Here is a 113,652-nt window from a genome sequence, read left to right as displayed (position 1 = left end):
AAGAGATCCAAGGGAGTGAGGTTCAGCTCTCTCGCCTTATGTTTGGTTATTAACTCGTTGTTTTCAGAAATCGGGTCTTCTATTCTTAGAATACCCTTTTCTGCCAACGTTTTGAAGAATACAGGTTTTCCATCGATACAGTTGAGTTTATTGTTCCAAATTATGGTTTGGAGGGTTGTATTTATATCATCAGTTAGTCCTACGCTTTGACTAGTTGCCATAGAACAATTTGCAAAGCATTTTAAGCAATCCTCGTAAAAAGGTGGAGGTTTAATCGGCAGCGTTTTAACATCGAAATTGCAACCTAAAATAAGTTTACCTCCAACCGGCTTTAAATAATGCAATAGTATAGTTTTCCAGCTAGTTGGTTCGTCACTGGCTAACTTTTTACAACACAAAATTCTCTGAGTCTCAATCATAGAATTCAAATGTGGAGCCTTAAGTCCTCCGTCATTAATGTCAATCTTATTTTGACCAATAAGAGCAGAGCGCTTAACTTTGTCTTGACCTTTCCAGATGAACTCAAAAATAATTTTATTCAGCTCTTTAACAAACTCTTGGTCCGAGCAAATCATGGTCGCCCTATACAGGAAAATGGGAATTATAAATGCTTTGACAATTTGAATTCTGCCCATTATCGTGAGATCTCGCCATCTCCAAATGTGTAATTTTTGTTTGATTGAGGTGACAATTTCGTCAAAATTTAACCTTTGTTTAGCACGTTGATCGTAAGTAAAATGAACACCCAGGATTTTCACCGAGTGTTTAATTTTTAGGTTTCTTATTTCAATATCATTTCGTAGTGAGCAGTGCCCCTTATTTCCTAGTATCATAACTTCGGATTCATCGAGGTTAATTCTGAGACACGAACATTCTCCAAAAGCTTCTACTAGATTCATAAAATTTATAAGTGAATGATCATTCTTTAAGAAGCCGGTTAGATCATCTGCGAACAACCCCAGCTTTATCTCTTTTGTTCCTACAGTAATTCCTTGAATGTCTTTGCTTCTGCGTTTTTCTAGCACCATGATAAACAAGTAAGCAGAGAGGGGGTCTCCCTGCCTTACGCCTCTTTCAACTGGAAAAGGTGCAGTAGAAAAACCGTTATTCAAAACACAGCTTGATATGTTTTTGTAAAATGTATGAATCCACTGAATAAATGAATTTCCAAATCCAAAGGCATCAAGGGTTTTGAACAAGAAATCCCTGCTTACAGTATCGAAGGCTTTCTTAAAGCCGATGCAAATCATTTTAGCATTGATATTATATCTTTCCGTGTACTCCATTACATCATCCACTGTTCGTATTGAATCGAAGATTGTTCTACCTTTCACGTACGCACATTGATTATAGTGTATAATGTTAGGTAAACTGTTTCTAGTCTTTTGGTAATGGCTTTTGAGCCTATTTTAACGTCAACATTGATAAGCGAGATCGGACTCCAGTTCGATAGATTTCTTTTGTCTTTATCTTTTTTTTTCAATTAAAGTGATGATAGCTTCCTTTTGGGAATTTGATAGTTCGCCATATCATGATCGTAAGAATAGTTTAAGCTGTCTAACATAATCTCACCTACCACTTCCCAGAAAGCTTTATAAAACTCCACAGTTAATCCGTCATTACCTGGAGATTTGTTATTTTGAAAAAGCTGAAGACTTTTAAAACATTCGTTGATTGTTAATTTTCCTTCGCAGACTTGAGCATCAAGCTGTGAGAGTATACATCTATTATGGCTGGGAAAAGAAGTTGCTGGTGGACTCAGACGAGAGAGTTTCCGAAGAGAGAAGAAAACAGGTCCAAAGCGAGCTCGATAAGGTTACGCAGAATTTTACTAGCTCGATGGTGAGGAAATCCCCGCCTGGACGACCTCATTACAAGACATTCCTGTCTTAACGTATGCAGTTGTTGAAGATTTCTTCGGGCAGACCACAACGACAAAAGACATGTCACAGCAGAGTATGCATTGCCAAAGACCAAAAAGTTTGAGATGTTGGGTTTTGACATTTTCTATAAAAAAAGTCAAATTCCCCATCCCCGGGACAAAATAATTGCTCAAAATCCCCACCCGGGAGCAATGAAAGGTGGTCAGATGTCCTTCAAACCTTGTTGCAGTGGATCATATACGACCAAAAACCCTACCCTGGGGCCATCACGTACGATCAAAATCCCTACCCTGGGGACCGACCTCATGATCAAATTGCCGTGGTTAGCCCGACCCCCCCCCCCCCCCCTCGGGCTTAACATTGATAGGTGCATAAACACTGCGGTTTTGGCGATCGATGAGAAACTCAGTCAGATCGATTGAGCAAACATTATTTAGTTCTCTTCTCACCGGAGCTACTCATTTTCGAGAGGATTCGCTTAGAAGTCATCAACAATCATACAAAGGTACCGGACATCTTTCTCATAGTGTTTGTTTTGTTCCGTTTTATTGCTTTAACTAAATAAATTCATTGCAATCGATGAATTAAACTGGTTTACACCGTATGCAAGCGAACACTTGTGTTTGCTATCGTTATCCCGGGGTATCCAATCGAACGTTCGGAAATCGAACTCAATCGAACACCAATCGTTCGATTGGGTTCGGTAATCAAACATAATCGAACTCACAATAAAATTTGGTCAATCGAACTCAATCGAACGTTCGATTACCGAACAGTGAACAATCGAACTCAATCGAACGTTCGATTACCGAACTCCTGTTTGTTTTTACTGCGTATATATTGATTTATACTGCGTACATATCGATTGATTTCAAGAGCCACAGCTGGGGCAGTCGAGCAACGTACTCGTCCGAAACTAAAGTCAATTTTGCATTATTACGATGATTTCGATCTTAAGAAAAAAATTGTTTTACTTGTTCACTTGTTATTTTTGTCACCCATGTAAATAGTAAGCACTTCCTCCAATGTAATTGTTGTCATGCTGGAAATTGCTCCTGTCAACGTCGCTTTTGGCCGACCTCGGGGGCGTGGACAACCTGATGGCGGCGGCGTTTTGGCTACTAATAATGATTCTTCACATATTGAACACACTGATTGCCTGTGTTGCAGTGAATGAAATGGTGCAACTTCTGTTTAAATGTAACGGTGAAAAGCAGGGAAGAAACCATATCCTTCCTTCTAATATAGAAATGTAAACAGTAGTGCATTTCAGTTTTTTACCGTCGTTCTGTTCTCTTCTACCAAATATATTTTACTAAAGATTGACATTCAGTTCGATATTTGGATGTTTTTATAGTTATTCCATTCAATAAAAGTTGATTTTGATTAGTCCTGCGTGATTTACTTATCAAGAGAAAGATTCCGAACAAAATCGAACCCGATTGAGTTCGATTGTGTTCGATTATGTTCGATTGGTTCGAAAATCGAACTCACAGCAAAATAGATGTTCGATTTTGTTCGATTGGATACCCCGGGCGTTATTTTTTTTAGATCTTGATGATCACCTCTAAAAATTATACTAAAACAATTAATCACCTCAGGCTCCCTGATTATTGTTGAATAATCCCCTCGACTTCGTCTCGGGGATTATCGAGTGTTACACATTCCTGAATGAGTTCTTATCCTCATGTAAATGGTCACGGAACGGGAAACCCAGTGAAACTCTAGATCTATGCGCATTACTTGATATCTTAGGTTACATGAAGTTTTTATCCGATTTTTTCCGTTTCTGCATAGATGTCTAAATGCTTCGCACTAGACACAAAAAGAGCTAAAAAAAAAGATCCTAATCCTCGGGAGAAACCAAACACAGGTGAACTCGAGAGATGAAGGGATATCGACTATAGTTAAATGTGTGATCGCGACTACCAGTATCCACCTTGCACAAGACACATGTTCGCATCGTTATCAGCAATGACATGACTCGTTTCGAGAGGATGTCAATCTCGTTCCCAGAGTCCATGTTCCACATTGACCAGCAGTCGTTTCCCGACCTCTGGTCAAGGGGGACGTGGACTCTGGGAATTAGATTGAGAGGAAGTGGGTGACCCCATCCCAGTGGCACCACAAGGTCAACAAAAATAAAGCAAACACAACAAGTAAGCATCCTTAAGCATATTTATTTTCTATTCAAATATGCGAACTCTAGGCTGTATTTCTAGTCGTAATAAATATAAAGTTGCTAAAACATTAAATGCTATCAACTGAGCAATGTTTCCTTTTCCTGTCTAACCCCAAGTACTCTAAACGTTCAACTCGACAATTTAACAACACCGTTCTCCACAATCCGTCTTCGCACGTTTCGCACAGCATCCGTTTTCCTGCTCAGCAGGTTTGGCACAGCAACTTTCTTGTTTAGCCGGTTTTGCGCAACATGATCCAGAAGCGAGATCGTTTGACGCACAATAAGCAAACGGGTCCGCTTCACTTTCAACGTCATCAGCAGGGGCGGAGGTCCCAGGCTCTAACGGATGGAACTCGAAATGCTTCGAGAAACGAGAAGCACCAAGGACGCTTGCCACTTCAGCAGAAACAATCTTTGGTGCGTTCTGCAAGATTAACAGTGTAGAAACACCATTGTTAGATGTTGTTCTAAACATGTGCTTTCAGTTTTGGTAATTGATTGAGAAAATTGTCTAAGGCGCAATAAACACATGGAGGGGGTTGGGGTAGGGGGTATACGTACCGTTAATATATTGTGAACATTGAACTTGAATTCATCTGGATTGTCTTCTATAGAACCTGACCAAAAGGAAAGATAATTATAAACTGAAAATAAAACTACGTTCTTACTACTTCCATGGTTAGTATAAAATAGTTTATTTGTTAACAAAATTCAAAACCAACTTTTCCATTGTCTGAATAGTTCAAATTTTCCAAACCCATCAAAAGTGGCTTCTTTTTCACTCATAGACGTAATAAAAGAATAAACGAAATTACATTTCCAAAACAGAAATTTAGCTAGCTGAACGGATTTTTATTAACTTAGAACTTGTTACAGTTTTTTTTTTAAATGGATGCTATGGAGTTTACTTTAAGCAAGCTGGAAATAATAGCATAAATCACTATAAAACTGCTAATAAGTTGTCTGTGAAGTTCACACTTTTGATTCAATTTTTTTTCTTTTTTGTAATATTCAAATGTCGAAATAGCCCAAACATGACAATTATTACAAAAGGAAACCAGTGTACCTTTACTTGAAAGAAAAGCTTACATGATGACTTACAAATAAGAAAAGTATTTAAAGTTTTCGCATCCGAGGTCTAAGTGCTATGATGTTTAAATATTTCCAAACGTTTCGGGCTTAGCCCTTCATCAGTGGAAAAGTCAAGTTGCGCGGGAATTTTCCTGTTAATCAATAAAGATGACTAACATCATAGTTATGCTAACATGTGTTGAGTAATCACTCCACTCTATCACGTGGTTTGATAGTTTCTAACGGCTGTAGAGTAACGCGGGGAGTTAGTAGCAAGTCAAAAAGTATATCAAGGGAGTGAGGGAGGTTAAAAGGTTGGGAGGGTAAGGGTGTGATCTCTCCTCTACTTATTGTTGTGTTAAGATTGATTTTGATACCTTTGTATGTCACTTTGGAACCCTCTGTCTTGTTGTCTTGGGGGACTTTGAACAGACGATATGTCGCAGATACAAACTGTGCATCACCTAAATTACAACGAATATTATTTCAATTGAATGTTTATAACTATCTGCGTGTTTTTGCTAACCTTAAACTAAACATCAGTCAAGTTGCACGTATGGTGTAATATATTGTCTACCTTCTGCCATATATTCCTCACATTAAACTGTGAGAACGAGTTAATGCCTCTCTTTGTAGAGGAGTATCTAGAAGCGAATATTTATTTTCTAGTTTGTAACAATGAAACATTTGGTGATATTCCTACCTAATGGTTTTCTCAGTTTCTCTTCAACTTCAAATGGTCTTGCAGTCACCAAGTAAGGTCCATGGAATCCCACTTCCTTACAGAGCTCAACCAGCTCCTTCCAGTCTAAAGCTCCAGAAACACACTCACCTACGAGCACAAATGAGAAGAGTCTACATGTATCATTTTGACAAAATCTAAATAGCAAGAAAACAAAGTCCTGTTTAAATTGTACTACTGCTCAAAAATGCAACCCATTGAAATTTTTACCATTCCAGTAAGCCTCACAAAAACGAAAATAATTTCAAATTAACATAAAAACAATATTTTTTCAATAAAAGCACTTCTTTGTCTTTTGTTCTACAAACATCCTATAGAGTTTATTATTATTGTAAAATCATAGAAATGTATCATCCAGTGTTTAATCTTTAGGAGAATTCAGATAAGCATCAGTGTATTTGTCTATAATGGAAAAAATGGAGAAAATGGAGAGAAATTGAATGACATAACTAGTAAAGGTGATATAAAAAGTAGATTTACCCCAAAGCACTTCATCATTTCTGGCTTCCTCAGACAGTTTTGTGTCTGTGTAAACATCACTGAAGTATACCTCACCTCCATCCTAGAACAAACCAGAGCAAGACGCCTCCATTACAAAATTACCTGTAGATACTAGCTACGTCGTTTTGTCAATTTTAGATTTTATGTCATCTGGGGTAGGTTAAACTTGTCTGTATCTGAGCCTATTGTGATCTCTCTCTCCCCCCCCCCCCCCCCACGATGGGATGTTTGTCCATCACGGGGAACTTACCCTAAGCATTTAATTTGCCAATACCCATTTGAACACCGGGGTTGAGAAAAGGCACTGTGGGAAAAGGTTTTTTTTTTTGTTTTTTGTTTTTTGCCAAAGAACATAGCACAGTGACCATGACCATGGCTTGAATCTAGACCACTCAATCCAGGGTCCAGTGCACTGACCACTGGCAACCCCGGCCACTTCCCATATCCTTATCTTAATAAAAGTGGTCTCTCACCTTAAGAACTCTGTAGGCTTCCTTAAGTACAACTTTTTTGTCAGCAGTCAAGTTAACAACACAATTTGAACTTCAGAACACAAACACGGGAAAGAAAAATTTTGATTAGTCACTAGGGTTTTACAGGAGGATAAAAGTGGTGGTGGGGAAGTGCAGCTAAGACTTTTAGGTTTGAAACTTTTGGGAAGTTTTGTGCTATGATCAACATATTTCATGATCTTTAATTTGGAGAATTTCCAGTCATGTCTGATACAGTCTATCAAAAAGTTGGAGTGCCTCTTACACTTCTTTTGTGCTTAGCAACCTTCTGCGCATGCGCGAATCCATAAATCACTAGTTCTCACTATGGCGTTTACCATTTGTCAAATTATTATCTTAAGTTCATACATACTGTTTTGACACATAAAGCAGTTAAATTGAATTGAGCCCTGTGCAACCAAAACCAAAGTAATCACTCTGGTCAATCACAGAGGGCACAGACAATTCAGTGAACCAATCAAAACTTGATTCAAACATGCAGCTTGTGTGAGGCCTGGGGAAAACATGCACAAAACTTTTGGTTTAATTTCTGATTAAATGAGAAAGTGGCACAAGTTTTTTTTGTGAATTACTTGCGGAACTCACAGTTACCCCCCTGCACTTACATTATTATGTCAATAGAACCATCCTGTATGCCAACATCAGACAGTCTTTCCATTTCACCAAGTTTAAAATCAGTATTGGGCTTGGAATATCCAAACTGTTCAGCATGATACTCTACATACTTGTTAGCAATATCCACCTACACAGGTAAATTCAGTCGATGAAATATCACGTTATTTGAACTGTAGGTGAGAGATTAACAAATGTAGTTCATTTAGACCATTGCATTTATGTACGCAACTAATATAAACAGTTGCGAAAAAAGCCAAAAAATGATTCAGGAACCCATGACCTCTGAGCTATCTTGCCATCTTTGTATAATCATAAAGTTCTATACTTGTATAAAATACGAAAGTGAATATATCAAATATCACAAATACATTATCATGGATGGTTAATTAGTGAAAATAAAAGAATTAGAGCAAATATTTACAAGATAACAGACAGGACTATCCTCAGGGCTCAAAAACGTGCTATCTGGACATCTGGGAGGAGAAGATTTTCCTGTTGGACAACTAAGTTTTTATTCTCACTTGCCCTATACGCAAGTTGACACTACCCCGGAAAAGCAAAATTTGAAAGCTGTTTGTTCTGAATTAATTTTTTTAAGCCCCTGTTCCCTGACCACACAAAGCATCTGAAAATATGTAGCCAGGGTGTAAAACGAAGCATCCGACCTAATTAACATACCTGTTCTTTAGTCATATCCACACCAGTCACATGACCATTTTCACCAACAAGTTTACTTAGAACAAAGCAGTCTTGTCCTGATCCACTCCCAAGGTCCAGGATGTGCATGCCCTCAAGGGCTTCTGGGGCCATTAAACCACACCCATAAAACCTGAAATTATTCCATTGAGGTAAACTCAATTAATTAATTTACTCACATGTTATGGTATAACGAATGTACTTAGGCCTTTCTCGATTATGCTAGTAAAACTGGCATTTAATGCTACTAGAAATTCTCGCATAAAGCCAAAAAATGCTAAAAAATCCCACTTGAATTCCAAAGAATGCTTTGTTTTATTTCAAACAAAACGTACGAACTCTTACATTATATGCTCATATCAACAACAGGTGATACTTAATAATTGTTTGTTTATAAAAATAAGAAATAAAAAAATATATATTAAAATTTAAAAAAAACAAAATTAAAAAAACACACACGTAAGTAACACAACACAAGTAACACAACTCACAAACAGTCGAAACAGACAGAAAACAATCAAATTAAGTAATCAAAACTGTAAAACTTTAGGATTATTTATCCTTTTGAGTTCTGAGTGTTGAATTCTGGATCACAGTCATGAATCAAAGTCTCTTCGAGATATCGACGTTTTTGCATGAAGTATGAGTCGAAGGTTTATCCTGTGCATTGTTCTCCGAAGTTATCATTACAGTTTCTTTGTAGTTTAGTTTAACAATTTCCTATCTTCCCGGAGGAAATGCAGCCATATAATTTTGTCAAAATGGCTCGTCCGCGCCGGGTATTTATACACATATTCCTTAACATTACACAAATAAACAGTGCAAATTTCACCAAGATCTGACAATTCTATACTTTAAAATTGCAAGGAACTTTCGAGGCAGTCGATAACGGCAGCGAAATTAGCAAATGAAACAGCAAAATATGCGTTCGACGCTTTGTTTTTGCGACGCCATATTTGAATTGTTATAGGTAGACCGCTGTTCAATGTGTTCAAGGCCGTATCGTTACGATTGCTCCACGAAAAAGCACGAAAAAATACGGATATTTCCGACTACTGTCGGAGAAAACATTGCGCATATAATTGCGGCGTAAACAAATCGTTACACTCAAGCTGCGTTTTGTCTAGGCTCTGCGAGGGTCGGATATCAAGACCCAGGATTAAACAAAAGCCATATATACAGTGAATGCTTTCGAATTATATTTAAAGATGAAATACGAAAGAATTTTGCTGTCTTTGACTGAATTTCTACTCGAACTGCGTAGATACGATCGCATGTTGTAAAGCAGATTCATGCGACATTGCTGTCAACGCGAGGTCTGGTCCCTAACGACCTAGGCTGATGACAAAATAGAATGGCAAGCATGTAGCGACCAAATTTGGCCTAATTTTTAACCGCTCCTAAGCTAAAAGAAGCCCCCATCTCTTGCATTTGTTTGGTAACTTAAATAATATCTTTGAAAAGAGTGAGTTTTTTGGTATGGTTTATTTTTGACGTTTGTGATTTTTAAACGATGTAAGTGCTAGTGATTATTTATTCGTGTTTTAGTTACGCAATCCATTGTTTGTGCGACGCTTTTTATAGATCGCCTTTCAGACACACGTGCGTTGAGATAAGAAAGCTGACATGTCACTTTTAAAATTGTTATATAACGTTTATATGTGACAAGTCACGTTTTTTTCACGAGATCGCAAGTGATCACCCACAGCGGAAAGTAATCCCTTGAGAAATTAAAACAGTCCCTTGAGAAATTAAAAAAGTCCCTTGAGAGTTTACAAATATGTGGTTCAAAATTTTGTCCACATAACCCCTATTCTACGTTTTTAGCTTGTAAACAAGCAAAAACGTCGAAAAAATGACAGAAAATGCTAGCAATTCTTTTTTCAAGAAAAAACGAAAAAAAATGCTCGTTTTCCCAAAAAATGCCGAAAAAAATGCTAGCATAATCGAGAAAGGCCTAAATGTACTCCTACAAAATTATATAGTATTGACTAGAGCCTTTTAAGGCATGGTGCTTAAAGAGGCTAGAAGTATTGCTACTATCCCTTGATTGGATGCTAGTCTATCACAGGATTTTACACTTGGCTACTCAACAAATAATATTGTCTGATACCTTAACAACTTATGTGGGAGGCACGGTGGCCTAATGGTTAGCGCGCTCAACTCTGAGTCGAACAGCCCGGGTTCAAGCCATGGCCGGGGTGCTGCGTTGTGTTCTTGGGCAAGACCCTTTACTCTCACAGTGCCTCTCTCCACCAAGTGTATAAATGGGTACCAGCGAATTTACTGCTGGGGGGTAACCCTGCGATGGACTAGCATCCCATCCAGGGGGCAGTAGCAATACTCCTAGTTGCTTAATGCTACGGAAACCGGGATAAGCTCTGGCTGTATGGGCCACTTGGCTCGGACACAGACTTTCTGGTTTGAGAGAGACACTGCAAGTAGGGCTCAAACCTGGACTGCTTGACCAAAAGTGCAGCACAATAATATATTTTACTGGGGTGTGTGTGTGTGTGTGTGGGGGGGGGGGGGGTCTCAGAGACCAAAAATTTTGAAGGAAATGTATGAAGCTTAATTAGAATTGCAGAGGGGTGGGGGTCTTAGGAATAATCCCTTCTGTGGGGGAGGTATGGATAATTTTTGAAACTACTGAAACACTTTTTTCTTTGTCCTGGTGTATGGTAATATATGACAATGAATAAAAAACCAACAGGGAAATACCAAATTGTACCAAGGGCAAAATTGAACCACAAGATAGCCACTTTATATCTGATCTCAGAAATATGCTCAGATAGAATTTTCATGGTAGCTGTCTTAATTACCCCAGAGTTTGAAATGCAAACACTATTACAATATTATTAAATAGGTAAATAAATGTTGATTTATAGGTAAACAAATATGGTGTATTATTTACAGTATGTGATTGTTTCCAGTTTCATAATTTAAAGGTGCAACTACAGAAGCAATCACTCACCTATCAGATATTTGCAATACAGTCAAACCCCTATTAAACAGCCACCTATTAAGCAGCCACCCCCTATAAAATGGCCAGTTCTAAAAGTCCAGAAAGTATTGACAGTGTAATACTGTAAATAAAACCCTTATTCAGCAGCCATCTCTTTTATTTTAAGCGATCAGTCGCCTTTCGACCGTGTCTTGACGAGGATTTGTCTATTGTTTTTCCTCTGTTAAGTGACCACCAAGAATTCAATATACATAGTGTGCCCTTGTTTTCTTAACAGGTTAATGCACTTTTCACACACTTTCTGAATGTGTATTGCACTACCCTGAGTGGACAGGAAAGTTCCTGTTTTCCTGGGTAGACACCACAATAGCTGCTGGATCCATTTCCCTCAGAACATGGCCGTGAAACAAAATTACAACATTTTAAGTGTTATTTTCAAGACTTTGCCAGGGCACAGAAAATCGAGGATTCAACCAAATACAATTTTTTTCCCGCAGAAGTGCTAGGAATTTAAGAGGAAGATTCATTTTAGCAAAAAAACCTTTTGGGGGTTAGGTGCACTTCAAGTGCTGTGATATTGCTTAAGTTTTGCAGCTAAGATGCGAGAATTGTTTCAGAATCTTAAAGTGTCTATTCCAGCCTACAGGTTTTTTGTGGTTTTCGTATCTCTTTATGCATAAACAAGTATTCTAAAAGAAATTTTTGGATTCCGCCACTTTTTCGCTGCAAAATCGAGCTTTAAAGTTCCCGCTTCGGCCACGCCCAAAGAAGTTGACCGCGTGATCGAGGATTGGTGATGAGTGACGTCATATCAGGAACCGCTCGAAGTGTTTGCATTTGTTTATTTGCTTGACAGCCACAACATAAGGTTTGTTTTTCCCAAGAATTCTTCGAGTTTGGATGGAATACTCACAAGACAGCGATTTCTTATCTGAAGAAGACGTGACTAGCAGTTCATCTGATTCGAACGAAGAGATCAAGTCCGGAGAACTCGAATCGTTCGCTTGCACTGCAGTAGAAGATAAGAGTAACAAAGAAGAACGCGCTTACTCTCGAGAACCTCTAGCGGACGATGCATGGATAGAAGAATATAATCGAGAGAAGCAACTTATTGAAGAGAGGGAACGAAAATTACAAAACCAGCTTAACAGAGTCGTGGAATTAGACACATACCGGTATATAGATACTTTTTCCAAACACTCACTCCGCGCGTTAAATTTGCATTTTGTACCCAAATTCACTCCAGAAAGCTTTGAATGGAAACTTGACGCGTCGCGAAACCTACAACGACGGACGGAAATCGATCTGCATTCTCAGGCTGTATACCTTTTAATTTTCATTACAGATGTGAAACGAAAATGAAAACAATATAACGAATAGACTGTAAGCACTATTATTCCCGAAAATTGCCCTTGACACTCACACAACGCATTGACTTGAAAGTGGTATGCTTGTTTGTTTTGAATCGAAACTTGTCGCGTCGGTAGATTTGCGTATGTTGCAAATAAATGTGCCCTTAGTTGATACGCAAAAGATTGATATTAAAACATGTTTATTACTTTTATTAGTCCTTTTTATAACAGCTTATTAAAATACGGGCTACTTTAGTCCTTCTTGTTACAGCCTAATAAAAATACAAGCGACTTTTCACGCGTTTAGAAATGCCGACAACATGCGCTTATGATAAGTGCGACTGATTGTCTCAAAAACGATTAACAAACAGTCATAACCTATCGATTTTTTAACTTTTATAACTTAGAAAACCTTTTCTTTTTATTGTGACAATCCTTACTTTAGGCTGTGAAAGCTTTGATACACTTTTCATTGTACGTACTTTAAACAAACAATACCACATGCAGAGACCGATCGATCAAATTATAACTTTACATGTGTGGGAGTTGAAACCCTGAAAAGCTACGTACGAGCGCAGTGACTTTGATTATAAAGATCACATTTTAATAAGACTTTATGAACTAGACTTACAAGAAACAGAAATAGAAATTCAAGCGATATTCGAGGGAGAAATAATTCGCTTTACCTTGACTGGCCGACAAATCAAACGTCGCTTCAGCTACATGTTATCTTTGCTTGGCGACGCTTGCTCGCTTATTATTTCTACACGATGGTTGACAATATGCAATAAAAATCTCTTGGGAAGTTGGCGACGTTTACTTGTAGTTTTTTAGGCGTCTAGCGAGACGCGTGTCTTGTCGTTCGAGAACAGACACTCAATCAAATGAATAATGAGTAATGAATACCCGATGACGACTTCGACTGGACAAAGTTAAGTATTCCGGTGAAATCTTGGCACAGGAACAATGCCAATATCATCTTAGGTCAGCGACCGTTGGCATTGAAGATTTTCAAAGGAATGTCTTCTTGTAATATCCCTGGGAGCAAAGTAGCAAGCACAGACGGCATACGAAGCACTCGGATTCCACTTTGCACGTTTTAACTTGACGAAGTCCATCTACTTTTTCCTTCTAGCCTTTGCTTCTGTTCTCATATCACCCCAAAATGCAGCGCAATAGCCTTTTCTTCGTTTGGAGTATTCAAGCATACCTCAACGACGCATCTATCTGGTATATTTCTACCGTCAGTATCTCCTCGCTATTACAGAAGAAATGCTGACTTCAAATGGTGGCAAGATTTTGCGGTTCCTGATCTGACGTCACAGCCGGTCTGGAACCCAGACTCTTTCTGGCCTTGACTCCCGGTCAACTTCTTTGGGCGTGGCCGAAACGGGAACTTTAAAGCTCGATTTTGCAGCGAAAAAGTGGCGGAATCCAAAAATTTCTTTTAGAAAACTTGTTTATGCATTATAGAGATACGAAAACCACAAAAAACCTGTAGGCTGGATAGACACTTTAAGCTGGCATGATGTAATCTTTTGACCTACAGGCATGAGAGTAGCACATATTGTATCAGTCATTTGCAAGCCAGCTCATCCCCCAAGGGGCAAAACACCTGGGCATTTAACTTTTTTCAAAATGTCTAATTAAATTCTATGCCCACTGGTCGGGGCAGAAATGTCATCGAAAGTTTACAAATTAGCGTTTTACTATTGACTGCTAAGTGCTTGTGCTTCCTCTTGACCTCTCGCTTGGAATGATACAAAAGCCATGATAGAATTGGTACGTACTGAATTTTAGCCAAGAGGAGAAATGTGACACTTGACACGTCAAAAAAAAAAAAATCTGGAGCATTTTTTGGAACGTTTCGAAAACTGATTTGTGTCGTAATATGTGTCGTACCTTCTTTATGAGGATAGATAGATAGATAGATAGATAGTTTATTAATACAACTTCGCAACCTAAAAGGTTGAATTATGTCATATTTACAAATTTATAAAGCTATAAAAACTAACGATAAAATGTAAAAATATTTAAAGAACTATACAAGAACTGTGACAGAGCATAATGTCAATACATAAACAGTTAACTTACCGTTGTAAATAAAAAAAAGTCATTCAATAATAAGAAAGGCATGATTTATTTTAAAGTGAGTTCGATTTGGAAAAACAAATGAGCACTTCAATTTATCATTCAGTTAGCTTATACAGTAAGTTTTACAAACACGCTTTTTTTTGCTGTACACCCAAGCTTAGCTTATATGTAAACAGCAAGCTGGTTAGACATATCGGTAATCTACTACAAAGCTAAGCAAGACTTACTTGCTCGATACCTCGTCATGTATGAGTTTCAAAGCACTCTTCACAGCGGATGACATTCGAGTGTCGCCGAGCTTGCAGGCGTTCGTCTTTAGATCATCGGAAGTCTTCAGACTTTTTCCATAGTAGTCCTTAACACTTTCTTTTACTTTGTCTGCGTCTTCGGAGCTCATTTTCTCGTAGAATGTTTTCAAGTACGTTTTATAAATCAATTTCAGACCCTTCGATATTCGCGCGTGCAGCTTTTAGCGTCCAAACTTCCCAAGGGTACTCCCCTCAGAAGAAGAACAGTGCTTTGTTTCCAGGCCCTTTGACGGACAGTTCTTACCGCTAAAAGGAAACTGGTCAGACTCAGAGTTAAGACTTTTCCATCCTCGTACCCAGGGTCTTCGTTCCCTTTGACCCGCGGTCAGGAAACGAGCGTTTCTTCAAGCCTGCGCAGAAGGGACGAAGACTCGAGGTACGAGAATGAGACTTTTCAGGAACTAAGGTACTTAGCCTGCGCCCGTGCGCCGCAGACGTAACTTAACCCCGGTCAGGATTTCGTTTCGTCGACGGCGAAGGCTAGAACTTACTCGGCCTTTCTCGAGAATATTTCACAAAACTATAGACTGCTACAAACAGTCCCTCTTTTTCTTATCCCATCGAGTATAAAGCGAAAAAAGAGCGCAAGTGGAAAAATGGCCGTGGAAAATCTGGGACTGAGACGCACACTGGATTTGAAATCTTTTTAGTCTAGATTGTTTAGAAGTACTATTCAAACGGCTTATTGTACTTCAAACTTAGTGAAAAAGGAAGGGCGGTTTTTAACGACCTGAACGATACCATCAATACAATACAATACATACTTTATTGACTTTCCCCCTAGAGGCTTTTCAAAGACAATGAAATAAATACAATAATAATTTAAAACTACTTAAAAACTCTAAGATGATATTCATACTTAAAATTAATTAACTAGGATTAAGAATCTATAAAATCTTTGACAAGTTTACGTTTAAGATAAAACTTAAAAGCAGATACATTCTCGAGAGTTTTTAGAGAGCTATCCATGGAGTTCCAGATACTGACTATTCTGTAGTAAAACGTCCTCTGACCACTGGCAGACTTGAAAAGAGGAGAATCAGAGGTCGAAGGTTCGAATCACACTTTATGGGAGTTATTCTTGCCTGCGTAGCTGGCGGGATTTGAGTGCGAGTGCTTGCTTTGAGACGGGCCGGCGAACGGCAAAGAGAGGGAACCGCCTAGAGTTATTATAGTTCTGGCTGTCTCTCGACGTTGCGTGACAGAGAGAGAGAGAGGACCAGAACTGGACTACCTTTTCCCGGGTGGAGATTTGAGTCTGGAAATTCGTCCCATTCTACCCACCAATAACAGACTTTACAAAATGAAATTGAAAAGTTCTCCAAGTTGTGATCGTTGTTGCTCTTCATACGAAACTTTACCTCATTTGCTGTATGAGTGTCCGACGGTACAATTATTCTGGAAAAAAGTTATTGCATGGTGGAATGAAAAACGTTCAGAAAATATCACCTTAATTGACACAGATATTTTTTACGGTTATAAACCAGATTTAAGTAATTTTTATGCCCTGAATCATTTCCTCATCATCGCCAAGTATCACATTTTTCTGTCCTGGTTGAATTCAGCATATCCGAATCTAGATATCTTCCTTCTCTTACTCAATCAAAAGATTCTCTATGAACGCACAATCGCTGTAAAAAATAATAGTTTGACGAAATTCAAAGCAAAATGGACAACACTTTATGCCTAAGGTCCCCCAAGTTACCCCGCCCCCTGCCCAGAGGTTGTGCCGCAATCTATTTATTTATTTATTTTTTTTATTTATTTTTCGTTTCATAGTAAAATAAAATACATACAGTTAGTATTAGAGTTAGTAGTAAAAAATTGAACTTTGTAAATAGATTGTAACTTTAAAATGTAATAGTAATATAATGTAATATTTTTTTGTAAGAGCGCTATTTGTTATAGTAGGTATTGTAAGGCGTGTTATTGCGATATTATTATTTAAAAAGAAAATGTATATTAAATAATGTAATAAGTAATGTCTTGTAATTAGCATCGTAGGTAGTGTATGTATTTGTTAAGTAAGTAGTGTTCTTTGTGTGTCAATAAATAAATTAAAAAAAAAAAAAAAAAAAAAACGTCCTCTGACCACTGGCAGACTTGAAAAGAGGAGAATCAGAGGTCGAAGGTTCGAATCACACTTTATGGGAGTTATTCTTGCCTGCGTAGCTGGCGGGATTTGAGTGCGAGTGCTTGCTTTGAGACGGGCCGGCGAACGGCAAAGAGAGGGAACCGCCTAGAGTTATTATAGTTCTGGCTGTCTCTCGACGTTGCGTGACAGAGAGAGAGAGAGAGGACCAGAACTGGACTACCTTTTCCCGGGTGGAGATTTGAGTCTGGAAATTCGTCCCAGAAGCGGTTGTTTGCAGAACTTTAACTTCACTAGCTAAATTGCAAAGAATGCTTGATTTTGTGGCACTTGTAGCAGTCTTAGTTCAATTTTTAATAAGCCCCCCCCCCCCCCCCCTCATTTATTGACCTACCCTAGCCTTGGAGCGGGCTCTTCACTCGGTGATTTGGCTCTCCCAGCAAGTACTACCATATCGACTACCACTTAAATTATTTATTTATTTCTTTGTTTGGTTTATTTCTATATTTCTGTACAAAACTTTACAATATCGAGTCTATTCAATAAATTTTTCTGCGAAACATTAACTTATTTTCTTTCTTTTAAAAACAAAGCCATTAACATTTACATACTTATAAATAAAAGGATATTTCCTATTTTTTATCGCACAAAGACGTGATATAACATGCTTCTACTCTTTCAAAAAGCACATCACATATCACTATTTTCGTGATAAAATTTAAAATACACTTGCAATAAGCCTTATTTTTGCATCCTACCAACTTTACATTTTTCTTCTGTTTTCCAGCTATAGTTAAATTTAAATCTAAATCCGAAGGAAATTCTATGCCAAATGTTGCAATGATTTGGCTATACTTTTGGGAGCAAGGGGGTTTGTGGCAAAGCATTTGTCTTATAACAGAAGAGTATGACTCCTTTTAGTCATACATTAGCGTTTAGAAATAATAATTTCAATAAAAAATACTCACTTAAAATTTATCATAAAATTCTTAAATTACTTTCTCTATTTGCAGTTTATGAACGTGAACGACATATACATGCAGTTATCACGCCAGCCAAATCACTGCCGGCTAGGTAGGACGAGTGCCATTTTCGGCAAATCTTCGTTAACATCCTAATGTTTGGTGATCCTTGCTGTCCAATTAGAAATCGCACGAGCACTCCCGAGAGGTGTCACGTGAGTATGTCGCATCACGATTCGTCACGCTACTTAGCAACATCTCTGTTGCAAACCGTGGGCTCAGACAACACTAAGAAACCCAATTCTGGGCCCAGACCGAACGGGATGAATATTCTCATCCGGATGATATGTGGCTGCAGTGCTTAGTTCCTTGCCCCTGGTGGTAGAAAGGGCCGGATGTGGCTGCAGTATTGCTCGTTATATGCTTCCACGTCAGCGGAAACAAACCTACTCTTTTAAGGTTCGAAGTAATAACTTATGTTGCCTATGCAGTTCAAGCTACCTGGCACGTAAGGCAATTTACACGGGCGCTGACTTATTTAGCATTTTTTCGACACACTAACAAGCTTTTGGCCTGCAGCGGTTCGAGGACTCCAAGGCAGAGACATAACCCGCCAACTATACACAGGTCGAAGCACACCGCTTGGTAGTTCTTATACGTGTAGCTTTTCCCAAGGGGGTACTCCCTGCGTGGTCCCCGTGGGTTTCTAACACGCTCGCAAAACAAACACCACTTTGACCAATAGGAGCAAAGCCATCCTCGGTCCCAGGCAGTTGCATTAAAACTGTAAGGACAGCCGCTTTGTTGTTTTCACAGGTTTCCACAGCAATGGGTCCGGGATTAGACTGAAAACCAAGACAAAGAAAACAGTCAGTAGTTTAGAATTAGCTGTACTCTCCACTGGGTGTCAACACATGTTGACCGCCAACATAGCCGTTGCAATGATGTGGAATAATTTGCTTTTATTGTCCTCATCCACTAACGTTCGCAAGAAACAAAAGAGCGAGCAAGAGAGGTGTTTAAGTGGAATTCAAACAATACAAACCCTCGGCTCCAACTTCACACTCAGAAATTCCGTTCTCGGAGAATTGTTTTAATTTAGGGTACTCGTTAAACTGAGACAAAACAGTCCAACTATATTTTTGTGCTGAACTCGTAGGGCCTTTAGGTACGATCATAGAGTCGTCACCTTGAAATGTTTCATCGTTTGCCAAATTATTTAAGATGTCAGCTCAATGTTCTGAAGGCCTGACACATTTCAGGGGTTGCTCACAGTCATTTTTCAGCCATTTTCAAAACTTTAAAATGTATACCAACCTTGTTATGAAAATGGAGGAGAATGGACGTTTTTGCAAATGGACGACTGGCCATCTTCTGTCTCTCCTCACGTCTTTGCTATTAGAACGAGAAAACAAAATAATAAGTTGCAGATTCAAAAACTGAATCAACTCGCTACCAAAAATCGATCATCACAGAAAATTCTCTAATAGAAGAAGGATATATTTCTCACCCGATTCAGGATAAAGGTAATGTAGCGATTTCTCACTTTCCACACGATACCAGCGATGACAAGCAGCGATAGGAAACAGCTAAAACAAGGAAAAGAAAATCGAGTTATTACTAGAAAGAGGAAATCATCTTGTCCCACAAGTTGCTTCAAAGAATGCAAGAAGAAGACAAGGCAGAAAACCAGATGATCAACAATGATTTCTAAGTTTCCAAACAGATTTGATCCTGCCTCGTACCCAGACGCCTCTCACTTGTGTTTGGGGACATGGGCGAAAGGAAGAGAGACGTCGTCTCGCTCCCTTCCCTTCTCCTTCCCGTGGTCCCTCGCGCTTCGCGCTCGCTTTGTTCTCGCTTTGTTGCAGCAAGAAAATCGAGGCGCCTGAGGAGGAGGCTGGATTTGATCCCAGTCGCTCGTGCAAATTTTTTCTAATTGTAGAGAACATAGCGATTTTATGGTATACCGAAGTTCGGATATTTCGTCAATTAGAAAACCATTTCTTAACAAACATCTGATACTCTCAAGAAGTTTTAGTGGATATTCTGTGAAAATTTCGCTGTTGTCTGTAAACGAGCTCATAATTATTGTGATTTGTGAGGAGAAGGCTCGGCTACCAAATCAAGCCTGGTTTCCAAGCCCAAGAAAGTGATCCCCAAAAATAAATTTGCCCGCGCATCCCCATTCTCACGACTTACAAACTGGACAATTAATTTTATTATTTTGGCTGGACATTTTACGGAAACTTGTAGACCTACCCGAAAAACGTGAGGAAAAATTCTAGAAGATCAATGGTTTCTGGCTGTTGAGTTACGGTCACCTACAATAGGAAACACAGTTACATACGGTCAAACATGTGAAAGGCATATAAACTGTTACACGCATTTTATGTCAGAAGCGTATTGATGATGTTTACAAAGAGCAATAACCTTTTGCATATCATTTGGAAGCTGTACTTACTTTCAGAACGGCACTGTTGCCACCAGTATCAATGTCATAAATATAGCCTCGGAAACCAAACTTGTCTTCATGACCAAACTCGTACTCATGGTAAGGAAACACGGCCTCGAATGGAATCAGCTCGCGACTGTTCCTCACTTCCTCTCCTTCATCGGGGTTGTCTTCTGAAAAACAAGGCAGATTGAGAAGCATATACAAACATATTCCCATTGATTCATAACACTTTCTGACACTCCTTATGTACAATGAACATGGTACGGCTGTATCTCCCACAGAACACCATCTTGGAAGGAGATTAGAGATAATGCAACCACGACAGCGCATAGAATGACCTTACTGTTAAAGAGTTGGTAGGCTAATCCAAACTTATCCATTACTTTTACACAGTGCAATCTTTTCAATTTTTGACTTTTATTCAAAAATAGCTCCTTAGTTGTCGCAAAAGACATGTCCGGAGTATGTTTGATTGTCACACCAATCAGGTTAGAGGTACTATCCACTATGTACTATCAGAACCAATCAAATTGCAATTTATAAAGCCAAAGTTATCTGACGCAGAAAACAACCAAAACCAATCATAACTCGTCCGCACACGTTTTCCCGCGCTCCTTGCCGGCTACATGTACCTTATTGTTACTTATTTTCGCGGGCACTTAATTTCGCGAAAATGGAACGGCCATATTTCGCGGGACTTAAATTTCGCGATTTGGCCAAAAAATAAGATTACGGGAACTTAATTTCGCGAAAAGTGTCAAAATACTGGTCTACATTAACAAACAGTAAGTCTCAAAATTGGTCCAACTGATTTTAATTTTCCACTGCAACAGTTTCCAATGACATTGAACAAAACCATATAACAAAACAAAACTTTAAAAACAGTTTAACATGTTCCTTTGCAACAAAGTAGAGCTAGTTTGACGACTGTACCAAGGTAATTAAGTAGTAAACTGACGGCAACGTTGAATATTCATAACGAATTATATAGAAGGGTATTAAATTTCCCGCGTTATTTTTCGCGAGAACCTTTTTTCGCGGGTCTTAAATTTTGCGATTTTTTGAAAATCGCGAAAATTAAGTCCCGCTAAAATAAGTAACAATAAGGTATTTGCTTCGAGTTTTTATTGGTTCACTGGATTGTCTGTGTCCTTTCTGATTGGCCAGAGCGATTACTTTGGTTTTGGTTTTACGACTCTCAATTGAAGACAGCTCTAATTGGGCCAATCTGAACAGACTCAAACAACGCAACGAGCCAATCAGGACTCGATGCTGAAACTACAAACAGCGCCGAGCATGAGAAGGCACGTGTGAACCAAGGCAAGATTTCGTCTGGTTTAGTTCCTGATTGGTTGAAAAATATATAGCCAAATTGTCGTTATTGGTTCAAGTACTTCCGCAGAAGGTTTTCCAGACAATTGAGAAGCCCATTAAACGCTCAATACAAGCAAACATAATCAACTTTAAACCTACTCTTCCCCTGCTGTTCTCACCATAGAAAGTTGTTAGGTTGAGCCACGCCTTAGATCCCAGGCTATCTTCCGTCCATTCGATCGACAACTGCACACTGCGCTTTTCCTGTTAACAGAAGCAGACACATGTCTTGAGCAAACTGAAGCTTAATTTTTGCTAGCAACGCAACCATAAGTGCAAGCGAAAGAGTTCATGTAAACACTGAAAAACGAAAACGCAGGAAAATGGTTGACACTGTGCTCGGGCTTATGCCTATTCTTACATCAATACTGTAAAGCAAGACAAAGAGCGCAATTTTCAAAGCAAAGGTCTAATTAGTAGGCCACTTGAGGCCTAAAACTAAAATTTCTTTTTTGCATGCAGATCAAAGCATACAACTGAAAAAGTGCCCGGGAAGCTAAGGTATCTGTTGCACCATGCCTAAAAAGAAAAGTGTTGTTTCAGGATCTTGCAGCGTCTCCCATGTTTCCTCACCAAGTCACTCACAAAGAACAGAAGACAGTCTACAGTCAACAATCCCATTGGCGACCAGCCACACGGTAGTCGTTTTTGAGAGGTCTCACAAGTTGCAGTAACTCAGCTGTTTGAAGTTAAGACAATTAACATCTTTTGATGTATAGTCGCCAGAGGAAACAAAAGTGGCCGCTTGAGAGGGTCTCTCTAGAAAGTTCGACTGTAGTCGTGGAAACTTTGAAGGGTTTCCACCCTCACCTGCCAATTACTTGCCATCATCACTGCATGGCCTGTTGCTTAGCAACAAAGTGAGCGAGCGAGCGAGGGGGCGGTCGGCCGCCGGTCGGTCCATAGTTAGTAGAGGTGACCCCTTTACTAACTATGGTCTGTCGGTCAGTCAGTGAAAGTGAAGACTGAAAGAAAAGTTTAAAATACGAAAACAATACAGTATTAAAAGTTAAAAAAACATCCTAAAACATATGCATGTAAGAGATTAGCACGTCTGTTTAAAACCAGTTTTTTATCTCAACACTTTCTTTAACATGACAGTCATGACTTGAACCGACTAGGTAGCTATCTTGCTAAAACACTTATTTGTGAAAAACTATTTCAAGAACTTACCATGGTGGGAAAATACTCAAAATTAAAACTCTTGAATCCAGTCAAGTTAACTTCTTGTGGCGTCAACGAAACGAGAAATGAATCTGGGCAAAAAAAGAGAAACCTTTTGTTAGCATATTTTTTCTTGGTAGGCTCTATGCACTGATAGTTCTCTTATGACTACCAAAAACTCAAAACCAAACGCAAATAAAGAAAACAGCCAACCAGAATTCAAAGCAAAAATATGCACCCAGCATCAAGCGCGGGAAAACGTGCGTAAGTCAAGTCACAATCGGCTTTGTTTTTGCTTCTGATTGGTTGAAAAACTCAGCATTTTTGCTCTAATTGGTTAGAACAAGTTACATGTATTTTAAACCTAATAGAGAGCTTTTGAGCCTAATAGAGAGCTTAACAAATGCAAACCAAATAAACATAATCACTAGGCAAACGAAAACTACTCTTGAAGTCAAAATGAGTGATACCATTATTAACTTACAGTAACAACTGCCGCCATAAGCTGCATTTCCAGAGTAACCAGAGTCACACCTGTGGAGTAAACACAAAAAATGTCAGACCAGTTGAAAAGTAGGTAGTAATCGTGTTTTAAGCGGCACTCTGATCAGAAGAACTAGTAAAGGAAGCAGGAGGACTTCACGTCCTTGTAGAGCTTAAAACTTGGTAAACAGCATATCTACTGGTATGTGTAATGTTTGCCTAATCAAAGGCTAATCTTTGTAGGAACTTACTCGTCGCAGTTGCGACCTGTGACTCCCTTAGTAAGACACTGACAATCGCCTGTATCAGCAGCACAGAGTTTAGCATGTTCAGAACACTGACACGCTGAAATGAACAAAAACAGACAACTCATCATCATCATCATCATCATCATCATCATCATCATCATCATCATCATCATCATCATCATCATTAGAATCCTCCACGGTACATTTTCCCCTCGCCTATCACTCATCGTCATGATCATCATCATCATCGTCATCATCCTCATCATCATCATCATCATCATCATCATCACCATCAGCATGTCACCTTCACAGCAATTACTTGGATCGTCATGCAACGCTCTTTAATTTTAAGCATTCCGTGACTCCCCAAATGACAGCTGCAAAGGAGCCTGTCATCAGTGTTTATCAAAAATATATCACAAAACTACTAAGCATGCCATAAGTTCTAATTATAAGCCCTGGGCTTACTTTTGTTCAAAAGGATTTTGGGTGGACTTACTTTCAGAGGGGGGTGGAGGTACTTTTGATTTTCAAATATTCTGGGTGGGCTGTTTTCATGTAGGTGCATGCTAGAATACTGAATGGTAAAAATAAACTTAAAGATTAACACTAAAATGATGCACAGTTTCTAACCATACTCTTACGTCATAGACCACAAAACAAGCTATTTAAGAGAGGGCTTATAATCGGAGAAAGTTAGCTCTTTCTTCAAGAGCTAAGCACATGGGCTAAATTCGAGGAGGGGTCTTATAAATGAAAGAATTTCTACATGAAGGCGTACATTTTCGAGGCAGGGGCTTATTATCATGGAAAGTGTGAGAAAAATAACACATCAGAAACTGTTGGAGAGCAAACAAACAATCTAGTTTGCTACTGCTTTTACTGACTGATAGCCAAAGCAGAAAAATTTATAGTATTCTATGAAATGTCACGCTTGCGATTCTTTGTGACATTGAGAAATAACGTATGTTGCACTATGCGGACATAACTTACAGTCATAACCCCTTTGCTGCACATTTTTGCCCTTAAATTCTAGAGTATCAATGATGAGAAAGAAAAAGGAATTACTCTTCTCCTTTCCTTTTATTTCTTTTTATGTCCATCAGCTCTCCCCCCTCCCCAAGTACCCCGTCTACCTCCCAATCCCACTCCATAAGATTAAAAAAGTGGTTGACCCTGATAAACAAGCAACTTAGAGTGCACTGAATTGAGCAACCTGTTCTATATTTTAACAAGTGTTCAACAAACCTTCACATTTGCCTCCATTCCTGGGGTCTCCATAAAATCCTTTGGCGCACTGTTCACAGTGGGCTCCTGTGACAAAAACAGAGCAACTGTGAGTGTTTGAGGAAACTATCTTCATATTTAGCATTTATACCATGTATTGCGATATTGGGAGTAGAAACAATCGCAATCATTCATGTCTTTCTGTCCCAAAGACAATACATTGTCCATCAACTGCTATTGATCTATCTTACCAGTAGTGTTATCCTCGCATTCTCCACAGCTGTTTTCCTTCACACATTTACTGTGGCCATTACACTGACAAGCTGAAAAATCAACAAGAAATATCTACAGCATTAAAGCAGAATTAAATGTATGTGTTGTGGTTTAATTTTATCTCTGGTTTAAAATTTTTCAAACCAGTTTGATTTTTATTTTCCTTTGTTTCAGATTATGATAATGAATGTGAGACAATTATAGAAAATAAAAATCAAACTGCATGTTTGAAAAATTTTAAACAAATATAAAATTAAACCACAAATATGCATATACGACAGTCTCCAAGGAGGACCACTGTGTGACTACAAAGATCTCTAAAATAAACAACTGGGTCACTACTGTTGCCGCCAAATGGGACAACTGAGGCCTCAAAAGAAGACAATTTATTGCATGAGTACTGAAGCCTTCATATCATAGTCTGCAGAACAAACAGTTTATTGGTGTAAAGAGTGGAATGCTCGATGTATCATGCTTCGGGCTCGGCACCACTAACCACCTGTTCCGCAGGCTAAAGCCTCCAAGACAAATGACAGCATACCTCTTGCAGATCCCAAGCATGTTTGCAAGCATTTGCTTGACTATGGCAGCTAACTCACACTGCAAATTCTGCAATTACCTGGACAGTCTATGAAATTCCAATTTGACTTCGAACAGCTGCCAGTAAAATTTCCACTCCCTGGGAAAGGCCCATCTTTGCCGCCTTGCATGCACCTTCCCAAGCCAGTACCTGACCCATCATCGCACCAGCCACACCCAGGAAGCATGTGACAGTCACGGCACGACTTCATTCCCCAGCACTGTAGACCTGAAATTTTCAAGGAAATTATTTATCATCCTGGTTTGAACACCTACCAGTTAGTGTAATACACGTACCGGAAAGTCATGTTCCAAGCTGTCTGACGGTTCAGAACCAAAACAAAATAGAAACTTTGGCATAAAATCCTTCTCATGCCTAGCTATTCTCCCGAGTTACCAATTAATTGAGTTGTCTTTTCCTAATTTCCCACAATCTGAAAGCTTAACACTCTATGTTGAAAGGCAAGTAAAGAAAGGACAAGAGAAATAACAGTACCTTGAACATCAAAAAGGAGATTCCTACTATAAAATAATTATCAATCTACACAAACCTTTACAAGGTTACTTCTCAGTGTCAGTTTGTATGTTTAGTTTTGTATTATTTGTACTTGTTTCATAAAAAACACTGAGCAAGGGTCATGCGAGGTTGCTATGTTTGGTAGAGTTTACAAGGTAAGGTCTCAACTTTGTCTATTTGTCCATTCTCAGAAACATTCTGCTTCAACCTTCAAGACAGAAAGCTTCGTTTCTATTGCATTTGTATTTACGTGACGGTGAGGACTAGCCTGTGTCAGCTGTCTCCTATGAAAAGTGAAAAAGGACCCTTTTCACCATAAGGAAATAGGAGACGGTTGCATGCAGGCTACGAATGATAGGTGAAGGTGAAATTAATTTTGCGATGTGGACAAGAATGCTTTGCTATTATTCTACAAAATTCACCATTTACTTTCTCACGACTTGCTCCTGAAACAATGAAAGGATACTAATTGAAATATGAAAGAACTATTCAAGCAAGACAACTAACCAGAACATGTTCCAGTGCCTCGTTCCAGCAGCTGCATGCACTGTAGGTATGGAAAAGTGACCTCAAAAGCTGCCTTAGACACGCACTGGTTATGAGACTCGCACCACATGCAACCATCATCAGTATCTTCATCATCATCTTCACGTAAGCAATCTTTACACGTCTGTCTTAAATGGCAGCGATCCACTTGAGGGTTGTGTGATGTACAAATGTCTAAAATGCAAAGGACCACACTAAATTGTAACATGAATTGTGACTTCCAGTGATATTTGAAAGTATATAACAGATTTCTTTGTAAACTAGTGCAACAGCTGTATAATCAGACGGAAAGTGCTGTTGCTCATTATCTTGTTACTGCAAGTTTCCTCATGTTAACATACGGTTACAAGAAATCAATTGTGGCGAATCACAAAAAGGAATAACGCAACGAACCAGTCACAACTCGAAAGAAACTTGCAAGCCGATGCACCAAGTGCAAGAAAACTAAAACTAAAATACCTTTCTATTGTATGTACGTACCATTCGGTGACAACAGTGTTGTAAAAGCAGCAGGTGGAGGGACTGGCTTAAAGCAGTTAAGTGAAGAGCTTGGTGACATGCAGTCTCCTGCACAAAAAGTAAAAACAATTCCGACTCAATTGTAAACTGAAATGTTGAAGCTTAACGTGGAAAAATTTCAGTAATTAAAAAATACCATCTGTATTCTGGCCTGACTAGTCTCATAAAAGGTCAGCTTCGAGCCAAAGTGGCGCATACTTCCGGAGCTTATCCCGGTTTCCTTAGCATTAAGCAGCTAGGAGTATTTCTACTCCCCCCTGGATGGGATGCTAGTCCATCGCAGGGAACCCCCTAGCATTATTTCGCCGGTACCCATTTATACACCTGGGTGGAGAGAGGCACTATGAGAGTAAAGTGTCTTGCCCAAGAACACAACACAGGTGACCCCGGCCAGGGCTCGAACCCGGAACGCTCGCTCCGGAGTCCGGCGCGCTAACCATTAGGCCACCGCGCCTCCCAGACTAGTCTCATAGCTGGGGATGTAAAGCAAAGGATTGATCTGTTTTGTAGATGGGTGCAAATCCCATAGTCAAAAGAGCTCAAAGATTTTCCCTTCGCTTCCTGAATTTGGGACCACCGAACACAAATCCATTCATTGTCAGGAAGGAGGAGTTTAACCCAGGACACCACTGTTTGTCACCTTCTCCAAGCCTCAAAGCTTGGTTAATTAAGAGATTTATTACATGGCACAACTTGTGATTGAATTAAAAGCTCAATCTGCAACAGGAAAATTATGGGAAGAACAGTAGGGCTCCGACATCAAATCAATTTTCTATCAGTTCCACTTCCTTACAAAAGTGAGCCCTGAAATACACCAAATTTAACAAAAAAATAAACGTAAGCTAATTAGAAACAAACAAAATAGACTTACCAAGACTATATTGAAGAAACGAGTTAAACATTTGTCCTTGATACCCACCAAAGGCATACATGATGCTACGAAAATTAAAAATTTTATTTACAGTTTTATTTTACAATACATACATTATCAAACCTCAATGAATCTAATTACATGTCAATCTTAAGACATTCTTTACCTGTTAGCTGCTACAGCTGAGTGTCCATAGCGGGATGCAGTCTTTGGTACAACAGAATCACTTGGAAGCTTCCACTTATTGTTCTCTAATGATAACAATCAACGTTGCCTGCTCAGTTCAGGATTTTTATACATTTACTCTAGTGCAACCCATACTTGTAATTAAACCTATTTACTTGGCTTCATTTTCAAATGTTTATATTGGATGCTTTGCATTTGTTCACTACGTTAGGCAAATTAAGGGTTGTTGAATGGTAAATGCAAGACTTTGCGAGACTGCAAGACTGTTATCTTTTCTGCGAGCCCGAGACCTTTTTCCTTCAAAAGAAATCGAGACTCTGAGAAGGCGTCAAAGAAAAATTTGAGACAACGAGACCCCTGAAATTTGGCTGAAATTCTGCAAGACTTGCCTTTTTTAAAGGACCATTCACCACCCCCAAAAATTAACTCTATTTCTCATAATTTGACAATTGTCTGGTGACTTTTTTTTGGAATGCTCACAGTCTGTGGAAATTGTCAGTGGGACATTCTAACAGAATGCTAGGGGTAACCCTGCAATAGACTAGCAGTAACAATACTTCAAGAAGCTTTATGCTACAGAATTTGGAGTTAACCACCTTAAGTGTTGAGAGCTATAAGCCACTTTGGCTTAAAAGGCTTCACTTTTTTGGGTATCTTCACCAGTATTTGAACTTAATAATATAAACTTAAGCAATTATCCAGAAAGATGACTGGATGTTCTAAATTAAAAAAAAATCAGGAAACAGTATTTTCTAGGGGGATATGCAAACACTCACCAATGTCAAACACCATGAGATGTCGAGACACCATTCCACTGTCCCCTCTACCACCAAACACAATCATCGTGCTACCAACGACAACCGCAGAATGAAGAAACCTTGGGACACTACTAGAATGCTGAAAATGCCATCCTTTACTCTTGGGATGGTAGAAAAATGTGTCGCTGGATGTTCTGAAACAGGTGCTGTTTAGCATTCTGTATCCTCCATGTACGTAGATACGTCCTGTGTCTGGGTGAAGCACGCTGCTGTGTCCAAATGTTGGTCTTATGTTACTTGGTGCATTTTGAACTGTTCTCCACACCTTGTTCTCTAATTAATAAAAAGATACATTATTAAAACAAAGTTGTCATGCCTTTTGTACATGTGAATGTGAACATTCCATCCTCAACTGGGATGCTTACCAGTCTTACCATTTGCAGTGAATAGACCAGTTGGAATAACTGTTGAATAATGATTTAACTATTTTTTTTTCCAAAATCAGCCAACCGGCTAAACAAGATGGTGCTTACCATTTATAAGTCAGTTTCTGGTTATAGTTATTGTTTTCCCTTGATGGGAGACTGGAAACAGAAGTTCTAAATGAACAAATGGTACAGAATTTCACGATGGTTCTTATTAACCAAAAAACCTTAAAAATGTACTGTTGTCCCCAATTTTCAAACAGATTTTCCAGATAATTACTGTTCTATTTGCTGTCCAACTTAAATGTCCGGAATTTGTGGTAAATGGTAAGCACCCCTAGTCCTTTGTCCCTCTGTACATGTACTGCTAACTTCAGAAATTGTATTCTTAAGCAAGTTTTGAAAAAAAAATGGTCACTTTTAGTTTAAAAATTAAAAGTTGACTTGAAATGAATAAACCTTGTACAGTGTACAAGTCATGTGCTTACCAAGCCCAAACACCTGGATTAAGTTTGTAACTCCCTTTTCTGGACTATATCCAAACAAAACAATCATGTCATTTCCAACAACAGTGGCTGTGTGTCCTGTGACTCCCACTGGTTTGTCCACAGGGTTCCTGATCAGAGTCCACTTTCTTGATGTCGTGTTGAATGTCCATGTCTCATTAGAAACATTTCCAGTCTCGCAAGTTCCACCAAACAGGATCAAAGCATTCTAAAACAAGCAATACAGCTTAAAGTTTAGATATATTTGTGACAATATGCATGAAGTATTTACCTCTAAAGTTATTGTACTGCTGATTTGTTAGAGTGTGGGCTCAAGTGACATATTGACAGTTGTATTGTACACATGGCCGTAATTAAAGGATTTTGTTGAGTTCTACCATTGTCCATGGTCCTTTGAAGGCTTAAGGATAATTTTATCACAGATATAGTGTCAGTGACATGGCAAATTGTTACAACAGGAACCCAATATGGCTTGTTATATTTCACCACTCAATTCTCTCCAATTCTGATTGGTTCAAATAGATCACGTGACGTGATAGTGTTCACCCGCGGAGGGCACTATCAGCTCTAAAGCTCTGAAGCTGCTCCGGAGAAATTTTTTTTAACTTTGCAAAGTTGTATCTTTTCATGCTGATCATAATTTATTCAATAATGATAATTAGCATAACCACACTGACCTACTATTGGTAATCGCGCAATCTGATTGGCTAAATGGCTAGAGAGGTGCCTACTATCGATCCGTAGAAGGCTCTCAGAGCGCGCGCTTTGTCTTCGCTGAATTTTATCAATCAAAACTTTCAATAAATCAATTCTAGCGATATTCTAAGTTTAATAGATCGGTCAGTGGGTTATGCTAACACAATAGACGGCTCACTCTTGGTTTCTACCGGCATTTGATAGTTGACTCGGGGCTTCGCCCCTCGCCAACTATCAGCCGACAGAAACCTCCAGCTCGCCGTCTAACTGTTAAATGGGGGTCACTGGCTCTTTTATGGAAAGTGGAAAGTGCTGGAAACCATTGTGAGCCTCCTTAAACAATATGGAATACAAAAAAGAAATTAATATTGCACCTACATCAAATGCCACTAATGAATGTCCATATCTTGCTGATGGTCCTTGATGTTTTTTGCTAGAAGCTTGGATAATCTCCCACATGTTCTCTTTAATGCTATACCTAAAAAAACACCACTGAATTTTAACAACCATAACTTAATATATACTGTATGCTACAGCAATAAAACCCATGCTATGAAGAATGCAGCTAATCAGAAGGATACAAAGTAATTCCCACATGTTATACCTGCCAACTCTCACGCCTTGGGCGTGAGTCTCACGCCTGCGAGTTGAAAACTTCGATCTCACGCCAACTCACGCTTACGAACCAAAACCTCACGCCTGGCCAAAAAATGTGAGTTATTACCACCACAAACGAACACTTTCCACAAAAATGTAAACTCAAACCAATGTGAGAAACGAAAACTCCATGTAAAATGAGTAAATGGCGATACTTTCCCCGAAATCACAGAGTTTTGAGGGAATGAGGTCGGGTTTAGCAAAACACGTCCACGCACTGGGATCAGGATATGTTCGGAACGTCTTCGCAAAACTTCGGATGTCTTCGGAAAACTTCGGACATTGTCATCGTCTTCGGAAATCTTGGCACTCGCAGGATAAAAATCTCACGCCTTTGACCCAGAAAAAGTTGGCAGGAATAACATGTATGGATAACATTCTTAAAACTATACTTTTCCTGGTTTTCATTATGGTATTCTGAAGGTAGGTGAACTATTACATGCATTACGTTAAGTACCAGAAATTTCATCAAGTGGTCAGCAAATGTACATTAATTTTTATAACAAACTGATTTCAAGTACCTTGCTAATGTATCCAGGGGCCCTTTTGATAAAGATAATCCACCAAACATCCATAAATAATTTCCAATCACCGCCATTGCATGAGAAGCAACACCACCTAAAAGGTCTAGGAAACAATAAATTAATGAATTAATTAATCAAAAAATAAATAAATGATGACCAAGTAAATTAATTTAAACCTTCCTCTACAGCAGATGATGTCCTTTATTTTTTGACAAATTGTCAATGCCCATATATGGTCAGGATGTCCTTATTATGTTACCCACACGTAACATAATAAGTTAACAGTTACATAATATAACAGTTACCTTATTACATTAAATTTTCGCGACACGTTAATTTCGCGAATTTCGCGACTCCAAAAAAAACGCGAAATTAAAGTGACGCGAATAATAAGTGTCGCGAACATAACATGAAGCGAAAATTAAGTGGCTTGCGGTCAATAATTAAGAAAAAATAAGTATAGTGCAACTGAAGGAAGGAATTATCAATCTAAATGGATGTTGTCGTCAATTTACTCAAGAACAATAACTCATGCACATACACTAAAGCATAACCTACTTGTAGACATTAACTTCTCTGTTATAGCTATTGCTGAGATTTAGTCCCACCCTTGCTTTTTTGTTAATTTTGACGTTATTTTTTCATTAATGAAGTCGTTTTTATTTAATTCAAGGGCATGTAAAATAATATTGCCAAGGAAATGTCAATTATGTCATACTCAAAAACGCGAAATTAAAGTGATTCAAAATACAAAATTTTCGCATAATCACGAAATTTAAGTGTCGCAAAATATGCGCACCTCAAAATCGCGAAATTAACGTGTCGCGAAAAATTTCATGTAGTAAGGTACATAATCCTGCAATATACACTATTAGTCTGCCAGGATTCATTTGATGTCTCGTACAGTGCTGCATATAGCCACAGTTTTATATCTAACTTAAAAGGGTAGTTTGTTGACATTTTTTTTGAACAAAACAATTATGCTGCTTCATTGGCTACCGGTAAGTATCAGGTGGTATTTGGTGCGATTTTTCCCTTGGAAAAAAGTATGCTAAAAAGTAGTAAGAATAGTTTACACAGCTGTATGATCACTGTTCATGTAATGTGCATTTTCTATACCTTGGTTATTTGCTACAAGTGAGCTCCAATAACTCCTTTTGTCAGAGATGTTACAAGATTCTCCTGCAACATACAAAATGTACAGTACATTACCAGTACAGTACTAGAGTTAATTTTTAGCCCTAAACACTTTGACTCACAGTACCAGAGTTTGAGTTAGTACCAGTAAAGGTCTGGGCAACCTTTCAAAAACTGCCAGGGTAATCTGTACTGGACAAGCATTGTGGGGCTGAATGGTAAAAGGTAAAGCCTGTGTCCAAGCCAAGTGGCCCATAAAGCCAGAGCTTATCCCAGTTTCTGTAGCATGAAGTGACTAAGAGTAAGCTAGTATTACTACTCCCCCCTGGATGGGATGCCAGTCCATCGCAGGGTTACCCCTCAGCAGTAAAATTAATTTGTCGGTACCCATAAATACACCTGGGTGGAGAGAGGCACTGTGAGAGTAAAGTGTCTTGCCCAAGAACACAACGTAGCTCCCCAGCCAGGGCTTGAATCTGGGTCGTTCAACTCAGAGTGGAGCCTGTTACCATTAGGCCACTGCGCCTCCCACAACTGTGGGGCTGAACAGCAACTGAATACTTAAAGTTCCTTTATGTAACCACTGACAGAAAATGCTGGCAGTGGTGAGCCGGTGTCTCACATTTGCAGACTGTAGACTAAGTGTATATAATTATTGTGTTACCATTCCCATAAACAGGCTAACCATAGTATCTATACCTGCCAACTTTTTTGGGTCAAAGGCGTGAGATTTTTATCCTGAGAGTGCTGGGATTTTCAAAGACGATACGACCATGCCCGACGTTTTCCGAAGATGTCCGAAGTATTCAGAAGTATGTTCCGAACATATCCCGATACCAGTGTGTGGGGGTGTTTTGCTAAACACGACCTTGTTCCCAATGCTTTTATTGTCAAAACTCTGAGATTTTAGGCAAAGTATCATTATTTACTCATTTTACATGGAGTTTTCATTTCTCACATTGTTTTGAGTTCACATATTTTTGGAAAGTGTGAGCACTTAATTATGGTTGTAATAACTCAGAGATTTTCAACAGGCGTAAGAAATTGGTGTGTAAGCGTGAGGGATCGCAGTTTTCAACTCGCAGGTGTGAGACTCACAACCTAAGGCGTGAGAGTTGGCAGGTATATGTTACCATTCCCATAAACAGGCTAACCATAGTGCTATTCAAGCTAACTGGAGTGAAAGTCTGCAATCGTCCAATGTCAGAAACCTGTGATGAGCCACCTGGCCTCCTAAAATCCAGCAGATTGGAACAGAAGGATTATAATATTAGATCAATACTTATATTATAACAACCAAAAATGATAAATAAACATTTCCACCACACAAACCTGTAAACCCATTGGTACAGTTACACTTCCTTGTCTCGGTATCGCATGAGTTGTCATCACACACAACATGGCAGGTTGGTTTGCTACAATTACTCGATGTCCACCCACCATCGCACTCACACATTTGACCTGACTGCTTAGTACACAAGCCATGACTGCCACAGTTTATGGAGCACTCCTTTTCAAAACTACAAATTAATTAAGAATGACTAAATGATTGTGAGAAGTTAGCTAAAATTATTGGCAATTGAAAGCAACTTTGGCCACTTTATTATTTTAATATTATATACAGTTTGTGTTTAAAGCTAGAAGCTTAAGGGATGTGTGTATGAAAGAATTTTAAACAAACATGCATCAGCCAAATTAAAGCCAGTATAGCCAAGCCTGCTTCATTATAAATACCTACGCCTTTTCAGGAAAAAATCAGAAGTTGCATGGAAGCGAGGCCTAAGGGCCGTTGGCAGCTAAATATTCTAAAGTTTTTATTTGCGTGTGGGGCATAAGCATCTTGATCCTAAGTTCAAAAGTTTAAAAAGAAGAAATTCAGGTTCTAGCAGGCTAGATAAGAAATTTTAACAGCTTAGTGGTAAGATTTTGTCGTCGACTCAAAATGCCCCACACGCTAATAAAATCTTTCTGTTTACTTTTAGCCGCTGAGGGTCCTCAGGCCTCGCTTCCATGCAACTTCCAGTTTTTTTTCCTGAAAAGGGGTATTGAAAGAAATTGGTGACATTCCAAAGAAGACTGAGAAGCGCAAATCCACGAAAAATTGTCTTTACTTGTAACAGGCAGGAAACATCTTTTAACAACTTTCAATTTGCTAACAAGTCATTGTGAAAAACATATTTCTTCTTTGGTTCAATGCAGTTCTAGATTTTGCATCTTACAACAACTAAACTTGTTCAGTTTCTGAAGAAAATACTATTGATGAATTTGATCTGGGACAAGTTATTTTTGTCACATGCTCAGCAACCCGGTGATAGTTATCTTTATAATAAAATACCTGTAAGTGATATTAAACCAGCAATCTTTGCCTTTTGATTCCTCTTCTTTTCCTGTGAGAACAATAAATGCTGAGCCAGAATTTGCTCTCAGTTGAAGAAGTGGTTCAGCCTTTGTTCTAGTTCCAGCTGTTAGGATGTCACTGAAATTTACAATAGAATAAGTGATTTTTGTTAACCCTTTTAGCACAATGGCAATAAACTTATACTGGATAAGATTCACTTGATATTTATTTAGTAATTAAATTTAGTACGTATTTATTTATAGATGAGCCTGGTCAATGTATTTTGACCAATTATTTCATATTGAATGATAGTGTATTCCTGATATTTGTATTGATATAGTCTTGAAGATGTTCAGCAGCCAATCACACAGTTAACTAAGAGGTATACTAAATTACAGACACCTCAACATGCAATATTACAAACAACATTTGTGGTTTTCACAAAATGATATATCAACCTTATTGCTGGTAAATAAAATGGAAATTTAACTTCAGTTAGTACCTCATGCCTTAATTAGTAAATTATCCTTACTTAAAACATCTTCACTTTTAGTGCTGGCATAAACTTATTAAACAAGATCAGATAGACAGTAAGTATATTTATACGAGTTATTGACCAAGCTTGTTTGGTACATTTTAGATGGCTGCATGTTGACCAAGTTCTCTTTTGTACATTTGTACAAAATCACACACACAAACACAAACACAAACACAAAAGAATGAGGCAAAAATCCAGCCATCGTGTTCGGCAAGTTTGGTTTATAAAGGATTTATAATATGGCATAAAGAACACCATTTTTCTTGCATTATGCTGAATGCAATCCTGAGCAGTCTACATACCACAAAATTTCAAAAATAAGCTCTAGGCTTATATTTGCTCACTTGTCCCTATCATGTGGGCTATTTCCGGAGAGGGCTAAATTATATACAGGGGTGGGGGGCTTAATTTTAGATGGAAATTTGCATTTCAAAAATCCTTTCATTACTTTTCATTATTTTGGTGTCTGAAATTTCTTGGTGCAACACGAATACCACTTACAGGTCTCTGAGCCTCCTCTAACAATGTAAAATACAAAACAAGCTCTATCACAGGGCTTATATCTTACTTAAAACACGCCCAGACCCATGGGCTTATATTTGGGAGGGCTTATTTTCATACGGACTTTAATTTGTGCCCGAGATATAGTGGACTTTTTTTTTTTAGGCGGGAGGTGGGGCTGGGGCTAATAGAATCTACTTTAGAAGAGGCACAGGTTATAGCATTCTTTTTTACAATAGTTGCTAGTATCAAATAAAATTATTCCAGATTTTTCATTACTCAATGCCCATCAAGGATGTCGTAAAAATGTCCAATTTATCAAAAAAGACTGAATGTACAGTACAGTATTCAGTATCAAATTTAAAACTAACATTTATATGTTATGGTTCAATTTTACCCTTGATGCAGTTCCTTTGTTTAATATTTATTAATTATCATATAATTATCACCAATAATAAGAACAAAGGAAAAATACAAATAAACTAAGGTTAAAATTGAACCACAACTTAAATACACTGAAAAATTTATTCTACAGATAGCAAAGGACCCACCTAACAATAGCAAGAAGTGGTGACTGGACTGAGCTGCCATCATAGATAATCAACCTTCTTTTACCACAAGGACCAGAGAATGAATTTATTTTCAGTATCACAGATCTATTATTTCTGGGTCTGAAAAAGTTACAAATAAAGGCAACTGTTAGTAAGAGAATTAAAAACAACTTAGAAAGGTGTCTTCTCTTGCCGTCCTTTGTGCTTTTTTGCCTGTGGTAGCGCGGCCCCCCGGGCCAGTCCCATTGGGGCCGGCCGCCCGTCTCCCCCTCGTCTCCCCATCATCATTCCTTTCACTTGTCTCATTCTCTCTCGACCCGCCCCGCCCCGCCGGACTCGCGGTCATCCTCCCCGTCTCCTACTCCATCACGGGGCTCGGGGGTCGGACCTCCCCCCCCCCGGCGCCCCCTCTCCCCGTGGGCCATCTTCCTCCCCCTTCCCCTCACATAAGCACCATTGATCGGCCATACGGTCCACTATAAGTGATTGTTCCAAGTGTATGTATAATGGTCAGTGTGTTATGCAGAGCAGACCATACATATATATTAGTATAATTTCAGAGGTGACTATAAGAATTGAAGCATTCTGATTGGTCGAGAAGCTCAGCTTATGAGGCTATATTCACCCCGCGCGAGGTGATTATAGCTTTGAAGGCTTGGTTACTTAGCCGTGCCACCTTTGACATCCAGGCAAGTAAGCAATAATGGCCGCTTTTGCTAAATGAAAATTTCTTTGATATTTTGAAAGAAACCAATCCAAGACATGGGTTTTTTAAACGTTGGGAATTTTGAAAAATGACTACCAAGAAGGCTTTTGTTTTGAAAATAGTTTCAAGAGATGGTTCTCAAGGCATTAGAAATGATTGTAAACACGGCGGTTTTGGCCATCGATGAGAAACTCGGTCAGATCAATTGAGCAAACATTATCTAGTTCTCTTCTCACCGGAGCTTCTCATTTTCTAGAGGATTCGCACATTCGCTTAGAAGTCATCAACAATCATACAAAGGTACCGGTCATCTATCTTTCTCATAGTGTTTGTTTTGTTCCGTTTTATTGCTTTAATTAACTAAATAAATTCTGATTGCAATCGATGAATTAAACTGGTTTACACCGTATGCAAGCGAACACTTGTGTTTGCGGTTTTCTTGTTTGCTATCGTTATTTTTTTTAGTTCTTGATGATCACCTCTAAAAATTATACTAAAACAATTATTCGCCTCAGGCTCAGTGATAATTGTTGAATAATCACTTTGCCTTCGGCGAATAATTGTTAAATATTGGTTTAAAGGTAAAGTGTATTCTAAAATTAGGGATCAGAGGGGATCGGAGCAGCCAGATAGGTCATTGGTGACGCAAGGGGGGTGGGTGGAAGAGAAGAGATGGGAGGCATTTTGGTTTATTTTTGTCTGGTGAGTACCTTCAGGGGGTCTTATTTCTACCTCCTCAAATACCAAGTCAGAGCTCTTTTTATTAAATAATATAAAAAAGTTTTTTTTGCTTACTCATCTGTCTCAATAAGCCAAGCACACTTGGTTGGTAAAGAGTATTTGTCTTTCCCCTCTGTTATTTCAAGTTTACTATCTGATTCTCCACGCCTAGAGAAAGATAACATGAAAGCATCAAAGATTACTGGTACATTTTAATTTGTAAAATAGCTTTTGAAACCTATCAATTGAAATATCTTCCATTACACGTGAAAAGCATGTGATCCTTCACATTTTAGATCACCCTTAGTCACCTTTGCCAGAAGGTGAGAAGACTTCAACTCAAAAAGTGGAGAGTCTTCAAATAATCAAATTAAATTTTAACAAGCAACAGTATACGAATCCTTTGTTGTATAGCCCACAAGGGTATACATGTATAACAAACAATTTTTTATTGGACAAAACGTCTTTTCTTTAATGGACTTGTTTTCTAAATTCAGTGATAATTTGTGCAAGCAGCATTTGTCTTGCATAAAAAAAAAAACAGCTGTCTTATAAACTGGAATGGCATATGGAAATTATACATAAGCTTACAATGTAAGCTCATAGTTAGTAACCAGACATTATATATACACCACGGCCTTTGCGTCGCAAGATAAGCGTTTTTTTTTTTCTTTTTTTGCCGATCAAAAGATTAAATTCTAACATTATTTCAAAACACTTCTTTAAATACATTTCGAGCCACGGATCTTTAACACATAAGCTTAATTTTCCTGAATTTTCGCACGACGTTTGATGGAAATTTCATCGAAATATTTATAATATGAAACTCGCCATTTCGCTATTGAAGCTATTCGATCGATAGGGACCCACGAAATACGAAAAGCAAGTTGCACCTTGCGTCTATTAGTCCTACTATTCTTAAAAAATTTTATTGATTTTCAGCACAGCTGAAAAACAGATGATAAACTACAGCCAAAAAGCTAACCTTTCACGGCAGAACTGACATAGGTCGCCCCACCAGTTCGCGTTGCAAACGCAGAAAAATCCACCATTACAAACGCCGTTGATACAGTCAAGATTCCGTGTACATTTGCTTGATTCACAAAGAATACTTTCCGTGAGTATGATTACAAAACAAAGCCACCAAGCATTCATTCTTTTCCACATTCATCAAGTCATTGTGCCGAACTGTTGTGGCTGGCTAGACCATCAACTCTGTCAACCAAGGCCCCAGGGGGAATGGACACAAAGGACCGTTTTACAATTTCCTCTCCAGGTACCTATCAAACGAGGGCTGTTCATTTTGCGGTGGAAAGCGCGCGAAATCATAATGCGACAACACTAGAGTCAACAATATGGAAAATGTGAAATGATTTTTTTGTTCTTTTCTCTTACTCACTTCAATATCGACGACAATAACAACAAAAATACTAAAAATAAATTAATTATCATAGTATTTACACTTTTTCTATGGCGATCGATATCATATTCTCTTGAGAGTTGCATCTTGACGAAAATCCCATATTTTGACATAAAAATAGAGTGAGGATTTTAAAAGCGCTTTTTATTTCGATCCAGAAAATTTTACTCAATTACAGTGGATTTCAGTTTACTTTGGCCGCCCGCTTTGCGTCGTGGGATGGCTTGGGCCCGTGCGGTGCGTCCCTTCGTCTTGCGCTTCGGCCCGATCTCTGTCGATCGCTCCTGGACAATGTCATTGTCGCGCGGGCCGCGCGACTCGGTCGCTCGCTCGGTCGCTTTTGGACATCCAGTTTTCCGGCACACTCGAGACTGGTGATGTGCCTCCGAGTGTGTATATACTACCTTTTCGGCATCACTTCGGTCGCTGTGCGAACGTCCGCTTCTCTTCCTTTCCTTGACCAGTTCCAATCTCAGTTCTGTTCCCTCCTGAAAGTCTCGGGCCGGTGGGACTGTCGAAGTCGCTGCGCCGTTGCACTCGTCCTCCCAACAATTCGGCGGGCGGCCAAAAAATGAAATCACTGTAAAATTTCCCAGAACAAGCTGCCAGTCCCGGTCAGGGACCTGGAATAAAGCGTTTGTCACACGTTATGTAAGCCATACTAAATTGTCTTCCTTGCACTGTCTCTTCGCGCGTGTCCCGCGTTTACATTGAAATGGATTTGAAATGAAGCTGAATGGAGACTGCAATTCGTGACAAAGTGCAATCGGCTTAATCCAAGTAGCATGTTACTCCTTGGCCGAAGAGAGATAACAAGGTTGACAGAAAGGTTACACAGGGAAAAAGGTTGGTATATTGCATTTCACGACTTTATATGTCAGTCAACACAATGTGGAAAACCATTGCAATGGAGAATTTTCAAAAGACGCGCGGAAAACAATTGCAATCCACATCTAACATGTTTTCTCTTGGGTTCCAAGGCTAGAGGTTTGTCACCCATCACCGCGATCTAAAGTAAAATCAAACTGTTTATAATGTTTCAAACCAAAAACAGATATAAGCTTCCCAAAAACGTCTGACAAATGTTGTGCTAGAAATTCCCGCTTTGGACATCCCTATTGAAGAGACCTTGAAAGAGGGGGGTTTTAAGAGCAGGTAGACTTGTTGCTTTTCAGTAGTGACTATTCCTAATGGTAGATATTAACAAGCTTACAGCAACAGCTACTGCAAGGAATCTTTCCATTCAATTTGCAAAAGAAACTGCTGCCAGGCGTGTGTTGGTTGAACCAATGCAACCATGAAAAATAATGCCGCCTTATCTTATCTATAACAGATTTCTCGATTTTGATTGGCTCTGCACATCTCTATTTGTAGTGTGATTGTGGCACAATCACAAGGGTGCCCAATTACAGCTATCAGATTTCAACTTTTTGTTATTGATTACCTGTAATTGGATACTTGTGCCATTCGTGCATCAATCACATCTAACTATGATCACATACAATGGACACTTAGATGGGTTCTTTCTTGCTATTTTTCTGCTGTTCAAACTGATTGAATATACCTTTGACTTTTTCACTCAAGTGGGTTCTGAAAGACTGCTCTCAAAATAGTTCTCCTCTCACTCCAGTTACTATTACTTACTATCACCTCGTTATGCGGCCACTTAATGCCACTTAATGTTGGCCTGGGCCCATTTGTTCAAAGGGTGGATAAATCTTTCTGCCAGCAGAGGTATTCTGCAGAACTCAGAAATTATTTAGAACACAGAATGATGGTCAGTGGTATAGGGTGTGAAACAGGTAGAAGCATCATAAAATATGATAAACTGATATCAAACATGAAGTGCCCACCAAAAAACATGCCATTCCATGGGTATAATGCTCTAACCAACAAATTAAAGCTAACTGCAAGCAAACCGGAGTGAAAGCTAACCGCAAGCAAACAGCTAACCACTAGCAAATTAGAGTGAAGGCTAACTGCAAGCAAACTGGAGTAAAAGCTAGCTGAGGGGTGAAGCTAACCGCAAGCAAACCAGGGTGAAGCTTACTGAAAGCAAACTAGCTGAGTGACATTCCGTGATTCCTCCATTCCACTGAATAAGATGATTCACCCTTGTGAGAAAGTACTTCATGTCATGGAACAGCACATTTTACAGTAGGCACTTCATGTATGTTATCAGTTCATCATACTTTATAATGCACCTACCGGTTTTACACTAATACCGCTGACCATCATAATTGTGCATTCTGCAATCTGAAAAATATACCTGCTGGCTATCCGCTGGATAAATCACTATCCAGTGGATAGCTCGCAGTATGTTTTATCAGCACTAATCTACTGGAAAGTGAGTTATCTTGTGGATAGGGCCTACAAACATGAATAAGACAGTCTGTATGCACAGTTATGAATTTCTAGCAAGACAAAGACAACTGAGACTACATTTTGTAATTCTGCCAAAATCCTACTTTATTTTTATACTTGTTAAAATAAATAGAGCGGTTTTCACTCGAGTGTCAAAAGTAAATTGCGTTTGCTTTGGTTTTGCATTACTATGCTTAGTAATTGGCTTAAAAATCTCGCGCCACTTTCTCAGCCAATCAGAACTAAAACCTAAACCAATCGTGACTCGCTCACGCATGTTTTCCCGCACTTCGTGCCAGCTACATGTATTTGCTTCGAGTTTTGATTAGTTCAATAGGCTGTCTCGGTCCTTTGTGCTTGGCCAGAGTAATTACTTTGGTTTTGGTTTTACGATACTCAATTGAAAACTGCTCTAAACAAAATATGGAATAAAACAAAGGACGATTATTGTACATCCAGAAAATGAATCAGTTAATATATACAGTGGAATCCCAATTTCTTGAAATCTCAATTTACAGAAACTCCTAATAACTCTAGAACTAAAAGTCATTTCCCTTGGATTTGCTTCACTAAGTCAAGCACCGTAATTTTACTCCTGATTTCTTTAAGAAATTTTCATTTCCCTTGGAGATTCATGAAACTGGAATTCCACAATATCTATTGGCACATCATGCAGCTAACCAAGATTACAAAAGAAATTGAAAATCAAAGAAGCTTATTTGGCTACAATCACCTATGAAGCTCTTACAACCCTCCAACTTGTGACTTCTTTAGTCACCATGGCAACTAGAATTTTAACTCATTTGTTTGCTTTTATAAAATTTGTTCCATTTGGTGAAAAACAAATTATGTATAAGTTACTCTCAAATTGAAGCAAAGTATAAGGGATACATGGCAACTGGTAAAAAATATCCTCAAATTTGTTTTTATTGCCTTTTTTGCCAAAAGAAGAGATATCAATGAAAGTGATTTCTGCATCCTTTGAAAGAAATTAAAATGACTTGGAACTTCCAGAACTCTTAATGCATTAGTTGCATTGGTTATCAAGCAATGCTGTTAGGTTACATGTTAAGATTAGCTTGGCTTTTAGAAGCAAATCAAGAAGAAGTTACCAGATGTTCCAAGTTGTTATAGTACCTTTTTGTACATCAGTCACTTGTTGGCAATTGAATTAGTCTCAATCTACAAAACAAGGGGGGAGGTGGAGAAAGGGAAATAGAGTTCTTTCCTTTTTTCTCCTGCCATTCCCCTGCAACCCCCCTGTCCCCGCCCAGAGAGCTTGCCATGCAGGCTAGTCAGAGACATGCATTTTCCAGTACTTTGCTTCAGTTACCTGTATTTTGGTTCTGATTGGCTTATCACATTGTAATTTATATTGTAACAACATTGTAACTACATTAATTTTTGTTGTGATTTTAATAGTTACCCCCTAACTGAAAACTGCTCTAAGTCTTGAAAAGAAATTCCTATAAATAGCAAATAAATGACGCTGTACAATTGATACTTGGACAGGCATCTAAGGCAATCATTGCTGATGTCATTGTCTTTTTAGACATAGTCATGGTAATTTTGAATGGAACAGACTGAAACTTGCTTTGGCAAATGGTGAATTCAAAAGTTGCAAGTTATTTTATGCTGAGATGCTTCTATGGCTGAGTGGCACTGTAGACTGAATAATTGCCATGCCATACAAATTACTGTTAATGTTTTCATTTTTGTAAAGGAAATACCGTAGAAGTTCAATATTTAATTTTTCCTCTCATATTGCTCTAATTTTTGACAGTTGCTAACAAAGCATCTATTATTCATAAGTTTGCCAAATGAAATAACATTTAATTTTTGGGTGAAGGAGAAGACTCCTGACATAAACAAAGATTGCCTTTTATAGATTGAATTGGCCTTTGATTTCCAAACAGCAAGCCATTATGGCACACTTACTGGTCTGTTTATAAAGTTGCAAATTGAGAATCTGCGAACCTCTGTCAATTACGGCCCCTAGACAGCCATTTAAAATATTGTAAACAAGATGTTAAATTGGGTGTAGTAGTCCTTGACCACTGCATTAGGAGCCGCATGGAATATAAAATTGATGATCAATTCATCACCCAATAATTGTAAAATGTTATGCATGCACAATTGGCCAAAATGATGAATTTTACGTATAAAAAGCTCTTGATAGAAAATTGCCTAAAAAGTTTTGTGAATGCATGTACATTCACTGACCTCCATAAAAATGTATTTGCAATAACCACCTCAAGGAAATGTTAGGAGCTATGGGGATGTGTCATTTGTATGGGTTTCAGGAGAAATGTGGTATTAAAAAGCATTTCTTAACTGTCATGACAGGTCAGGCATAGGGATGATGCAATCCCATACTTGAATCAGTTTCTGAAGTCCTGACTCAGTCAAATTTTGGCAGGATGTTAATCACTTTATGGGTTGACCAAATATTTTAGGTCAGCTTGTGAATAAAAGGGCTGCATTTTGCAAAAAAGTTCCTAATCAAGTAAAACTTAACTGTTACATGAAGTAAATAGATCAGGAACCTTTTTGCACCAAGCGCTTTCAATGTTGATCACGTACAGGACAGGAAATGAAAAACTTAATCAAGACTTCAGAACACCAATCTACTAGCAAAATTTCATTGTCCAGAAATTTGGCCCAAACAAGTGAAGTGGTGAAAATAGTTATTACTGGACAGGTGCATTTTTGCCACTCGTGTATAATTTCTACATGGTAGTAGTCTTAATTTGCTTGAAGCTGAGCTACATCCTCCCTTTACCTTGTTTGGTGATTTTATAATGGGAATTTAATGACCTCATGAATAAGAGTTTTAAAATTGTGCAACTGGGATGGCATGCTGATGTTGATAAACTACTAGTTTGTTATGATAAAAATGACATTTCCTTGAGCTGGAGCAGGCAAATACTTTTCTGGATGAATGTAAATGAATATTTCCCAAATCTGTGAATACCCATGACTGAGTTATCTTAGGCCAACTATTCATGCAGAACGTACTGTACCAGATATTTTTAATAAAATAAATTTGTTCAAATGCAGTGGTTTAGGACTCTCAAAGATGAAATTGATTGTGATCGTATCAAGACAGAAACATTTTTGTCCAAGTGGTTTGTAATTCACAGAGGTTCCTGTTTATAAAACTGTACATACATCATTTATTAGCTGTGTCAAATGACTGATTGTTTCAGTCATACAGTGACGATTAAGACTAAAATAATAAAATGTTCACGAGCGAAACAGAGTTTATCCGTTTTACGAAAACAAGTCAGTTCCTGCAGGCATGTTAATTTCAATGTGTTGAACATGGTTTAAGTTCTTGTCTGTAGTTGTCTAGTAAGTAGTTCTTTCTTTGTGATGCTTGACTAGGCCAAGATACCAACTGCAGTCCTTGGATATGCAACCAAAAAAAAATCAAGGATTTTATATTTACAACTTTTCAGCCAAAAATACATCATATCCTTTGCCACTGAAAGTGGAAAATGACAATTAAAATAATTTATAAGCGAACCAATCACAAAATTTCCACAGCTCTTTGAGGTCAAGGCTTGAATATAGAATCTCCTTACTGATTCCCAGGTTCTTTTTGTTTTGTGCTCTGAGAATATAATGGTCCAGGCATAACTTATCGATGATCAATGACATCAATTGGTAATCAATGAGTAATCGATGGGTAATCAGTTGATTAGTCATTGATTATTGGCGATGATCAATGAGTAATCGATGAGTAATCGAAGCCCAAAAATTTTGTGGCCTATCGATTACTCATCGATGACATTGATTACTCATTGATTACCTATTGATGTTATTGATTACTCATCGATGACCAATCGATTACTCATCAACTATCATACTGCACACAAAAGACACATTCCTTGCTTTCTTGTACCTTTTTTGTGATTTTTTATCTATGTTAGTCATATTTTGCTTTATAACTGGCATTCTTGTTGACGAAATTACGTCCTCAGAAAAGGTCAAATAATAACCTTCCGACATATCAAGACGTGAAGGGCTAATCACAAATACAGATGATATTTCAATATTTCACTTTACCCAACTCTTTATTTAATAACAAAACAATTGAACAGGAACACCAACCAGTCTGGAAATGAAACTAACAAGTACGGAGACAAGAATCGACTACGTGGTTATAGACTTTGTTCGGTGGATGTTTGTCAGCAAAGTAAAACTGCTTCGCGGCTTAGGGAGACAGCCGTTATAAGCACTAACATTACGCACCGAACAGCTGCAAGCACTTTTACTTTCTGTACTTTTTTCACGTGTAACCATGATACTGTTAGATTGTTATGGCGTGTACAAGCTTGAGTATGAAATACTTTTACAAGTTCCGGTTTCCAATCACGATGATTCTATATCGATGAGTAATCAATGCAATCAATGACTAATCGATGACCAAAAATTTTGTGGCCTATCGATTAGTCATTGATTACTCATTGATCATCGGCAATAATCAATGACTAATCAACTGATTACCCATCGATTACTCATTGATTACCAATTGATGTCATTGATGTCATTGATGTCATCGATTAGTTATGCCTGGAATGGTACATGTATGTACTAAGACAAGATTAATTTCTGTATTCTTATCACCTTTGTGAATACTTTGAACACATCTGCTTTGGTCATTAATACTGAAATAAATTGGTAGGTGTACTAGGAAGTTAGAGCAGTTTTCAATTGAGTGTCGTAAATCCAAAACCAAAGTAATTACTCTGGCCAATCAAAAAGTGAACCAATCAAAACTCGAAGCAAATACATGAAGCCGGAACAAAGCGCTGGAAAACGTGTGCGAGCGAGTCACGATTGGTTTTGGTTTTACTTCTGATTGGCTGAGAAAGTGGCGCGAGATTTTTGAGCCAATCACTAAGCGTAGCAATGCAAAACCAAAGCAAACACAATTTACTTTCAACACTCAAGTGAAAACCGCTCTAATGCCATCCTAATATAACTAGGTTTCAAGAACTAATTAAATTATTTACCTGTAAAATGTTCTTGGTGCTGACCAAAAGAATCAAGGGCTTGCAGAATGCTGTCCACAGCTCATGGCTAGTCTCCTGTTAAGTTTCAGAAAGGTTTTAATTATCTTGTCAGCCATTTCAAATGACTTTTCTTTCTATGCTTATACAACCCTAGACTATAAAAAAGGTGGACAATAATTATGTGAGCCATGCGAGTCAGAAATCCCAAATCCCCATATAAAGGCTAACTGCATGTACATGAAGCTGTAGGCTAACCAGAGTGCTATTTAGTTAGGTTAACCTGATTGCAATTTACGCTAATCAATGTGTTACTGTATTCAGGCCAACTTAATGGCTCGTGGCTCACACACTGTCAAGATCCACCACCCTTCATGTACAAATCACCCATTGCCCAATCACTACATAAAAATGACTACATTGGACAGCATAGAATCAAAGGTCTCCATACCTTGTAAATGGTAACAGTTATTTCTTATTGATGTTATTTTTTCAATCAGGTGGAGCCCAATGTCCATCAAGTCACTTCAAGCTGCAATTTTACTGTTCAAGCATAAAAGAAGTGAGGCAGTGGCAGCAACAGGGGCAAGGAACGTTGTTATCCTATGACTTCAGACATCATTGAGCACTGAAAAAAGCAACAACAATGTAAGAAATTAAGTCCGGCCTGTTCATTTACTATTCCTAAAAGAAAAAGTGGCCCATCAGGCTGGAACTAGGAGTATTTCAACTCCTAATCCCAAATGGGATGCGAGTCTGTTGCAGGGCTAACCCAAGCATTAAATTTGCCAGTACCCATTTATAAACCTTGGTGGAGAGAGGAATTGTGGGAGTGCATCTCCCAATTGTTCTCTTAATTAATGCCACCTCTTTGGGTTAGTGATAACAATATTTTATTGCGTACCTTTTGGAGTAATCCTCTGTGGTTGAGGTTTGATATAAGCTTCTTCTTCATTCTCTTGCTCTTCTTCCCAAACATCAAGTAACAAGTTCCTCGGGATGCAAAGCCCAGTGGAAATCATGTTAAGAATGTTTACAAAATTCTCATTAAGAATCTTTATTAAGATCTTCAAAGTTTTTATAAAAAAACCTTTTAAGATTCTTGCAATATCACAAGTTTTTATAAGATTCTTGCAAGGTCTTTTAAAAGTGAAAGATTCTTACAAATTGTTGTAAGATTCTTTGTAGACATTTTATGCACTTTATAGGCATTTTAAATTGTTATTTAATATGTCTTAAATTTATGTTCACTTGTTATTTTAAACTTTTTATTTTTATTTTAAACTTTAAAATGTTTAAGTTTTTTATGTAACACTATTTTAAGATTCTTTTACATGTCTGAGTTCCCACATTCTTATAAGATTTGGTAAGATTCTTTCAAGTTCATGTAAGATTCGTACAAGACTTTTTCAAGTTCTTCTAAGATTCTTTTAGGATTTTGAAAGATTCATACAAGATCTTATAACAAGCATAAGATGAACTACTGATCTAAAATTCAAGATTCTTTCAAGATCTTCTGCAAGATCTTGCGATCTTGAATGTCAGAATACTTTAAACATTTTGTAAAAATATTTCAAGTTTTTGAAAGATTCTTACAAGAATGTAGAGATTCTTTGAAGTTCTTGCAAGATGTCTTAAGAGTTGTAAAATCTTAATAAGATTTCCACATGGGAATGACAGTCCAAATTGACACCAGCGGCTGTAGTCCTGAAACAGATCATTTCAAGGAAAATCATTAATAACAAGCTTCTATGCACACACTGAAAATGACAAGCTAATCATCATAAGTAGCTTCACCATTTAGTTTGTTCAATCCTCCAAGTTTATTTTTTTCCTAAGTGCCCAAGATTGGTCACCAGTGAAAAATTTTAGTCACTTAATTAAGCTCACGCTTTTAATCCTGAAGTCGCCAAGCTGGCGACTTCAATTCCAATTTTTTCACCAGCTCCAAAATTTTAGTCGCCATGGCAACTAAACTGGTCTTAACTTGGAGGGTTGTTGCTACATTTTGTATGTCTTTTTTTAAAATGCATATTGAGTTAAAAAGGGTCATTAACTTTGAACCTCTCCAATGTATCCCAGGTTCAAGTAAAAATTTCAATACGTAGAGCAGCTTTGAAAATCTGAAACATACTGTCGATAAAAGTGTCATCTAAAAATTGAAGGGCTGCCTTGAAAAGAGCCCCAAGTGACTTCTGATAAAGTGTTAGATTCTTCTTCCCCAATTTGCCTTGACTGTGAAAGGGAGAATTTCATATTAGATCAGTTGTCATGTAGAGATTTGTTCCATGCACCCATTCAATTCTTGATACTGCTTAATGTACAATCAAGGGCTTATCCTAAAAAGCACTGCAATTGAGCACTTATCATCGTTATTTTTTCCTCTCAGGTGGATAACTAACCTACACCAGTTTCTCTTGTGATCTCAAGTGCACATCTGATATTTAGACCCCAACAAGGAATTCCTCCACTTGACATCATGGTCTGAGTCCCCAGTGTCACTGTCAAGTTGAAATATGTCTGGAACATCCTGCCTGTTCACTTAAACACAAATCTGCTCAAGATAAAGAGTGTTATTAGTATACTTAAAAGAAAACAAGCCTGCCAAATAAGTAAGTTTAAGAGTACAGGGAGAATGTTATTGTGTTTCTTCTTCTCTGTAATGACTGTAAGTAATGTAAGTTGTTGTTACAACAAAATGGTTAACTCCACATAGCTGATCAATTGTTATTGATGCATTAAAATTCCCTGTCTATCTCTTATAGAGAGGTACTGTACCTGTTAGAAAGGGTTGGTGAAGCTATAGGACACTCCAAAGGTCCACTTTCCCTCTTGAGTAGATGCTGCCATCAGTCCCAAGGACTCAACAGAATTTCCAGCTAAAGGTACTTTTGCAAGACACCAACAGGTAAAGGTGACATCATATTAGGCTCTTCTCAGGCTGTTGCTGAAATGTGACTGAACATCTTGCCAATTAGCTAGAACTCACGAGGCTGCTCAAGGTGGATAAAAAAATTAATATTTGCTATACTATACTGACATTAATAAGTTCTGGGAATTTGATGGAACATCAAGACAATTGTCTCTAAGAAAAAAGCTAATTTTAACAGTTTTTTATACTGATTGTTGCTAGAATTGAATGGAATCACATTTATCTTTTTTTTGTATTGATTGCTTTATCACTGTATGTTTAGAGAATTGTACTGAACGTTTCGAGAATTTAGTAGTACATTTTCCCTCAGACTGTCTTCCTGTTTCAATTAGCAATTGGTGATATTATACTGAAACTCTACTGTGTCAAAGTCAAAATTAACATTGAAATTCCATACCTCCTGTATAAAGACAGCTGTTAAAAAGGCTTGTCAATGATCAGTACAGCTACAACGAAGTCCCCGACCCCTCAACATTATCTTCCTTTCAGGTGGATATTTGCTTGCAGTCATCTATTACAATGACATCCTCTCCTTTCCAAGCGCACTGGCAGCAATGACAGTTGCACATCAAAAAGAAATGTTGACATCATTGAGTCTTCTCGGGCTTTTGTTAAAGTTCGGAATTGTTGCTGAAACATCCTGCTGTCTTACTTTGAAACAAAGCTGCTCAAAACAGAGAAATATTTTATTAACTTTGTTAAAGGTGAAAAAAATTGTCGGTAAGTTTGGTTCCACAGGGAGATTTGTGTTTCTTCCTCTCTGTAATGATTGTTGCACAAATGCACATGAAGTGAGAATTTGGTGGTTCATCAAGACAATGCTCCTTGCTTTGCTGATTAATATAATTATGTTCTGAGAATTTGGTAGCACACATAGACAGTATCCTAGTTTCCTCTAGATCTAAGTCCTGAAAATTTAGGAGTTCATATAGAAACTATATCTTAGTGTATTTTATGCCAATTTGGTGGTACATCAGTCAACTGAAGGTAAATCCTTCAATATTCATTCTGATTGCTACTACTTATCTTTCTCTCAGGTAGATGCTGTAGTCCATAAGAAGGAACTGCCCCAGTTTCCAAGTACACATCATGGCAGCAATGACAATACATCCTGGAGTGTTCACAACTGAGCTGTCACGAAAGTTGAAGCTGGACTGGAGTATCCTGTCAATTCCCTTAAACACAGAGCTGCTCAAGATGAAGGAATATTTTAGTAATTTTAAAAAGGTGAAATTTATTTTCAGTGAGTTTAATTTGCACTAGTGTACATTCAGAGAGAATTTGGTTGCACATCAAGACAATTTGATCCTATTGCTCATTATTAATTTATGCATGTTCTGAGAGGTTAGTAATACTGCACAGTGACTGTACTGACAGTACTCTTTCAAATCATGATTATCTTTCTCCACACTGACCAATTGCTAAATACAAATTTTGTTCTGAGAATTTGGTTGGTACATCAAGACAGTATCCTGTAAGATTTCATGTTTTTTGCCATACCTGAAATACTGTTCTATGTGTAGTGTTTTGTTCTGATAATTTGGGATGCACCATTCTCTATTTGGGTAATAAGAATTAAAACAGCTTTCGGCAAGCCAATTAATCAATATGCTGAAATTCCCTACCTCTTGTAGAAAGCAGCTGTTACAAATTAGGGCTGATGTACAGTTCAGTACCACTGCAAATGACTTCTCCTTGCTGTTTTGTACCTCGCTAACCCTGGTCTCCACCTCCTACTCTGGGGCTAAGGAATAATGACTGCTGGGCACCGACAAGATGTAGACAAAAGCATCTCAAGTGGTCACTGGAACATCCTACAGGTCTATTCACTCAAACACAAGGCTGCTCAACATATAGGATATCAGTAAGTTTTGATAAATTTCAAAGTTTCAAAGAATACAAGCCTAGTTTCATCTTAAATCTTCCTCTGAGTGTAATATTTAATTGGCTAGACAAGTAAAAGTTCTGGTAATTTGGTGACAAGATAATTTCCCTTAGCCTCGGAATCATGCTTATCACTCACCCTGATATTGGTACACTATTATAAGCCAAGTGAATTGGTGGTACTACAAGGCAACTCCCCTACAACCATAAGCGTCTCCTTAACCATACTGATTGTTCAAATGTAAGTTAGTGAAAATTTGGTGTTAAATCAAGACAAGGTCTCCTCCAGTAGTGCTTGTCCCTTTTGATTTCTTACTGATGATCATCCTAATTTGTAAGTTTACTGACTATGCAGTACTGAAAAGAGTGTGTCAATTGTGGGAAAATGAAATCATCCAATTTCCCTACCTCTTTAGAGCACTTTCTCAATATTATCTTCCTTCCAGGTGGATCTGTCAAGACGATCAACCCTCAGGTCCAGGAACACTCTGGTTGCAATGACAAGTGGACTGGTGACAAGTGGACTGGTAATAAGTGCACACCAATGAAAAAAGTTCACATCATGTTTTCAAGGTGTTGCTGGAACATCCTGCTGATTTTCTTTTAAACAAAGCTGCTCAAGATGGAGGTTAGTAACTTTCAAAAGGTGAAAAGAACACAAATCTTAGTTTAATTTCACACCTACAATCTCTGTATGTAATGATTTCTATGCTAATGTCTGTTCTGAAGAAATCAGTGATTCATCAGTATTATATAAGTGGTAAGTTAATCAAGATGGTATTTCCTAGAACCAATATGTCCTTCTGTATACTGATTGTTACAGTAATTAATGCATAACTTCTAAGAATTTGGTTGTGCGCCAAGACAATATCCTCCAGTATCATGCTTGGCCCTCTCACAACTGATAACTGTGCTAATGTCTGTTCTGAGAAATCAGTGATTCATCAGTATTAAGTGGTAAGTTTATCCAGATGGTATTTCCTAGAACCAATATGTCCTTCTGCATACTGATTGTTACAGTAATTAATGCATAACTTCTAAGAATTTGGTTGTGCGCCAAGACAATATCCTCCAGTATCTGCATGCTTGGCCCTCTCACAACTGATAACTGTGCTAAATGTATGTTCCGAGAATTTGGTGGTACATGTACATCAAGACAATGTCTGCTAGAATCAATGGCCATCCCTCATCATACCTTTGTTGTTACTTCGTAAGTTGTTAGGGTGAAGACTGATCATCCTTCATTCGTGTTGTTCAAGCTGCAGTCACTGAGTCACAATAAAGGTGTTTGTAAGGTGATGGTTGATTTTCTCCAACTGCTCTGTCTCTGCTTGTACCTTTGTTGTCTTGGGTTGTTTTGTGACATCATTTGGTATATAGCACTGTTCAAAAGATGTACTCTACAGGAAACCAAAGCACATTTTACAAGTTAATAGCTAGAACTGAGAAATGTTGACCATGTATGACTTACCTTCATGATAAAGTAAACCAAATTGTCTTCATTAGCCAGTGATGTCAATGATATGAAGGATGATTTAGTACTCCTGCTTTTGAATCACTTGCCAAAATGTTTGATCAGGTGATTTGATAAGATCTGACCTTTTCCTGAAATAAAATTTTTGTTAATGTTTAAGAAAACACACAGACAGCCATCCAGGTTGATTTTTTATTTAAGATCATTTTTACAATAGGCTTAATTTGCTTTGTGATAATTTTTCACGTCCCCGAAAATGGACGCTTTTCAATTTAAACTTTGATAAATTGGAAACAAAAGTTTGCCCCCGAAAGTGGGCTTATTTGACCTGAAATAAAGTAATTTCATTGTTTAATGATGCTTATTAATATTGCCTCTGAAAGTTGTGTTAACCTGTTCCTGAAAGAAAACTGTAGTTAGTTTTTAAGGAAACACACTGACAGACATCCAGGTTGATTTTTTATTTCAGATATATCATATTTACATTTTAATTAATTTGTGACAGTTTTTCACGTTCCCAAAATGGACAAGTGACTGATTGGAAAAAAAGTTTGCCCCCGAAAGTGGGCTTGTTCGACCTGAAATAAAATGATTTCATTGATTAATAAGATGCATGCTGAAAGTTGTGTTTAACCTGTTCCTGAAAGAAAATTGTGGTTATTTAAAAAAAAAACACACTGAGAGCCATGCATCCAGGGTTTTTTTTATTTCAGATGTATAATGTTTACAATAGGCTTTGCTTTTCTAAAGATATTTCATGTCCCCGAAAATGGACATTTCAGTTTAGAATTTGAGCTTTTGTGCTAAGTTACCGATTGGAAACAATAGTTTGCCCCTGAAAGTGGGCTTGTTTCACCTGAAATAAAATCATTTCATTTGGTTAATGCTGCCAAGATAATAATAATCTTGAGATGGTGAATAATATAGTAGAAGAAAAGCACACTGACAACATTTTTTGTCACTTTATTATGAGCAATAAGTTAGAATATGTAAATTAGTTACAATAATATTTCCTCTTCTTGTGGTTTCTTGCTGTGTTCTGCATTTTTTGCTCCCGAAAGTGAGCAGCGTTCAAGAGCTATGACTACGTATACCATGCTTTTTACAATTAAAAACAATACTTTTACAATGATACAAAAAAATCAACAGGACCTAATTTAAACCATGATGGGGTGCGCTCCTAAATCTGAATAATTTAGCATCCAGAGACAGCCAAGAGTGTCCCAGCGTGAATAAAAGTCAACACTTCATTTGGAACACCCAGGGCCTCCTGGATGATTCTCGCTGGTCTGTTACATTTTGCTTGGTATCAAATCAGCTTTGATACCAAGCCTTGATGTCTTTGTAGTCAGGTTATGTATCCGTCGAAGCAGAAGCTCGAAAAGTCGAAAGCCGAACTGTGAAATTAAATTTAAAACTGGAACTGAACTTGAAAACATAGTTATCATAACTAAAGCAACTGCATGTTATGTTACAGTGGAAGAAAACACCTATTCCAAACCTCACTTTCAATGTCTGAGCATATTTTTGTCTCTTAGCAAGACAGGATAGAATTTTACCAGTAAAATTTGGATATTTTTTCTTTTTGCTCTTTGTAATTAATCATATATAAGCCTGTAGATGAAGTGAAGATTGAGAACTGATGTTACCTTGCATTGCAACCTAAAATACAGGATTGCTCTCTATATATCAACACATACCACATGCCAGGGTGTAGAAATGAACTGTCAGGGACCAGGGGAGAAATGAACTTCCTTCAATCCAAGGGAAACCCAACGTATTACTGCTGTTCCAATGTAAGTGTTGCCAGAGAAATGCTTCAATAGTACAACAAGCATACAAGTGGAGCAACCAAGAGCTACAACTGACACTAAGATCATGCCCAGTGGTTCCTTCCAGCCATGTTCCAGTCAATGCCCATTCCTTTTGCCACTGCTTCATGTGTATCTTGATGCTGTCAAATGACTTGCTAGGCTCGACGATCCAGTGATAATTCCACTCTATGTCTCTTGGTATGATCAGCCTTGCTGGACAGTCCATTAATTAGATTCTTGCAGGTTGGGGGCTGGATATGAGATTGACAGCTTCACCCCATAAAAAAGTGACTTTTTCATGGAAAATTCAGCAATAAGATATGAGCACCAAGCTACATGTATGTCAAAGACTAGAATTGAATTTTGGAATATTGGGGCTGTCTAGACACCTGCTTCTACAGATCATCAGGTGACAAATGAAAAGAAGTGTAAATCACATTCTTGGCATCAGGCAGTGCAGATGGTTCATAGAGAACACAGATATGCAAATAATTTGTTCTCAGGCCAAAGGGATAAACTTTGACAGTAAAGAATTACAGTCACCTTAATGAAGGGTGTTGAGAAACTCATCTGGCCCTTGAGTAATAAAAACAGTGAAAAGTTGATAAGAATCAGTTTCTGCAGAAAGCTGACGAGGATGACTGTAATCAATGCAAGTGTTACACTTCAACAATGCTGACACTGAAAAGAATGACGTGCAGTTTCTAAATTTTGAAGGCCTGGGGCTGAAGCACAAGATGTAAAGGAATCATGTTATAAATGACACATCACTATAATTACGAAGACTGCCCATCAGATGTACTTCTCTTACATGATTTTCAAGAGGTCTACACAATTTGTGTTTTAGAATAGTAAGAGTTGTGTTTGGTCATTAAGTTGTATTATAGCAAGACCATGTTCAGAAACAATTATTGCACATCTGCCTTCCATAATCATTACAAGATGTGCTGGAGCAGTTTAGAGCTGGAATGGGAGAGTTTCATGGCTGCTGTGTATGAAGTCTGGGGAAATACATGTACTTCCAAGTAAGGATTTGGCCAGCGAGAAGTTGGTAGTATTCTTGATGTTCTTCAATGTTCCTGTGTTTCAGTGCTCCAACAATTGCAGTTTCTTGGCATGGCTATGACGGTAGTAAATCTTCTTTATTCAGGATGTGGCGGTGTAGTTTTTGTTGTAAGTAAAATTGTTGGCAGGACCAGACAGCACAGTTAAGAAGTGAGTCATTTCAAGTGGTACAGATAACAATGGTGAAAAACTGGTGACTTTTTATAGCACGAAATAACCTACACTGCAGTCACCAGAGGAGACAACAATGTATTGTCGTCTCCACAAACAGGGACATACACACTTGATTTTCTGGAACTCCCCTGACAGGGGGGAATAAGGACATCAGTGGGAAATAGATCTATATTGATGAGAAATAGTGATGGTGAAAAACTGGTGAACTTTCATAGCGCAAGTGACCTACACTGTAGTCACCAGAGGTGTGTTGTCTACACACACTGTGTAAGGACCGGTATGGCATGTAAGGAGGGGAGCTATTGTTGGAAGTGATGACTATCACCTTTTCACTGCTGTATACATAGATAAACTGGGCTACACTTAATATAGTAAAACCAGAGATTTCCTGTTCCATTGTTAACTTCAAAGATGATCCCCTGAACATTTCCAAAGCAGTTCCAGGATTCCAGGTGGTTTCTGAGCAGTTCCAGGCTACTGCACTAGCTTGTCCTTCACTTCCTTTTATAGTATCCAAAGTTTGTTCCCATTCAATTGCTTATGTGTTTCAGCTTAATTAAATCCAAGTGTATATAGGTCTTGATGTTCTTGTTACATTAAGGTTCATCCAGGCAAAGCTTCTTGCAAAGTGACTTAATAAGTTATCCAGTAAACATCCTCGGTTGAAAAAGCTGTCGCTTGTCATTAAGAGAAATTGTAAGCTCCCCACAGTATCTTCCATGTTTTTAAAAGTGGGCACAGATGGAACCTTACAAGTATAGACAGAGGCTACTTCCAGAAATTAGGAGTAAGCCACAGCATCGCAAGGCAAATTTGTAGGTATAGACACAAGGCACAGGCGCCTTATACTGACAACTGCAGTGAAAAAAGCAACAGGAAGTATGTTGGACAAAAAATGTTTGAGAGGTCTTTAGCTAGGAGACTGTGGAGGAGTCAGCTGATATTTGATCCACTTGCAAAATAGGGTATCCTAATGTGCTAGATTCCAGTTTGAGCAAAGACAGTTTATTCTCACAGTGCCAGAAGGAGTAGCTGATGTTTTCATAGTCGCTAATGCTACAAAGACTGTGTGATAAGCTGTGGCAAATAGGGACGCCCTGGCCCAACACAGACTTACAAAGGAAAAGGTTTTATAAACAACTTGCATGATGTGTGACTCACTGAGATGGCTGCAGAGATATTAACCCAACAAAAGACCTGAAGATCTTTACCAAAGATTGATGGCCTTTGTAGACGATATAGTGCTCAAAGCTAACAGCTTATCCCACCATGGCGACCTGATAACGGAAGATGAGGAATTAACCCCATCATTAGAAAATTTCATTGTTCTCACACCGAGCTACGATTGAGGATATTAGCATTGATAGAGCCAGAGGTTTGTCAAGCCTTAAATTCCTTACTTGATGAGATCAGAGCGTTTGATGATGCGTGTCTGCATACTGCAACCAAAACCTTCCACAAAACCTCTCCTGTCAAGGCTCCACCTAAAAGGGGATATGATCTGCTCGTCGACCAAAGTCCACTTTGGGGGAGTTAAGTAGCAGGGGTGGCGCAGTGGTGAGAGCGCTCGTCTCCCACCAATGTGGCTCGGGTTTGATTCCGGCCCAGTGCCATATGTGGGTTGATTTTGTTGTTGGTTTTTGTCCTTGCTCTGAGATCTTTTTTTAGGGTTCTTCAGTTTTCTTCCCTCAAATTCAAATTCCTTAAATTCCTTACTTGATGAGATCACAGCGTTTGATGATGAGTGTATGCATACTGCAACCAAAACCTTCCACAAAACCTCTCCTGTCGAGGCTCCACCTATAAGGGGAATATGATCTGCTTGTCAACCAAAGTCCTGTCCACTTTGGGGGAGTTGAGTAGCAGGGGTGGTGCAGTGGTGAGAGTGCTCGCCTCCCACCAATGTGGCTCGGGTTTGATTCCGGCCCAGTGCCATATGTGGGTTGAGTTTGTTGTTGGTTCTCGTCCTTGCTCTGAGGTCTTCTATTAGGGTTCTTCAGTTTTCCTCCCTCAACAGGAATCAACACTCCAAATTCCACTTCGACCAAGGATGCATGTACCATCTTAACAAACTCCTGAGCTTTTCCCTGTCACGTGAGTAAATAAATTACATTTACATTTTTGCAAACAGGCAGCACATCCCGACTCCAATCAGAGGAAAATGTGCCAGAGAAAAATCGTAAATATATCGCAAAAGCAAGACAGATTGCTAAAATCTTTGACGAACACCTTGAAGATAGTAGCGAAATGATGCCGTATGCAGATGATAGCGAATTTAATGACAAGGGTAGTAGCCTTACTTGTGATCCAGAACCAACACCCCTTTGATACAGACCTGCCAGTCATCCTACCCTACAGTCAACCTGCCAGTCACCCTGGCAGGAATGCCTTTTATGGAGACCAATGTCATTTTTGACCATCCAGGCAAACATCAGGTGTTCCTCAGTGATGGCACCACGTATGTTTATGGATCGCAGTCCCCTTCAGCCATCAGCGCAGCTGCCCATCAATTTATTAATAGTTCTCTGCGCCCCTCTTAGCCTCTTACCTCTACCACCATTTGCCCTGGCGAGTTCATTGAACTGAGTTTGATTGATTCTGTGATTATGCCCTTGAACCTTGTTGCAATGCCCCTTGTGTGCAAAGGCTGACAGCCTCCCAACTACAGCCACCACCCAGCATTGCTTCAAGCATAGAAGGCGAAATATGAATTCCAAACTTGTCATCTGCCATTTTGCCAAGTGTGTCCTGTTTTCTCACCTGATTGTTGCCACAACCACCACATCTATCTCATGCAAGCCACGCCTTTAACTACCTGTTAACCCTAGGCACAACACTCCAACATGGGCCTTGATCTGGGGAACTCTCTCACACAAGACATCAGATCCATATTCTAGAAACCCCATGATGAATAAGATTAGGTCTTCTACCCCCAAATCAAAGGGTACAATGGTGCCGCGGGACCATTTGAGCCCCGTCAAACCCTTGCAACAAAAGGAACGGTTACCACAGAAAGCCCGAAACAGGCTTGTGGAACTTCAAGAAAAGTTTGATCACCTTGAGGATCTAGGTGTCTTCAAGCGGCCAGAGGATGTTGGAGTTTCTTGGTTCAGAATAGAAAAAGAAACATGTTCCAGGCTCCTATGTAAGCTTTTCTTTACTTTCTGCCTCACTATGATAATGCCTTACTCCATTCCAAATGGTTTGAACCCTGTCTGGGGTCATTGTGTTGTGTTCTTTGGCAAGACACTTTACTCTCTTAGTCCTCCCTCAATCTAGATGTATAAATGGGTACCAGCAAATTTTATGTTGGGGTAACCCTATGATGGGTTAAGATTTGTTGGAAACCTTTTGTCAGTGACAGAGGTTACTGTCAAACATTTGGAGCAAGCCTGATAGCCCATAGGATCCTGATGAAAAATTTGTGGATGTCAGTAGATAGCACAGACACCTATTAGTGGCAAGCACTAGCTGTGTGTTACTAACAACTGAGAAGGATCAGGAAGAATGTAGGGAAAGGCTTTAGAAGCTTCCTCAAAAAGATGGCTGCAGAGGAACCAGCTGATATATGATATGCTGAAGAAGGTATTGACATTATCACTGACCACCATAGAAGAATAAATTGATATCTTGGAAGGAACCTGGACCAGGACAATTTGAATGTGTGACCCACTGAAGTGTTGTAGTGAGAAGAATTTATTGATTTTCAAGAAAGCCACACAAGCTGACCACATCAGCTGGCTGGGTATCATTTTGGTATCCTTGTGATTGGCAAAATCATCTGTGAAGTCATCATGGAGTATGTCACCTTCCAAGGCATTGGTGTATAGTTCTCCAGACTAATTTGAAGCAAGCAGGTAATGTTAGCCATTCAGTAATGTCAACCACATGTGCTTAGCTGGCTCAAACAACCGGCCTGTATGGTATCACATTGTTATCCTTATGAAGCAAAGTTTTCTGAAATGCCATCCTGAAGCATCTATAGTGTTGAAGATGAAGTACACCGCAGGAACACCACTCATGATCAGTAATGTCAGTCTGAGCCAAGCCAACTGCAGGGTATCACTTTGTTATCCTCATGAAGCAAATTGAATTTTCTGTTAAGTCATCCTAGCGTGTGTAAAGCCACCAGCTCTTCTCTAGAAATTGTAAGGTGTTTTTCTTTAGCTGTTGGTGAAGTGCTACAGCAAAGCAAGCCACAGGTAATGAAAGACTCTTGGAAAGGTGCAGTCAATGTAGTTTCAGCAATAGTGACATTCAGATGTAATCAAATCTTCTTGTTAACAAACTTCTGTCATCAGTTCTAAGGTGTTGATCCTCTGTGGAATGACTCTTGGATTGATCACTCATCTTTAAAGAGTAAGGTGCAGTCTACAGGATCACAATACAAATATGTGGTTGTTAGGAGAAAGCACAGACACCTCTTAGTGACAAGCAAAGTGTGACTGACAACTGGGAAGAGCAAGAGGAGTGTTAAGTTTGGGGTGAAGAATGGACACCAACTGACTGGAACTTGGAAGACACAGACTGGCAGCAAGAATGTTTGGTGGTTCACTTTGTTATCCTTAAAAGGCAGATATCTTCTGTTAATCATTGTGAGGTTTCTGTCCATAGGTGATGAAATACTGCAGAAGAAGTACCAAGATTGAGAAAAGAATCAGAAGGAACACAAGATGTCTTCAAATGAACAGACATAATTAGTTGAATGGTATAATGGAAGGCAGAGAGGACTTAATCAATTTTGTCAATTACCACATTCCACTGGACATGTTCCACATAGAAGCTGATTTCCAAAGTAGCTCTCAATACAAATGGTTACTAGAGGGTAGCATGAAAAGATGCCGCCCAGGTTCATGTAGTGCTGGGATCTAGGGTCAGATGGAGAGTTAACTGGGGAGGCAGAACTTTAATCTGACTGTAAGCCTTAAGTCATGGGAGCAAGCCTCATGGCTTGCATTGGACCTACAAGAATGGAGTCAGACCTAGTTGTTTCCCTGTGCACCATTTGTCATCTATCCAGTTAGGATCAGCGATGACAGTAATGACATGTAGCTTTTGTATCCCAGGAGCACAAGGCCAGCATGATCCTTTGTCATTTTTAGGTGTTCCACTACGTGTCTTCCTCCATCCACGGCTATCCGGTTTGTTCTCTGTTGAAGTTTTATGCAATTTACCCTCTATCTACCTGGCTGGTCTACTCATATCTTCCTAATCGTAGCCTGTATAGGACCATCAGGAATGGAGAGACCTTGGCTGTTTCTATAAGCCATTTAGTGCTAAAGGATTCATGATAATGGTGATGAGAAAGAGGACAATGGTGATATCATGTGTCAGGCATGGGTGTGTAATCTTAGTGTTTTCTTCATATGAAGTACATTGTCTGTCTTGTTTGCTTCAGTTGTATGTGTTGTCTGCAGAAGCATATGCTCCACCGTGGAGTAAACAGGCAGGAGTCAAGCAAGTCTTGAAGCTTCGATCAATAGTAATGCTTGTCAAAACATTCGTACCCCAGGTGTACAAGGCCAGCATGATATTTTGCCATCCGTTGTCTTGTGTCACTCTTGTGCAGGCATTCCACTTTCTCATTCCAAGGTCAGTCAGGTCCTGTTTGCTCTCTGCTGAATATTTCTACTCTTTAAACTGCCTATCTACCTACATTACCTACTAGCACTCTTATCTTCCTAATAAACTAAATTCTGGTTGTTGTAGTCAAATGATGTCCTAATGTAAACAACCTATTGTTTGGTGATCATCTTCTGCTCCAGGTCCTGGATTCACCTTCTTTCATCACCGCATTGGCAGCTTCCTAACTGCTTACACTAACCACTAACTACGCTAACTGCCTTATCAGGTGCTGATCTTCTTCTGTGATTTGTTGGTTTTGCTCCAGTGCAGTACCAGAGGTATTCCAGTCTTCTGGCCGCCACCAGTCTTGTGTTTACTTGGCCAGTTCCATAGGTTGCTGATGAGAAGTCTACCTATGCCTACGATTTGTAGACAGTCTAAGCTATGAAGACCCACAATGAACATTGTTGGTCTCCTTTGAGGAGATTCCTCCCACAAGGCAACATTGACAAGGAGACACACATACATGTCTAAATGTCAGCACTGCCATAGTGAGAAAACCCTCCCCACTACTTATCACTTCTGAACTATCTTTGCTAACTACCTGACTACCTATCCTCATGGTTGGTTCAACCAATCCTCAGGTTGGTTTGATGATCCTCATCAGTTGGTGTTGAAGGCTACCTACATAACCAATCAAAACTGAGGTGTGTGCATTGTCCCATAATCCCATGCCTATAGTGCCTTTTAATTTTGGTAAGGTTCTCTTTTTTTTGTTAATTTCCAAAGTTGTCCATGACTATTGAAAATTTATCTTTAAAGGACGAAAATGTAAGTTAAACCTGCATGAATCATCCATAATGCAAAAAATTGGCCTATAAATTTTTTCATGAATTCTAAACCTCGCAAAAATAAAAGGCACTAGGGTGAGTACTTAGAGTCCTGGGAACTGATCTATGCTTTTCCTGAACTAACTACCTGAACTCTCTGTAACAAGAAAAAACCATTAAACCTGGAAGGGGTTGCCAAAACTGGTCTCCTTCCAACAGTTGAATGGCCTTGAGCTTCTTGTTTCCTAAGTTATAAGTTTTAATGTAACGTCTGGCTGAACCTTACTGAGAGAATTTCACTTATCAGTATGTAGACTGTTAAGTGAAATGTAATAGTAATGTGAATTGACCTAGGCGCCAACTAAGCAGGGAATCGAAAAGCAGCAAGAACGGTCTCCAACACGAAGTCGACGTGAAGCCAGAGTTGAATCTAAATGAAGCTGGAGTGAAGATATGAAGCCAAGTAAAGTCGAAATAAAGCCGGAATGCCGAAGTGAAATGATGCTGAAACAAAGCCGAACTCCTATCGCTGGCCGAAAAACACCTGCAAAGAAACCCAAATTAAAAAGGCAAGAGGGAGGAACCACACCAACCCTAGGGGCCCATTAGTAAACCTAATTAGATTAACTACATTAAGTAAAGCCGAATCAGAAGTACACTGACTTCTGGCCGAAAGTGTGTGCTTGTATGCTTTGTAAGGTTCATCCAGAGCTCTAGCTATTTACCCTCCTCTCCCAGCCCACAATTTATTTAACCAACCGCCATCTTGATCTTTCATCAGAGTCCTATCTTCCTTGAGCAAAGCTGAGCAAACTGATGGCTTAGTCTGGCTGAATGGCTGATCGGGATCCTTGGTTGACGGAGAAGGTTGGACAGTACAGATGGACTGTGGCATGCTGATTGGAGAAGGACTGGTGCACAGTAAATGGAGGGCAACTGAAGATATAAAAAACAATGTTATTTAAAAGCATAATTAACTTTTTTACCCGGGGGGGGGGGGGTACTCGGGATTTCAAGTGATGGGGATGATCGAATGGGGGCGAAAATCAAGACCCAAAAAAATCCCTAGGGCTTCCAACAAAACCCCAAAAAATCCCTGGACCAAAAAACAACCCCCCCAAAAAATCCCATGCAAAATTTCTGACCCATTATTTTTTTTCAGAAAGGGGGTATCATCTGAAGATATAACACAAAGAAAAACATTAATAAGAAACACTTTCAGTGTTTGTATTTTTATTCGCAGAACTATGCGACCAAGGCACTACCACGAATCTTTAGATTATTTTTAATACCCCAAAAATCTCTACTTAGATCAAGCCACCCAAAAAATCTTTGTCATATTTTCCTACCCAAAAAAATCCCGGAATCGAAAATTTCAAACTCAAAAAAATCCTTTGATCATCCCTGTCTCTTGAAATCCTGAGTACCCCCCCTGGGACTTCCTACAAAGTCATTATGATAATGGAAGTATAATATAATATATGAAGGCCTAATTATTATCAAAACACCCTTAATTATATTAGCTATAAAGTTGACAGAGTCAATAACAATCCACTTGATGCAATTAAAATTTTGAATATTTAAGTTTGTCACGGAACACACCAGAAATTAGGCAAAGTTTTTTTTGTTTTTTATAAACAGTACAACAGGTTCGATTATTGTGAATTTCAATTTCAGTTTTAACTTTTCAGTTCGCTTTTCTGTTTATATATTTTGTCCTCCAGTTTTGATGTCAAGTATTCTCAAACTCCTCAAAACATCAGCAATGAAAAACACTTTTATACTTGTAAGAGAAATTAAAACGTCAATCACATTTTAATCTTGGACCAATGTTAATCTGCTTTCGAGGAACCCGGCCCAGTTTAACTCGTTTTTTTGAATAATATTACTTATCTATTGCGCCGTTATTTTGTTACTAAACTTTTTAAGTAATGATAAAAATGTCCGCTATCTTTTAAACAGAACAATAATGGCGCGAATATATTTGAATCCGAGGGCAAATGATTTCCGTAAATTCTGGCGTGCAAGTGCGCGAAAAAAACTTACATAAATGCATAAAAAAATTAACAGCGTTGCGTTCGACGCGCATTTCTCTCTCTATCAAATTTGAGCTGCCAAATTTTTGGCCAGATATCTTTTGCAGACTGTGTACGTGTATACATTGTGTAATCTAAAAGATAAAATTTTACGAAAATCACTTGACACCGGATTCAAACTTAAGTCGCCGATTCAAAACGCAAATATATAATAATAAAAGTAATATGTCAAGACCAAAAAAATCGTTTTGTTGTGGTTTATTTTAAGCGATTTTCGATGGAAATTGTTGCCCTGAAAGAGTCTTTCTGCTCACTAAAAAACTTTCCTACAACTTTTTCCCGCCAAATTTGTTACCTCAGTGTTTCGCTAACTTTGCGTAAAAATTAATCCCGAAAAAAAACCTTTGACGAGAACCGAACTGAACTTTATGGGAACTACATTACATTTTACATTGCCAAAATCTCCTTGTGAAGTCGTCTTCGACGTTGAACGTGTATCATTCCTTGCCTTTCATTGAAGAGAAAAAACCGACGAAGCCTTGAAAAAATTTACAAAACACTAATAAATGAAAAAAAAAGAAACGGCTTTCTCTTTCTGGACTTTTTTTAAATTAATATTACTATTTTCAGTTGGAAAATTAAGAAAAAGGCTTACCTCAGGCATACTTTCGTGGTTTGAAGAAGAAACGCGGCGAGCGTTGTCAACATGGTGACCGTTTCATGTCCACGTGCTTTGCTCGGAAGTGGATTTTTTGGAGCGTAATTCCTTCATTTCCCACTGAAAATTCCTGCAAACAAGAATTACACTTAAATTAATGGAAAAACAATTGTTCTATAAAAGGCTGAAAATAAAAACATTTGGACAATGGCAAAATTTCCCTTGACTTAATGTTGAGTATTGAAACATTAGCAACACTCGCCAAAAATTACAGATAAAAAGAAAGATAACACTGACCTCCTTCCAACTCACTTTTGAAATAACTCTTCAGTAAACCTCCCAATGTAGCTGAGTGTTTTTTTTTTTCGGTAAATAAGCTGGCGAAGAAGGCAAACTGCGAAGTTTTTTTTCGGAGGCCGGAGCTCAAAACTCTTGACTTGCTTCTAGTTTGTCAAAAGCTGAATGAAGACTTCGCGAACCGCGCCAGGATTTCAGCTGAAACCCGCGTGCTAAATGCTCACATCTGATTGGCTCGTTGCATTGCAAGGGCTTCCCAGCTCTGTTTGCACTTCGCGTAAACAACAATAAAAATTGTGTTCGCAAAGTAATAGTTTTTAAATTTTTCTTTTGAATTTAAAACAGACCAAAACTAAAGTCTTTTAATTTTGGGTTGATAACCTCAATTTTAGTCATTTTTCGTTTTTATTCGCAGATTATCTGCAGTTTCTGTGCGCAACCAAGTGACGTTGATGTATCCCACGTGGGCTTCTTCAAGTCCATGATTGGCTCTTTATTCGCGCGGATTTTTCGCGTACAAGTCTATCCCACGTGTGATACCTCTCAATTTTCATTGGCGCATTTATTTAGGCCTCTTTTTTTCAGGGCTTACTGAGGTAGCATTATTCCTACCCAACATTTAAGTTTGAATAGGCTTTCAGGGAAATTTCCACTGTAAGATCACAGCAAACTTGGAAGCAACCACTTGAAACAGGCAATTTTACTTTGTAGCTAGTTTGTACCGACTGGGGAGGGGAGTATAACCTTTCATCTCCATGCACTTGCATGGGGTGGGGTGGGGTACTTTAACAAAATTTTTAAAATATTAAAAAAAAAAAAAAAAAAAAAAAAAAAAAAAAAAAAATTTCTAAAACCCCTAAAAAACCAATTTTCTTTAAAAAAACAAAAAAGTCGAAAAAACGGGGTTGCCCAAAGACCCGCCGCCACTGCAAATAATCAAACGTTCCATTCACGATGCAATAAAAAAGTTTCCAGTTTTTCGTATTTTTGAAGCCTGGGGAGTACGCATATTGTCTCAAGTCGAAGGAACGAAAATGGGATAAAACAATTATTCAAAAGCATCATTAGAATTAATACATTTGAGGGCATTTGTAACTGGAAACACAATTTATCTTGAAAAGTAAGCTTGCGACGACGGTTTTCATGAATAAAACTTGTGAATATCAGGGCTGGCTTGTATCTAAACGATATCCCGGGAATCACCTCAAATCTTAACTTCGTTCTCTTGACCGAGGCGAGAGTAAGAATGCTGGTGGATTAGGGCCGGACGAGGTGGGGGATGGTTAACAAAAACTGACCCTCTCGGAAATTAGTAGGAGCGAGCGAAAAAGCTGGCCCCGGAAATGCGACAGAAAAAGAGGCTACAGTTAGGCAAGCACACCACATTTGTTGAAAAAGTGTTTTAATTTCACACCGTTTGATAAAAAATTGTTCACATCAAAATATATTTACAGCGAGTTTAGATCTTTCCGGCGTGTGTTCCATTTTGAGACGATTTGATTCTTTGCAACCGATTTCGTAAAAAGTCAATTTACTAGTGTTTAGAACCAAAGGCTTGTGTTTTTTCTTTCACAACTGTATAGCCACGTGCAGAGCTTAGCTCTATTACAGAGTGCAACAGAATCAATGCGTCTCTTTTATGGTGGAAGCGTAAAGTATATAAAAGAAATGCTATGTTCAATTTGACGCAGATTGTTAAGGTACCAGATTTGAGAAATGGTGACAATTTGACCAATTTGACCGGCCTTTCGTTGCTTCATTTGTTCACGCAACACTGAGAAAAATGTTGCAGCTAAATGAGTGGCATATGGATGTTTAGTGCTCTTTCACCGAGTGGTACCTTAATCTGTCATATTAGGCAGATTTCCTGCCGTCACGCAACATTCGTTTCCGCTCCGCCAACATGGTAGCGAGACGAGTGTTGCGTGACAAGGCGAAATAACCGATGTAAAAGAGAAATGGAAAACAGTTCTAAAATAGTTAAATTCTAACATTATATAAATATACTGTTCTCGACCACTTCCTTGTGTGCTAGTCACAATTTTGTTGAGTTACTACCTACTGATTCAGATAAATCTGAGCGAAAATCACGGTTTACCTGGCAATGAGTTTTAAGAAATCCAACCAGTTCTTACTGTACATCCTTTTTCGAATTATAGAAAAAATAAATATTGTTCACAGTAAATGTGAAAAAAATTATTCTAGTTTAAACCGTATTACCAAAATAGCTCATATTCATTGCTAGAAAAATAACTTACGACTCTGGCATCATTACAATTGCTTACTAATTTCACAAGAATATCTGCAACTGTTCAATATTGCTTGAAAAATATGTATAATACAAAAATATATTAACTTCTTAGAAAATATTACGGCATTAATTTGTGCATTGTTTGACTATTTATAAATTCATTCAAAAAAAGAAGACAAGAAACTGAAAAAATATTTTGTTATTAAAAAAACATCAAATTATCCAACCCCCGAATTAAGCATTTTGTAGAAAACTCGTATAGCTAAAGAGTGGGCACTCACAACGCGTTTCTGTGCAGCGATTAAAATAAAATGCGTACTTGCACTCTTTCTTAGCCTTATAATAACATTTTCTCAGACCTAGCGAAGACTATTATAATGATATATTACAATGCAGATTATTTCTTTCTCCTGTGTGAAAACAGTTAAATTCTGAAAATTCCAGTATCAATCTGTAGGCCACTTTATACGAAATTCGATCCACCGAAGAAGGTTCTGTTTTGACAAAACTATAGAGCAATTCGCCGTTTTCAAGATTTTTGCCAGCTCTTTCGTCATCTGAGCGGTAAAAAAACTTGTTACAACAAGAAAATTCTTTCCTGTCGCCGCGTAAATACAAAGACTACATTGCTGTCAGATAATTACTGTTTGCTGACCACGGCAGTGAAATCCACTTGGTAACATCAGTATACACCCCGGCTGTATGTGAGTCAGGAGGTCTACTTTCCCTACATTTGTCTCTCTTCTCCCATGCAAACGTTCACTTTGTGGTTTAATAAAGTCAATTATTAATGTGTTAATCTCATATTTAACTCGAGTGGCTGCCCAAAGCTCTTCCTACGAGTTTCCTCCCACGTGGTTTGCTTCTTTGGGCTGAACTGCTGCACTTACAGGGATTGCATAGGTGCCACCAAACGAAGAAGACACCATTCCTGTAAAATATAACAACACCACATTAATAACACAACGTAGGGATGTCTGAACATTTCAGTCTTCGCGAGCGTATGTGTACAAAAATATCAAAGCTTAGCATTTAGGACTGTGGATTAAAACGCATGTTTATGTTAGGCCTTTGTTGCTGTTTGATTGACAGATACCGGTAAGTTTGAAGTGTCAACTATAAAAACTCAGATAAACTTTCTCTGCATCAGTAACAAAGCTCTTGAAGGTTTAGGGTCTGGGTACTAACAACTAACCTGGCACAAAAGTGGCTGAGTTTCCATGGGAACCAGCAGGTGAACTTCCCTCAGACACAGTGGGTGGTCTCATCACTGGATTGAATGCACTCTTTTGTTTCACAATCATGTTTGGCGGGAAAGCAAACATCCCGGCGTTTGCGTTTGGTGGTACGCTGCTAGGCGTTGGAGGCAGTGATGGTGACTGGGGCACAACTACAGTAACAAACATGAGATAACTTATAAACAAATAACTTGGATAAAAGTGTACTTACTTAAATGTACATACTCAAGTGTCACTAAGGCATATGTTGGACAGCCTTTGACTATAGCTAGTGGTTATTCGTTCTGGGCAGGCAAATATAAACAGCCATTTATTGTTTCTATAAACAAATTCACTCTTGATTGATTGGTTTGCAAAACAAAACAAACAATGCAGCCCCTGGACCGAACAACAATAATTTATTATTTTTGAGCTAATACAAGGCCAGGGGGCATCTTTTTGGGATGATCTGGATCATGATCAGTGATCTAAGATCAAACGGAAAATGGTGCACCAAAGGAACCAATGAGTCTTGCCCAGAGTGAATTCACAAATCAGTTCCTTTGACATACCGTGGAGGGGGCAGGAGCCCAGGAGAAAAGGGAAGGGAAGCGGGAGAGAGGGAAGAGGTTCCAACCCCCTGTCCCCTTCCACAGCACCATGTTTGAAGTGATCTTGGATCATTGATCCTAAACTGGATTATCTCATTCAGAGGGCAACAAAAGTGTAGACTAACACTGATCACAAAAAAGGGAAACCTCAAACCATGCGGCCCATACTGCCAGAGCTTATACCAGTTTTGGTAGCATTAAGCGGCTAGAAATAATTTATTTCTACTCCCCCCTAAATGGGATGCTAGTCCATTGCAGGGTACCCCCCCCCCAGCATTATGTTGCTGGTACCCATTTATACACCTGGGTGGAGAGAGGCACAATGAGAGTAAAATGTCTTGCCCAAGAACACAACACGGTGACCCGGCGGCTAGGGCTTGAACCCGGACCGCTTGATACGGAGTCTGGCGCACTAACCATTAGGCCACCGCACCGTCCCACAATCACTGATCACAAAGCATAATGAAAATTAAGTTGGATTACTTACATGTGGCACCACTGAGAAAACCAGGTGATGAAGGAACAGCCATGTTGTGTAGAGTGATTGATGGTGGAAGCCCTCCTGAGTATCCATTGATGCCATTAGGTGTACTTGTCATGCTAATTGCAGCAGAAAGAGGTACATGGGCGTCTGAGTTAGATGGGGAACCCACATGTCCTTCGCTTGACAGAGAAGCACCGTGTGGATATCCTGGTTGCATATTAACATGTCGTGTGGTAGGTGTGCTGCTACCTGAAGACATAAAATTATAAACATGGTTTAGTAATCCCTTCTAATATGTGTTCAACCAGTTTCTGCTTTAAAATAACACAGTCAATAGGCAACCAACTTTGGCTCCAACAAGCAAATGAAATTTGCCTGAATTGATTTTAAAAATAATTGTTTAATAATAAATTCAGCTTTTTGAATTTGTAATGGTGGTTAATTTACTGATATTTGATACCGGTATTTAACTTTTACATGTTCAAGTTTTACTTGAAAATGCAGCACAATATTTTTTCGACTTAAAACATCCACTGTCATCTGTTTTAACATGATTACAAGAAGCTCAGGTTCAAAAGCATACTTTTGCCTTTCCCTCCCTACAAGTTTTGGGTTTTTCATTAAATTTTATTCACCTGATGTAACTATGGTGACTTCATTATTGTTGACATCAGCCTGTGCACCAGAGCTTCCTATTCTCTGCTGTTGGTTTCCAGGGTTCACACTGCCATAAACAACAGATTGTGCTTCAGGATTAGCAATAGCTACATATGTTCCTCCATTGGTGATGGCATCAGGTGATATGGCTGTAAAGTGTTGTCCAATCATCATTGAATGAGTACCACTGGCTGTGGTGGGGGGAGGACCTCCAGGGGGTGGATACTGTGACCCGTGAATCTGAGTTGGGGTGCGAGGAATGTTGTAGCACACTGCTTCTGCAAGATCTGCGGCTCTCTTTAATATGATTTCCTGAAAACAAAATAAGTGCAAACATTGATCAGTATGAAGTCATATGCGACAAACAGTGGCATGAGGCAGATAGCTTGCAGTCTTTGGGAATGAATTAGAATAAACTGACGAAGAGAAAAAATAAAGTCTTACATATGAAAGACATTTCTTGAGCTAATCACAGCAAGTTTGGACCTGTGCTTTTCTCACTTGGAAAAGTGTTTGTATTTTATAAACTAAAGACATAAATTAAGTGTCAGTAATCTGGTATGGAATTTTTCAGAATATTTTCAAATTTTGTAAAATAAATTCAAACTTCTTGCTCCAACTATCTAAAACGAAAAAAAAGAGTTTCCTAACTAGTACTTCAGTATAAGGAACGTTTGAGACCAATGTGAATTTGTACATTTAAGGTGATTTGATTTTTTATGTCCATCATATGGGGTCAAAGTGTTAACTTGAGTATATTTTGCCTTCCATAACAAAACCAGTCATACTAATTTCAAATTTGAACTCACCTTGGGTAACTTTTCAGGATCACCAGGGTGTCGTGGAATCAACTTTGTCAGTCTCTGGAAACCATAGTCAATTGTTGGCTCGCAAAGTGCTGTAAATAAAATTATAAAATTAAATTACTAACAAAATCAAACAATCAGTTTACTGGACCCTGGCAGACAATGTTAACTTTAGTGGCTTACTCTAGAATCTCTTTTGCACGTCAATGACTAACCAGTGGCGGATCTAGGGGAGGGGCCCGGGGGCCTGCCCCCCCTTTATTTTTGGAACCAATAGAGGCCTAAAGGGGCTAGAAAAAAATTTTCAAGAGCGCCCCCCCCCCTACTCTAGGGTCTGGATGATCCCCCCCCCTTATCTGAAGGTCTGGATCCACCACTGCTAACTTCTCATTAACCTTTTTTTTTTTACATTTCCAAGTGACTTACCAGAATAGATGAATCTACCAGGGGCTGTTTTGCAGAACTGTTTATTTCTGTACATCAGTGTTACCTCCACCATTCCTGGGATGGGTCTGGGTGGGGCTTGGACTCGGATAGCATTTGGAGTGATAAACTGCATTGACAAGAAAAAGCATTTCAATCAATTTTTGAATACCACGGATGTCTTAGCTCAAGGGAGAGGATTAGGAACATAGGTTGGGAACATTGAATTAAATATTTTTTATACAGCAATAATATTTGAACAAGAAGTTGATCAGTGTTATGCTGAAGTTCAATATGGTAAAAATTTAAAAATAGCCCCCTTCCTCCTTAATCTCAGACCCAACAATCCTCAAAAAATAATCCCTTTCCGATATAAGCTTGGGCTAATATTTAGTTATAGCTTTTAGAGAAACTGAGATATAACAAATCCTGGGGTATAATAATTTAATTTTTGAACAGGTTAATGTTCAATCGAACAAGTGATAAATTCATTACCTCACTCCAAACAATGAGAGAGCCAAACACAACTTGCAGACCATCAAAAAAGTTATCTCCAATCACCACAACATTAGTTCCACCTGTTGTCCATCCCTCATTGGGACAAATGGCTTTGATACTCGGATAAGCTGTAAAACACAAAAAAAAAAATTAAGTGGTGAAGTTATTGATGCCCAGTGCTGTGGGGGTACTAAGGATTTCAAGTGAGAGGGATGATCGAATGTGGGAAAAATCAAGACCCAAAAAAATCCCTAGGGCTTCCAATAAAACCCCCCAAAAGATCCCCAAAAAAAAACCCCAAAAACCCATGCCAAATTTCTGACCTTTAAATTTTGAGAAAGGGGGAATGATATAACAAAAAAAACAATAGAAAGGACGAGGCTCCGGGGATAAAAAAAAAAAATTTTTGGGGTTTATTCCCAGGAGCCTCGTTGTGATGTCTGTTGTTTTAGGCTGAATTTTAAAATATCGAAATTGGGCTATTGAATGTTTGTTTGTACTTTATTCGCAGAACTATGCAGCCAAGTCAGTACCACAAATCTTTGGATTATTTTTATGGGTACCCCAAAAAATCCCTACTTAAATCAAGCCACCAAAAAAATACTTGCTAAATAATTATTTTCCTAGCCCAAAAAATCCCAGAATCAAAAATCTCAAACCTAAAAAGTCCTTTGATCGTCCCTGTCACTTAAAATCCTGAGACCCTCTTCCCCCCACCAGGCTCTGACGACAAGCATCCCACCCAAAGTGAGAGTTGGTTCATGGTACAGAAATGAAAATCTCTGGCACTTTACCTAGTTCATGAGGTTCTAGACAGCATCAAGAGCTTATATTTTGATAAGAAGAAGGAGAAGACACTCACCATATGCTGATTCTACTTTACGGCTTTTTCGACCATGTTTGGAATTATTATGTACAAACATGTTATCAGAGCAGGCCAACATTCCAGCGACAGGATCAGGCGAGGAAGAAATATGCACCTGTACCAAAACAATGCAAAAAAAATCAGTTAGAACAGATCTGTTAAGACAGCCCTAGGGGTCTCTCCAATACGAAAGGGGCTGTGGTGTAGAGAATAACTAAACGGCTTATCATATCATTTTACCTGAAATCGTCTCATATCCCTTGGATTCCCAGCATTTTTCAGACAGTTTTGATTGCATTTCAGAAAGAATTTCAAAAAGAATCTGCAAAGTAATTGACAGCAATTAATATCATTTTTCCTTACATTATTATTATAGTTGATACCAAATATAAAATTAAACAAGAATCGACCATCAGGAAACTCAGAAAAAATCTAATCCCCAGACGATGGGATTTAAACCCATGACCCTCTGTGTTCTAGAATGGATGCTCTAACCACTGAGCAACTGGAGACTTAATGGTGAGCAAGGGTTATTCTTGTGGGTTGGATGTGCGAACTGCATCAGATAAACAGGTGGGAAAAATCATCAGTGTGCAGTTCCAGATCGAAGGACATTGGAAATTCTGAGGGGGTTGGGGGCTTCAAAATCCAAAATTTTTAAAAGAAAGTTTGGGGCTTGACTGAAATTTGCAGAGGGGTGGGGGAACTCAAACCAAAAAACTTTCTGTGGGAGGGAGATGGAAATTTTCTTGAACAACACAACTAGTATTAATAGTATTATATAATATTATATTTGCCAATAAATGAACAAACAAATTTACTACACAAACATAAGAAAATTAATTGGTGAAATTTTACACAAAATTCGGTTCTTGCTTAAATATAATCATTATGTGGAGTTAATTTCTATGATTTTTTTTTGCAAATTTAGAAAGCAACAATGTCCACAAAAATATTATTTTGCAAAGCTGATTTTCTTTTCTTTTAATACGGAAAAGCTTGTTGCTAATTTGATGAACTCTTTAAGAACACAGACACCAAAGGTAAAAGCTATATGGCTGAACCAAGAATGGATTTATGCCAGGTATGTACCAGGAATGCACACTATTGTTAAGAAAGGAAATATAAGTGAATCAAATGTTAAAAAATATTAGCAATATTATATTGTGCATGGATACACCCTGAAGTTTGTTAAGTTTAATTAACTTCATTTAACTTCAATTTCAATTACTGCCAACACCTATGCATAACCTTGGCTTATGGGTGGGGTCTGTTTAAAACATTGATTTCTATCAATCTAATTAGTTATAATTGTATTTTTCAGAACAGCAAAAATAACAAAATTTGAACTTAACATCAATAAATCTCATAACACTTACACTTTTTTAAAAAAAAGATATTTCATCTGTAAATATACCATTTGTTAGCCATTAAATTGAGAAATCAAGTAATTTCAAGATGATTGAATAAATAAAAAAACTAATTTAATTTATTTCCATGGAAACAGATCAACAATTTTTTTCGACATTTATTTATACTAACAGTGTTTGAAAAAAAAAACAATGCCTAATTGTTTCTACAGTGACAAAAGCTCAAATTAACTTAGGCAATTCTTTTCAGATGTAAATCTAAAAACATTATTAAGCTTTATTTATAAACTAATAACAAGACTAACTGGTTTTAATAAATTACATAAAAACTTGTGGTGGATAAATTTGAACGTTAGTTTGGCCACTTTTGGTACAGATCTTCAATATAGCACCACCAACAGTAAAAAATTTAGAAATGGCATTGATTGCGGCATTTTTTATTGAAACCGGAATTAATTCATGTCAAGGCAAAGTTTTCAGGTAGGTATTGTTTAGGCGAACAAAGGTGCAGAACAATTAGAGCTTACTTTACACCTCTTAATGTAATCTTTTGAATTCACAACCTTTACAAAGAGAATAAAATACATTCCACAACAAGACATGTATGTAGCATGTTAGACTTTTCCCTTAGGGAAGTTTTTGACCCAAAACACTACATGGGAACATGTTTTACAACATAATGTTACAATATACCTGTCCACTATAACAGGGTCCGACGGAGTCTCATTTTTGTTACCACATGATTTCTTTTCACAGCATCGGCTATAAACAGAAGATGACAAAAGATTTAAACATTAGTATTCAACACCATGCTCCAACATTCTTGGCTAATGACCAAGAATGTGTCCAGATCATTCTAAACGACCTTCCAGCAGATTATTCTAGACCACTGCAAAGTATTTCCTATATTTTGTTATTGTTATTAAAATGTTCAAACAAAATGTTACCTGCACATCACTTCATGTGTCATAAGAACACGACACATTTCGGGGTTTTTGTCTTGGCCTTCATATACAATAGGCTGAAGTAAACAAAACAGTTCAGTGTAAGTCTTATATGCTGGTAATCATAAAACATCTTGTGTTCTCAACAGTACTTGTAGAAACTTTTTCCCAACAGTCTTAGAAAAACTGAAATAAAAGGATTCCAACATTTTTCCTTCAAAAATTTTTTTTCCCAAAACGTAAGCAAGCTCCATTATAATAAGAACAATGACTAAAAAAAATTTGTTTTGCATTGTAACTCAGAGAACTTTTTTTTTTTTAATTAAGTTTCCCGAAACCTCAGCAGTAATTCATGTCACACAGAAGCAATCAGATCATGAAATTTGGATGGCGGAAATTTTTTAAGGTCAATAGGTAATTGAACTTTCAAGATTTCTATTGTCAGCGTTGAATCTACCAGGATCATAAAACTCATTAGTGTAACTGGAAAAGAATGTTAATTACCCTTCAAGTGTTGGGAAGAAAAATATGGTAATTTCTTTCTTCAGGCCCCAACGCAAAAAAAATGTTTTACAGCTTCTTACCTGCTTCGTAGCGGAATTAACAAGGCGAATAAAGATGTCTTGCTCACTTCGAATGCCTGGTGAACGAGTAGAGAAAATAAAAATTTTAGAAGTATAAAAATAAAATCAAAGTGATGCGTCTCCTAATTTGTCCCGCGCGCGTGAGATTGTAAATTTCGACGCAGAACTGCAGAAGACCACAGTTTTTACATCAAGTTTTATATTTCCAGTCGTTTACGACTGTTGGTGTTTCTCTATAAACATTTATCACCAATTGAAACTGATCTTTCAAGCCTTAGCAAACAATTTGTACAGTTTGTTTGAAGAAGCAACTCCCTAGGCAACTTGAGTAAATACTAGAGCGCCGAGAATTGACGCATTCCGTTAGAGGGTTTTAACGTGACGAAACCAGGTTAAGACACCGGAACCAAAATATGTCTCTGTAGACCTCGGATCACTTTTCCCCTGTCGACGGTTATTTTCCGCAAGTGAATTTCATATTCCCACTGGGGTCCTTCTTAATTTGATAACGTGCTTACTCATACACACTCCAGCGACCGTCAAATGTACACACACATGGGCAAGTGAACAGGACAAACTCACCATTACTGTAGAGAAGTTGTAGTCTGTACGAAGCTCCGTTTCGGACATTTTTCTGGTCCTGCGGCAAAGAAAAGCGAATCAACATGCTGTCATCTTGTCATCGACGTTGAAATCAGCAGTTGTTTATTACAGTAACTGGAAAATATTTAGAAAAACTTACCGGCAGGTGCTCGATGAATCCCGTAAAAACTGCGCGCTCGATCTCGACGGCTTGACCCGTGCGATCGTAAAATGCCAAAACGAAGTGGAAAAAGTTGCTTTTACGGAGATTTGACGGAGGCTGCTTCTCAAAATGTGCTCTGGCCAAGCCACATCCGCTGTAAAACATAAAAGGACAGGAAAAAAAGTGTTGTTAAGTTTTACGGCAGACTTGAAAAAAATATATTTGACAGCGTATTCGAGAATGCGCAAAATCACGTGGCTTACGCATACGACGCTATCTTATGCTACGCTATGTGAGAGGAAATCATTGCGCGCGTGTAAGTAAAAGAACCCAACCTGGCCACTTGATTACTGTCCATGGTAGCTGGCTGCATCCAGCCAACGCTTTCTTCTTTTAGCGGCGAAGTAACGCTATGTTCCTGCATTTATGTAAAAGTGAGTTTAAAACGGCTAAAATGTGTCTTGCGTTGTCGTGCCGTGTTCGACAAATATTTTCACTCGAGAGCGCTGCGAGTTCTTTTTTACTGTCCGAGAGAAAGTCGATTTGACTCTCTATTCGCTGGTTTACCGGTCTTTTGGCTTCAAAGCGGGTCGCGGTCACAAGTCGCAGGTTTCTTTGTTGTCATCAAGAGTTTGTGAGCTGTTCAACTCCCAAAGGACAGCAGAATATGTAGTGATTACCTCCCGAGGGAATTATGAACAGAATGCAAAACCTAATATATTTACAATGACGCATTCATCGACCAACCAAATCAGTCGCTGCTATTGTCTAAGACAATGCTGAAAGTAAACAGCCATTGTGTCTATTAAAAATATTTATCCACTTTTTGACCAATCGGGCGTCACAAGGAAACAAATGCGTGAATAACGGTGAGTAACGCAAGGCATGTCGTACTACGTGACCGTGACAGTAGTAACTTTACGTTGTCACTGAAACGTGATCGGAAGTGGCTTGAAAGAAGAACAAAATAATGACAATCCTGTTCTTCCGAGTTATTTCACAGTCTTTGATTTGATCAAGTGTAATCGCTATGCAAAAAACGCATTATTGAATTTGTAAATTGAACAAGACTTTACCAGGAAGACTGTAATCCTGTTTGTACCGCAAGCCACTGTACCCTACTACCCTACGGCCAGAGCAAAGGTTTTCTTCTTTCTCTCTTTCCGAGGGTCAGTACCGCATCAGGGGCTCTGATACAGCGAACACCACATTATATAGGAGTAAAACACAAGGGAGGTTGGGGGATGAATTTCACTTTTGCAAACTTGCACCATTATCGTTCAAAAAGTCTTTTTTCATTTCATTAATCAATAAATCAATAAGGTAAAACGGCAACCGATAAGAAAATAAGAAAACGCCAAGATCAAGTAGGGTAAGGAGCTAAGAACCGAGAGGGGCGCAACCACAAAGGGGTTTGACGGTCTCCCCCCAATTGCAAAAAGAAAATTGACGGCACGACAAGGCGGCAGAGGCTCCTCCGCGGTACCGCTCGGCCGCGCTTCGTTTGCCGATTTTCTTTTAACCTGCGATAAGGTGCTATTTTTTCCGTGCTGTCTATCATGTGAAAGAGCGCCTGGTCGCAGGTTAATTTTCTTTTGTAAACTGCGTGCAGATCACAGATCGACACTGAGCTGAGTCTGGGATCTATAAAGGTAGTTCCTTCGCGAATATATGTGATTTTTACATACCCCACTTACTGGCTCCATTTTCTACCGCTGATTCCAGATACAGTCGGCTCAGTTTCATTTCAGCTGTAAAGATGGCGGCCACGTCGCCTTCTATACCACAACTTTTCACCGAATTGGATCGGTTTGCTAAGGATGGAAATTATGCAAAGGCTCATAAAATTGCCAACAAGAGTAAGAGAAATTGTTAAGGTATTCAAACGGTTGGTTTTTTCACTTCGATTAATCGTGTTCTCCCGTTTAGTTTTACAAGAAAAACCTGACGATAAGGAAGCATTTCATTGTAAAGTGATCGCTCTCATTCATCAGTCATTCTTTCGTGAAGCTGTGGATGTTATTAATTCAGCACCAAAGAAGGGGTAGGCATATTAATCTTAGTTTTTTTCCTCATTGTGAAAGAGACCTAAGAGTGAGTGGTTGTTTAAACGATCACAATCTAAACGTTTATTTAATTAATTGTTTAAAAATAAAGGCTAAATTGCAGAATACCCCGCAAGAGATTCTCTTTTTACACTCCTTTGTTTCTTGCCTCGTTCTTCAGGTTCCGACTTGGTGATCTCATTTGCGGGGTTTCTGCGTTGCTCCTAAATTTATGTTAACATACCCGATGACACTTATAATGGGCCATTCCGATCCATAATATATTTACACCCCTCTCCCTTAGACATCCCTTCTAACATCAAAGGGCCAACAGGATGCCCCTCGCCGCTCAGAAATAACTTGATTTTTCGTAACCCCCTCAAAAAAGCCTATTTTTCCCTGATCCCTTCAGAAAAATTAAAAAAGATCAAAGGAGGCTGGTAGTGCAACTCTCTCAGAAGTGGGGAAATATAAAGTGGAATTTAGTACAACTGAGCAACCCCCATCAGATGGATGGAATAGCCCTCTAAGTGAAACAACAGATCCAGACTTCCAAATCTATCTCAGATGTCATCTACAACATAACAAAAATCTAGGTCAAAATTAAGTTTTAGGCCATTGTGCCATTGGGAAACTGCTATACACCGAATGCAAATATGGCGGACCACTCGGTCGGTGCCTGGGACGAGCTGCGAGTGTTTTGTTTTGACAATGCTTTCGTACAAAAGTCTTACTTATTCGTCAATCTGGTGTCTTTCTTTTTGCTGTGCCTACGAGTTGCCATGTTTCTGAATGCCAAAAGAAGTGGTAGAAGTGTTCACTATTTGCCTCTAAGGGAAAAAGTGGATCGATGCAATTTGTCGAGACGAAAGAAAAGAATACAATACAAAGAAGTTCACGATCGCTGCGGGAACTCGTCCCAGGCACCGACCGAGTGGTCCGCCATATTTGCATTCGGTGTATTGAAGTAATAGTCCCCCTCCCCTCCTCCCCCAAAAATGTGCAGCTTATAACCTTTTTAAAAAAGTTGTATCCCACCATGCAGTAGAACATCTGCGCAGCACACAGTGTTGCTTGCTTTTGCTACAAGCACAATAATTGTCATACCATGCATGTATGCCGGATTAAACCCTTGAAGTAATTTTATTATGTCAACTTATCACAACAGTGCCAGTATGTTTAGGATCATTTCTCTTTTATACAATTTGAACATTAATCTGTATTGTTGTTCTAATTTATACACAAAACAGGATAGAAATTGAACTTCATTTTGAGAAGGCTTACTGTCTTTATCGCCTGAACAAGACTCAGGAGGCCCTGGATATACTTAATGCCATTGCTGAACCAACACAACATGAAAAGGAACTCAAAGCTCAAGTGGTAAGAAGGCTAATAAATTGTTTTAAATTAAATGTAACAGCTTTTTAGAAAAGAGTGAATATTGGTAATAAACTTTTTGACTGATGGCGCTTTGTCGCTCGTTTCCAATCCACCTGTCGCCTATTTGGTGAGGGATACATTGTCACTGTTGCAAATAAACACCCTTTCAGTGCTACATTCTAGCTATTTTGGAACAATGTCGCATGTTGCTAAAGCCCTTGGAAGGACTGGTCAATCAATTGCTGGTTTTCACTGTCACGCAATCAAAAAATAAATTCAAAACCATTCAACTACAGAAGCTATGAATTTCAAATATTATAGATAATAAATAGATAAACAATTTCTCCAAGTTTCGGGTCTGTGTGGTGTACCGTTCGCGAGTTATTTTCCGAAACTTTCCACGCAAATTTATATAGCTTAGTATGGAGACGCCATAACTGTGTCCTTCCGAGGGACACAGTTATGGCCGCCGTGATGTCAGAGAAACCATCTGGAACTCAATTCTGTTTACAACAGCGTCTATCCTTGGCTTAAGAGCTAGTACACTTTCACATAAACACCACTTATTATATCTGAAATGTTTAATCTGCACAAAATGGAAAGGAAAGGCCTTTTTTTAACAAAACAGCTTTGTCACGGCACTCAGCTTGATGTCACATACAACGGAGAAATCAAATATTCAAAATGCTCTGTTTTAAAAACGAATGACACTATCGATCTGGAAATTTGCAAAAATACATATTTTTAGTTTAATGACAACGAAAATTTAGCAGGCCTAGTGAATTTTGATTTCAAAATTTTATGACGTAACATGAAAACCAAGAATTAGAAATTTTAACCACCCATTTGGCACAGCACAATCCTTATACAGTGCAGTGTTAATCCCTTTTTTGTTGTTATTTATTTTTGCAGTTGTATAGACTTGAAGACTATAGGAAATGTCTTGATCTGTACAAAGATTTGATCAAGAATTCTCAGGTAATCACTGACATATATTGAAATAAAATGTATTTTTCCTGTGTGTGAATTTTTAAATCTTCTTGTATTTGTTTGAGTCAGATATACCTGCACATATAAAATATTATCGTGTTAATTTAGGTTAAAGGTCAATCAATCAACCAAGCAAGCGAGGTCCCTTTTAGATTCCAGATCAGTGCACTAATTTGACAATAAGTTTTAATCATTTTCTAATTTTTGGTTGTTTTACTGTGAAGCAAAAATTTCACGGACAAGAATTTTTCTTGGTGACCAGACTTTTTAATCTGGAGACTGAAAAAAATTTAGTCCCACCATTTTGGACCATGTTGGAGGTCAAATCTTGATCTAACATATTGTAAATACTGTCAGTGGTTCATGTATGTCTGTAGCATTGAATTTGATTGATGTAATGTGATTGTTGTCTATTTGTGGCGTTCAGTTACTTTATTCTCATAACCTTCACACCTGAATTGGTTATTTTGAGGAGAAATAATATGCTGATCTCTGTAATTTCCCATCAATGTTTATAGGACGAATATGGAGATGAAAGAGAAACTAACTTTGCTGCTGTAATTGCTGCCACATCTCAGTGGGGAGGACAAAAGATGGTATAACTTATTTTTCAGATTATCAGAAAAAAATATTGGTCTTATCATTTTGTGGGAAATTAACTTACCTTCTGCTGTTGGCCCTTCAGGATAAGTTTTATTTTTTTTTATAAATTCCTTACTCAAACAATCCTCCATTTATTCAACTGTCTATACACTGTATTTCTCTATCACTGAACTGGCCCATGTCAAATTTGCTTCACTCATCAATAAATCGAAAACTATAGAGTGAAAACATCGAAATACGTCAGTATCTATAATTTAAAAAATAATATCCTTACTTAATCATACCTTTGTAAATATACATGTACATGTACCTCATTTACCATATCATATCACTAACATAAACCTCAGTCACTGGTTTGTTGATTTTGACTTGTGGCTGTCACCCTTAGGATGACCCTGGCTTGAGAGAAGACACTTATGAGCTTTGTTACAACTCAGCATGCCTTTCCCTTGGCCAGAATGATATTGAAGTTGCTCAACAAAAGCTAAAGAAAGCAGAGGGTAAGTTTACATTTTTATTTTCATGCAATATTCACAAGGTCATTATAACAATCGTGCAGCTCTGTACATGCTTCAGCTATGCATTCAAGGTGCAAATATACAAGGTGCAACTTTTGGTTGTGCGCAGATCTAATCTGGTATATGGCTTTGTGTTTTTTTTTCAGAGTTGTGTCAGAAAAGCCTTCAAGATGATCCAGTAAGTCTAACTTAATGCTGTCATTTTCAACAATATTTATAACAACAACATTTCTATCTGTAATTAAAGAAGAAATTAAAGGTTTACATATAAAAAATTATAGGTAATTTTGACCCCCCCCCTCCCCCTCCCGCCCCCCTCGTCCGCCGTCCCCTCCGTCTCGGCGGCTCACGCGCCCTCCCACTCCCCCCTCCCCCCCTCCCTCCCACACCCTTACAGTATAGCATGCTTATAACTAGAATTTTAGATATTCTCATCTCAGTTGGCATTTAGCTCATTATTTTTTTTTGCTTCGCTGAAATAACCCAGCTGTTTTATAGAAGGTACAACAAACATAATCATTCTCTGTCTGTCACTTCAGGACATAGCAGAAGAAGAGATTGAATCTGAGATGGGAGTTGTCAGGACTCAGCTTGCCTACACTTACCAACTGCAAGGAAAAAATGACGATGCACAGAAGCTGTATAATCAAGTTCTCAAGTCCAAGTATGTACTCCATAAATCATTGTCAGTTGTGAATCCATACAGTCAATAAAAGTTATATACTATTAATAACAATCGTCTTTATCCTTTTATTGCTATCACACTGCGAGTAACAACTGTACTGTCTGAGTATCACTCACTCACATTCAAACTACAGGAAAACGCAAGTCCCTCTTATACTTAGCACACGACACACGAGTTCACTAGTGTACTTCTTCGCAATATAACTGTCTCTACATGCTCGTGCACATAAACCTTTCATGCACTAAACTCCGTTTCGTTACAATACATTCAAAATGAGTGTGCACCATGTTATATCTGGGTTCTTTGCAACCTTGAGCTTAAGTCAAGAGTTTGTAAATTTGATGCAACATTGTACAAATTTTGCATTGCTTGGAATGTACACTATTACTGTAGATAATAATACATGGTTGCGCGGAGTTAGAAATTTATCTTCTCGTATTCAACTCAATATCTCACTTGTTCGCTGCACTCACTCATGAGATATCGATTTGAACACGAGAAGATGAATTTCATATCTCCAAGCAACCGTGTATTGTTTTGTTTATTTTATAAACCTTCTAATAAGAAAATTAAAAAAATTGTTTTCCTCCCCCAAAAAAAAATAAAAAAGGTTAAAAAATTTTTAAAAACCGGAGGGAAAAAAAAAATTAAAAGAGAGAAATATTTCGTCTGATATCATCCAGACTTCAACAATCACTGAGGTGGTGTTTTTTAAGATGATAATAAGAAGGTTTTTGATGATTTCTGAAGATTTCTGACCATTTTCTAAAGATTTCCAAAGGTTTTCAAAATCTCCGAAGGTCAGACGAATGTTTCCGAACATTTTCTGACCTTTTCCAAAGATTGCCTTGGAAGATTCGAAGATGTTTCGATAAACTTTGGCTCATTCACCATTGAAACATGGCAAACTTATCAGCACATGATTGGTGATACCAAACACACGTAAAAAATTATCTTAACTTTAAAAACGTTGAGACACTGTTTTTAGCAGTGGTCAAAATCCCAATAAACAACTGCAGTTTATAATATAATAAAGCGCTTTACCAAATCGCAGTAGCTGTAAATTAAAAGACTATGTTTTTCAGTGATTGAGCAACAAGGCTTTTTCAGCTTGATATCATAGCGAAGTACACAAACATGTAACCTAGTACGTTTATTTATTAACAGTTATTTGAAATCTTTCTTTGACAGGCCAAATGATCTTGCCTTAGCAGCTGTTGCTTCCAACAATGTTATAACTCTTAACAAGGTAGGATCTGAGTGTTCGAAAGCTAAAAAAAATGTCTGCCACTGACAGTGATCACCACGTTGCTGTTTCTTGTGCATGCAATATGTTATTTGCATGTACCTGTATTTATGAATAAAGTGTAAAAAAGGCCAGGTGATCATTTTCTTTCATTCAAATCTCAGGAACGTGATGTGTTTGACTCAAAGAAGAAAGTTAAAGCAACAACTGCAGATGGGCTTGAACACAAACTGACTGAAACTCAACAGCGAATCATGGAATTTAACAGATGCCTCTTGCTCTTCTACACAAATCAGGTGATTACAGTTGATTTTGGGAGATATTTCCGGGATTGAACGAAAAGAGAGCGCGTTCCCCCAAAAGGAAAAAAAATGTCCTATTTATAAAAATTCACCAAAAAACACCAAAATCTTCAAAAATGAAAAATTAAAAATTAAAAAAAATTCTTCAATCCTGGACATAAGTGAACTTTGGTCATTTGACCTTGAATACTACATCTAAGACTTTTTCATTTTCTGGCAAGTTGTCATTTAGGTTGTCATGGAAATGCTTCTCTCCCGAACTTAATGACCCTTACTGAAGAGATGCAGTGCATGATTATCCAAATAATTTTGTTGTGATAAAGATAAGCAAAGCGTCAAACGGATTGTAACCCAGGTTTTTCATGCCTTTGACAATAAACAGCTTGAAGCTTGTCGCAGCCTGATATCTACCCTGGAAACTAAATATCCTGAGAGTGATTTTCCTTGCCTGATGAAAGCTTCACTTCTTCATCGAGAGAAACACTCTGATAAAGCAGTCGAACTTCTCAAGGTATGTAATTTATGCTTTATTAACACTCTGAACATTCTATTTAAATTCTTAGTTTCTCAATCTATTCAATTTTCTGTATGCAGGCAGTCTTTTGGAAAGACTATGAAAGGTTTTTAATCGGTAATGATTGTGTGACCATGTCACACAGTATTCCTGGATGTCAGATTGTGTGACAAGTCAATAGGATGATGTCAGTGCAGGAGACTTCCATGTACCCGTATTGAGTGGTTTGTTTTCTTGAGTCTTTTTCTTATACTGTTGATTGTTTTGTAGAACTATGCAGAATCTCATGATGAAAGTGCAACACATGTTAAACTCACATTGGTGCAGATAAATTTGGCACAAGGTTGGTTGTTTTGTTTGTTGTTGTGTAAGTTATTCCATATTACAGCATTACCACCACATAGTCTGGAGATGTTCAGAATTATAATAAAGCAATCTAAGCCTGGGTCATGATGCATGCATTTCTATAAATATGTCAGCAATTTAAGGGACTATTGTTGATAGACTGCAAGAAGTCCAAGCCTCCCTTTTAGATAGTACTTGCTTGTGAGCCTTTCCTTTGGTCCAGTTTTGGTGGGTGTCAGGTCGAGAAAAGCGGTGGGAGGGGGTCTGCCCCTTTCTCTCTGTGTTTTGCATTTTTTTCGTGCTTGCCCACCGCCTGCACTGGCTGATGTCGGTGTGGTGTGGGTGCGTGCGCTGGTGACTTCTAGTGGCTTTACACTTGGGTGTCTACTTATAAAAAGAGGGACAGTTTGCACAGGATCAAGTGAATTTCGTCATTCTCAAACTCTGTCTTCTTCATTCTGATTGATTGATGTGTTTCACATCCAAATTTTGTTATCACATAGGAAACATTCGCAGTGCTTGTACCACACTACGCTCAATTAAAGACCTGGCCTACAAACCAGGCGTGGTAAGTTATTGTACTAGTAATGTAAATGAATGTGATCTTCACAGTGTGAGACATTTTAGCAGTTACAGAGAAAGCTCTCATCTGCACTACATGATTGTTTGACGCCTTTGGGAAAAGAAACTTGATTTCCTTGTATCAGGTGTATGTAACTTTTCTAAACCTTGTGATAATTTGCAATTGTCGTTTCCCTTTCTCTTACTCCGGTGCTAACTAAATCTTTATCTCGAAGTAAAATAAAGATTCTCTCAAATTTCAGCTTGAGGAACTTTAGAAAACGAACGGAGTAACTGAAAAGTGCCACTCTATGTTTTTCATTTTTTTAGTTAGTGGACACACCTTAATATTTTATCTACAGAACCAAAAGATAAAACCACATTTTAACATTTATGTTCGACTCTGGAAAGAAAAGAGTTTTTATTACTAAGTGGTAATCCATTCTCCATTCTTCCTTCCTTCCAAACTTCAACTGACGTCACGTATTACTGACGCATGTGTTATCCGTTACCAGGTGTCTGCTCTTGTGACGTTATATTCCCATCTTGGTGACGTCAGTGCTGCTGTCGAGGTCCTTGATGACGCTGTAGAACATGCGCAGAAGAACAAGGTCAGTAAGTCATTAGACTCTATTAAGTAAGTCAGTGATTGAATCACTGGCGAACTCGCTGGAAGAAGTCAAGGCTGTAATGTCATATGTTCAGTTGCTGGATATAAATGGGTCGGATAGCAGCGCTCTTGCAAAGTCTCACATGAATGGCTCACTACCCTTCAAGAGAACGAAACCAAAAAATAGAACAAACAACAGGAACAATACCCCTAGCCCACAAAACAATAGCAAGAATAAAAGCTAGGCCGGACCAGTGAACAAAAAAAAAAAAAACAAAAAAAAAAAAAAAAAAAAAAAAAAAAAAAAAAAAAAAAAAAAAAAAACAAACCAAATTTAACCAATTAAAATTTTATCAAATAATTACAAGCTTGCGAAAGTTTGTACACTACTAATATAAATCGTATTTTCCTAATTGAAGTGACATTTTTGTAGGAGCTGATGCGACAGTCCGAGGTTCTTTCACTGATGAGAGAGAATGTGGCGTATAAACTGCAGCATGGCAGGGCTAAAGAGGCCGTGGATATGCTGGAGAAACTGCACAAGTATGTGAAATATTCCGTGTCCCCAGGAACAATGTTTGTAGATTGTGTGGAATATCCCCATATTTCCTCAGTGCTATTGTTTAGCGTTTTCAATCCTTTTGACTTGATATTAAAAGCGTGTACCATCTATTTGCTTTTATTTCAGGGAAGATCCACGAGATGTGAAAACATTAGCTCAGCTTATCAAGGCGTATTCCCGCTTGAATCTTAAAAAAGCAGAGCAGTATCCTTGTCTAATAATATTACTGTCTTAATAATACTCCATCACCGTATTGCGGTCGAGACAATGTGTTCATTTTTTTCGGCGGAAATCCCCTGTAGCTCCACAAATTTTCTTTCTGAGCCCACGGTTTTCTTGCAAAAGAAGTTGCTAATCAACATTACGTATCTTGATGACGTCATGGTAACGTGACAAAGTGCTCGCGCCATTAGGTTGGTGAATAAGAATGTGAAACCCTTTTAGTTCTTTTTATTATTCCTTCCATTTGTTCCAGGGTGGTCGACCTTGTAATGATGCAAAATCAAGTTTATTGCCTTATGGTCGGTTAGTTTGGTTCTCTGTTAGCTTGTCTCGCCTTAACTGCACGTACCACACAGCTACAGCGAAAAACTTGCACCGCTAGACTCGGCTTCCCAGAGTGCACCTGTAAACGTGGATGAGTTGGAGATGTCACTCAGTGCCATGGGATCACGATACGGTCGGGCAAGAGTTAAACAAGAGGGTGGCGATACGGAAATGGAAGATTTGACGTTAGTTATGATGTTTGTTGGTTGTTTAACTCGACTGGAACATGTTCTATGTTGCAGTTAAGCTATTGTGTAAAGGAGAGGTATCATGAGTCTTGGCTTAAATTTTCAAGCTCTTGCGGCGTGCGCTAGTAGGGACAGCCATAGAGCCAAAACTAACGTTACCGTGTCTGGCCAATCACCACAGACGTAAATTAATTAGCCAATCAAAAATCGAAGCGAGAGCATGCAACCCGCGCCAAGCGCGCGAAAACGTGCAACGGATGCTAAACGCGGGAAAACATGTAACCGGCGCTAAGCGCGGGAAAACGTGCAACGGATGCCAAGTCACAACTGATATTGGTTAAGTCCTGATTGGTTGGAAAAACAACATATTTGCTCTGATTGGTTAGAACACGTTTCGGGAATTTTTTGAACCAATCACCAACCTGAGCAAACGCAAAAGCAAACATAACTTTTGACAGTCAATCTAAACAGCTCTAACGTGCACTAAAAATGTATAAACGTTTGAAAATCGATTCTGATCCTTATTCCACTTTGATTCACAGAAAGGACATCGTTGTAAAAAGAAGAAAACGAAAACGAAAGAGGGGTAAGTACACTCTATTTTTGCGTAGCATGAAGAAAAAGTCGAGACTCGGTCCGAGGAACAAGTAATATTTGATAGTTAAATTTGACTGAGCTCGCGGTTTTTGTTGCATCCTTCTAACCTGACAACTTTTCGAGTGTTTCAACGGAAATTACTAAAAACAGCAATTTTTATCCCACTGGACTAAAATATCTCAAGGTCTTTATCTTTTCGGTTAAAGCAGGAGCCATATTCGGGGACGGAGACCGTTAGCGCGTGCCATGTCAAGTATTGCGGTGGTCACCATAATGGGTTCCCCGCGCGAAAAATTTATATGTGGAAAAAAAAAAAAAAAAAAATAAAAAGGCCCGCCAAAAAAAAAAAAAAACCTAAAAAATTATTCAAATTTTTTAACCACCAAAAAAAATAACCCTTATTGGAAATCCACCATAAGGGACAATTTTGCTATTTTTAGCCAGGACGTCACGCGGAGAAAAAATTAACGAAATGGCGTCCAAAATTACCTTTGCCTTGATTATGGCTCTTTGTTAAAGGAGATTTATGACAGTTTTTTTCGTGTTGCGCCTGGCCCTGTTCTCTTCGAGCCTACAGAACTGGCATTTGGAGCAGATGTTCTGTAGGCAATGTTCTCCAACGCACGTAATCTTATTATGTAAAATGGCTTATGCAGGGCTATGTGTTATAAACCGAGCGATTCTGTGATTCCTGTTATTCCATAATGTGTCGTTTCTTCTACTAATGCAGGTAAACTACCGAAGAACTACAGTAGCGAAGTCGATCCAGATCCCGAGCGGTGGATACCAAAAAGAGAGCGAACCTACTACAAGGGCAAAAGACAAAAGAAGGGTGCTGCAGTAGGTAGGTGTCTGCCTTGAAGGTATTTATGCTTCCATTTTGTCTGGACTGGTGTTGGGCTAGAGATTGCAAATCACGCGCAAGACTCTCAATCTTTCACGTTGCCATTGGAGGAGATAAACTTAATAATAAAGCCAGGACGCCAGGACCCGAGCTAGGATCCCAGCCCTAATCCTAACCCCTAACCTTATAAAAAATTATAAAAGCTAAACGCAATCAACCCAAGCTAAACTAGGCTAACCGGAGTGCTATTTAGGTTAACCTGGCTCGGATCCTAGTTAGGATAACCTGGCTCGGATCCTGGCTCCAAGTTTAGGTATCCTCCCATTGGAGCAAGATGCACATAAAATGATAAAATGAACGGCAGCACACTCACTGTTCCCCCCCCCCCCCCCCCGTCTCAGTGAAAATTTCCAATTTTTAAATATTAGAATCTATTTTTTATCGCAGGTAAAGGAACACAAGGGGCTGCCGCTCCCATGGAAACGTAAGTTACACAATTTGATATTAAAATTATTTATTTAAAGCTTTGTTTGTATTGCTAGGTTCCAAAGAGGACCAAAACGATTAGCTTTGGCATTTAGTTGAACGGCCTTGGGCAATTTTGTCAACTGATTTGTTTTCATTCTTTTTCTCTTGTAGGTCATCAAGTCCTAAAACACCCGGTAGTCCCAAGCCCGCCTCCCCGCCGGGTACACCCTCCGCGGGGGGAAGCACCGCCAACGTAGTACCGCCCCGTCAACAACAGCCACAAGCCGCCAAAAAGAAACAACGGCCCAAGAAAAAGAAAGGCGGCTGGTGAACACATAAAATGTTCGAAAATTTAACAAAAATCGATTAGTCTTGCAAGAAACAGTCGAAATTTCAACATCTTCCTCGTTTGGTTCTCAAGTCGCGGCGCCCAAGACATCCGTCAGTTGTACCGGTGGTAAAACCTTCAGAAAACGCTTTATGGCTGAGAACGACGCGAAGAAGATGTTGAATTTAGACAAAGCCTTCTATGTGTAACGAGAAGAAATAAATGTCTTATTTAAACATTTCGAAGTGTATAATTGTTTGAACAGATAACTAACTTGTTTGAGTAAACTTACCCCTCGTTTCTCAGACAGTGAGGTTACTAAACAACAAGACATCCACCCCTTCACGAAGCCTTCAAATAGAGCTTGTGCTATTTTGTGTTTGGTCAGCGGCGAAATTACGAGTAGTACTTGCAATTCTATTTTGATTTTCCAAGTACCGAAAAACTTGTACTTCGACTTCACATTATTTCCGTGCCGGCGGTAAGAAACAGCGAAAGATAAAAGTGTATAAGAGCTGTTACGAATTAAGCACACGTGGGACGAGCGTGAATCTCGTTACACGCGCGTTGGAATTAGGCTTAGCAGCCCCCTGTGTTACAATCCGTTTGTATTTTTTTTAAAAAAATGTTTTGGTACCGCTAAGAAAATGTTTATGGATTCGACTTGGTAGCGACATGGTTTTTTGGTAAAACATTTATTCAAATTCAAAAAGGTCGGAACAGTTTGCTAAGCATGCTTTCAGAAGGATGGAACTTAAAGGGCAAGGACCCAGCCGCTTCGTGTCAGCGGCATTGGCCGCAATAGTGCACTTGCACTTGCTTGTTGCAGGCTTCGAAATTGCGGAGAAAACGAGCGGAAAGCGAAGGACGCCATTTGTTAATTTTTTTCCCACAATCAGCAAACTTGGAAAAGGCTAAACTTTTCCAGTTAGTCTCGGAGCCTAAAATCTTAGGGTCTTACATCCTCGGAGACCCAGGGACAGTTAACCGGGACGATGTAAGCTCCAATCAGGCAGAAATTGGCTTGCGGCAAAAGTTAAATCGTGCGTTCTTTCGCATCTTGTAAACGTTTCGTCGCGCAATTTAACTTCGCCGCACGTCGATTTTTGCCCGATTTTACCTCCTCCCCTTCCAGACTAACTCCTTCTGGTCTCTGAGGACGAGGCTCTTAGATCGTGTTACAATGTGCGCGTAATAAGCGCGCGAGGGAGAAAAGTAAATTAGCAAAGAAGGGACGTCTTTTTCGCGCTTTAATTCTTGGCTGTGCGTATAATACGTGCAGTAACTACGGAGTATTTGAACTTCATTATTTGGAAATCAAATATCAAGAATATCCTTAAGCATGTCATCCATTGCGCGTCTTGAAGACGAAAGAGCCGAGAGCAGCGGCAACCCTGCCGAAGCAGCGGGCGACTTTTCTTTTAGTAAGAGTCTGAATTTTGATTTAACGTGGTCGATAATTAATAATTAAAAACTCATTTAAGACGGTGTCATTTACAAAGTGCAATGGATGTAACCATATCCCAACAAATGGCCGGCGACAGAACTGAACCCTTTTCTGCGCGGCGGCCGACAAAGCGCGTTAATTGCCGCCAATCGTGACGTCATAATTGATTAGCGTCAATTACAGGCCGCGCGGCTTCATAAGTGGCAATAACTTCAATGTAAACAGATCAGTATTGTAAAGACAGCAACAAGAGAGAGTGACTGCAGAGTAAGACACAGAAGAAGTTAGATACAGTAGCATGAGTCCCAGATCTAAAGGAACTAGGAGAACAAGATCCCCGGGGGCAAAATCAAGGGAAAAAAGTAAGTCTTACTACAAAGTATCAAAACCCTTTTACAAAGTGGTTTCCTTGTTAAAGGCACGTGGGTTCTGTTTAGGTTCTGTAGGTTTCGATGAATGTACCACAGTAATTCGAAAGGATATATAAAACACACTGAAAGGACCATATTTTCACTTTTCGATCTTGTCCTTCAATCGTAACTGTCGTAAGTTCAATATAGTAAGAAATTGCTGGGAAAAGGTGGAAAAGGTGAGCCAACGTGATTAAAGCGGTAACATTTAGCATACGTGTTTTCAAGTTGCAACTTGTTTTTCACGCAGTTTAGATGGGTACAGGTGCTTGAATTAACTAAGACAAAGAAACATGACAAAGTTTACTTTAGATTTTATATTTTCCTCTACTTATACTGTGTTATAATGAAATGTTTATTTTTTCCTTCTTTTCCCCTAGCTCCAGAGTCCCGAAGTCGCCGACGTTTGGATTATGCCCCTGCTCCGCTCCAGGGCAAGTCGTTTTTTCTTCACATACAGTCAGCGAGCAAAGCGCGGGAACTGGAGAAGAAACTTAAAGAACTGGGAGGGGTGAGTAGACGTGTTTGACATGATTACTAACTAGTGTAGTGGTGTGAGTAGATGTATTTGATTTGACGCTACCACTTTTACATGTCAGAGAACGAATTCCAGGTTTCTGGGGACGGAATATTTAACAATTAGACGGCAAGCTCGAGGTTTCTGTCGGCTGATAGTTGGCGAGGACGCAGACGCGAGCTGTCTGATTGTTTTAGTGTAACCCAGAAATGATCTTTACAAAAAAAAGTTCAGTGAAAGTGATTAATTTATAGTTTTGTTTTGTGATTTCGGCAATTTTACTTGCGCGCGCTCCCAAGGCAGTTTTTGCGTAGCCAAACAGATTGCGGGTTTGCCTAATAGTCGGTCTCTGGTTTATGCTAACTATTTTTTATGAAAGTCCTGCGAGCAATTTGTTTCTAATTTCTTTGTATTTCTTCTCTTGCAGGTCGTCGAGAAATTTCTGAGTAAGGAACTGTCCTGTGTTGTTACAGATCAACCAATAGCTTCTACGCGCTCAACATCTCAAACGAAACAAACTACGAACCTCGCTCTATCAGGACTTCGTGGAGTAAGTACATTTATCATATTCTGTAATACGGTAAACAAGCGAGTTCATTTAGGCTCATTTTTAGCGTAGATCTTCTTTTATCTCTCTGCATTTTATCAGATTCAAGAGTTTTCTTTTTTCTAAGGTTCTAGTTGTTTACTCCAAGCATAAGTTGTTTTAAATGCCTATCATGCGTAACCTAGAAGCAAAATCACTTAGCCAATCACTATGGCGAGTAATCGTGAAGTGAGCCAATCAGATCTCTAAGCGAAAACCCGTAACAAGAACGGGAAAAGTCGACTGTAATCCCAATCGTGATCGGTTTTAGCTTTGTGTATAGAGCGGTTTTCAATTGTGTGTCGTTAAACCAAAACCAAAGTTATCACTCTGGCCAATCCAGAGGACACAGACAATCCAGTGGACCATTCAACTCATTTTATAGCGTAGATTTGCTTTTATCTCCCTGATTTTTATCAGATCCAAGAGTTTTTTCTTTTCTAATGTTCTAGTTGTTTACTCAAAGCCGAGATAAGTTATTTTAAATGCCTATCGTAAACCTAGAAGCAAATTTACTTAGCCAATCACTATGACAAGAAATCGTGAAGTGAGCCAATCAGATCTCGAAGCGAAATTCCGCACCAAGAAAGGGAAAAGTCGACTGTAAACTCAATCGTGATCAGTTTTAGCTTTGTGTATAGAAAGGTTTTCAATTGTGTGTCGTTAAACCAAAACAAAAGTTATCACTCTGGCCAATCACAGAGGACTCAGACAATCCAGTGGACCATTTAAAACTCGAAGCGAACGCGTGTATCAAGCACAAAACGTTGGAAAACAAGTGTGAGTGAGTCACGATTAGTTTTGATTTTACTTCTGATTGGATGGGAATGTGATGTGGCGCGAGTTTTTTAAACCAACCACTAAGACTAGTAATGCAAAAGCAAAGCAAACGCGAATTACTTTCGATCCTCGAGTGAAAACCGCTCTATCTCATTGGCTGAGTGAGTACAAACACATTCCTGTCGAATTCTATCAAAACGTACGTGAACTCACGATGCTTTTTTTTTCTTTTAGCAAACTCGTGCCCAAGCCATACTCCAAAAGTCCGTAAAACATCAGAAACAAGCAGCCAAGAGTACAGACGTCCTGACCAATGCAGAAAAGTGGGGGATTCAAGTCAAACCGGTCGAACAGGTTCTGAAATGGATTGATGCGCAGAAGAAACGCCAAGCTTCCGCCGAGCCAACTGGCCGCGTTTGCAGCCTCAGAGGAGCTTTCCTTAAAGTGGAAGATCACAGTCGGTAAGAGCATAACACAATTTTAAGAACGCCAACTTACTGGTTTTGTAACTTTTTTGTACTTTGTCTCTGGAGGCTAGAGTCAACTTGAGCTATAAATTAAGACGTGCCTTACGAGACGATGAGGTCCTACAATTCAGCTCGAATTTATAAAAAGGTCTAAAAAAGTTAAGAGAAGTAACTTTTCAGGATTGAGGGTTGGCTGCTATCCACTGCAGGAAAGAAATCCAAGTGCAGCCTTGGAAAACGAGTTTTTTGATATCGACCTCGATGAATGAGAGATTCCTTGCATGAAATAAAATTCAATCTGTCACTTAGTTGAACTCTACTATATCAAGAGATCAGTTATCATAATCAGAAGCATATTATGCGGCTTCTGTCATAATTTATAATGCTTCAAATCTTCTATATACCTCGTGCAAGCAATCAACTGGATTTCTTTTAAAACTTGAATGAGTCTAACTCATTCAAACTCAAGGGTTATAAAATCGTCAATATATTTTCTTTCCTTTTCAAAGTTATTAAAAATATGCATTATAAAATTGCTTCATATGCATTTTAAGAAAACACAGTTTTGATAGGAGAACGCTTTGCCCTTAAGTACAAATTTGAGTCATTTGTCAATGAAATGATTGGTCACTACTAATGGTTTTTAATTTCCCTCTCAACAGACAGTACAAGCCGCTTGTCAAAGAACTGAATGTCTGGCCTCGCCTCAACTTAGATGCTCCACCCGGCTTTTCACCATTCGACGAACCCGTAAGCATGCGTACAAGGTCGCGAAGTTCATCTAAGAGTCCACGGAGGGGTGGCAAGGGTAAAACCAAACAGCAGTCGACGGGGAGTACTGACAAGAAAGCCGGCTACTGTGAACTGTGTGATGCGCATTACGTGGGGATGGAGAAACATGTCGCCAGTAAACAACACAAGTTGGTGGCCTCGCGGAAAGGAACCTACGCGGAATTGGACAGGCTTATTGGCAGAGGAAAGAGTCTGAAAGAGTTTGAAGATGAAATGAGGAGGAGGAGAGCTGCTGCAGCCTCGAAAGCAACGCGTGTAACAAGGTAGGCACAAAACTTGTAGAATCGTAAGTACAGAACAGTTAAGTGACCGGTAGTACAAACTGGTAGTAGGTTGGTTTCGTAAGAGGTCGACTTGAAGCATGTCTAGGTAGTAACCAGTACATGGTAGAACAAGTTTTCAGTAGTAAAAACAATGCATGCACCGAACAATTGATTGGTAGTGTTATAGCCAATGTAGTGAGAACCGAGCTGATCAGTAGTAAGCCAATGCATGCGTAGAAGAAGTGATCGGTAGTAAATCAATGCACCTACTAAACAAGAGATCTAACTAAGACAATATAGTAAGAACATCTCATCAAATAGTAAGTCAGTACATTGAATGGTAATAAACTAAAACATGTACAGAACAATGGTCATAGCTAGTTAGCCAACGTAGTGCAAAACAGCCGTTCATAGTCAGTCAACTCCCCCTTTTGGACACCTCGCTATACGGACACCCCGTTAGTACGGACAGTAGTTGAAGTCCCAGCAAATAAAATAAGAATTACTAAAATAACTCCCGCTACTAAGGCCTTTCTCATGCGGACACAAATGTGGTCCAGGTGTCCGCTATAATGAGAGTTGACTGTAGTAGACCAGTACATGGGCAGAAAAATGGTGATCGGCAGAAAGCTAATGTTGTGCGGAACTGATCAGAAGTAAACATAATTTTTGTTCTTGGTCAATCTAGCAGCATTACAACTTTGTGTGGGAATAAGGAGTGTGTTACGAAATTATAGATCGAAAGTAGATATACAACACTTGCAGGAAAGTAAAAAGAACTCTCTTTCTTTTTTATCTTTTCAGATCACGAACCAGAAGTCGGTCTCCCATCGCTGCTAAATCAACTCCCCGAAAGAACAAGAAGACACCAACAAAATCATCATCTTCGCCACGACGAACAACTCCGAGCAGAAAGACACGGACTCCATCGCCATCCCGAAGAACCCCGAGCTCCAGTCGGAAGGCTCCACAGACAGTAACACCAATCAAACTCGTCCGATTTCAAGATAATCAATACTCTGTCGCTAAGTCTACGTCCAAGAAACGACGCCGCAACGAAACGGAAAACGAAGTTAGCCAGAGCAAATCGAAACGCAAAAAGACGGATCGATACTCGATCGTCGAGTCCACGCCGATGAGGATCAGACTTCGTCGCAGCAGGCGAACTGGTTCGTCGACAGCAAAAGGCTCCATGTTTGTCAACGTACCAATGTACGTTAAAAACCCGAGCGCTCGCTCGCCATAGAATTCCAGACTCAAATGAAAATTCAGCTGTTCAGAATATGGGCAGTCTAAAAACTTTAAGGACACAAAGCTCTCAGTTTTATCATAGTTCAGAAAAACTATGGTTTTATGGTGAAACGAAGTACGCATAGTAATTATTTAGTATATATCCGGTTATCTGTACCGTAGGTTTCGCAGTTAAAATTGTCTACTAAACAACTCGCGAGTGTAACAACGTAAAAGACATAATATAAAGAAAAGATCAACTACTGTAAAACTTATGTTAAACCGAATTGAACTTTTTCTAGTCTATGACCATCACATAGAGAAGAACCTGTTAAACAGGATATTCCAGTAATGCTGTATGCACCATCCCACTGTTAAAACATAATAATCTATATACTAGTAGTGCATTAAAGATGTAATATATCATAAGAGTTAATAGATCCTACAGATTGTATATAAATCGCCAGATGGGTGTTATTGTCTTTAATTCAATAAAATCTTCATAAAAACATATCACTCCTGGTAGTATTATTTTTGCACATAAATCCCCCCCCCCCCCCAAAAAAAAAACAATCTACGACAAAAGTGTGATTCAAATACCCTACACATATGGTGTGTTTTTACTGTTTCTTTTGCAAAAATAATTGTAAAGCCGTTTGAAGCTTTCGTCGTGGATTGTAAGTTTGTTATTTTCCCTATCAGTAAATATCAATTTCCCGGCTAGTTTACTAAAGTTCAGTGAAACAGGAGGAGTCCTGAAATAAAATAAATTGAAATAAATTTGTTTCGCCCCGACTAACTTCCCCTGGGTCTCCAAGATTGCCACACATTCCGTTTCCAAGCATTTTCTTATTGCAGTATTTACTGCATCATAAGCTTTATAATATTACCCCCTTCCCCCCGGCTAATTTTCGCTCAATTGCAACAATCATCCCCACACTGAGATCTGATTTATGCGCTCGAGCTGCATAGCTAACTCTGGAGGAAACCGTTAGCGCAAATCTCTCATATTTTGTGAGACAAGGTATGCCCAGATTGAGATATAAAACATTTCACTAGAATTGATCTGACGGTGGTTTTGCTTCATCTTGACTTTTGATCATCCCATTTTTAACGATTATATCAATACATTATAAGCACTAACAAGAAATATTCGGAAACCGCAATAAAATTTACATTTATTGTAAGTTGTGAACGAGTAGTTCGGTGAAAATCCGGAATCAAACGAAAGACGGTCTGGAGTACTGTTGCTAAAAATAGCCTAATCTGGGTATATATTGGTGCGGCATAGATGAACACTCCTTGTAATCCGCTCCGGGCCTTGCTTTCAGTTACCTTATTACATGAAAATTTTCGCGACACGTTAATTTCGCGATTTTTTTCATCGCGAAATTCGCAAAATTAACGTGTCGCGAAAATTTCATGTAATTAGGTACTTAGTCGTATCAGTTACGAGTTCCTTTTCCATCCACTTCGTTGAAGCATAGCTGTCGCGATGCTGGCAATACAGCCGGACTATCTGATTGACAATCTCTCTGTGTAGCTAGAGACAAACGACTTTCAAAGCCTTTTAACCTCCCTAGCCCGATGCTTCTCTGAATCAGGATGTACTTAAGGCAGGCAGGGTCTCTTTGTCGATTGTCCCGAGGAAAAACTGCATTCTTGATTCCTGCTTTTAAAATAAGCGGAACGCATTCATCGCACGGAGTCTTGCTGACAAACAGAGTGCTCGAGGCTTCGCTAATGTCCCGAGTGTTCCTACCGAGGATCGCGGCTTGTTCGGCATGAATCGAGAAAGCGTACTTTTTCGTCGGCGAGGGGCCATCGATGTGGGAAGCTCTCGGAAAATCTCCGTAGCAGGCGTTCGGAGGGTAGCCGTTCCAACACGCAGATACTATCTGGTTCCGTTGCAAGATTATTGCACCGACTCCCCTTTTCGGATCGTTTGAATGCTGCGCCAAAATATTCGCCATTCTCGACATATGCCGAGCCAGTTCCTGCCAACGCGGATTGTTGGGGTCGGGAATGATCGTAGTATCCTCTTGGTTGGCGACAATGTCACGAGCGCATTCCGAGCTCGGTTTGTTACTGTTCGGGTTTCCGCATTCGTAAAAGCTAACAGAATCGGGCAAGTCTCCAAATGTGACTCTTGCAATCCATTCCAGCATAATTTGAACGCTGTGATCTACTTGTTGTTTACATTCGTCGAATTCTGGCCACTTGAGCTCCTGGGCGATTCTGCTTTTCCATTCTTCGCTCCAGTAACGATTCAGTAGTGTGAAAAGAACATTTGTGTGAAACAGCTTGTTGGGGGCGTATGGTGAACGTTTGATTTCACTTTCTAATAAAATTGTTTTTTGAATGTTTGGTACATAAATAGACTGCCCTATCTCGCTCATCCGGAAAAGTTTTTCAACCTTTTCCAGGTCATTTTCGTCAGGGTTTTCCGGCTCAAACGGTAGATAACACACTCTAGAAATCCCAGCTTGGACCATAAGTTTGGTGCACAAAGAGCAGGGCTTCCGTGAAGCGTAAATCACGCAATTTGTCGCGCGGTCACTGAAGTCAACCAAAACGCCAGTCACGCCATGCACCCCGTCACGCGAGCAATCTACAGCTACAATATTCTCACGGGAATCGACCATTACTACGCCGATCTTGTTAAATCTTGAGACACAGCCTTTCGACGGCTTTTTCTTCTCATCAACACCATTTCCTTCAACACAATTAGCTAGAGGCTCACCACAATAGCCGGCCTTAACTTGTTTTTTCCTACCCGTCGAGAAGTCCAAATGATTCGAAGCTGAATTGCTCTCGTCGTTTCCCGATGTATCTAGTTTTTTCGGGTCATCCTTTTCCTTTTCAATTACACAGTTGTTTCTCCTCAACTTCTTTCTCAGAGGGCCATTTTCTTGAGCAACATCGCAGCATGTATCTTCGTTGACGAATAGATTCACATCTTGATCTTTATACTCTTTACAGGTGACCGACAGGCTTTCGAAATCGCAGCCCGATATTGTCGCGAGTGGACTCTCTTCCATCCACAGAGACAAGCATGAATACAGGTCCGTTTTAGAGATGGTGTTAACAAAATTCGCGAAGCTTCGCGTCCTTGTTTGATTCATTTTGAACAAGCGATTTTGAAGCCCGTTACAAAGCAATCATGATCAGTCAAGTGTTCTAGCACTTTCGTTCGCTTTCATCCCACCAGCAGATACAATTTGTCGACATCTCAACATTTACAGGTATTGTTAGCCGTTCGAATAACAACTTGTAAAGGCAGATTCACACTACAAACTTAATATAAACAACAAAGAACGTGATCGTGAAGAGACTTACTTCTTCGAACTCAATACAATGACCGCAAGTATTAAAACAAAAGACTGACGAAATACACAATCAATGGACACGTCCACTGTCTATGACGTCACAGTAAAATGTAACGCAACATCACGGTATTTGGGTATCATGGTGTGTCTGTGTATTGCGTCTTCTCAGTCTTGAGAAATATCCATCCGAAAATAAGTCCCCCTCTCCCCCTTAATATAAGTCCTCTTAGTTGCTGTAAAAACGTTTGAGATATCAATATACTTTAAAAACCTAATTTTTACAAAAAAAAATCCTATAATCTTAAAACCAGAAGACAGAGCTTTTTCTTACTTCATGAAATGAGCCTCAGAGCACTAAAGTTTTGTATCTGCAAGTTTTATGGCAATCGCAACTCTCTGCAGGAAGTGTTGGTTTAAATCTACTCTGAAACTTGAATGCTGTAGTAATGCACTTGAGTTAGTTGATGCACAAATAGCGGAAGAATGCACGTGCAACGAAAAATCAGCGCGCGCAACTAGAATACATGTACCACATGTACAACATGTTCGTTGGATAAGGCGAGCTGCAGACTCTGGAGACTGGGCTATACTGACAAAAGGTGAAGGGAGGGGTTGGGGGTGGGGGTGGAAAGATCCAAACATTATAAAATTGAGATCAATGTATCAGTAAGGGTAACCTTCCATGAAAAGTCGCAACATAATCTCTAGAACTCTTAGAAAAAAATTCGGACTTTATACATTTGTTAAATTTTCATGAGGTATCTTCTTGTAAATCAAGGCAGATATATTTTAGAGCTTTGAACTTTAGATGGCTACTTTATTGAAAACTTGCACCTCAACTTCAAATGTTTTTTTAATAAAAGAAACACTTCTTCACACATTATATTTGATAGTGCAATCAGAAAAATCTACTTAGTAGTGAGAATAAAGGGCCTTCACGTTGTCTTCGGCTTCGCCATCGTGATTTGAGAAGTATTTTCTATTGGGTACTCCCAGAGGACGTTTTGTATTGGAACACGTTTTGCTTCCTGGGGAGGCCGCTTATAAGAAATTTCTTTTAATTTTGATACTTTTTGACCGTGATAGAACGCCACAATTATCTCTGGGGTCAGTTCTTTCTTTAAAATCTGGCAACACTTCACGGACGGTGTAAAACCGTGACCTGTAGTCACTTATTAAAGTCAATGTGGCTTTATTGATAGCCTGAGAACAAGCGTTTTGTTTGATGTCACGCGCAGCCATATTGGTGTACGAGAACAATTCAACTCAACTCAATTTTAATTTTGTTTTTTGTTTAGAATACACTTTTCAAGATTGCTTGCCCTCGATAATAGTTACAACAAACTGAGGTGGGGAAAGGATTAAATCTGTTTTAAAGAATCAGTAAAAACCCGCGTGTAGACCTATTTTAGAGTGGCACAGGCGTGGGGTCTCAGTGGCTGTGGTTCTCAGGTTCTTCCAGGGCAGTACAGAAGTTCTGTCGTTCTCATTTTGTCCCAGTCCGTCCACTCCCCCAGTCTCACCTCGTGCTGCTAGGATGTGCTCAGGTCGGGTCAACCGGCGCTAGGCTACACGCGGGTTCTGTATTCTTTTTCGTTGGGAGTAAATCCGTGTATTTTTTCCACAAACATCTCTACAATATTGAGTGGGTCACTAATATCAACAATTTTTTAAAACCCTATATATTACATAAAATTAAAGTAGGTGGGTAAGTAGGTAGGTTAGTAGGAATAATTTAAATTTATAGTTTATATGGTGAGAATTCCCTTTCATAGTACCATGGTAGTCTCCCGAAGACTGGCTTGCTTTATGATATTTACCAAGCCACGCACGATCATTCGAGGGCCTTCTGGTATTAAAATACCTATATGACGGAATAGAAAATCTTAATACTTATATTTATGCCTTTCTTGTTGCTTTACATTCTATATGTTGTTACTGATATTGACATATTTTCTGTTGGCGATCTGGTTCAAAACCAAATTGTTTTAGGCCCAAAAATTAGGGTACAAAGTCTAGTAGAGACTTAGGGAGTAAGGTAAACTAGAACGTGGCCATATTGTTTTTACTTTATTTTGCCTTGGTCTGTATGAATAAATACAAAGTCAAGCTATGCGGTGGGCTGGAGGAAAAATCATGAAATCTGTGCATAAACAAGTACTGATCATGAAAGATTGATTTACTCAGTTATACCTAACCATGCCAGATCCCCATGCCATTAAGAGTCACTGAGTGTTCGCCTCTTTATCTTATACCCAGTACCTATTCAGCCTAACAGAATAAGAGAGTTGAAGCTGTTTCTAAGAGGTACGCTGATACACGTCCGGCAGTGAAAACCCTCAGTTAAGACTGATTTGGGCCATGAACTTCAATTAAATATTTCCCTATGTCAATGTTCTTTTATATATATATAATATCCAGCATTAAACCTAAAAGTACTGTACGAGCATTGGATTAGGAAGACCCTGATAAAATTCAGTTCCTACTTTCAAGAGTACGCCAGGACTGCAAGGTAAATCGTATAAGGAGTCTTTTTAAAAATGATAACAAGTGAGTTAAAAACCACTGTACTGAGTCGAACCTCAAGTAGGTGGGCCGACCATTTTGTTGCATATACGGAAAAAAGTCCTTTGCGAAAAGTCTTTGTGGCACGAGAGAAAATAAAGTTTTACATGTGGTTGCTTACGAAATGTAAAATTTTCCGCCCACACAACTGGGCCATGCACAAAGAAAAGAAAAATGAAAATTGAAATGCTTGGCCGAATACAAACAAACGCTCGCAGAAGTTGACGCACTTAACTAGAAATAGTTTCTCCTTAAAACATTTCTAACACAACAAGCTTGGGCTTGAGCAATGATTCTCAAACCATAAATTAAAGTTCTTTTTTACATGAGCAAAAACATCTAAAGGGCTTTAGCTAGAAACTGTCGTTTAGTCTTGCTCTAATTCGACAAGTAAAAAGTACCGAGAAGAATTTTGAAAACAAGAGAAGGAATATTAACCTGGAAATTTTTTGGGTTCGATCAGGACACGAGCAGATATCCTTCACTTTAAGTCCCAAGGAAAGAAATCATTTTTTTAGGAACTGTTTTCTTTTTTCCATGCGTTAAATCAGTGTTGTAGTTTACACGGTTTATATACTGATAGAAGTTAAAAAACTTAAAGAATTCCTAAACGATGGCAATATTTGTCTTGTATCTTCCTCTAGATCTATTATTTGTAATTCTTTGGCTTCAGTAACTGAAGTCCTTTCAGCATTGCCTCTTTTCATTGTTGACGACACGATCGAAACCTTGTTCTTCTGTCATATTTAGTCTAGGTTTCTTTCGAACGTAATTGGCAGAAGGGGTTTCCGGCTATGCACTACATTGCATTAGGCAGTTGTTGTTGTTGTTAAAAAATCTATAATATAAAAAATGCTATTTAGTAACAAAGTCCTTAAATTAAAAACAATATAAGAAACAGCAAGGTAGAAGGGGTTTTCGCTATGCTGTCCGCTTGGCATCTTTATAATTAAATGCTATTAGCAAATCTAAAAACAATGTAAGAAACAGCAAGGCAAAAGGGCTTTCCGGTATTGCATTAGGCAGTTGTTGTTGTTTAAAACTCTTTAAAAAATGCTATTTAGTAACAAAGTCCTTAAATTAAAAACAATATAAGAAACAGCAAACACGTTAATTTCAATAACAACAACGATGATAAGTTTATTCGTAACAAAAACAGTAAAAAGAAACGGAAGTAATACAAACTGACAATAAGAAAGGCTATATCTACAACAAGTTTTTGCTTACATCAAAAAACACGTCCAATAAACCGTCAGCTAGCGTTTGTGTAAACAGGTTGGCCTTCCAGCTATATCACTGAAGTGTTTCCAAATCCACTTTTCCCCCTCCGTCTACACGTGCGTAGTTAAATTAATCTAACTGATTTGAAACTATATACGAAGCAAAGAGTTACAATCATCTTTTGAAAGAGAGTGAACCTTAAGTGATCTGCCTGGAGCTAAGTGACAAAATGAAACTTATCTCTATATTGATGTTTCGCTGACAAAGGAATTATTCTTCCTTTTTTCCTCGCAAATTAACTGTCAGATGTAGAGCAAAGAGCTCAAATACATCGAGATGAATTTGACAGGCAGACATGATCGATGTGAAGCCGAAGCCTAAACATCAGGTGCCACAAATATAATGGTTGCCTTGCGATGTCGACTTCGCGAAAAAAAGATATAAAGATGATTATTAGAAATCGTAATAGAACAGGTTACATTACTTCAAAGGTTGCTGTATCGCTCACATTTTCTATGCTGTACTATCAAAACACGGCCCAATTAGTGAATTTTCTTGTTACGATGTAATGATTTCCCAATACAATTAACTGTCCTTGTTCTCAAGCTAAATTAGTTTAACAGGGAGCATTGAAATGGGCGGATCTCAATCGCCGTCACCTGCTGGCTCTGATTCCAAATTACAACCGCAATGGTTTTATCTCGAACTCGAGTTTTTAAAAACATTTGGCAAAACAGCGAAGACCTTGTAAAGTCGCATTGTTTAAACCGATCAATAACGATTCTTTTGTTGAATTTTTCAAATGTTACAATTCGCCACGCAAGTCGGTGGTAAACTCTAAAAGTCGGAAAAAGGAGAAAAAAGAAAACACGGGTAGCAGATCCGGTCCTTTGAGACGTGCATCTGAAATTTTCTCCTCTCGGACATCTGTCTCGCGGTCTTTATTTTCGAATCAAATCTTCAACCCCTTCATATTATATGTCACACAAAAGACTATTTGAACAGTAAATAATAGAATCTCGGTATGGATATAAGTTAATCATCTCTCGTTCCACCGTGAATACAGAGATTATCATAATCGAAAAGAAAATCTGAAACAATCACACTCGATCAGCGGGGAAGAAAATTCTTGATACATGTTCTTTAAACAATATTGCAAGTTTTTGGATGTTGGGAGCGTGATCTTTATCGATTAGCTAACCTTCCTAACAAGGCCTTGTCGACATGTCCATCTTATTGAATTAAAAAGCAATATAATAGAAAATTAAATCTGGCAAACTAAACAGAGATACCCTTTGAAAACAAGATTTCAAAACTGTGCTTAATTATTCTAGTATTCGTAGCATTAGTGTTATAATTAGGCTGTCATCTTAATGCGATCATAATACCTTAATCTTGAAAACTAACTAAATTGAATGAAAAGACGAAAAACTGTCAGGGCCACTAACTCGCGGTGTCAGCTGATTCGGAGAGACATAAATCTCGTCAACTAAAGCCGGTGTTACAATATTTCTGACCTCTCAATACAAAACAACGAATAAGTGAGAATTGTCTGATTTTTGTTCCAAAAGTGAAGATTTAAACACAATTTTGTATGGCCAAAGTTTATTCGGCGGTCTTTTACAATTCTGTATCGAGAAATTTCGATCAATATCCGATATCTCTCTTTACACCACTTGAGTAAATAACTCACTAACTATCATATGTCAAGGTTTTTCTGGCCCTCGATCAAAGTGGTTGCCTTATCTTTAGGTTAAATAATTCTGCTGCTTCGGAAATCAGTGGCGAGCTTTTTTCCATTTCTCGTATGTTATCATTAACACACACGCCCTCGTAGAACATGTTTGGACTTGGATCCTATTTAGCGAGTTTTCTTCTCCATTAATCAAATTATATTGCACATTAGTCGAGCAATTGAGTCTGGTACGATTACTTAGCCATGAAATTTAAAACAAAACACACAGATGTAGCTTGTAAGGGATCAAGACAGATCGGTTTTAATTGTGAATGGTTTTCAGTGATACCAGTTGCGTTTATTGCGGTCAACAGCAATAGGAACGCCCGCTCAGAATTGTACGGCGAATGGGTGGGGCAAAGATAGTAAGTATTTTTCATTATAAACTAAATTGGCGCGTTCTCTCGCGAAATAAAGCGTGGATAAATAACGCAAAGAAAACCGGTATGATCATGTGTTCGAAGCCGCCTGACAGGAACTTTCATTTCAAACGTTAAATTTTCGTGATCTTTCAGTTATACAACTAAAAGAATCGATTATTGCTTTTGGATTTGTTTGTACATCAGTGAAATCCCCGATAATCCATTATCGATAAACTTGATTAGCCTCATCGAATCGCGTTAGCGGCCGGGTAAAGATTGTCTCGATTGATTCCGAGATATTAACCTTTCTTTATTGCTTGGTCAAAAGAATCCCTCTTATTTGATCCACTAAAATGACGAAATGGATGGAAAATTACTGATATTAGGCTAAGAGGAACTCATTAAACCAACTTAATTGATTCTAAATATACACAATAGGCGAGATGAATATTGCATTTAAGACCCCAAAAAGCAACTCCTTTTGAAAACGTGTTTTTCAATGGGCGCAAAACGTTCTGTTCTTAAAAGACCAACTTTTAGAGCGAGAGTATTGATACAATATGCCAGACTAAACAGAACAATCAAATCTGAACTGGTAACACATGAAAGAAATAATATCTCTCGCTCGTATTCAATCTCCTCCTTTTAATTGTTTTTCAGCGAATTAATTGCGTTTGAAACCCACAGCAACTCTCGATAATTTTCTCTTGTCGAGTTAATTTTAAAGGGATAAACTCCGAAATATCTTTTGCTCATTAAATGTGATAAGATAATTGATGAATTAAAAAGCTTTCCTGCGAGCAAATTGCTTGCTGTATCGAATGCGACCGACTTAATGAATGTAAACTCGCCAAACAGGTGTTTTGGGTTGAATAGAAATGAATATCAAATAGAGCGCTTGGCGTGTTTCGTCTTCACTGAAATAGGAAGTGAATCTAGCCCGCTACAAAAGTATTAATTAACTCTGGCGATACAATAGGCTTAAGAACAATACCAATTTTGCCCTCTCCGCCACATGTCGAAGGCGACAGTACATTTCGCTGGCAAAAGCTTTGAACAGATATCATTATCAACCTTAAGCTTTTGTTTAAGAAAAAGGCTCGATTCTACTGCTAAAAGTGGCCCGCAAAGAGCCAGAAAAACCCCAAAGTTCTTAGGAAAATTTTGTTCTTAATTTCTTCATCTCAAAAACTTATATTAAATTTGCAGGCTTTATTTATTCCCTATCACGGTCTAATAAGACCAATTTAAATCATTAAGGCAAACTCCCTTGTCGCGCAAAATTATAGGTTAATGTTTGAGTTAAAAGGATACGTGAACAATTTGTTTGTTTATTGTGAAGATACTAATAAGTCGGTTCTTTCGATTACGTATTGTATGGGGCCCTCTAATCAATTTTACCAATGGCCTAATGAGAAAACAGCATATTTTTGAGGGCCGTCCATCGTTTAGCAACTGCTATTATGAAATTAGCAACTCAACAGTTGCCAATTTTGTCGGCTGTGTGTATAAAAGGCTGCTATTAACGTGCAAACGCACACTCTAAGTCAGCTGCGACACAACAGTAGTAAGCTCTGTGCGCTCCGCACTAATTGGTGAACCGGTGAAAAAGTTGCTCGAAATTTTTCACCCATTTCCCGTTCCGTCACTGACTAACCATGCAGGCGTTTAACAGTCCGTACGTCTGCCCGTATTTTACGTGCTCATCCCCGTATTGCCTTGCGTTGAGAAGTAGCGCTGTGGCATCGAGTTTATCAGTGAACAGACCGCCCACAAGCCCGAGTAGTCAGTCCAGTGGAATATCCTCCTTTACCATTTCGTCGATTTTGTCACGATCCGAGGAACAGACGAGTAAGGCAGCGAGATCTGAAGAAACGACTGTATCCAAGTCCTCATCCGAAGGCAGCTTGAGTCAGTTTTCTCCCTACACTTCGCATGTTTCAATGGAGAGATTTCATCCTTATCATCGACCTTTGACAGCCAGCGCTTTTGCGCGAACAACCTGTAATGCTTTACAAAAAGGTGAGCCTTAGGAGATAAGTTGGTTATCACACCCTTAGGGATCGTGTCAGTATATATCTTAGGTGTCCACTGGAGTGCATGAGACAAGGTTTTTCACATTTTCAATACAGATTCTTGGGGCCTAAACTGTATAGTTCTATATATTCTGTTGATGGTAACTGTTTTATCTAAGAAATGTACTTCATTTAAGGTTTGGTCTCTTTCTTTGGCAGAGTTTGGAGGGGGGGCTGGTTAGGAAAACCGGCACACTTCAAAAAAATGTTGTAGGTAACTGCTTTCCATCTAACGCACAGGAAAAAATTGCATCTTTTCCGTACTTTCCTCAGTAGAAATAACATTTAATCTCACCAATTTTTTTGCTGGTTTAAATTGGAATTCGCTTTTCATTACGTGTTTATGATTTTTAAGTGTTAGAATGGGTAATCTAAGTTCGATCGAGTCGAGTTGCATGTTTTGAAAACTACTTTTTGGACTTAATTTTCCGAAAAACCATTGTTTTGAAACGTTTGATGGATTAATTCACATCTGAAAATTGTAAAAAATTAAAGACCTTTAGCAATGCTTAAAAGGCTTCATCAGTTATAATCTCACTTAATGTTTGTATCATTTTTGTAAAGAAAGATACAAAAAGAAGTTAAACTATAAGAAAAGTCTTTTTGTTAAAAAAATAAGGGTAATCCCTTTTGCGAGTTTTTCCCATGCGAAACCTCTTTTAATTGCTTTTTTGCAAATTGTGTCTCATTCAATAACATAAAGCTCTCATCATGTGAAGCTAGAGTAATTAAGTTTTTCAATTTTTTAAACCAAGACAACCCCTCTTACTAAAGACTTTATTGTGTTTTAAAAGACTGAAAGACAAGTTCCATACATGCGATAAGATCTGTATTAGAAACAAACGAGAAATAACAAGACGGATAGATCGCCCTCTCCTACTATCTTTATCATGCTAATTTGCGGCTACAATTATATTTTATTATTGCAGAAGGAGAAGCAATCCTTTCAGTTGTTCATCATGAGGAAAACAAGGCTTGGAACTTCAAGCAAGGAAAGCCAAAGAGAATTCGCACGATTTTCACGCCAGAACAACTCGAGCGATTGGAAAAGGAATTTGATCGACAGCAGTACATGGTCGGGGCCGAGAGACATTACCTTGCCGCCTCGCTTAATCTGACTGAAACACAGGTTAAAGTCTGGTTTCAGAACAGAAGAATAAAGTGGAGGAAACAAAAGATGGACCGTCCAAGTTCAAGTTAAAAAAAAAAAACAGACAAACGAAAAAAAAAAATGACCCGAATGTACTTCCAAGAAAAAGTCATGAACGCCCAAAGCGCTCAATTTGGCGACATGTTGTACATGTGAGAGAAAACAAGCTGTCCAACTGTACGAATTAGTGTTTTCATTACGAACAATTTTACACAAATTAACAGGGAAATCTGTACACATTGTAAATTTTTCGAGCTGGACCAGCGAAATTTGAAACACACCCTTCATTTCACTGAATGTTAATCTCGGTGATAGCTTGTGCAGGCAGTTAGCGGTCGTAAAAAATGTAAATAGAGCTCAGTACCATCTATTAGTACCTATAACTACGTAATGAATAGTTATTTACCCGACTTCTTTATTGAGTTATGATTGAAAAATCGGGTAATCGTTCGGATTTGCGACATTATGTCCGGTCTCATCCCATAATTCTTATTGTGAAGCGCATTGAGCTTTTTAAATGCGCTATATAAGAACCTATATCATTCATCATTCATAATTTTATTTGTCAAATTTTATAGGGGTTCGGGTGTTTCAAAACTCGTCCCTTCACCATATATACAAGGCCCGAAAAGGTTAAAGTATAAATTGTAAATAAGAAATTGTATTGTATGAATAAATATATAGCAAAGTTTTATATATTCACAGAGTAAGAATACAAATTGTATTATAGTATATACACATCAATGTTTAGCAAAATTTGTCACGGTTATTATGTTTTTTGTATCACACAGTTGCTAAAAGATTTAGTAATTTAAAATTCAGCTGGACCTCTCGTCGTCCCTGTAAAGTAGTTTACTGCCTAAGAAATTAATTAAGTGCTTTGTGTGCCTTAAAGTATTAAATCAAGAACTTTTCCGGCCACAGTAAACACTGGATTTGCTTCGTTAAAAGCTTTAATATTAATTCGCCCACAGTGAAACCACATAATAAAGAATTAAAAGCAATTACGACTTTCAAAAGAAGCCTTTGGCAACGAGAGTGTTTTGAGAAGAATGCGACTTCAAAGAGTCTGAAAACAAAGCTTTCTGACAGGGTGGAATTTTAAACCTAGTTTGACGGCGATAATGGTGATTCACACAGGAACAAAAGGCTTTTATGTTCTACATCATGTGCACCTTAATACCGATGAAACAAAAGGTTTCTGTAACCTCATTAAATTTTTATTATTTTACTTTGAAATGCAATATCGTCCTAATGTTACCATTAACTTCTAAATTACCCTCACTGTCTGGCGTTAAATGACTTACTTTATGACAAAAAACTGACAAAAAACAAATTGGCTCTCTAGGCAACGAAACATTTAGTCGTCACAGTTTTAGAAAATCAGTCCACAGATCACAATCGAGAATGATGTGAAAAGATGACTTTTGCTGGTTTTTTTTTTTGTGCGTCTTTTAAGTTTCCTTCAGTTATAGACAGTCGACCAGCAAACGTAAAAACATATCATATAGGGTTATCAGTATTTTAAAACCAATATTCAGCCTTTTTTCAGTAGACTGGCCAATGATAAAAATTCTCACAAACTGTTTGCATTTCGTTTTGCCTGTAAGATGTGATCGCTACAATATGATCTGACATTTAAAATCTGAATCACTTTTAAGGCTTTTCAGATAATATTCAACAGAAATAATCCGTTTATGGCAATTAATGTCCGTGCAAGTTTTATACCTTTAGACCGCTTTATTTGAATCGAAATGAGGAGACAGGTTTTAAAATTTCAACTCATCAGTAATCATTGCCTCCGTCGAATGACACAAATATCAACATTTTCCACTGTATCAGTTTATTTTTATACAAGAAGCTAGAAAGCATTTAAATTTAAAATTGAAATGAAGTGCAATAAATTGCTAATTGTTTAGACCTTTTAGTGTAGTGTTTATTTGGCCGGCATCTGTTGGTGTACCAAAGTTTCAAAAGTTGTACATCAACGGGATGGTCACAAATTGCTATGACCTTCGTTTCTAAAGAGATACTTTTTACCTATTTGCAATGAAGTAACAGGGAATTTACGAAAAGTTCTCAGTTTTCCCAACAGCTTTACAACGCGGGCATAACAATTGTTTTCAGTCACTTTTTTTTTGCTATTCAGACAATTAGAAACCCTTCTTGCGTCACACTGCCCGGGAGGACATGTTTTGAATAAAGCAGCGGGAGTGAGCTTTACTTACTAGTCCGTCTGGTGATCAACCAATCAAGAGGCAGAATAATGAAAACACTGAGTTTGTCAATTACGACCAATTACGTTGCTTGGTTGCGAGCGCTTTTCTCGACTGATCACTTCCATGAAAATTTTTTTTGAGTCCATGAGGACCTATGATCAGGCATGAAGCATTTTCTACCAAGAACAAATTCGGTAGTAGATGACTGGCCACTCGTTTGGAAAATTCTGACACCCGCTCACTTCACGTGTTTAAACATTGTCGTGTATAATCAGACTGGATTCTTTGCAAATTTGCTTGTTTGAAACGGACAATTGCTCAGGATCAATAAAATAAATAAATAAATTCAATATGTGGCTCTAAACAGGGTTTATGCTAGACTTGCACCAAGTCGCCCTCTATTGGCGAGCAAAGCGAGATTTATGCTGCGTTTGGACATGGCAATTCAGACTTCCTATAGTCTGACCTCTTGATCGAAAGCGACCACCTCCCGTGGGTGGCCACCTGTGTTTGACATTTTTTGTGATCACGCACGTGAAGTTTGACTGTAGTTACCGGTTTAACAAACTCACGAATCAACCAATCGGTGCAAAAGCATTGTTCCCATGCATATTCCCATGCGCTTGATAATGCCACTGACGGTCAAGCGCAATTTGCGAGCCTTGGTGATTTCAGGGGGTCACAAATTATTGTCTCATTGTACGGGTCTCGTTTTCCAATTTCCGATCGCGGGTCACTAGTGTCAAGTGACTGCTTACGGGAGGTAGAAATGTTAAGCAATTACCCCTAAAAGTGATCGCAGTCACCTACAAGAGTTGGTAAGTAAATAATTAAGATGGTAAATTTTGAGCTCGGTGATAAATGGTAAAGATGTACTTTTTAACAATGACACGAGAATGGGACAAAGAGAGGATACAGGTTGGGCGCTCTAGCCAACTGAGCTACGAGAGACTTGTGTTGAGCTTGGCCATTTACTAGGAGAGTTGGTTACTTATATATAAATGAGATTTCGACTATAGTGAATTGACTGGGGAAATTTTGGTATTTTGGAATAACGTTTGTCCACGATAAAACGGGAGGGGGTCGCTTACGAACTCTACGAAGGTCTACGAAAGGTGGTCGAACAGGAAGTGGTAAAGCAAACAGATGTTAAATTCTTTCTGAAACATCGGTTTCTAAAGCACAAACATACATTTGTATCTTTTTGATTATTTTATAGTATGTCTTACGCTTTATTGTAAACTGTAAATTGTAAACTGTAATTTTTTTGTATGTAAATAACAAAAAATCAAACCAAAAAAAGGTTATTACTTAAGCTGCCATCGGGATGTGGGATCTCATCGATTGGTCCAAGGGGAGGACTAAAGGGGTTGCAACCTCTCTTTCCGTCTATGAGAAGTCGTTTGCATTTGTCTTGTTGTAGGTGCGTGCCGGCCCAGACGGGACGCTCGCGTCTCGCTTTGGCTCACGGGGGTTATTAGTAAGTGGGAGGTGGGAATGATGACAATACATCTCTCTTCAGGAAAGCAACAGATAGAGGAGAAATTGTAATGTATGAAATAAATAACGTAAACACTGAGTTTGTCAATGATGTCTTAGCTGCGAGCGCTTTTCTCGATGATCACTTCCATGAAAAATTTTTTTGGAGACCACGATAACCGATAATCAGACCAGAAGCATTTTCTACGAACAAAATCGGTAGAAGA

The 113,652-nt window shown here is 38.6% G+C and overlaps 7 protein-coding genes and 3 long non-coding RNA genes across 21 annotated transcripts; 4 read left to right on the top strand and 6 right to left on the bottom strand.

The window, feature by feature from the left end:
- Window positions 1-4,043: 4,043 nt before the first annotated feature.
- Window positions 4,044-15,097, bottom strand: LOC144643609 (arsenite methyltransferase-like). The gene is made up of 9 exons (XM_078502914.1): window positions 14,844-15,097; window positions 8,188-8,338; window positions 7,500-7,636; window positions 6,856-6,925; window positions 6,362-6,443; window positions 5,843-5,971; window positions 5,517-5,603; window positions 4,630-4,685; window positions 4,044-4,492 (listed from the first exon to the last, which is right to left on the bottom strand). The coding sequence occupies exons 1-9, from the start codon at window positions 15,011-15,013 to the stop codon at window positions 4,208-4,210; spliced, it is 1,167 nt and encodes a 388-aa protein (XP_078359040.1). The 5' UTR covers window positions 15,014-15,097; the 3' UTR covers window positions 4,044-4,207.
- Window positions 15,098-17,485: 2,388 nt separating this feature from the next.
- On the bottom strand, window positions 17,486-39,694 carry LOC144643603 (attractin-like protein 1). Of its 2 annotated transcripts, none has more exons than XM_078502906.1 (26): window positions 39,466-39,694; window positions 38,556-38,648; window positions 37,055-37,174; window positions 35,462-35,602; window positions 34,459-34,646; window positions 33,109-33,171; window positions 31,987-32,092; window positions 31,187-31,286; window positions 30,095-30,320; window positions 29,200-29,514; window positions 28,404-28,488; window positions 28,238-28,302; window positions 27,328-27,414; window positions 26,809-27,021; window positions 25,825-26,013; window positions 25,184-25,255; window positions 24,954-25,019; window positions 23,709-23,802; window positions 23,459-23,508; window positions 22,984-23,066; window positions 21,930-22,014; window positions 20,443-20,606; window positions 20,241-20,302; window positions 19,489-19,567; window positions 19,296-19,373; window positions 17,486-18,823 (listed from the first exon to the last, which is right to left on the bottom strand). In XM_078502906.1, exons 1-26 carry the CDS (start codon window positions 39,645-39,647, stop codon window positions 18,596-18,598), a joined length of 3,234 nt encoding a protein of 1,077 aa, XP_078359032.1. In that variant the 5' UTR covers window positions 39,648-39,694; the 3' UTR covers window positions 17,486-18,595. The 2 variants fall into 2 exon arrangements, with proteins under 2 accessions (XP_078359032.1, XP_078359033.1); XM_078502907.1 differs by having other exon boundaries at window positions 20,443-20,603.
- Window positions 39,695-40,592: 898 nt separating this feature from the next.
- LOC144643594 (uncharacterized) lies at window positions 40,593-64,326 on the top strand. Of its 11 annotated transcripts, none has more exons than XR_013568930.1 (8): window positions 40,593-40,746; window positions 47,783-47,930; window positions 49,672-49,894; window positions 50,048-50,284; window positions 50,704-50,934; window positions 51,256-52,078; window positions 52,545-52,726; window positions 63,802-64,326. It is a non-coding gene; the product is annotated as an uncharacterized LOC144643594 (long non-coding RNA). The 11 variants fall into 11 exon arrangements; XR_013568933.1 differs by adding an exon at window positions 62,835-62,897 and having other exon boundaries at window positions 50,704-52,078; XR_013568934.1 differs by adding an exon at window positions 62,835-62,897 and having other exon boundaries at window positions 50,704-52,078; window positions 52,545-52,744.
- LOC144643597 (uncharacterized) lies at window positions 45,253-48,417 on the bottom strand. The gene is made up of 4 exons (XR_013568938.1): window positions 48,187-48,417; window positions 47,734-47,910; window positions 47,286-47,360; window positions 45,253-45,672 (listed from the first exon to the last, which is right to left on the bottom strand). It is a non-coding gene; the product is annotated as an uncharacterized LOC144643597 (long non-coding RNA).
- Window positions 48,820-49,818, bottom strand: LOC144643596 (uncharacterized). The gene is made up of 2 exons (XR_013568937.1): window positions 49,685-49,818; window positions 48,820-48,989 (listed from the first exon to the last, which is right to left on the bottom strand). It is a non-coding gene; the product is annotated as an uncharacterized LOC144643596 (long non-coding RNA).
- Window positions 64,327-67,396: 3,070 nt separating the features above from the next.
- On the bottom strand, window positions 67,397-78,139 carry LOC144643593 (transcription factor COE1-like). Its single transcript, XM_078502899.1, has 15 exons — window positions 77,802-78,139; window positions 77,464-77,620; window positions 77,304-77,361; window positions 76,722-76,777; window positions 76,141-76,214; window positions 75,887-75,955; window positions 74,064-74,145; window positions 73,821-73,938; window positions 72,956-73,086; window positions 72,464-72,590; window positions 72,041-72,129; window positions 71,210-71,543; window positions 70,578-70,823; window positions 69,458-69,652; window positions 67,397-69,193 (listed from the first exon to the last, which is right to left on the bottom strand). The coding sequence occupies exons 1-15, from the start codon at window positions 77,888-77,890 to the stop codon at window positions 69,099-69,101; spliced, it is 1,920 nt and encodes a 639-aa protein (XP_078359025.1). The 5' UTR covers window positions 77,891-78,139; the 3' UTR covers window positions 67,397-69,098.
- Window positions 78,140-79,211: 1,072 nt separating this feature from the next.
- On the top strand, window positions 79,212-91,034 carry LOC144643592 (signal recognition particle subunit SRP72-like). Its single transcript, XM_078502898.1, has 21 exons — window positions 79,212-79,325; window positions 79,396-79,510; window positions 80,762-80,891; window positions 81,804-81,869; window positions 82,400-82,477; window positions 82,873-82,984; window positions 83,149-83,180; window positions 83,542-83,666; window positions 84,879-84,936; window positions 85,098-85,229; window positions 85,618-85,746; window positions 86,020-86,092; window positions 86,598-86,662; window positions 87,171-87,266; window positions 87,699-87,808; window positions 87,954-88,031; window positions 88,406-88,558; window positions 89,104-89,147; window positions 89,889-90,002; window positions 90,450-90,486; window positions 90,642-91,034. The coding sequence occupies exons 1-21, from the start codon at window positions 79,226-79,228 to the stop codon at window positions 90,799-90,801; spliced, it is 2,007 nt and encodes a 668-aa protein (XP_078359024.1). The 5' UTR covers window positions 79,212-79,225; the 3' UTR covers window positions 90,802-91,034.
- Window positions 91,035-92,429: 1,395 nt separating this feature from the next.
- LOC144643591 (protein DBF4 homolog B-like) lies at window positions 92,430-97,752 on the top strand. The gene is made up of 6 exons (XM_078502896.1): window positions 92,430-92,607; window positions 93,036-93,166; window positions 93,600-93,722; window positions 94,773-94,999; window positions 95,668-96,060; window positions 96,865-97,752. Exons 1-6 carry the CDS (start codon window positions 92,544-92,546, stop codon window positions 97,304-97,306), a joined length of 1,380 nt encoding a protein of 459 aa, XP_078359022.1. The 5' UTR covers window positions 92,430-92,543; the 3' UTR covers window positions 97,307-97,752.
- Window positions 97,753-100,686, bottom strand: LOC144643590 (cytidine and dCMP deaminase domain-containing protein 1-like). The gene has a single exon (XM_078502895.1). It carries the CDS (start codon window positions 100,413-100,415, stop codon window positions 98,736-98,738), a length of 1,680 nt encoding a protein of 559 aa, XP_078359021.1. The 5' UTR covers window positions 100,416-100,686; the 3' UTR covers window positions 97,753-98,735.
- Window positions 100,687-107,956: 7,270 nt separating this feature from the next.
- Window positions 107,957-111,540, top strand: LOC144641863 (uncharacterized). Its single transcript, XM_078500878.1, has 2 exons — window positions 107,957-108,524; window positions 109,507-111,540. The coding sequence occupies exons 1-2, from the start codon at window positions 108,161-108,163 to the stop codon at window positions 109,776-109,778; spliced, it is 636 nt and encodes a 211-aa protein (XP_078357004.1). The 5' UTR covers window positions 107,957-108,160; the 3' UTR covers window positions 109,779-111,540.
- The last annotated feature ends 2,112 nt before the right edge of the window (window positions 111,541-113,652 follow it).

This window comes from Oculina patagonica, chromosome 2, assembly GCF_052425735.1.
Source record: "Oculina patagonica isolate OP01 chromosome 2, crgOcupat, whole genome shotgun sequence".
Classification (NCBI taxonomy): Eukaryota; Metazoa; Cnidaria; class Anthozoa; order Scleractinia; family Oculinidae; genus Oculina; species Oculina patagonica.
The sequence above is the reverse complement of the archived record's forward strand: the minus strand, read 5'-3'. Positions and strand labels throughout refer to the sequence as shown.

What these genes read in the sequence shown, in the direction of transcription:
- LOC144643609 (XM_078502914.1), bottom strand. Translation starts at nt 15,013, where the DNA reads ATGAGCTCCGAAGACGCAGACAAAGTAAAAGAAAGTGTTAAGGACTAC. An exon ending in GGTTCTATTGACATAATAAT is followed by an intron (nt 6,926 to 7,499) that starts GTAAGTGCAGGG and finishes TGTGTTCTGAAG; the next exon opens with TTCAAATTGTGTTGTTAACT. An exon ending in GAAACTGAGAAAACCATTAG is followed by an intron (nt 5,604 to 5,842) that starts GTAGGAATATCA and finishes GTTGTAATTTAG; the next exon opens with GTGATGCACAGTTTGTATCT.
- LOC144643592 (XM_078502898.1), top strand. Translation starts at nt 79,226, where the DNA reads ATGGCGGCCACGTCGCCTTCTATACCACAACTTTTCACCGAATTGGAT. An exon ending in AAGCAGTCGAACTTCTCAAG is followed by an intron (nt 85,747 to 86,019) that starts GTATGTAATTTA and finishes ATTGTTTTGTAG; the next exon opens with AACTATGCAGAATCTCATGA. An exon ending in ACGGAAATGGAAGATTTGAC is followed by an intron (nt 88,559 to 89,103) that starts GTTAGTTATGAT and finishes TTTGATTCACAG; the next exon opens with AAAGGACATCGTTGTAAAAA.
- LOC144641863 (XM_078500878.1), top strand. Translation starts at nt 108,161, where the DNA reads ATGCAGGCGTTTAACAGTCCGTACGTCTGCCCGTATTTTACGTGCTCA. An exon ending in CTGTAATGCTTTACAAAAAG is followed by an intron (nt 108,525 to 109,506) that starts GTGAGCCTTAGG and finishes TTATTATTGCAG; the next exon opens with AAGGAGAAGCAATCCTTTCA.
- LOC144643603 (XM_078502906.1), bottom strand. Translation starts at nt 39,647, where the DNA reads ATGTGGAAAAGAATGAATGCTTGGTGGCTTTGTTTTGTAATCATACTC. An exon ending in TTATGGCGGCAGTTGTTACT is followed by an intron (nt 23,067 to 23,458) that starts GTAAGTTAATAA and finishes TTTTTTGCCCAG; the next exon opens with ATTCATTTCTCGTTTCGTTG. An exon ending in TTGAGTATTTTCCCACCATG is followed by an intron (nt 22,015 to 22,983) that starts GTAAGTTCTTGA and finishes TTCTGTTAACAG; the next exon opens with GAAAAGCGCAGTGTGCAGTT.
- LOC144643591 (XM_078502896.1), top strand. Translation starts at nt 92,544, where the DNA reads ATGAGTCCCAGATCTAAAGGAACTAGGAGAACAAGATCCCCGGGGGCA. An exon ending in GGCAAAATCAAGGGAAAAAA is followed by an intron (nt 92,608 to 93,035) that starts GTAAGTCTTACT and finishes CTTTTCCCCTAG; the next exon opens with CTCCAGAGTCCCGAAGTCGC. An exon ending in AAAGCAACGCGTGTAACAAG is followed by an intron (nt 96,061 to 96,864) that starts GTAGGCACAAAA and finishes TTATCTTTTCAG; the next exon opens with ATCACGAACCAGAAGTCGGT.
- LOC144643593 (XM_078502899.1), bottom strand. Translation starts at nt 77,890, where the DNA reads ATGCAGGAACATAGCGTTACTTCGCCGCTAAAAGAAGAAAGCGTTGGC. An exon ending in ATCCTGAAAAGTTACCCAAG is followed by an intron (nt 71,544 to 72,040) that starts GTGAGTTCAAAT and finishes TTTTGTTTTCAG; the next exon opens with GAAATCATATTAAAGAGAGC. An exon ending in CTCAGCCACTTTTGTGCCAG is followed by an intron (nt 69,194 to 69,457) that starts GTTAGTTGTTAG and finishes TATATTTTACAG; the next exon opens with GAATGGTGTCTTCTTCGTTT.
- LOC144643590 (XM_078502895.1), bottom strand. Translation starts at nt 100,415, where the DNA reads ATGAATCAAACAAGGACGCGAAGCTTCGCGAATTTTGTTAACACCATC.